This window comes from Populus trichocarpa, chromosome 16 (genome assembly GCF_000002775.5).
Source record: "Populus trichocarpa isolate Nisqually-1 chromosome 16, P.trichocarpa_v4.1, whole genome shotgun sequence".
Lineage (NCBI taxonomy): Eukaryota > Viridiplantae > Streptophyta > Magnoliopsida > Malpighiales > Salicaceae > Populus > Populus trichocarpa.
In genome coordinates, this window is record NC_037300.2 from 1,645,124 (window position 1) to 1,758,917 (window position 113,794).

Below are 113,794 nucleotides of genomic sequence, written 5' to 3' on the forward strand. Positions count from 1 at the left end.
TGGTTTAGGCTCAAGAGGGATGTTGAGCTACTTGAAGTTCCACATGAAAATCAGCAATCACTATATATAGTCGCTAGGTAAAGATTGCATAATTAATGGATCCCACATAAAAATCAGTAATAATCATTGTTGTTAATGTGGTTAGAAATCAGTAAAAACAATCATGTCTTGCTTCTTCAAACCTGTGGTTGGAACACAGTAATCAATGGATTCCGTGTAGAAAAACTGTGTTTTATTTAACTAAACAACAAAAATTTAGGTTGCTGTAAGAACAAACACCTTTTAAATCTTTGAACAGTTCCTAAACAGTCCCAGGGAGAGTCCCTGGTTTGTCCAAAAATGTAGGTGATAATAGAATTGACTGGATTACCTTTATATGAACATATTCGGATGGATTCAATGTTATATATGCATGTCACTTTGAGTTTCAAGGTAAGATTTTCTTCTTCATAAACAAAAACTCCCCTTTTTTTTACCCTAATGTTCTATGTAACTAAAATATCCTCTAATTAAATCTATAAAAAAACAAGAAGAAAAAGACTTGTTTTGCAAGTTAGATCGATGGCTAATCCAAGTCAACGTGGTTGTCTTCAGCTTCTATCTGCCTTTGATTATCCTTTCCAGCAAAGGTTATCCCTGACCTCATCACATATCGATCTCTAATGAAAGTGAGATGTGGTTTTATTCTGTCCATCATTTGCCATCACTCTAGATGCTTTCATGGATCAATTTCATCCCCATCAATTCTCTTGTTTTCTTTTTTCAAAAGTTGTGATTATGGTCTTCACGTACGGTGAAGAATTAGCACAAACGTGAGGTGGTGCGGGGTGAGAGAGAGAGAGCTAGCCACTCGTCAAGGAGTTGATGTTTCTGAAAACAACCGCGCGCAATGTAGACATTCATCTCTAGTCTTCGACGCTGTTCTTGCCAAGCATATCGTTTGATCCACGTCCAAATAAGCTTGTGTGGACTCGATGGAATTTGAATTCAAATGTGTAAGCATTAAAATGATCTGTTGTTCATGGTACAGGTCAAATCTGTGGATAAGTATATAGAGAATTAATTGAACCCTCCCTGCTTGGAATAATCTATGGAGTCCATTAAATTGGTCCAGTTTTATATATGGAACAGTTGAGTCGTTCAAAGAAATCTTCAATGAACGCGCCATGAAATCTCTGCCATCGCAAGGAGGGAAACACATATATAATTCAATGGGAAATTAATATCTTCAAATCGTATGTGATTTTTCTTTATTCGACAAGGGACCCATTAGAGGATAATAAATGATGAATTTCACTTCGAGAAATTAAGGGGAAATTAAAAACTATCAAATATAGAATCATTAAACTAAGCCAAGCATGCTTGTATATCATGATAAAACGTTGATTTTTGTAACCAAATCAACTACCAGAAGAGGGAATAAGCCCTTGTATTTGTCGGATAAGATATCGAGTTCAATTTTATGTTGTATGTGGTGCTAGAAGGAGTGAAGATGAAAGATGCCCTGTACTAGTCCTAAGATAATGACATCTTTCAAGACAGGAGAAATAAAAATAGTACGTGAAGATAAAAAAAAAATACATGCTAATTAAAAATACAAAAAATCATTTTAAAATTATTATAAGAATAGATTTATTTTATATTTTTGTTTTTATATCTTCAATTAAGCATAATTTTATCCTTTTTATATCTTAAAACAATAATTAAAAGCAATTTTACAGGTCAATTTTTCTGTGGCAAGCCTTCAAGGTAATTATTAAATCTCTTATCTCGAGAAGTACTTGATATATTCTTCTAATAAACAAATTTAGTTTAAATGTTATGTATTTTATAAATTCCTCTTATTTCCTTTTAATAAAATTGAAAATAAATTTTTTAATGAATAGCTAGGGATAGGCTAAAATTACTAGCTACTTTTTTATACTCCTCAAGTTGGCTATTAATTACATCTTAAGTGTCACAATCAGATACCAATCTTGTAATTATATTAAATAAACCTCAAGTAACCTCTTTTTATTAAAAAAAAAAGAATTAAAATAAATTCCTCAATTAAGAAAATATCAACTGTTTATCCAATTTAAACATTAATTATCATAAAATTACTTTTGCTCTGTTTTTGTGATTCGTGAAAAACTGGATTGGTAAAAGGAATTGTAAGATTGGGAAATGAATACATGGCAATTGCATTCCATCAAGAGAGTGTTTCTTTTTCAGTCAAAAAAGTATTTTTAATATTTTTATATTGTTTTTGATCTTCTTGTAAAAAATAAATTTTTAAAAAATATAAAATATATTATTTTAGTATATTAAAAAGAACACTTTACAAATCATCATGACTGGTTTTTGATACAGTGGTCAGATTAATTCCATAGTCTCAGGGGGTATGGAGCACAATTTTTCATCCTCTCTGCACTAATGACTAGTGGGCATGAAAAAGGGAAGTTCCACCTGATAGTTACCATATCTGGCAAAAAAAGACAGGATGTTTAACCAATCACAGGTGAAGACAAATACGAGGTGCTAAAGAGAAGATGCAGCCTTGTGCTTAATTCTAGGATTTTACTTTCACTTGTTGCCCCATGACTGAGTCAAGCAATGCTCCTGCACTGCATGGATCCCCTTTCACTGCCTTTTCCAACAAAAGCCAACTTCCTGCTTCTTCTTTACCAGGACAACCTTTTTTCACTTTATACTATGTACTCAGTAAATCTCCAATATTTTGATCACAATTTAAGTGAAAAACCCTGGATGACTCAAGAATTTAAACAAAATAAAATTTATTTTACTGTATTTTATTTTTAATATGGTATATCTAGATATATTGATTGTCAAATAACCAATTCAACTTAAAAACTTAAATTGTTAAGTGAGGTTTCAAGATATAATTTATATTAATCTCTAACATATCCTTTCTCAAATGAAAGTTTTTCGAACTTGAAACTTCTACACTCATACTATTTTGTGCTTGATTTGTATCAAATAAATAAGAAATAGTGAGATCCAAACTCGTGACCGCTTAGTTATTAAGACTCTGATATCATATAAATGAATCAATTTAATTTAAAATTTTAAATTATTAAATATAATTTATGTTAATATCTAACATACCTATCATTAAAACCACCCTAGATCACTTGGTATATAGAAGTCATGTAAGCATTTACTTAATATTTCAAAAGGGCTGCCAGGCCACCACTTACTAGCAACCACCGGCAGTCCAAAATAAGGAGGAGGAGGAGAATAACAAGGGAAATTATGTTTAGGAGACACATCAATTTCAATGTTACCTAATTCCACTTGCCATGCTCCGATAAGGCAGTTGATATCTACCCTTTAAGGGACACGCAATCTCCCAGGCTTTGTTTGTGCATAATTTTCAATGAATTGTTTTTGAATTAATTAGAAAAGGGGAGGAGATGTCGAGATACCTACATCATGCAATGATCAACCCTACTCTACTTCTTAGCCTCCTACATTTGTTTTCTTTGCTTTAATCATTAGTTGATTTCAAACTAACCGTCAATTCTCTTGCATTAAAAATAATTTATTTTCTAATCGATCCTCTTCATACCACCATCAGCGACGAGTGGTTGTCTGCTATCGTGGTTTCCGGTTATTTTTAGAGTGTGTTTGACAGTGTGGTTGTGGATGCTTTTCAAATAATTTTTCGTGTTAAAATACATGACAATGATGTTTTTTCATTTTTTAAAAATTATTTTTGACATCAACACATCAAAACGATTTAAAATGTACAAACTATATTAAATTTTAGCAAAAAAAAAAAAATTCAAATTTTTTAGGAACGCAGGTTGAACCGCGTTCCCAAACACTGCCTTAATGTATTTTTATTTAAAAATTTATTAAAATTATATATTTTTTATTTTTATAAATTAATTTTAATATCAACTTGTAAAAATATTAAAAAAATTAATTTAAAATAAAAAAATAAAAAATTTAAATTTTTATTAAAAATACTTTTAAAATGCAAAAACAAATAAGTTCAAAAACCGTAAAGCTTTCTTGTTATTGTTTTTCAATGTGTTTTTTACTTGAAAATATATCAAAATAATATTTTTTATTTTTAACATCAACACACTAAAACAATATAAAAAAACTAAAAAAAATCAATTAAAATAAATACTACAAAAATACTAGTTTTGTACATTATTAACATTATAATTTTTAACATTTAAAATTTATTAAATCAGAGTTTCTCACAATTTAATTGTCATCTAGGGTTTATGAAATTATAGTTTTTCTTTTTCCTTTTTGCTGTACGCTATATCATCTATACAGTAACATTTTCTTAATTAAGTTTGAATTTAAAAAACAAATATATTTAATATCTGAAATAACATGTCAAGAATTTAACTCTATTATTATACACATTTGTTACATGTTGCAGGATTTTAAAGGCACCGAACCAAAAGATATATATAAACTCTCGTGCTGATAAATAGAAAAATACTATTAAAAATGTTTTTTTTAAAATAAAATACATGGACAGCATAAAGATATAGAAGCATGATGACTCAATTTCTCAAAAGAAAATTTCAGACAAGGATTCGAATATTATTAAAGTACATAAAGAGGCAATAAAATATAAAGAAATCGATCTTAGCCGAAAATAAATGGACCCACACGCTTTCACCCTTTGTGGGCCCGTGGCCAAGCCCTATATCCACGTGAATTACAGCAATTCGTCGGCCGTGGAATCTGCATGGAATGACTGGGCCATACTTATCATTTGCATAAAATAATGTCACAATACTATGAATTGCTAGCTAGTTTTTTTTACATGGACAGTGTCTTTTTAAGTTACAATTTATTTTTTAATTTTTTTTAGCTGAAAAAAATACAAAATTTAATGTTTTAAAATAATCTTAACATGTTGATATTAAAAATAAAATAAATATAAAATAATTTAATGTACACTAAACACACATTTCTTGGTCGCAATGATTAAAATACTTTTATTGGTGGTATTGGGATTTAAATCTTGAAATAAATCCTAATTAATTTATTTGATGAGAAACTTTACATTAAGTTGACTCTATGATGAAAAGAATCAATTTCTTTGTAATTTTGATTTCTTATAATTTTATAATTGACAAATATAATAACTAAAATGTTGATAAAACCGCTTATGTCTTGATTAAAATAGTTAAATTAAAATATTAAACACGTTAAAAAATAATAGCTAGACTCGATGTGTGAATTAGATATATCAGCATCATAAATAAATAAATAAATATGATAAATATTTATAACATCGGAGTGAATATTCATCCTAGAGTCTTCACAGGATTCTTTCATTTTATTATTTTTTTAACATAACAAATTGTACGTGCGCAGTTGACGGTAACGGCGCAGTGCTTTTAATATTTATAAAAAGAAAATTACAAAAACCATGTAAAAGCAGAAAAGAAATAATAAAGAATTTAAAAACGGATCGGGAAGCGAGATTCCGCGTTAAAAAGAAGACGCCGAGCGACGCGGCTTGACCCTCAGAGCCCACAGTACCTCACTGCTTCTCACTTACTACTCTTGCTCTGTTTAGTTACTTTGGCAAACCCACGGTCCCTTTTAAAAACAAAGGATCAAATTGTAAGAATACAAATAAAAAATACGAACCAGTCCTTCAACTATTCATGTTATTTCTCTCAAGTGCTAAAACCTCAATGTTATCCATATCATTAAGTCTATGAGTTACTCTACGATAGTTCTAACTTTCCAACTCAGCTCGGTTGAGTTGAAAAGACCATCAATTATACAATAACATGGAAAAACAAATCTTATTTATAAGCCTAGAATTAATGTAGAATTCTTTCTTAAAAAAATGATACTAGTTTAATTTTTTCTTAAGAAAACTAGCATGACAATACCTTGATTACTAAAAAAATTAATCAACAAAATCTAGTTTAGATTTCTTACATTATGGCATGCTAATCTTAGCAATGATTGTCGTACCATCATTTTTATCACTAAAATCTAATCATAATCATAATCATACATGAGAAGATAAATAAAATCATGTAAATTCAATGAATTTTGTTTTTGTTTTGTATTTTTTACAAAATAATATGATACAGTCATAATTGCATCCATCATTAATTATAATCAGTATTAACTACGTGTTTGATAACGAGGTGTTTGATATTTTTAAAAATATTTTTCAATCGAAAAATACATTTTAAAATAATAATTTTTTGGATTTTTTTTTATTTTTTACACTAACACATCGAGATCATAAAAAAATACATGAAAATATCAATTTGATATCCAAAATGACAAAAGTTATCGGAATGCCAAACAAGCACTAAATTATGATATCCAAAATGATTTTGAAGCAGAGACAAGCAAACCCCTTAGAAAAAGTGAAGTTCTTACACCTAAATGAATTGTAAAATTCTTCAGATGGGATTATTAGGGATGATATTGATTAGTCTTAAAATTGATGAGCCAATATGAAAACTTCTATATAGTTGAGCAACTGCCACGTGCATCCCCCAACAGTCAAATCTACCAGCATAACCATGGTTAGCTAAGTTAAATTTTTTAAGCTCTCTCAAGACTCAAAAGAGTCTAAGATTCCGTACCAAATAGCTGACACGTGTTCCCCCTACCAACGCGGTTTCTCCTTCTCCACCGCCCTATATATCCTACCCTACATCCTTCCCTCCTCCTCCCTCCCATTCCTCTCCATCAAAAGAATTCTCTCCAACTCTGAACACCATAACCTTGCTCCCCACCGGTCACCACTTCTGGTCGCCGGTCAAACCAAACCCTTATTGACTACGTTACTGCTTTCCAATTCCTCTGCCAGCCCTGCTTTAGATGCTCACTTCTTGCTACAATAAGCATTGAAAAACACCGCAAAGTCGGCTTCTTCTGCGTTTTTTACGTTGTTTTCTTAAAGTTTCACAGCACCAAGAAGCACAGCATAAGGGAGCTAGCAATATGGCATCATCGGAGAACTTGGCAAGTCTTGAGCCATGGAATATGATGTTTAGGCCAAGTTTGTCAGATTGTTGGATTTCCGAAGCTTATGCTCGAGACACGGAAACTCTAACAAAAGCCCTCCAAAAATCCCTCTTTAACAATATAGATGATATTGATATCCCCATAAACACCAACACCAATGATAACAGCTCTAACTCTTTCTCCATCACCGAAACGTTTTCTTCAAATTCAATCAACCCGTTTACCGGCCTAATCGAGACGGCACCCCCGACTCCGACGCCCTCAAACGTTTCTGGGTCGGACCCAGAAACGGCTGGGGTCACGAAACGCCATCGAAACCCTGTGCCGGGTGCTACCGGGAAGGTCTCGAAACGTAAGTCAAGGGCTTCGAAACGGTCTCAGACCACTTTTATTACAGCTGATCCGGCTAATTTTAGACAGATGGTGCAACAGGTTACCGGTGTTAGATTCAATAACTCGCAGGTTTCAATGGTTCCTGTTTTGAAGCCTGAGCCTCAAAGACTCGGTGGCCGGTTTCAAGGGGGTAGTGGGTGCTTACCCACTCTTGATACGTCGGCGTTTCTGCTTGATCACCATCAACAGCAGGTGGTCATGGGGTCAGCTTCTGGTTCTAGTCCTGGGTCTGGCCCAGTTTCTTTTACTCAGCAGCCCATGATGGGTGATGTTGGTGTTGGTTCTAGTGGTGGCATAGATTTTGACACTTTCTCTAGTTTTCCCACTCTAGAGTCATGGAAAGTAGTGTGATAATTAATAAATTTAGCGTTTTTGTCACCTCCCAAGTGAAGGTTTATGTTATCTGTTTATATTTTTGGGTCCCTTGGTTTAGGTTAGTCTCTTTATAGCTCTGTTTATTTTGTATTTCTGTTTATGCAATGTAAAACTTTATCTTATTCCTAAGTATTAAGGCTTTATGATATTTAATCCGGGCTTAATTTAATTTTTGAGTTTAAATATAAACCTTGGTACATTGTGTCGAGCAAGTCACATGGAGTGGCACATGAATTCAGGCAACTTTTCTCTCGTGTGAGTAATTTCAGAAAAAGGGGAAGAAAGTGGAGGTGCCTTCTTTGCTCGAGATTGGCTTTAGCATAATTTGCTTGAAAATGGCATCAATCATTGAGATATTGGCTGCTTGATGGGTTGTCGTTGTACAAGTTATGAACTAAATCTTGATTGGAATTGTTGCTGCTGAGACAAGTGCCATTTTGGCACTTGCTTACCTGTTTTTCTTGTGACAGAAGCACCTTTTCTTCTATGATTTTGAGTCATCACTGTAGGGGATGCCGCATGTTTGTTTTTACTTCTTTAAAGTATTTTTTTTAAAAAATAAATTTTTATATTTTTTGTTTTTTAAGTTATCTTCATGTGCTTAAAGTTAAAATAACTTTTTCTAAAATAATTACTAATATAGTTACAAACATCTATTAAAGTGGGGCTCTTGAAAGGCTTTTTTGCACTATCTTAGTTACTATTTCACATTTTTGTCTTTTTTTTTGTGATAATTAAATGCTTTTTGTCTTTTCTGCTAAAAATTACTAGATCTTCGTAATAAAATTTATATTATTTCTTCCTTTTTCTTGATATACTGTCAAGTGATATTGTTATGAATGATGTCTGTAATTTTCAATTCAAAATATATAAAAATATTTTTTAAAAATATCTAAAGAATTAAATTTAATATTTTTTTAAATAAAAAATAATTTAAAAAGCTAATTGAAACACAAAAATAAAATTATTTTTTGTTTTAACAAATTCGAATCTGAAGTAATAACTTAAGTTTCCTAATGATCCAAACTATACAAATTTTATTGATAAATGTAAGAATCTTAACAACCTCTTACTCGGATCTAAAGTAGAGATCGAAGCAATAACGTAAATTTTTCATTGATGCAAATGATCCTAATTTTATTGATAAACCTAATAAAATTAGGTCATGTTTGATTAATGTTTTAGGATAAAAAACATAAAATAAATTTATATCATAAAATAGTTTTAAAAATGAATTTATATATATAAAAAAAAAAAGAGAGAGAGAAAGGAGATCTCCTCTCTATTCTAAATGCATGAATCTCTTCCATCCCACGACAAGTCAAGGAAGATAGCTAGCATGTTTAACGTTTTGAGATGGGCTAATCTTTTCCCATAAAGCCATGTTCAATTTCTCCAAGATTTTACAAGGAGCCATGTATTTAGGCAATCCTAGCAAATCCTGGCGGCAACGGTGTCGTCTTGCTTGCTCTAAGAATATTCAGGGTGTCCAAGACGTGAAGAACAATGTATCCCAGCTAGACATACACAGATGGAGAGCAATGCCTCTCCTCTCCTCCATTTTTAAGAAGATGGGCACAATCAAATCATGAAATGGACATCAGAAAGGGTAAAACATGGTGGAAATAATTATTTTTCTGGAGTAATGATGCTTATCATCACATTAATCATATGAATCTCAGCGCTAATAACGTGTTCATGAACAGGGATTGACATGCGTGTTGGATATAGTTGGCAAATTTTGGAGTTTAAGAGAAAATCCTCAAGAGTAATCCCATATTTTTATTATCATTAATTGAATTTCCCATCAATTTCTTGTCAGCACTGGGCCTCCACATGCCTTTTGCTCCACAGTCAAATAAGATTCCCAGTGCCTCCCTTACGTGAGGAGCTGGCAAGGAAAAAAATAATCTGGATTATTGGTTTATCAAGTCCATCTAATCAAGTATTTTTATTAAAATAATATATTTTTAATATTTATCTAAATTGGTTGGAATTTAGCAAGATATTCTATAGTGAACTTAGATTTTATTAGATTTAGTGCCCGTTTATATATTTACACGTAGCTTTTACTTTTAAAATAAATTGGATATGTAAAATGTTTGGTAATATAGAAACATAATTTAGTATTTACATGGGATCCATTTAAATTTTGTTAAAATCACTGGTTTACGGAAAGTAGCTCTCAGCTACTTTCCGCAAACGAGAGCTGCTTTCCGCAAATCTGCAGACAGCAGAGAGTGACTTCACTGTTTCGGCTGGACCGAGTCCGGTTCAAAGTTAAATGCATTGAATCGGATCCGACCTAGTTAAAAAATTTAATTTTTATTTTTATTTTTAATTGTGTTTAGTTGAAAAATTAGAAGGAGATCACTTGATGACGTAGCATTTGTAAAATTTAATCGCAATCCCAATTTTGTTCCTGATAATATTTTACCCGATGTTTTTGCGCGGTTAAGAAATCAAGAAAACTGTAGTTCTTGTCATATGAATTTCGTACGTGATGAAATTATAGATAGTTTAATAGATATAAGTATTATTTATTTCATGATGTAATAGCAGTAGTTAAATCTACAATATTTAAATTAAAAACCATCAATATATATAAACTACTTTTTGTTCAGTCTCAATTTCAAGCACAGTTTTAACTAAACATATATAAATACCAAATGAACCTCAACTAAAAATACTTTTTGTAAAACAATTTTTTTCAAACCACAACCACAAAAGCTACAACAATACCAAACACAAAATATTTTTTATTCAAAAATATTTTTTATTCAAACTAAAATTTAACTAGACTCAAATTTTTTATTGTAAATTTTTTAAATTAATTTGTTAGATTAGACGATGTTTAACAATTATAATGACTTTTCCTTCCCAGATAAATACAAGTTGAAGTTATATGTTTAAAAATAATATAAATTATATTTTGAGATTTTATATAACAACTCAAGTTAATGGGTTGAATTGATTTTTTGATATGATATTAAAGTTTTAATAACTAAGTAGTTACGGGTTCGAATTTCACTACCTCTATTTATTTGATAAAAATTAAACACAAAGTAATATAGATATGTATAAGTTTCAAGCCTTTAAAGAGATGTTTTAGAAAATAATAAAAATTATATTTTAAAATCTTATATAACAACTTAAATTATTGAATTGAATTATTTCTTCAGCAATGTATATATTGGTTGGAAAACATACATTTACGATGAATCAACCAACTTATTTTATATTTCATGATTTTCCCACTTCAAAACTTAAGGTCACCTCCCCCAGCCATTGCAAGTCATCCCCTAGATGACGCCTCTCCCTTGCTGTTTTTTTATTATTGAATTCAAATCCAAATGATAATATATATCAAGAATTTTTTTACTATTCAAACTAAGCCATGGTATTGCGTTCCAAATGAAAATTATGTAAAATTTGATTTTTTTTAAATTAATAGATTTTTTTAATGTGTTAATATAAAAAATAATATTTTAAAATTAAAATAAAATATCATTTTAATATATTTTTAAATAAAAAATATTTTACAAAATAACCACTACCACATTACTAAATACTCCATGATACAAGATGGTTGCTATGGAATTTTCAAATGCCCTTTTGCAGGAAAGATTATCACCTCTTAAATCCAATAAATAATTGAAGATATTTAATTAACAAATCTTACCGTGCATGTTCATTGACTTCTTCGCTAAGATTGCAAAAGCAAAATAATATATAAAACCAACCAACACTTTACCCTAAAAATATGTTATCTTCTAGAACCAAGGATTTATAATTATATTAATTAAGCTGATCTCATGAGATGCATAGTTCTTGATTTGGGAATATAAATTCATTATCTTTAACAAATTGACATTAAAAATACATGAGTGGAAATACTTGATTAAGTCAAAAGATTTAATAAATTAAAATTTCAAACCCCTATAATGTGTTAGGTGGCATCATAAGCTTGACTTAGGTCTTGTGACCCTTTTTTCCCAAGGAAAAATATATTTAAAAACAGTGAATTGTTCAAGTGATGCAACTTGTTGAGATGTTTATTGGGATTTAGTGCATTAAATGGATTATTTTAGGTAGGAAAACCCATATTTTTTTTTATTTTTTTTTCATGCCAAATTAATCTAACATTAGCACAATTAAGGAGTAGACATAATCAAACAACTTGAAGATACAAATCAATAATCTAACCATATAGTGCTGCGAGAAGAGTGGAAATGAATTTGTGGTGTCACTCTCAATATGATAGCGAAGTCTAGCCCATATATTTTTTGATACCACTTAATTCTAAATGCAATTAGTCATGGTTTCCTGAGTTTACAAATGCATAAAAAATTAAAGTAATTAGTCTTTTTCCTACTTTTCTTTTTCCACAAAGCACCCCCCCCCACCCAAAAAAAAAAAAAAAAAAGAGGAAGAAGAAAGAGGAGGAAAAATGAAGAAAAGAATCCCTTCCATCGTGTTGATTATGGTATATAATGTTCTTCTATTTGTATTTTGATTCTATATATATATATATATAAACCTTTGCTTGTTTTCAAAAATAGGATTCGGCTCAAGATTGTTACTTTATTTTTTTCTATCTTTTAATTAAAGATTCTTACATGCCCCCTGTTTTGTGATTTGAGATTAAGATCTTATTTTCACAATTTATTTTATTTTATTTACTGCCAACCCAAATATGAATAATTTATATATATATATATATATATAGAGAGAGAGAGCACTCGAACTCAAAATAAAAAAAAAAGGGTTAATTAAAACACACAAGTCAAACAAATTATCAACATCAAATTAACTATTAATTCCAATGAAGTTAATTACACACTAGCTAGCTAACCATCAATACTTGCTAACACAAGCTTTCCATATACAAACAACCTCTTCAAGACACTACAACAACAACAAGATTTGATTGTAGCATAAGCTCCCATTTGCTTACCATGGAGGATATGGCTTGCTCCTTTCTCTTGTTGAAGAAGCTAATTTCAGGGAAAAAAACAACACAGTGACGTTGGCAGTGGTCCAATACAGACAATTACAGTGGTTGTGGTTGTGGATATGGAGGCATGTATTCACGCCTCTGGCTAGCATGTATTGGGTCAATGTCAAACCGTTCAATTAAAGCAAAAAAATTCCATTACAGAGAAAGAATAAGATGACCCATGCCATCACGTAAGCATTTGAAAGCTGTTTTTCTTAAAAAGGTGGGTCTGAAAAAATGTCCCAGGGTTGTTTTACTTTCAAAAAAATAAAATATAAATTGGAAGTCCACGGTCATGTTTTATAAAGCTATTCGAGAGAATTAAGCAATTATAATTGTCTTTTTTTTCTTTTGTTCTTTTTTGTAAAGGAATTAGACATCTAAAGTAACGTGTATTGGCTAGGGTGGTTAAATTAATCGATTTATTTTGAGATCTTATAAAAATTGATCCAAAATTAATAATTCCTCAATAATTAATCTAATAAAAAAAATTAGTTTCCTTAGGTTTTGATTTCATAAATAAAAAAAACAAGCCAAAAGCAAATTAACCAGATAACTATTATAAATTAAAAATCTATTAAATTAAAACCTGTCAAAAACAGCATAACCAAAAGGTTTACGAATTAAATTAGAATTTTTAAAATATAAAATCAAATCAAACTGATAAATTTGATCAGTAATTTGATTTAGTTTGGTAGAAGTTTTTTTTTTATAAAATAAATTTGGTTGAATTTTTTTATCCATGCGGAGTTGCTTAAACACATGTACCGACAAGAAATATTGGTGAGAAAATGAACCCAACCCATTTTTCAATATGCTTAATTAACATGTTTATTGTACTAGAATGGAACATTACTTTCAAGGGTTTACTTTGATCTATTTCTAGAATTTGAGTTTAGATAGTTTCCTCCCACCTAATTCCCACGATCGAGCGCGTAGTATTGATGTCGATTCTAACACGACAAAAAATGTGGAAGAACAACGATTTCAAGACCAATTTTCTGAGCAAATTGGTTAGCTCAATTGGCATCCACATCTTCTAGTTTTCCTTGAACTGAAAACGAAGACTGATAGCTTCAGTCTTGTTGAATCTTGGAAAACTTCCATGCATGTACACCCCGCTGGTTTCCTTCGAGCAGCCTCAGGATTGCTAGCTCTTCCTGCATGGTATGATTGTTCCTCCAAATCCTGTGATTAAATGGAAAGATGCAAGAACAATTTTCTTAACTTTCTTGTTGATGGGGTCTTTAGCATTAATCTTATTGTAATAATTAAATTGAAACGGTCCTCTGCCTGGGTTTTTTGGGGGTGTTTCTAGGTCTTGTCCTCGCATACAATTTTTCTTCACAAGCTTCAAGTCTACGGTACTCGTGCAATTTGGTTAAATCAATCCACTCGTAACAAAATAAAAAATTCGTGAAATTTTACTCTTCCAATGTCGCATGAAGTTTGAGAATCTTGCAAAAAAAAACAAGCAAGGAGAGCATATTTTACATTAACATATCAACCCCTCATGTTCCATCGTACGAACAATCAATATAATTAATTCAGAAAAACTAGAATAAATGGTAAAACCTGGTTTAAGGAACTTCTAAATTTAAATCCCAGTCTTACATGATGTAGAACATAAAAAAGCAAATTGAGATTTTATTTATCTAAATACCAGCATGATAAAAAGTAATTTACTAATCTTAATTATAGTTATAAGATTTAATTTGTAGACTAACTTAGTTTAAGACTCGAGCTATAAATCAAGTGGGATGATCCTTGAATCAAACTATTAATCCAAGTTTTGTTTTTTTTATATAACAAGGATTGTAAATATTAAAAGAATATTCAACAAAAATCTTGAAGGGTATAGTTTAATTGGTCAGATTTTAGAATTGTTTTTTAGAAATTATTGGTTTGACTTCTACAAATTTCAAAATCATTTAAAATTTATATAATTATTAAGTTCATTACCTATAAAATTAATTAAGATGATACTGAACCTATTAAAATAAATAAAAAAAGAAAATTTACTTTGGATGCTGAGCTATCTCGAAACCAAATATAATAACACAGTAAAAGGTCAGAAATGGAGGGCTGTACTTGATTGTACAATCTTGTTCTTTTCTGCTTTGACTGACTACGACTTGCCTCTACCTCCCCACCACATCAAAGACTTTTTGACTTTCTTTGCCGTGTCGTGTAAATGAACAACCACGTGTCCTCATCAACACCTTCTAGGTTAGTCGTCCTCCCGTAAATCACCCCTGAGAATCCAACGGTTGACAGCTAATGTTGACCAGCGCCTGAGAGGAGGTTCGGAGGATAGAGCCTGTATGGCTCGACGGTGAGCTGCATTAAAGATGATGAGAATCCTATCTATATTTTTGAACTTTCATCGAAGATTATGGTGATCATAGCTCCCAAATCTTCGATGGGACTTCCCTGATGTGGATCTATTTAATATTTTATAATTTGTAACGAAAATCCTTGATTGATAACACTTGTAGATGTTTAATGCAAAAATCATTGCATTGTAGCTCAAAATCTTTACATGCTTTCTTCTAGAATCTAGGAATAATTTCTCTAAATTGAAATCCATCTCGAAAAGGATAATTTATCCTTTTTACTGTGATTCCACGACCGGTTTATGTATATATTTGGTTGGAATGCCATAATAATCTGTAGAATATATTAAATATGATTCATTTAACACATCAATTTATATTAAACACTTGCTTGAATAATTTTAAAGTTCATTTTTTACATGTTAATTAGATTATATGTCAATCAAGATTAATTGTTTTTTTAAATAATCTTAAATTAATACATATTCTTAACATCAATTTAATACATTTAGATAAATAATTTATTTACACTTAAATACAATATATAAGAGTTAAGAAAAAACAGATATTTAAACACAATACCTATCATAGTTGTTAAAATTGTGCAAACTTAGCATGTGGCCTCAAAGAACTAAAGACTTAACTTGATCCGGGTAGATAAATCAAATAAGACATTAACTTGTTTGTTGATTTTTGATGATTTTTAATGAATTAATTGATCGTTTATATTTAATTTAATTCCAGTCAATTTAATACTTGTATTACTTTAAGAAAAATATAAAAATCAAAACAAAATCATTTTAATAAATATTATTTATCTAACTCACAAGCTAAATTTCAAGTAGAGTTTGAGAGTTTATTAATGGATTAAAGTGTGTTTGGGGACGCGGTGCAAATCACGTGCCCAAAAAATTTGAATTTTTTTGCTTAAAATAATTTTTTTATGTTTTCGGATCGTTTTGATGTGCTAATGTCAAAAATAATTTTTTAAAAATAAAAAAACTTTATTTTGATGTATTTTTAAGTAAAAACACTTTAAAACACCAACACCACTACAATTTCAATTAGCTCTAAACGTGTTTGAGAGTGTGGTTGCGATTACTTTTTACTTGGAAATATATCAAAGTAATATTATTTTATTTTTTAAAAATTATTTTTAATATCAGCGCATCAAAATGATATAAAAACACTAAAAAAAAATTAATTTAAAAAAAATAAAAAAATTAATTTTTTTTAAAAAAGAGTACTTTAAATAATTTACTTTGAAATAAATGGTCACTCATTAGGTATAGAAATCAAGAGATATTAAAGAGGGAGAGAGAGGGACAGAGCACAATCATAGGAACTTGCAGCAGCAAGCAGGCAAGTGGGAGAAGTTGTTGACCGAAAAAAGTGGATCGCTTTTCGAGAGAGAATCAGGAGTTTACCAACGACTGACGTGTCAGTTGACTTTGGTCTGTCTCTGTCAATCTGCAGCAGTGTTAAATAACCATACTTTATTGTTTTCCATTTTCCCTTACATTATTGTCCTCATCACTTACCTCATGCTTCCCTTCGCATCTCGTCATCAACTTTTATTACATATTCTGCCCAACCAGCCAAGTACAGCCGAATCGCTTAGTAATTATTTTTTAAAATATTTTTAAAATAAATTTTAAATGAATTTTAATAACCATACAAATCAAAATCCATAACATGTTAAAGAAATTCATTTTCTTACGTAATTTTCTGAATCCATTTTCTTACGTAATTTTCTTGAATTGTTTTTCTTTGACTAGAAATGCTGGGTGAGGGTGATATTTTTTGAAGAAAGAAATTCATCTTGAAGCTACATTGTTATAATAATAGCAATAATAATAATAATAAATTAATCGCAAGATATATGTGTTAATGTATGAGAAAACACGTTGAATTATATTGTAAAACTATTCAAATAATTTTATTTTAGCATAACATTTTTTTCTCACGAATCAATGATTTTTTTATTCATTCTAAGAGATCATAATTTTATTTATGAGAATTAAAAAAATAAAAAATCCAATAAATCTAAGTGGTTATATATATATATATATATATAACCACCTTATTGGCGATTAATTTACATTTGTGGACTAAGGATGAGGTGCAAGGCAGGAGGACTCTTGAGTATTGAATAGAAGACAGCACATAAACTGGATTTTGCCTCAATGTTGATAAACAGGCCCACAGCCCAACGTGATGGACCATTCCGCTGACCTAGGGGAGCCTACTGCCATTTCAGGTGCTACTTGCTAACTATGCTAATAACCATAGTCGAGAATCATGAAATCTCTCAAGTGCTACTTGCTTCAAGAAAGGAGGGGGAAAATCTGAAGTTTCAATTCTCATGTAATTTATGTGGAGGGTTAATCCTACAATGGACAATGGTCATTTCATACAAATATAAGAAAAAAGAACAAAAGAAAGAAAAAGGCATGAATGATTTGGGACTTGGCTTAAATTGGCAGCAAGGAAACCTTTTGTTGTTTTCAATCTTGTACTTGATATCCATAGGGAAGATTGAGCTGGCACCTAACGAGCATTCAATCTAAGAAAAGGGTTCTAACCAACACTTTTGCGAATCACAAACACACAAGAGGTAAGGGCAAAAGGGTTCGTGAACCAGGTTCCATACACTTGAACAGTTCAATGTGACAAGACTCTTGAATTATGCAGATCCAAGTAAAAATTGTTTCAACGTGTAGAACCCCAGATGTTTTCTTCAAATTCATCTCTTTTCTGTGCATTTCACCTGAGAAACAACAAGCTTGGGGGTTTAATGAAGGCACTCTCGTTAGAATACATGTTAACAATGAGTGGATATAAAGGCTTCCTCAATCCATAGTTATAGTTTTTAGCTAGCTTGACATATCCCACCACTATTCTAGACTTGTAAAGTTGCTCACTGCCAATGAGCTAGTAGCAGAACCGGCATTGTCCTCCCTCTCTTAGAGATCCCTCGTTAGAGCCTCTTAACAAAAAAGTGTTGTACACTGCAAACTTTTTAAATGCAAATTTCCTGCTATTATTTCTATTACATGAGCTATTGCACTGAAGGCACCGTAGGAGAATGTTCAGAATCAAATGCTATGGGAATACCGATCTTATGGCTCTCGAGGCAACTCTAGTTAGCAATCCTTTGGATCTAAACAATCTTGCAATCCTAAAAGAATCATCTTCTAAAACACTTAAATCATATCAAACCCAATAAAAAAACACCGTGATTAATTAGGTATAGAAAGCACTAATTAGGTATAGAAAGCACGGGAAAACCAATCTTCATGGTAAGTTTTGTGGTTTCTCAGAAAATAACGTACCTATTTTGGGAGAACCTCTTTGTGAGCTTTGAATGAGAGAATCACATTCCAGACTAAAGCAATAACATTAGCAGCAAGAACCTGAAATTGGTTTTTAAGTGAACGGATATTGGAACACAGTAGCCAAAATCGCTAGCAAAAGTTACAATGATTGTCAACATGAATATTATAGCAAAATTTAACACTAACTTGACTCTCTATAACAGCTTCGGAGGTGAATGGTAATGGTACCAAACCTAAATATGGCCAGCACGTGCTGTGCAGATAAATGTAGGAACACTCTACCACTTCACCATCAGACAACTCAATTTGGTCACAATTTTAGCTCATTTCTGGCATTGTATCAGATGTCCGAAGCAAGTAGGGAATGCAAAGCTGTTCCCCTTTTACTACTTCAAAGTTTTTTTTTTTTTTTTCAAACCAACACTTCAAAGTTATCTAACCATGTAAGACATGTAACATGCTAACAACCACAAATGTATAGACACATGATGCTCATTCAAACCTGAAATTGCTGTGGGACAAAACGGAAGTTCAGAAATTGAAATGGTATCCACAGTTGCCAATTTGCAAGAACAGCAGAAAACCATTCCTGCAGAAAAAGAATATTAAGAAAAGTTAACGCTGAACAATCCTTCCAACTGACTGTGTTCAGTGGTTTATAGACATAGAAGCCACAGAAAGAACAGAAAGGGATGCCCCTAAGTCTTTAACACAACCTGCTGAAGCTTAGGTATGACTTGTGATGGCCTTCCCTCCAGCGTCACCAATGTTGACAAGAAAACTCCAATGAATATAGGAGAAAAAACAAACTGCAATTATTTTAGAATACATAGAACATATTTAGCTCAGCAGCACAGATGTTGTCATGAAAATTATGAAAGTCAACTATGAAAAATTTGGCGTCACCTGATCAGCTAAAAGGCGCAAGAATGCACCTGATGCTCCGGGTACTGTTACCATTTTACTCAAATATAAGTACCTAAGAAACACCAGGTCAAGTAATGAAAAATTAGCAGGATCCTATAAAAGCAGGTGTGTTTTCATTTTTTTTAAGCAAATTCTGGTTGACAAGATAAGCATATGCATTGGAGTACAGTAGACACCAAAACAATTTGGTGGCTAAGAAACATAAACCAGTGCATCATTAGTATTTAGTCAAACAGATTGGATCATCCAAACTTCAGGCAAACAAAAATACATAAACCAGTGCAGCATTAGTATTTAGTCAAACAGAATGGATCATCCAGACTTCAGGTAAACAAAAATACAGAGTCATGTTTGAAGGGTAGAACTTCAACTGCAAATATTGAGGCAAAAAAGTTTTAGGCTGTTATTTTCACGAATGGCTTCTCACATGCGTTAATTTAAACTCTACTCACTAACCTTCTCATGCTTGCAAAACCAAAATATGAAAAGTCTGAAGGATTACCAGATATGCAATGTAGGACCCACCAGTACCAGCCCCAAGAGTGTAAACAAGAAAGTTCTTTTAAGGTCTAGGGATGGAACTTGATCAATCACAAGCTGAGGCAGAAAAGGCAAAGATTTAGAAAAGTTATACATGAAATGGTCTATAACAAGAGCATGTATTAAAAATAGCTTAATTACTACAATTGAACATGGCAAGGAGTTCTTAGAAGATGCCATAGCGTAACCAGGACACACACACACACACACACATGAGAGCATATAAATGAAAAATTGGGCCATCGTTTCCTAATTCAAGGTGACACCAATGTTAGTAAAACTTGAGTTTGAACACTCTGCAGTTCAAAAAAATAAAAAGTTCGGATGTTCTTACAGGCACTTCAGACCACCCTAAAGGATAATTCAGTGACATTTATTTATTTCATATCATTAATTTTTTTTTATATGGGGGGGGGGGGGGTGTGGGCGCTGGAAATCAATTGTTTTCTCAAAGACTGTTCACACCTTGTTTGGAGGCATTCAGAAAAGAGATAGATCATTCAAAAACCATAAATGCAAAACCAAAGTTGCCAAAATTCCACAAATTGATGAAGTTGAACTACCATATAGATATCATAAAGTTTATAGATCAATACTTAGACCAACAGTTTCAGTTCATGACACATCCATAGGTCGCTAAATAAAGCATAAACCACTCATCTTAGAGATCAAATGAATGGAAATCAATACAAAGAACAAACACTCACGACATATATATGAACAGAAAAAACCCAAAATAAGTAAAACGTGGAAGAGAGATGCACATTTCGCTAACATCTGTTGCCATAGCCTGTAAAATTACCTGGCAGATCAAGTCTCCCATAAGAGTCAATATCGCAGAAGTTACAGCTTTAGTCAACACAGGGTAGTTTGCAAGAAGATTCAAATACCTGCAATAACATATAACTCGATTTGAGCTAAAAGTGATCTTGTTTTTAAATCGGTTATTGGTGAGAGATTATATCACAAATTGCAGGAGAAAAAAAAAAATTCAATGCAGACAAAGATGACAAATAGGGTACAGCATGTACATACAAAAAAGATTCCATACTCCCATAGATTTCCACTTTAGGAGGAGTTAAGAAATATCTGATTAAACATTTTTATTGCATTCCCAAGACAACAAAATAGAATTTTACATGCTATCAAACACCAATGTGAAAAAAAAGCTTGCTACGCAGCATGAACCAGAAAGAACTAAAATCACCAACAGCGTAAAAACTGAACAGATTAGCAAAACTGACAATTCATGATTACCATGAAAGGAAGGACCAGTTACTATTTCCACCAGAACCACTACTAGCACCACTACCTTCACCTCCACCACCAGCAGAGCCTCCAACCCCACCAGAACCACCAGAGCCACCATCAGAAACAGCCAAGAGACGAGATTGATCAACACCCAATTGCCTATATCCCTTTCTAGTACCATCCAAGTCCTTAAACACAGCTCCATGACTATAATTTAAAGAATTTGAAAACAGAGTAGAAGAAGAACAGGCCCTGAATCCAGTTATCTGAACAGGGTTCAAGGAAAGCTGAGTTCTTTGGCTAGAATGAGAAGTGGGTTTGCATGAAAAACCCGCAAAACAGTATAACAATGGAGTCTTACGAGTGAGAGATACTGGGTTTGGCACCATTTTTACTTTGAATGGAAAAAATGCCCTTCAGGGTTTAAAGGTAGTGTTTTTTTTTTTCTTTTTTTGAAGATCAGGTTTTGTCACGGGTAGGGTTTTTGGCTACTGGAGGCCAGGGCAGTGGAAAAGGCTTTGGCTGTAGCAGCAAGTGTGTGACACACTTGCAGCTTAACTCTTTCGTGCCTCTGCTTTTGTTTGTTTTGTTGACGTAGGGGAATTGAAAAGGTTAAAGGTGATTGCTACAAGGTTAACCTTAATGTGGCCCCTAATGTATTACCTCTAGTGTAAAATGAGTCTCAAACATTTTGATTTTATCAATTTTATCCCAATCTAATCAATATTAGATAATGCAACTCTTTCGGGGGTGTTTGAAAGTGTGGTTCCGGTTGTTTTTCAAAGTGTTTTTCATTCGAAAATGCATTAAAATAATATTTTTTTATTTTTAAAAAATTAATTTTGATATCAGCGCATCAAAATGATTTGAAAACACCAAAAAAATATTAATTTGAAACAAAAAAAAATATAAAAAAAAATTCATTTTTTTTAAAAACACTTTTAAAATACAAAAATAGTAGTTAAAAAAATTGATTGACTTAAGGTCTCTTCATATGATAAAGCCACAAAGTTCAGATTATTGAGAAGCAAATTTGACTTGCGCGCACACAAATACAAAAAAGAAAAGCAATGTGATCCTAAAAGGTAGTTCAACTGATCAAATCTTGAGTTTGTTTTTCAATAGTCACGAGTTCGAGTCCCTTCAGAGCCACTGGAGACTTACATGATCGTTAACTTCAAGGCTTGTGGGATTAGTCAAGGTGCATGCAAGATGACCCGATCACCTATATTAATTAAAAAAAAAGAAAAAAAAAGAAAAGCAGTGTAAGTACTGCTAGTTGATATATCTTACGGTCTCCATTAATTTCTCGGTGTTTCTCATGAATTCAATCTTCGTAAAGTCTAGCCAGGATTTCAACCATGTCGATCCTTTCTTCCGGTGATTCATTTGAAAATTGCAGAGCCCACTACATTATTGATGTGGCACATTGCTCCTTATTTGCTGAATAGCCATCTCTTCGATTCATCTGGTTGCTATCCACAATTTCAGTTACTGAATCAGGCAATGATTCATTGACCATAAGAATCTTATGTCGCTTATAGCGTTTTCTTTTTTTAATTCAAAACTTGAGTTAACTCTAGTAAATTCAGGTTAATCCATTCTAGGTTAGAGGGTCTTGACAGGAGCTCCGATAGCAATATTTTTGAAATAAAGTTGGGATTAACGCCTCTTCAAATGGTCATGCAACGGTTAAAGTTTAGATTATTGACAAGAAAATATAACTTACACAGCCGGAAAATGGAAGGGGCAGTGAGGTACTGGAAGGTACTAGGAGTTAATGTTTCTTATGTCAATCGTCTCTCAGGTTCTCTCAAGAACTCCACTTTGATCTTCTGAAGCCTTGCCAGGATATCGAGTGTGTTGATCCTTTCTTCAGGTGATTCATAAGTACATTGCAAAGCCAACTTCCATTATAGATGTGACACAGTGCTCCTTATTTACTGAATATCCATCTCTTCTATTCTGCATGTTGCTATCTACAATGTCAATTACAGAATCAGGCAAGGATTCTTTCACCAATCTCTTTAGGCTCATTTCTCCCTCAAACATTTCATCAGCAGGCTTTTTTCGCGTGAATATTTCCATCAACATGATCCCAAAGCTGTAGACATCAATCTTGGTGGACACAAGACCATCCAGTCCATATTCTGCACAAGATATTTAGAATGTCATAGGATGTGATTTATCAAATATTTGGAAGAACAAGCATCACCTGGTGCCATATACCCTATCGTGGCAAGGGTCTTGGTTTGTGCAATGGATTCGCTTTCACCTAAGAGTTTTGCTATGCCGAAATCACATCCGTGCGCAACCATGTCCTCATCTAGTAACACATTGATACACAGAGCCATAACTTCCAACGCCCAGCAGATTACTCTCATGAAATTCATTTGTTGAACGCAGAAGTTCAAAGTTTGAAATTCTTCTCTGGATTGCTGTCAATGGCACGGGTTGTGGAACTGAAAAGATATATATCACTCACAAAAGCCAACACGGTAATAAACTGAACGGAAAATCCACAAGTATGAATATTTTTAAAATTGATAATCGAGTTCCAATTCCCAGAACAAGAATTTAAATAGCTTGTCCTAATAGAAAATAGAAATAGCATAGAATCTGAAATTAATACTAAAATAAAAGGAAAAGATAATTAGAAAAGCTAAAATTTTGAAATAGAAACAATTGAGGCGATTTTGGAGATTTAGATCACAAAAAAAGACTTAAAGGAGGATTTTGACCTAAAAAATAGTTTCCGGTGGCCTTCACACTTTATATTGAAGTGCCTTTTTGATCAGTATGATTTGAACTAATTAAATACCTAGATCAAAAGGTTATCGGCTCATGCGTGTTTGTCCTTTCAAACTATCTTATTGGCATTTGCAGATTGCATGTCAAATCTTTAGACACAGCTCATCACTGTAGTTTTAAGAATTTAGTACAGAATCACACAGAATAACTGGCCCTGAATCAAGTCATTTAATAGAAAGTTCTTAGGTTCATATTGTTAGTTAGTGGAGACAAACAATGTCCCACCATATGCAAGTGGGAATACCTAATCTCCCACTTGGCACATGGTGGAGGACACAAAGTGGAGGCAACGGTGGGCATCAATCATGCCCCTTCAATCATCAATTGTATATGTATAGCTGTGTGTGTATGAAGAACATAGAGAGCAGCGTGAGAAACACAGTGAGAAGAGAGAACAGAGAAGAATAGAGAGAGCTTGAGAGAGTAGAGTTGAGTTGAGAGAGTTTTATCTCCTCCTCCTTTGTTTGTATTGTTTGTAAGCTTCATTAATACAAACCAGTAGCTCCGTGGAGTAGGCAAGTTGCCGAACCACGTAAATTGTGTGTGATTGAGTTCTGGAAATATCCCAACAACTGGTATCAGAGCTTGTTCTTGACAAAGAGGGTGTTTGATCCAAACTCAAAAATCAAAGTTCTCCAAACGTGTTTTTTGAACATACCATCGTGTAGAGGACAACCAGAAGAATCCACTGTTGAAAACCCGGCGAAGAACCGACGTCCTGCATGCCCGCACGCGCCCACACGCGCCGACGTCCAGACTGCCCACGCGCACCAACGCGCCGTACGCGCGCCACGCTCCATCTTCGCCCGGATTCTGCAAAACGGGTCGGGCTGACCCGCCACATCATCACATCCGTACGGTCAACGTCCGCGTCACCTGCCACGTCACCTGCCACGTCACCTATGAGTTTTGTTCCGATGTCGCAGAAGCTGATATTCTGACACGTGGCTACATCATAACCGTTGAGGGGTTTTTGATCCAGTACGACGCAGGATCTAATCAGTTGACACGTGGTTAAATCAGGACCACTATTGAGTATTGATCCAGTGTGACTCAGGCCATCATCTGCTGACACGTGGCTTCATCATAACCGTTACGGAGTTTTGATACGGTGTGACGCAGGACCTAATCTGCTGACACGTGGTTTCATCAGAACCGCTACTGAGGTTTTGATCCGGTGCGACGCAGGCGATACTCTGGTTGACACGCGGCTGCATCTGCACCGTCCGTTAATCCAAAACTTTGATTGCTAAAAGCTGAGCCATCCGAAGTCCGATTGGGGTGATCTCAGTGTCATTTCCAAGGTTTTCGGCTGTTCCGGACACATCTGTAAGGTCAGATTTGGGAAATTCGAATCGAAGAAGTAGTAAAAATGGCAGATGAAATAAAAGCAGCTGGAATTGAAAAATTTGACGGGACAGATTTTGGATACTGGAAAATGCAAATTGAGGATTATCTATATGGGAAGAAACTTCATCTTCCCTTGTTGGGGAGCAAACCAGAAAATATACAAGAAGAAGATTGGCTACTTCTTGATAGACAAGTTCTGGGCATTGTCCGGTTATCCTTATCAAGAAGAGTTGCTCACAATGTTACGAAAGAAAGATCCACTGCAAGATTGATGGAAGCCTTGTCTGGGATGTATGAGAAGCCATCAGCAAATAATAAAGTGCACCTGATGAAAAAGTTGTTCAACTTGAAGATGGTCGAAAACACTTCTGTGACACAACACCTCAATAACTTTAATACCATCACAAATCAATTATCATCTGTTGAGATTGAGTTTGATGATGAGATTCGTGCACTCATTTTGCTAGCTTCACTTCCAAGCAGTTGGGAAGGCATGAGGACAGCCGTGAGCAATTCAGCTGGAAAATCCAAACTGAAGTATGATGACATTCGAGACTTGATTTTGGCTGAAGAAGTGCGAAGGAAAGACTCGGGTGAAAGTTCAAGCTCAGGATCAGCTCTCAACATCAACACTCGAGGGAGGAGACATGATAGAGGCTTATCCAGAGGCAGATCAAAATCAAGATATAGAAGTAAAAGCAAGTTTGGACCCAGAAAGCAGGTTGAATGTTGGAATTGTGGCAAACCTGGTCATTTCATGAGGAATTGCACAAAACCGAAAAAACCTGAAGCTGACTCTGCAAACGCTACCACAAATGAGGTGCAAGATGCTTTGATTCTTGCTGTGCATAGTCCTGTTGATGATTGGGTTCTTGATTCTGGTGCTTCATTTCACTGTACACCACACCATGAAATGATGCAAAACTATATTGCTGGAGATCACGGTGTAGTCTATCTGGCCGATGGACAACCATTGGATATTGTGGGTTTAGGAGATGTACAAATCAAGACAATGAATGGATCTATATGGAACTTGCAAAATGTAAGGCATGTTCCTGATCTAAAGAAGAAGCTGATCTCGGTCGGACAACTTGATGATAGTGGTCATTCAATCCTTTTTTCTGGAGGTATGTGGAAGGTATCAAAGGGAGCAATGGTTTTGGCTCGTGGAAAGAAAACCGGCACCCTGTATATGACCACAAGATTTGCAGACATTATTGCCTCTACTGAAGCAGAAAATCAAGCACATCTATGGCACTGTAGACTCGGCCATATGAGTCAAAAGGGGATGAAGATACTTCAGTCGAAGGGAAAGCTGGCAGAATTAAAAAATGTCGATCTAGACATTTGTGAAAGCTGTGTTCTTGGAAAACAGAAAAAGCTCAGTTTCTTGAAGGTTGGCAGGACCTTAAGACCAAGAAAGCTAGAGCTGGTACACACAGATTTATGGGGACCGTCTCCAGTAGCATCTCTTGGAGGTTCTCGGTATTACGTGACTTTCATTGATGATTTCAGCAGGAAGGTATGGGTTTACTTTCTGAAAAATAAATCTGATGTGTTTGAAACATTCAAGAAGTGGAAGGCTATGGTTGAGACTGAATCAGGTCTGAAGTTGAAATGCTTGAGATCCGATAACGGAGGAGAATACATTGATGGAGGTTTCAAAGAGTATTGTGCTGTTAATGGTATCAGAATGGAAAAGACCGTTCCAGGCACACCGCAACAGAATGGCGTTGCTGAACGGATGAACAGGACCATCAATGAACGAGCTAGAAGCATGAGGTTGCATTCAGGGTTACCTCAAACATTCTGGGCCGAGGCAGTTCATACCGCAGTTTACTTGATCAACCGTGGACCATCAGTTCCTTTGGAGTTCAGACTGCCCGAGGAAGTATGGAGAGGAAAAGAGGTACAACTCTCTCATTTAAAGGTCTTTGGGTGTGTTTCCTATGTTCATATAGATTCTGATGCTCGCAACAAGTTGGATGCCAAATCCAAGAAATGTTTCTTCATCGGCTATGGAGATGAAGAATTTGGATATCGGTTCTGGGATGATCAGAATAGAAAGATTATCAGAAGCAGGAACGTGATCTTCAATAAGAAAGTTCTGTACAAAGCCAGATCAAGTGCAGAAACAGATAAGGCTGATTCAGATACAAGTCCACAAGGATCTGAATTCATAAGATTAGAAGGCCTTCCCGATGTTACTGAGCAGAACAACAATCAAGAGCCTTTACAAGAAGACTCAAGCATATCTGTACCCACTACTACACAAGAAGAAGCGGAGCAAATTGAACCAGCTGTTCGCAGGTCTTCGAGGACGATAAAGCCCCCGCAACGGTTCACACTTTTACTGAATTACATTTTGTTGACAGATGGTGGTGAACCGCTAACTTATGAAGAATCCTTACAAGATGGAAACTCAAGCAAGTGGGAGTTAGCCATGAAGGATGAGATGAGTTCGTTGCTGAAGAACAAGACTTGGGAGCTAACCACACTGCCTGAAGGAAAGAAGGCTTTACAAAACAAGTGGGTTTACAGAGTGAAGACTGAGCATGACGGAAGTAAACGGTTCAAGGCAAGACTTGTTGTCAAAGGGTTTCAACAAAAGAAAGGCATTGACTACTCTGAGATATTTTCTCCAGTTGTGAAGCTCACAACAATCAGAGTTGTTCTGGGGATAGTAGCTGCAGAAAATTTACATCTTGAACAGTTAGATGTAAAAACAGCATTCCTTCATGGTGACTTGGAGGAAGATATTTACATGCAACAGCCAGAGGGGTTTGCAATGCAAGGAAAGGAGAATCAAGTCTGCAAGCTACAGAAAAGCCTATACGGTTTGAAGCAAGCTCCAAGACAGTGGTACAAGAAGTTTGACAACTTCATGTGCAGTTCCGGGTATACAAGATGCCAAGCTGATCATTGTTGCTATGTCAAACATTTTGACAACTCCTACATCATTCTACTATTATATGTAGATGATATGTTGATTGCAGGATCCAGCATTGAGGAGATTGATAAGCTGAAACAGCAGTTGTCAAAACAGTTTGAAATGAAGGATCTGGGAGCTGCTAAACAAATACTTGGCATGAGAATCTTCAGAGATAAAGACAAAGGCGTACTAAAGCTTTCACAAACAGAGTATGTCAAGAAGGTTCTCAGCAGGTTTAGTATGGATAATACTAAACCAGTAAGTACACCACTGGGGAATCATTTCAAGCTCAGCAAAGATCAGTCACCAAAAACTGAGCAAGAATGTGGATACATGGATAAGATTCCATACGCCTCAGCTATCGGCTCTTTGATGTATGCTATGGTCTGTACCAGACCAGACATTGCCCATGCAGTGGGAGTTGTAAGCCGATATATGAGCAATCCTGGAAAGCAGCATTGGGAGGCGGTCAAATGGATCATGAGATACTTAAAAGGTTCCTCGAAAACTTGTCTCAGTTTCACAGCTGGTGGTTTGAAACTTGAAGGTTTTGTAGATGCTGATCTAGCAGGAGATGTTGATAGCAGAAAGAGCACTACAGGATATGTTTATACTCTAGGAGGTACTGCTGTTTCCTGGAGTTCTACCTTGCAAAAGATCGTTGCTCTTTCAACAACAGAAGCTGAATATGTTGCAGTCTCAGAATCTGCAAAAGAGATAGTATGGTTGCAGAGTTTCCTGAAGGAATTGGGCAAGTTGAATGGAAAAGGTACTTTGTATAGCGACAGTCAAAGTGCAATCTTCCTTGCCAAGAATCCAGCATTTCACTCCAGGACGAAGCATATTCAGATCAAATATCACTTCATCCGACAATTGCTAGACGATGAACAACTGATGCTAGAAAAGGTCTGTGGAAGCAAGAATCCAGCTGACATGTTAACCAAAGGAGTTACACTTGATAAACTGAAGTTGTGTAAAACTTCAGTTGGTCTTCAAGGATAAATGATGATTTCATTGTTTGTCTCCAAGTGGGAGATTGTTAGTTAGTGGAGACAAACAATGTCCCACCATATGCAAGTGGGAATACCTAATCTCCCACTTGGCACATGGTGGAGGACACAAAGTGGAGGCAACGGTGGGCATCAATCATGCCCCTTCAATCATCAATTGTATATGTATAGCTGTGTGTGTATGAAGAACATAGAGAGCAGCGTGAGAAACACAGTGAGAAGAGAGAACAGAGAAGAATAGAGAGAGCTTGAGAGAGTAGAGTTGAGTTGAGAGAGTTTTATCTCCTCCTCCTTTGTTTGTATTGTTTGTAAGCTTCATTAATACAAACCAGTAGCTCCGTGGAGTAGGCAAGTTGCCGAACCACGTAAATTGTGTGTGATTGAGTTCTGGAAATATCCCAACACATATGAACTCTTGTTTCTGCTTTCGGCCTTAGGGATTGCAGAAAAAAGGCCTCAAAGTTATAAATATGGCCTATTAAAGCCCATTATGGTCCCCTGAGAGCTTGATTTAGGAACACGTGCTTGTTTTCTACATGAAAATGAATTAAAGTAGAAGTTGTATGAAAGAAATTTTACCTTGTATAATTATAATAACAATTCATATGTGAACATTCTATTTTAAGACTGGATCAATGTTGGATAATCTTAGTGATGAAAAACTTGATTGAATTGAGATTCAATTAACTAAAAAAAATAAAAATTAAGGCCTCCTCCAATGATAAACTCTAATGATAAAGAGACAAAATTGATGGTATTGACCATCAAATTTAATTCACACAGGAAAATTGGACAGCAATAAACTAGAACAAGTTGATGTATGTTATGGCCTTCGCCTCTCAGAATCTCTCAAGAATTCCGCCTTGATGTTTTTAAGCCTTGCCAAGATTTCAACCATGGCCATCCTCTCTCCAGGTGATTCGTTGACACATTGCAGTGCCAACTCCATTATAGATGTCACACAGTGCTCCTTCTTTACGGAGTAGCCATCTCCTCTATTCAGCATGTTGCTATCCACAATGTCTATTACTGAATCAGGCAACGATTCTTTGACCAATCTCTTCAAGCTCATTTCTCCCTCGAACATTTCATCGGTAGGCCTTTTTCGCGTCAGCATCTCCATTAACATGATTCCAAAGCTATAGACATCAATCTTCGTGGACACGAGTCCGTCCAATCCATATTCTGCAGTTGACAAGAATGTTACAGCGAGGATGTGATTTCCCGAATATTTAAGCTAAAGCAATGAACATATTCTGTTTTAGGGAGAGTACACATTACCTGGTGCCATATACCCTATTGTGGCAAGGGTCCTGGTTTGTGCGAAAGACTCATTTTCACCTAAGAGTTTTGCAATACCAAAATCACATACATGCGCGACCATGTCTTCATCTAGTAACACATTGCTCGGTTTCAAATCACAATGCACCACAGGAGATGGATAACCGTGATGGAGATACTCTAATGCTGATGCAACATCGATCATTATGTTCACTCTTTGAATGATGTCCAAGCAATAGTTGTGGGAGTATAACCATTTCTCCAAGCTTCCTTTAGGCATGTACTCCAGGACTAAGGCTTTGAAGTCAAGATTAGAGCAACTGCAGATAATCTTTACAAGGTTGCGGTGTCTAATGTTGCGCATGATTTCGCACTCTGTGTCAAAACTTCTGAATGCTCTTTGCAATTGCAGATTAAAAATCTTGACAGCTACATTTAGCCCATCTCGAAGCCTCCCTTGATAGACAGAGCCAAAACTCCCTATGCCAAGTAGATTACTCTCATGAAATTCATTCGTTGCATGCAGAAGTTCTAGGTAAGAAATTCTTCTCTGGATAGCTGTCACTGGCAAGGCTTCTGGGATTGGATCTTTTCTGTATCTTCGTCGACATCCCATGACAAGAAAAATGAAAGCCACCACAAGCAGTATAGATGCAACAGTTGGTAAACTGAACCTTAGAAGTCTGGATTTAGTCTTTGAATCTTTACGAGATTCAATGCTGCAAGGTGGGACTTGCAGCCGAGATGGACCGCATAGACCCTTGTTCATAATAAAAGAACGAGCAGTAAAATTTGCGAACGGTCCTCCTCTTGGAATTTCTCCTTGTAGTCCATTAAAAGACACACTGAAAAACTCCAAATATCTAAGTGCCTCTAGTGATTTGGGAATCTCACCAGACAAGTTATTTTGTGATAGATCTAAGAGTTCCAGGCTTACCAAACCACCGAATGCTTCTGGAATGGACCCTTGAAAGCTGTTTTTGGATAATGAAAATCTTATCAAGTTCTGGAGTGAACCTATTGTACTCGGAATATTACCTGACAACTGGTTGCTTGACAAACGAATTCCTATTGCAGCTTCCATTTCTCCAACTTGCGAAGGAAGAGATCCATATAGAAAATTTGAATGCAGATTCAAAATCAAGAGATCCTTTAGGCTCCACAGAGCCATAGGTATGGTAGAACTTAATATATTGAAGTGAAGATAAAGGTTTCTTAGAGACGTGAGATTCCCTATGCAGGAAGGTATCTCTCCAGACAATACGTTATTGTTTAATGTTATGTCAACCAACCTCCTTGCAAGACATATATCAGATGGAATGGAACCATTAAGATTGTTTTTATGAAGATATAGTACTTGAATCTTCCTTAGCCCTCCCACTGTTGTAGGAATAGGTCCCATCAGACTATTCTCTTCCAAACTTAAGACAATTAGGTTGCTCAAGTTGCCAATCTCACCTGGAATATTGCCTTTGAGCTTGCTGGCGTATACATAAAATTTTGTTAGAAAGCTGGATAAATTCCCTACGGAATTGGGCAACATGCCATCTAAAGGGTTGTCCCCAATATGCAATTCTTTCAACTGCCTAGAATTTGTCAAAGAGGTGATGAAGTTGAGTGTCTGACTGGAAGGGTGATTAGTAAAGGAATTGGATTGCAAACTGAGGACTTGCAGCGCTCTCAAATTTCCAAATTCTTGTAGAACATTTCCAGTCATCTTGTTATATGACAAATCAAGTATCTCCAACCTGGACATATTCCCAAGAAAGCGTGGCATTGACCCTGATAACATATTATCACCAACATATAAGCCAATCGGTATGAATTGATGAAATAAACTGAAAACTGAAAGAGAGTGTGTGTGTGTGTGTGTGAGAAAGAGAGAGAGATGGGTAACGATCCGACCTGTTATACCATTTAGATTTAATTGCAGTTCCTCCAAGTTAGGAAGATCAATGCTGTTTTCTTGAGGTATTGATCCTGCCAAAAAAAAAAAAAAAAGTGAGGCGCATAATCTTTCGATGATGATAATGTGTAGGACATTAATATTCTAGTTTATATTAAGTTGGATACACTTGAGAAATTATATTTAAGAAATTGGTTTCTTGATAACATATATATTTGATAAAGTTGGTTTCTTGTATATTTAAGAAATTATAAACATTTTAAAGAAGACTACATAAGAGAAAAATATAAAGCAATAAAATATAAATTAGGATTCTACTTCTATGTATGACCCTTTTTGGTCAAAATTTCTGTCTTTCTTGGTGTTTATTTTCTTCTTATCAGGTTCGGTTTAATAGGAACAATAATCAAACCAATCTAATTTGACACTTAGAATTAGAACAAGGCAAAAGATAATGGCTTTTTGTTTTATCTGAACAAGTAAACTGGGACTTCTTTGATCCAGCATTCTTATGTAATACAAGCTCAAGAATCCTGTTTCCGAATGAATATAGTTTGGTAGATGTTGCAAATAAGGAAAATTAAAAAACTAAACAGAGAGAAACCAAGAACGTATAAATTCTGTGCGATACTGTAGGCTTTCCACAGGAAAATAATGTTACAAAATCTGACCATTTCGATTAGGGATTTAATGACAGGGTTTCTTTATGCACTTATACGACTAGTGCTCTGCTTTCTCTAGAAGCATCTCAAACTATAAACGACTGTGTTCAAGGTGCGAAGAAAGAAGAAAGAAAGCATTGTTTGAATAACATCGTTAATGGGTATATTTGAAGTTAAATTAAAAGTAAGATACATTTATTTTTAGAGTTAAAATTTTATTTAAATTTAATCTTTAATATATATTTTTTAACATACAATATTAACATGAATTAAAAAACAAATAAATAAATGAGAAATTGTGATGAAGCTCGAAATCATTTAAAAAACTATATTCTACATTGAAAATAAACAAAACTTTCAAGTGTTTATAAAGTGAGTGGTTAAAAAGTTAAAACTAAATCTAAATAGCATTCAAGTTTTTAGAGAGAAGATGTTTCAGGCAAAGTGAGCTTTGATCTTTAAAAAATATAGATTTAATTATTGATTTAAAATGATTAATTAAAAGTTGATAATATAAAAATTAATTCTAATTATTATCATAATAAATTTATCAACTTTTTAACTTTCAAAATCCACTATAAAAAGAGAGAGTGAATGAAGAGTTCCTAGAATGTTTTTTAATTTTTATACACTTTTCATCATTTCATATTTTAGTTTTTTTTTCTTTTTATGCTTTGTTTTTTCTTCAAAATCTAGAGCTAACGTCTATTTTGTTAAGAGATATTTGAGTTATATAATTTTTTGTTCAAATACCTTATTTAGAAGTACATCTAAACCAATATAGTATTGTTGAAATCTTGAAAGATATATTGCAAATATCTTAGTTACACAAGTGATAAGTAATAAAATTTTAAGGATAAAAAAATTATCATTGACAACAATAAAAGTTTTATTACTTTAAAATATTTCAACAAGTACATATCCTTTTTTTATTTCAATTTAAACATATATAGTTATTACTATTATTAGTATACTGCTAAAACTTTGATTTTATATCAATTATAATTTTGAATAAATACTTAATATACTACTAGTATTTTTTTATTATTATATCCATATTGAAAATATGTCCAACACAAGTTTTTTTTTTTTTGCATGTTTATATATTAAAAAAATTATATACACTCTAGACTTTCATTGAATTTTTTTTTAATGTTTTGTATATTTTAATGTTATTATAAACTTTAACATCATTACTCACAAATCTTATATATTTATAACTGTGAAAAACAAGCATTACCTGACAGGTTATTGCAACAAATTTGCATGGTTCTTAAAGAAGTCATGTTGAAGATCGATCGAGGCAAATCACCTGCACAATAGCTTAGGATATTAGTAAAAAAGATGATAATCAATGAATAGGTTAGTAAAATATGTTACAAAAATGCATCAAAGACAGTATGTGTCTCTGTGCACATATAGGAACGAGAGACTGCAAACCTGACAACATATTGACACCAAGATTTAGAACCTCAAGCATAGGGAGGAATCCAAGTTCTTCTGGAATAACTCCAGTGAAGTTATTATAAGGCAACCATAATAATTGTAGCTCTCTACATTTGAATAAATCAGATGGGATTTGGCCACTGAGTTGATTAGAGGAAAGCAAAAGCATTTCTAGTCTAGGAAGATGGTCGCACATGTTCTTCGGAAGACTTCCAAATAGGCCGTTAAACATGAGATCAAGGACTTTCAAGGAAGAGATGTTGAAGATTGTGGATGGGATTGTACCTGAAACATATCCATGCATGGTAAAAAAAACCCTTCACATGTTAAGAAATTAAAGTTCATAAAAGGTGATCATTTGGTACCTGTGAGATTATTTCCATCGAATCTTAATTCTTCAAGTCTGTGCAAATTCCCAAAACTTTCGGGTACTATCACTAATGATAACTTATTGGAACCTATATCCATTACTTGCAATCGGCGTAAATTACCTATCTCGCTGGGTAGATCTCCATGGAAACTATTGTTGTAAAGAATCAGATATTGAAGAAAGGACAGGTTTCCAAGTTGTGGAGGAATGGTCCCTAGGAGGCCCATGCTAGAGAGATCCAGCGCTGTGACTCTTTGCCTGCGAAGACTGCAAGAGACTCCCATCCAGTTACAGAAGGAGGTTTTGGAGGACCAGCTGTGAGTTAGCATGTTTTGAGGATCAAAAGTAATGTGATCCTTGAAGGCAAGAAGAGCAGATTGATCAGTGAAGTTACTTGTGGGTATGCTAATGCATTTCTTCGGCAGAGACATTAGCAGCATCGAAACAAGAATAGTGATCCAAACTCTCCCCATGACTTATTTTGTGAGAACATAATAATAAAAATGAAGACTAAGAAAAAGCTTTATAAGCTGATTTTGAATGGCGAGCAAGATCACAAATCCTGTTTTCCTTGAATTAATGATCATGACTTCCATATGGACAGATGCTTCCATAAACGTGGAGAGTCAGAATGCCGTGAAAGACCTTCTCAAAAAAGTCAAAATTAAATAACATGAAGGAACCACCAAGATTGTAATTCCCGTCTAAATATAGTTGGACCATACTATTTGCGAAGTCCTTAACTATATAATTATGTCCTAAATGATAGTTGATTAGATAATTTCACATGAGTATGTTAAATATCTCAGGATAATGTTTCAATATTATATAATTGGACGATCTTTTTTAATTTAAAATCCATGAGAATGTTAAATCCATTATAATAACTCTAAATAAAACAAATTATGAAGCTCAATTTCTAATAAATTCATTTTTTAATAATAAAATTGAGAAAAAATTAATCTAAAAAGGACACACTAAAATGACTTTTCTGAACAAAATTTTGAGAATATCATTAGCAATCTTATAAGGCTTTCCTAATATCTGATTGTTCTAAAATTTAAACCTGAGATATATCAATATGTCAGGAAGCCCCTTATAAAATCTCTGTCCAATCTAATAGTCAGATTAAAAGATATGATTAATACTGTAAAATTAGATATTATTTTTTTAAAAAAAAAAACACCATTTAACTGGAATAGAATAAAACCGGAACATTCCCACCGGAATTTTAACAGAGAATGAGCTGAATTCTAAACAGAATAAAATCTTTTTTTGGTTTATTTTATTTTTTAAACTGAAATAAAATATGCCGGCTATTCCAAACGGAATGAACAAAACGGACATCCTTCTTACAAAAAAGATAAGATTTGACCTATGTGAACCAAAATAAAAGTTTCTTAAAGATCCCTTGACCTTGTTTTGAGGCTTCCACGAGGTCAAAATTCAAGTCGTGTTCAACAGCTCAACTTAGACGCCCACCAACCTATGTGGGAGGAGACCTATCAATTCTCTTATGACACCTAACAAAGACCAGGCTCGTCAGGTGGAAAACAGGAGAAAGGAAAATGGAGGTGAGAAATTAGAAACCTCAAAGCATTTTTCTTTATTAGGCAGAGAAGAGAAAGTAGAGGGGAGAGATATATTAAGAATTGCTCCTTGATCTTTTTAAACCTTGCTAGGATTTCAATCATGTTGATCCTTCCTTCGGGTGACTCATTAGAACATTGCAGAGCCAATTCCATTATAGATGTCACACAATGCTCCTTGTTTGAGTAGTCATCTCCTCTATTCAGCATATTGCCACTGAACCAGGCAAAGATTCTTTGACCAATCTCTTCAAGCTCATTTCTCCCTCGAACATTTCATCGGTGGGCTTCTTTCGCGTGATTATTTCCATCAACATGATCCCAAAACTGTAGACATCAATCTTTGTGGCAAGTCCGTCCAGTCCATATTCTGAGCGTGATAATTAAAATATTAAAGGATGTGATTTACCAAATATTTAAGAAAAACCAAGGAATACATAATCTACATTAGGAAGAATAAACATCACCTGGCGCCATGTACCCTATTGAGGAAAGGGTCTTGGTTTGTACAATGGACTCACTTCCACCTAAGAGTTTTGCAATGCCGAAATCACATACGTACGCAACCATGTCTTCATGTAGCAACACATTGCTCGGGTTCAAATCACAATGCACCACCGGAGTTGAATGACCTGATGAAGATACTCTAATGCAGATGCAACATCAATCATTATGCTCACTCTTTGAATGATTTCTAAGCAATAGTTGTAAGAGTATAGCCATTTTTCCAAGCTTCCTTTAGGTATGTACTCCAGGACTAGGGCTTTGAAGTCAATATTAGAGCAACTGCAGATATAATCTTCACAAGGTTGCGGTGTCTAATGTTGCGCATGATCTCGCACTCTGCATCAAGACTTTTGAATCCTCCTTGCAACTGCAGATTAAAAGTTTTCACAGCAACATTTAGCCCATCAGGAAGCATCCCTTGATATACAGAGCCAAAACTTCCAACACCTAGCAGATTACTCTCTTGAAATTCATTTGTTGCACGCCGCAGTTCTAGGTAAGAAACTCTTCTCTGGATTGCTGTAGTCAATGGCAAGGCTTCTGCAATTGGACTTTTTCTATGCCTTCGTCGACATTCTAAAACAAGACCAATGACAGCCAACACAAGCAGTAGAGAACCAACGGCTGGTAAACCGAACCTAAGAATTCTGGATTTAGTCTTTGAAGACCTATGAGATTTACTGTGGCACGGTGGTACTTGCAGCTGGGAAGGGCCACAAAGAGCCTTATTTCTCATAAAAGACTGAGCAGTGAAGTTTGCAAGGTCCTCCACTTGGAATTTCTCCTTGTAATCCATTGAAAGACACATTCAAGTACTTCAAATATCTAAGTTTCTCTAATGACTTGGGGATCATACCAGACAAGTTATTTTGAGACAAATCTAAGAATTCCAGGCTTACCACATCACCGAATCCTTCTGGAATGGACCCTTGAAAACTGTTCCTAGAAAGCGAGATATTTATCTAGTTTTGGAGTGAACCTACTGTTCTTGGAATATCACCAGACAATTGATTCCTTGACAAATAAATAGCAGTTGCGGCCTTCATTCCTCCAACTTGCAATGGAAGTGATCCCTTCAGAGAATTTGAACTCAGATTCAAAACCACTAGATCCTCCAACCTCCATAATGTCAAGGGGATGGTAGAACTCAATCCGTTGGAATTAAGATAAATGCGTCTTAAAGAAGTAAGTTTCCCTTTGCAGTTTGGTATCTCTCCAGACAAATTATTTCTATACAAAGCTAATTTAGCCAAGTTCCTTGCAAGACATATATCATAAGGAATTGAACCTGGATAAATTAGCAAGAGAGCGTGGCATTGGCCCTGATAACATATTGCGACCACTAGATAAGTCGATAAGCATCGATAAGTTTCCAATGTCTCCTGGTAAGTTTCCAGTAAAATTGTTGTCTGTCATTGATATTTCCTGAAGCTTTTCGCATTTGCATAGACTTGGTGGAATCTGAAAACTGAGATTATTTTCCTGGATCACGAGGACTTCAAGTAAAAGAATCTTTAGATTCTCAATAAATTAATTTCTCAAACTCAAAACACATTTAAACTGATTTGAAATATAAAATCAAATTGAAATGAAATTTTCTTTATCAATCACTATTTTTTTTTCCGATGAGAAAGAGAGTAAAAGATCCCTTAATGGAATTTAACATTAATAATAAGTTTATTTATTATCGAAATGTGGACAACTAATGCTTTTTTTTTCTTTTTTTTTAACAACTCTTTTTTTCTTATCTTTTAAACTCTTGGACTTAAATATCAACAAAATAAAATTTTAAATCAAAATATATAATTCAAATTAAAGATACCAAAATAGAATTTGAAAAAAAAAAATCAAGGCATATTTTTCTAGAAAAGCACTGAATAAACATTGCTTGGAGTTAAATTGCTGCATTTTCCCTCACTTTTAATTTGGTATCTTTAATTTTGTTTTTGCAAATAATAAAATCATATTTTTTTTAAATCAAGCATTAATTTAACTTCGAACCTTTGTCACACAGCATGATAATCAAATAAAAAACAAATAAAAAAACATCAAATCTAATATTTAGAAAATAGATTGTGAAAAAACAAAATTAAAGAAAATTAATAATTGAAGCAGGAAAAAAAGGGATAAAAATATTATTGTAATCCATTTTTACTCGCATTACCTAGTTCATATACAGTGAAAGCACTCTACCATAGTTTTTTCTTTAACTTTAATTTAATTAACCCACCAACGACAATAAAACCTGCAATTATAAAACATTATCAACCCAAGAACAAACGGACTCTCCAAGGCTTTTTTTAAAAAAAAAACAAAATCCTGAGTAAATCCGACAAGTTAATCGTCATACACGTGTCACCCTTAGTTCATTAATTACTCATTGATTAGGAACCAGACAACTAGCTTTCCTTCTCGTCTCTCTGCCTGCTTTTCGTCAACGTTAATTTTCTGTTCCTCTGAAGCCAAGGCTCTCTTCTCTCCATCATCCATTACCCATCAAACATACAATTTAAGGTAAACATTCTCTGTTCCCTTGAAGCCCAGGTCTTATGTCTCGGTTTTATGATCCAGCAATTCGGGGTAGTTTGATTATGCCAATCACGGACTGTTTCAGAATTCAATCTTGAACTAGAATTTTACGACAGTTTTTTGTGTTATGAATACCCTTTTTTGAGAATAAGCTTTTCTTTGACTTTGGTAGGATTGCAGGGCAAATAAAGCAGCAAAGTTTATTTATTTTATTATTATTATTATAGGGGCAATGTCAACGCCATCGGCGTCATGGATGCAAGAATTCAATGAAGCATCAAAACTGGGTGATGAAATTAATGGTATGATTTCTGGGAAGAATTCTTTGCCTTCATCAGGACCAGAAACACAAAGGCATCTTTCCGCAAGTAGGAGAAAGATCACTATTTTAAGAACTAAACTTGATATTTTGCAGTCCCTTTTGTCAGAACTTCCTAGCAAGCAACCAATGTAAGTGTTTTTCTTTCTTGTGAATTGCTGTTTAGTAAATTCCTTGTTTGGGGCCTTAAATTGAGTTATGCTGCAATGTCTGGTAGCAATAGACTTCCTAATGGCTCTTTATTATGGTTATTGAATCCTGTTTTATGTTTGTGCTTATCCTTTCTGGTGAATTTTATGGTGTGGCCAGTTTCGCAATGTTAATGTTAATTTTAAGGAGCTGGAACAGAGGTGAATGAATGAAATGCTTGTGTTAGTTTAGACGACATTGTACAGCGACCCTTTGTTTCTTTTTCTTTCTTTTGCTTCATATTTTGATTGTGTGGTTGAGGCTTTCCTCTAGAGTTTCCTAGAAACCCCTTTCCATACTACTGTATGGTTTGGTAATCTGTACCTGAAGAGTACAAAGTATCAACAAATGGATCTTCGATGGGAATTTACCAATATCAAATGAAAGACATAAATATAGGGGAGGCGGGAAATTCTTTGTTTCTTTCTTCTTTTTGCATTGTAGAAGTTCGGCTGCTATATATGAGGTTGTGGTGTTCCTCCGGAGTTGCATGAAAAACCCTTTTCATAGGAGGATTAGATATTGAAGTAAGTGCTCAGTATTGCATGGTATTTTAATATGAGAAATTCTTTGATATTTTGACCTTTGTAGTTTCTATAGATATTTTACTGAAATCAAATGAACGAGAAATTCATTGGTAGTTAGAAGGGATTGATATAGATAAATATGATATGCCAAACAATGCATTAGCGGTAGTTTTTCACCCCTAACCTTGTTGAAAACCTTTGATTCTGATACCGTCACGAACAGAACAGGGAAAGAGATGAATCGACGTCAAGACATGCTGAAAAATCTGAGTACTAAAGTTAACCAGATGGCTAGTATTCTCAATATGTCCAGTGCTGCTAACAGAGAGAACTTGCTTGGGCCTGATAAGAAGACAGATGATATCATGAATAGAGCAACTGGCTTGAACAACCATGGTCTTGTTGGCTTTCAACGGCAAATTATGAAAGGCATGTTATTGTAACTTAGATGTTCTTGCTTTCTCTGATTTTAGAAAGATGTAGTTCAAGTTTTGTAGCTTAATTGACATAAAAATATTCAGAACAAGATCAAGGCCTTGAGAAATTGGAGGAGACAGTGATAAGTACGAAACACATTGCTTTGGCTGTCAACGAGGAACTTTCCCTGCACACTAGGCTTCTGGTCAGAGTTTTTGATTTATCCCCCATTTTTCCATTTTATAATCTCCTTGCATTTTGACAATCCTTTGACATGCTGGAGTTGTTGTAGACCTTTAACTCAATAGTCCCTTCCCTCTTTAATTCAGGATGACTTGGATGAGCACGTGGATGTAACAAATTCTCGTCTACAGGTTTGATTCCTGGTTTTTAATTTTAATTGTTCTCAGTGATTGTAAACAATGTGGAACACATATGGGATTAGGGCGTTTACTTGTGTGAAAGAGTTAATCTTTTGACATTTTTGTGGGGAAATTTCTGCATTTTAACCTTTTAAGTTGCCTGGATTATTTTAACCTTCAATTGATGCTGATGCTGTTTATGCAACAGATGGTTCAAAGGAAATTGGCTTTTCTGAACAAAAGCACCAAGGGCGGCCGCTCTTGCTGGATCTTGTTGGTCATTGCCGTTGTCATTCTAATTGTTGTGATATGGCAACTGTTTCAACATTTGTAACTCTTGAGGATATCACGCTCGAGATTGTGATGTCTTTTTCTGCCATTGGCGCTTTGTGGAATTGCCAGCCTGCTCTTTCTCAGCTGAGGGACCATGTTTGTTGGACATAAATGTTAGGAGATTTGCACTGGAAGTCACTTATTTTGTCCGGTCTTGCGTTGAAAGTCATTTGAAAATGTATTAAAATAATTTTTTAAATATTTTTTTATTTTTAATATTAACATATTGAAAAACATTAAATCAAAAATATAGAAGCTATTGGAATCATGAACACTATTTTTGCATTTTGTAGCAGTTGTTATGAATCAAAAGAAGAATATCTTGATTACAAGGACAATGCACTGCAAATCAAAAGCTGCAATCAGTGCTCCATCATAGTTAAGGGAAGATGTGTTCTCTCCTCTGCCAAGTAATTCCAATTCATTGATTTTGAGAAGGGATTCATGACCTCCTAGCACCGTTTGGCTCCGCGTGAGAAGTTAGCCTTTGGTTTTCAAAAGTTGAGGGTGGGGCCAACCAAATAGGTCCCACACTAAATCGACAAATGCCGAGAAACTCCCCGTTTTTGGAGTTTTTCAACGTTTGCGCAAGCCTTTTACCGACATACCTTGTAATGTACTATATTAATTCATTCATAAAAAACAAAATTTGTTTTTTAACATTTTTTTTAATAAAAAAAGTTTATGTATATAACTAATTAAATAAATTAAATACTATATGTGTTAATTAAAAAATTATTAATAATAAATAAAATTAAAAAATTAAGATGTAAATATAGATCAAGATATTTGATCTCCAACTTAGGTCTTTGACACAGTTGTGTTCGAAGATTTTATTCACAAAAAAATATTTTTTATTTAATTAAATGATGATAAAATTAGACACACATGAAATTGATTAAATAAAATAAAAGACAAAAAAAATATTATGCAAAGTTACATATTAAAAATATTATTTAAAAATAAATATTTTCTATTTTTTAAAATAAATTTTATATAAAAAACATAAAAAATATAGATGAACTAAAACAATCTTTTAAAGAAATTAAATACATACAAAATAACTAAAAAATAATCATTATTTAAAAGAGACTAAATAAACAAAATAAAATAGAAAATGTGTATTAATTTAGATATAAATTTAAAAGTTATTTTGAAAAAATACAAATAAAAAGGTATTAATTAAAAAAAACATTTATTTTAAAAAAGAAAAAGATCAGACATTGTTGGGCTTGACAAACTAAACCAACACCCTTGCCCCATCAAGTAAGGGCTCGCGTTGCAATTGTAATCTTGCGTTCTAAGCAGTGTTTTAAAACCTGGACCGGCCCGGCGGGTCAACCCGGGACCCGGCCAACCCGGGCCTGGAACCGGTCCGGGTTGAGGCAAAAACCCGCTCGGGAATTGGCCCGGGAAAACCCGGTCGACCCGGCGGGTCGACCCGGAACCCGGTCCACACGGCCAAACCCGGGTGAGACCCGGTCATTTTTTTTTTTTCACTGTCATTAAACGGGTTTTACTTAATCTGCTACCCACAAAACCCGAAACCCCTTTTTTTTTCCCTGGTCTTGCAGGAAGATTCCAGGAAAGGCAAAGCAACTGTCAAGACAGCACCTTTTTTCTCCTCTCTTTATTGCTGCTCTCCACAAACAAATGGTCATTTGGGGTGGTTTAGGGTTTTGCTGAGAATATAATGGTGGTGCAGAGAGAGAGAGAGAAGAACATAAGATAAACAAGAAATTAAGAAAACAAGAGTGGGGAGAGGCAATAATTAGGAGATCGACGAGTGTGCAGGCTGTGAGAGAGAACTAACATGACCTTGTTGGTTGTTTAGCAAGAGTCCCACTGTCTCTCTCTCTCTGTTTTCAGTCCCTAATTGTCATAACTGTTTTTTTAGTACAAAACCCACAAACCAACCTCACCTGTTCCTCGGATCGATGGGTTTCATGGGTTTGGATAGGGTGTTAGGAAACACAACTCTCCTAGGCATCTTTGTTTCTCTTTTCGCATAAAACTTTAAAATTTTAACACCTTTTTCATGGGTTTTTTTTTGGGTTGACCCGGGTTAACCCATCTGACCGTGACCCGATCACTTGACCGGGTCGATGACCGGGTTGGGTTTCAAAACTATGGTTCTAAGGCCTTTAATTTTTATTTATTTATTTTAGACATGTCGTTCGCCTCAATTGTTTTTGGAAAAAAAATCAAACGACGTGTTGTCTATTAAGGTAGATGACACATCATCTAATATTGCATAATTTCTAGCTACTATGATAACCAGAAAATCAGTGCAGAAGTTTTTTAAACCTAAAAACCTATTTTTAACCCAATTTTTTACCCAAAATACCTAGAAAACATCCTATGCAACTTAATAAATTTATATACGGCCTAAAAAACCCAAAATATCATCTAAAAACCTGAAATAAACATGAAATAAAAAAAATCTTATTAAGCCTGAATATGTTTTTCTAAGCAATTTCAAGGTAAAAAACATCTAATATGAATTCTCCTCATCAAATGAAATAATTTAACACCAATATCAATTGTTTTTATGGCCGGAATAAGTGACAACAAAAATTTTCTATCTCTAGCATCATATTTCAACAACTTTCTTTAACCTCTCTCAAATTAGGGACCAAAAAATAAAGCAAATGAAGTTTAGAATCAAAATTGATTTTGCCCTAGAAGCTAAATAGACCTAATATTTATAATTTGAAAAGTACAAAGACTACAATAAACATTTCATCCAAACTTTATTGAAGCCATTCATTCCTTTCGTATTTTTCACTTTGATCCCTTATCTTTCAATCATACTCTTCTCCAACAAAGTAGCCTATAATTTGGTCCAATAAAAGTTAAATTATATAAGAAAAAAAACATTGTGAACAGTTCAAATAATGCCATATGATGAGATCCACCATGCATCTTGCACAATTTTATATATATATAGAATTATAATTTTTAGTTTTATTTTAGAAAATAAGTTTTTATTCATTTTTTTATACTTATTATTTTTTTATTATATATTTAAAAAATTATTATATAAAAACTAAGAAAATAATATTTTACTTTAATAAAAATTAAATATTTTTTTATTTTTTTATTACGTTAAAAATTAATTTAAAATTTTACATGTTTTTATTAACACATATAAGTTTTATTATATTTTATTATATATTAATATTAATTTTTTAATTCATCATTATATTTTTACTTAATATTTAAAAACATGTTGATAAGACCGACGTATTTTTATTTTTTTTTGCGATAGAATTCTGATTTCTTACAACATTGCCCCTCTTCTTAGTTTAGAAACTTCGGATCAATTTGTACAGCTAAACACAGGCAAGTCTTCATTTTCTCTACACAAACAGAGCTTAAGCTGTAGAAATATTTCTCAATTCTAAAAAATCATCACTCCCTGGTCGTTTTTACTAAGGTAAGTCATAAACGAACAACAAATTGAATATCTTTTATGGGTTTTGTTTGGATTTTTTTTAAGTGCTTTATTCATTTAGAAATTTAGCTACCAATTGAATTCAATTCTGATAGCAAGAAGACTTAGAAATTTTATTTAATAAGAGATGGGAATTCTGAAAGTTTAGATATTTCGTGAAAATTGGATCCATTTCGATTAAATTGGAAATTGAGATTTTATTGTAGGGGAAATGGCATCGCCATCAGAATTATGGATGCAAGAATTCAATGAAGCATCAAAACTTGGTGATGAAATTAGTAATATGATTTCTGGGAAGAATTCTTTGCCTCAATCTGGACCAGAAACACAGCGACATCTCTCTGCGATACGGAGAAAGGCCACTATTTTGACAACCAAACTTGATAGTCTGCAGTCCCTTTTGTCAGCACTTCCAGGCAAACAGCCAATGTAAGTGTTTCCATCATTATGTATAGAGGGTTCCTTAGTATGGTTATGGAATCTTGTTTTATATTTGTGGGTGTCTTGTCTCTTTTTTTTTTTTTTTGTGAATGTTTAGGTGTTGGTTGTTTTTCACATTTAGTGTTAATCTTAAGGTGCCAGGACAGTGTTAAATGAGTGAAGCAGTTGTGTTAGTTTAGATGATAATGTAACAGCAATCCTTTATTATTTTTTTTCATTTCTTCTAAAGTTTTGGTGAAGGCTTCATGGGTTGTTTTTCAAATTTAATCTTAATGTTAACCTTTTAAGGAGCTAGGACAGTGCTAAATGAGTGGAGTGCTCGTGTTTGTTTAGATGATAATGTAATATAAAGTGTGTGTTTCTTTTTCTTTTTTCATTTTGTTTTATGGAAATTTTTGCTTGTTCAATGCTCATCCACGTTTGTTAAGAAAACCCTTTTCATAGGAGGATCGAATATAGTAGCAGATACTTGGTATTCTACAAGTGAGGAGTGGAAATCCTTTGATTTGTTGATCTTTCAACGTATACTTTACCAAAATGAGATGAACGAGTCATTTATAGTTAAGCGCAAGGGTGGAGGGTGGAGAACCTTTGTCTGTGTGATATGCTAGCCATAATTTGTTGCTGCTGTTTTCCTGAATGTGAAAGAAATCTTTGACTACTGTTTTCAAAACCAGATCAGGGAAAGAGATAAATCGGCGTCAAGAGATGCTGAAAAATCTGAGTACAAAAGTTAACCAGATGTCTACTGCTCTCAATATGGCCAGTGCTGCTAACAGAGAGAACTTGCTTGGGTCTGATAGCAAGACAGATGATATTATATATAGAGCATCTGGCTTGGACAACCAGGGCCTTGTTGGTTTTCAACGGCAAACCATGAGAGGCATGCTCTAACAACTATATATATATTTTTTTTTGGCTTCTGTGGTTTTCTGATTATGTAATGCTGATTCATAACTTGTTTTGCGTAAAAAAACAGAACAAGATGAAGGCCTTGAGAAATTGGACGAGACAGTGACAAGTACAAAACACATTGCATTGGCTGTCAACGAGGAACTTACCCTACACACTAGGCTTCTGGTCGGTGTTTTTTATTTATTCCCCATTTTTTCTATTTATAATCTCGCATTTTCACCATCCTATAACATGCTGAAGTTGATTGCAACCTATAACACAATATTCCCTTTTCTTTATTCAGGATGACTTAGACGAGCATGTGGATGTAACGAATTCCCGTATGCAGGTTTGTTTTCCGATCTTTAGATTGGCAGTTCACAATTAATTGTTATAAATTTGTATTTCATTAGCAATAAAACTAACTATTGATTAAGGGCTTTTACTGTGTGAAGGAGATGATTTTTCAGTGTCTTTTGATAATCTTACGCATAAATTTATGGTTGCCTGAAAGGGAACTTTCACATTCACCTGATGCTTATGTTGGTTATATTTGGAACAGAGGGTTCAAAGGAATTTGGCTTTTCTGAACAAACGCACCAAAAGTGGCTGTGCTTGCTGGATCTTTCTGGTCATTGCTATTGTCATTCTAATTGTTGTCGTGTTGGTATTGATTAAATATTTGTAATGTTAGGAATAGTAAGCTCAACATTCTGATTTTGTTTTGGCCTTGTGTGCAATTTTGCTTGGATACACTTGCATGGCAGAAACAGACGATTTGTGCTGGTCTTGTGGTTATGTTTTGAGTGTGTAATTAACTCATGTATAGAGCGTTTTGGTGATTGTCAACGATGATGGTAAATGCACCGTGATGGATGTGTGTTTTCTAGGAAAATTTAATGGATTTGGGATCACTTTGGGAATTGGTTTAAGGGTTTCTCAGGTTATATTGGTTTGGCAATTAACAAGATAGCCGAATCGTGGGGCATTTAGCAGGGCATCTTGCTGGCTAAAAAATTGGACTGTTTTTGTTTGATGGCAGATTAGATTCCATGGAAGCAATCAGGTGCATTTGCAAACTTCTAGCTCTTGCCACCCTCATTTGTTCTAGCTTTTCTGTAAAAAGGATGGTCAATATAAGCTCATAGCTGTTCTTTGAGAAGGTTACCAGTGTGCAGACTATACAAACACCCATTTGGGTTTAGGTTTTGATTCTGCAATGCAGGATTGGAATCGCTACCTGTCCTCCCGGGCTCACATGGTTATTGCTAGCTGATAAGATTGGGAATCGTCTTCTCTGAAGTTGGTCTTTCTATTTTACTATATTGTACCCAAGAAAAAAAAGCATAAGAGGTTATTCCATCAATTAGAATCAAGTTCTTGTACACCACTACTAAACAAAGCTAATCTCCACCTTCCCTATGTTCCAATTGTCTCCTGACAATAATTAAACACTACACACTACCTGGCACGACAATGACAGAGATTGGAGAAGAAGCGTATGTATTATTGTGCTGCAATTCTCTCTTCACCATCATTATTGACCCCAGCACCTGGACTTTATATCTTCAATTCTTCAGATTGACCAACCATTGTCATATTGCTGCGTATCTGATAAAGAGTAATGCTACACCAAACTACTTCCGTCCCTCACGAAAAATAGAAGAAAGTATTAAATTGATGCCAAGAAGGTTTACAAAAATGACCTATGTTACAGAAAAGGTGGGGATAAAAGGAAACAAAAAAAAAGCTTACGACGCAATTGCAATTTTAAAAGGGTGATTTTAAAATATTTTTGAATTGAAAATGTACAAAAATAATATTTTTTTTATTTTTTAAAAAATATTTTTAATATCAATATATTAAAATAATTTGAAAATATATAAAAAAATATTAATTTAAAAATTATATATATTTTTTTAACTTTTAAAACACGAAACAAAAATTCCTCGTCTCATTTCTAGTCTCAAGCAACCCCATCCGGTGCCAGTCTTGTCCATGGTACAATAAGACTTCACGCATCAATAAGCAAAATCACTCTCAGCACCACTTCTGTGTTTAGACTTTGGAGACAGCCATGCTTATTCAAGTTCAGCCAAGGCCATCAATCCCCTGACCCCTTGAATGCTTGTCCATAATTCCAGCCTGATCATCTTTAAAGCAACCAATCACATTTCATCCTCGCAGTTAGTTCCCGGGACCCTTAGCATGTCTGAGAAGAAACCTATGCATCCTATATAACACTAGTTATTTGTCTTCAGTCATCATTTTCGATCAGAGTACCTGCATTTTCAAACTGCTGCATATCTCATAAGACTGATGCAACTTAAGGTGAACATTCTGTCCCTTCGACCTTCTGGAATGCTACTGAATGCTACACGATACTACTCCTTTCCCCTGACAAAGGAGGAAGAAAGTGTTAAACTGATAATACGCGGTGTTACAAAAAGGATGTGTTGATGTACTGTGTGAAATTAATCCATTTATAAAAGGAGAACTGCTTGTCGCGGCAACCTTGTTGGTGTTCAAACAGTCCACGGAATTACATCTTGGATAATGAATGTAAAGTCACCATATGCTTATTTTGTATCATCCCCTAGCTCGTTCGTCATTTTCACCGCTTCAATTTTCCTAGCATCCATCAAACTCCTCTGATGCATCAATGATTTCACCTGGATCATCATGGTCATTCACATTGTCAAAACTCTCTAAAATTGGGACAACCCACTCTCCAACTGTTGTATTTCCAGCAAATGCTTTCCTAATGAGACTGTCACTCCCGTTCTTAATTTCTTCCTCAGCTTGCAACTCTCTTGTGTTTCTACAACCCAGCAATACAAGATCCAACATCTTCCTCCTAACAACATAAATCGGATTTGGCTCAATCAAACAACCTTTACTATATGCTTCCCTAAGAATAACAGTATGAGTGCTTCCCTTAGTTGATATATAGAAAATCCCAGGATTTTTCAATAACAACTCGCGCACATTCACTTCCATACCAAAATCCTTTTTAAAATGAGCCAATCTCTCAACCTCAACCATCTTCTCCACTGTCAAACTCAACAACTCATGAATCATCGCTACCGCCCGTTTCTCATATCTATTCTTCCCACCACAAGCGCCCACCTGAACAACCTCATTTCCCTCATAAGGCTTCAAATAAGGAAGCATTTGCCAATTCTTCAACTTCTCTCTAAACCCCCTTTCAATCTTAAACCCCGTAGGGAAATTGATAGGAAATGCAAACTTCGTCTCAAACTCACTCAACCACTTCTCTCTATACTCTTTCTCTCTCCATTTCTCAACTTCAGCCACCCCGAAGTTCTCATCTTTATCAACCAATTCAACAATCTCCAAATCAACCAGCCTAAAATCTTCCTTATACTTCCCTAAAACTGACTCCCTAAAATCCTCAGGCAACCCCAATTCTCTCCTAATCAACCTCAAAGCATGAACATGAAGTCTCCCGTTTTTAGACATCATTAACAACCTTTTAACTCTCTTCGCACACTCCAATTCACAATCTTTCACAAGACCCTCTTCTTCACTCACCAAACCCTTGAATTTCCCACTAATCCTACAACACAAATTCCTCCTAACCGGGTGTGTAAATACATCAAACACATGGGGGTGCTTATGCACAAACTCACCCATACCTACATTCAGCCCCACTATATTTGTCCATCTGGACATCAACTGCAGGGATACAAAAGGACCCCTCTTTCGATTTGACATGAGTTCGTAGATTTTGAGGATGGTTTTGAGTTTCTTGAGGTAGGTTGTTAGTCTGTTGAGTTTGGAATCTATGGTTCTTGATTCTAACCGAGTTTGTGCTGTGTTTGCTGGCTTTTTCCATCTTCTTTGGATGAATAAATTGAAAGGACCAAAAGGGATTTTCGGAAGGTTTGTTTCTTGAGGATTTATGTGGATTCTGAACTGTAAAAGGCAGTGGTGCTTGCTGACTTTCGAAAGGATCATTTTTTCTTTTCCTCTTCTGTTTGAGAAGGTAGAGAGGGAGAGGGTTTTGGAGCTTGAGCTTTCAAGAGTTTGTCTTTCTTTGAGGGTTATCTAAGAGTTTTTTTCACCTCATTTTAAAAATGTTTGGAATAGTAATGGTTATTTTTTAAATAATTTTTTATATTAAAATATATATTAATAATATTTTTTATTTTTTTAAAATTATTTTTAACATCAATACATTAAAATAATTCAAAACATATAAATTATATTAATTTTTTTTTAAAAAAAATTAAATTTTTTAAAAACACGATTTGCATCGCGTTTCTAAACAATTTTTTAATTTATGGGTTTATCCAGCTTCGAACTTTTTAAAGGATATTTGTTATTTCATTTGAAACTGTTTTCAAATATTTTTTAAAAATATATTTTTTATTAAATATATTAAATATATATTTTTTAATGTTTTTTATTTTAAAAAAATAAAAAATATATTTTAATATATCAATCAAAAAACTATTTAAAATTCACTTCACAATACTAAAACTAGGTATTGATGAATGAAGAGAGAATCAAGCAAATTTTTTTTTCATTTCTTTTACTTTTTGACCTGACCAAATCTTGAAAACACTCATCATTTCATCATATTAATCTAGTTTAATTTAAGTTGTCAATTTCATTTGTTTCATTTAAATTGATCGTATATAAAAAATAAAATAAATCAAAATAATTTTTTTTTCAAAATCGTGGTCCATTCCAAAATTCCACCCAAATTCTGGCTTGAACATTCAGTTCTGTTCCGGCTAAATAATATATATATTTTTTAAAAAATATTATCTAATTTTATGATATTAATTATATCTCTCAATCTAACCGTTAGATTAGATTGATATTTTACGAGGAGTCTCAAGTTAAAATTTTAGGACAATCAAGATTTAAAAAAATCTTACGAGAATGTCAATGACATTTTAATAATTTTGTTTTGAAAGGTTATTTTTTTGTGTTATTTTTTCTAGATTGAATTTTTTCTAATTTCATCATTTAACAATATATTTATTGATAATTGAGTTTCATAATTTGTTTTGATTTACTTTATTTGAGTTTATTATGGTCTTATGACCCGGGTCACAAATTTAAAAAGTTAACTTAGGTTAATCTAAGTCGATCCAATGTATTGTCATTTCAATATTTTTTTTTTAAAAATATGTCATCTTAATTTTTTTTTATTTAAACTATATTTTTACCAATCGTGTAGGTTTTCTTTGGATTCATTGAGTCGATCAGATCATATTGATTCAACTTCTATTTTTTACTTGTGTTTGAAATTTAAATTGTATAATTTCAAGTTAGTTTATATTTGGATTTGAGTTAAAATTATTTTTATTGAATTAATATTTTAAATTATATATATATATTATAAGCTCGAAACAACACGCTGGAATGCTTTAAAATCAAAACATACTTTTTCAATTAAAAAAATAGAAAGACAACCATCAAAATAGAATTGACAACCTTAGTCTAGTTATTTATTATTAAAATAATATTTGTTTTTTTTAATTATTTCTTAACATTAACCTACCCAGGTTTGGATTATTAACTAATGATTGATACTTGATAAATTTTACACGACCTCAATCAGTTTCTATAATACTAGACGTGGTTATTATTAGGTTAGGATTATTTAAAAAGAAAGGTTGTTTTTTTGTCTAAAAACAAATACGAGAATGAAAAAAATATGGAGAAAAAAATGCCAGACTAGTAAGATTAGACTCTATCCATTTTCAAGCACAATAAAATATATATATTTTTAAAAAAATGTTTGAGTGATTCGTGAGTACCATGCCACTTCTCATGATAGTAACAACTATTTGGTAATGTAATATATAATATTTATATAAAGTTTTTTTAATTAAACATATATTAAGATAATATTTTTTAAAATTTTTTGACATTAATATTTTTAAAATAGTATATGAAAATTATATAAAAAAATTTAAAACATTAATTTAATTATTTTTCAAAAAAAAATAATTTAAAAAATATTGAGAAGTGAATTGAATCACAAAAACAAATACACTGAAATGACTATAGAATTAAAGTGGATGCAAGTTGCAACAACATAGAATTTTTGAATAAAGAGGGACTAAGTTACAACCATGTTATGAAAACAGGGACTAAAGAATAATATAATAGCATGCTCTTGTGCTTTTGTATGAGCAGGTTATTAAATTGATTAAAAAAAAAGAAAAGAAATTCATTGCCCTCTGTACACAAAATAACATTAAATTTTGTTTTTTTTTTAAAAAAACAACAACAAAAAGGGATCCAAAATCTCACAGAACTTTTGTACTGTGAAAGACTGAACAAAAACCCTAAACCCCAAATTTCAATAACTTGATTCCCCAACTCACTGAGTCAACCGCCCTTGCTTCCTCCCAAAAACCATGCCTTCCTTTCCACTGCAAGGCTCAGTCACCATCTGCGAAATCAATCGAACCCTAAGTACTCTCTCTCACCCTCTTAAAGCATACATTTTTGGTTTGTTTTTTTCAAAGGTTGAATCTTTATAAATTTATTTGCTCTACATTGCAGTTGTAGCTGAAGCCTTGTCTGATGATCGAGCCAAGGATGCTTATGGAAAAATTCTAGTAAACTGCTTTCCTTGTTGAGTTTATAAAAATGGGTTTCTTTTATTTTATGCTTTTTTTCTTATTGAAAGTCTTGATCTTTTTTAGAATTGAATCAATGGAAAGATTCAGATTTTTTATTTTCTTGCAATAAATTGATTTTATTTTATGTTAATAAAAAATGGTTTTGGTTTTATTTTGTGTTTTGATATTGAAAGTTTTGATTTTTTGGATTTAATGATGCTTAGGGAATGGTGTTCAGTCCAATTCCGTTTCAACCAGAGCAGTTGGGATCGACTGGCGAAAATCAGGAATCTGAACACCAGGAAAGAAACAATGGAGAGAGTGTTGAGAGGAAAGGTTTGATGAAATCATTGCAATACCTTGTTAACGAGTCGATCAAGCGCATGTTTTATCCTAATTGTGTAAGCTAATAATAACACCTTAATCTTTTACTTTTGTTTTGATTGTGTAATTAGTAGTGGAACATAGTGCAAATGGGAAATTAGGCGATTATATGTAACAGTTTTTAGAAGTTTTTGAATGAGAAGTAGTGAGTGAGAGGGTTGATATGTTGTAGTTCTCCATTCTCAAGTAGTAAGTGGTATAGGTACACTTGTTACCGGAGATTGATCTTCAAGGAGTGAGCTGGCACCAGCATAGACATATTATTGCATTTATTTCGGGTCCGAACCAGGTTATAGTTCGTGATTATGAAGATTCAGGTAAGCAGTTTTATGGTACAAGATTTTAATGATTTAAAGGAGCAGTCATGCTAAGGGGAAAGGCTTTTTTACAGAGTTTGAGAGATATTGTGTTGATTTTTTTTCAACAGAAGGGAAGGATGCCTGTGTTTTAAGCAATGGGGCTCAACAAGATATTAGGGCTCTTGAGTGGAGACCAAATGGTGGAAAGTCACTTTCTGTAGCGTGCAAGCAAGTATCAAAATTGAAATTTCTGTCATTGTATTGTGATAGTCAATTTTATGCATTTCTTTTACAAGGCATTAAGTCTGTGTATTTTCTCGGTTGTTGGACTGGATTCCAGGGGTGGAATCTGCATATGGGCTGCTTCTTATCCAGGTAATCCAGCCACTGTGAGGCCTGGTGCTGCTTCCTCCTTGGGAACTCTTACTAGAGGCTCTGGAGGTCGATGGACTCTAGTGGATTTTCTTCGTAGTCACAGTGATGAGCAAACAAGTGCAATATCATGGAGTCCTGATGGAAGATATCCTGATCAATTTAAATTTGAAGTTTGAAAGTGTTTTTTTTTTTTTTTTAAAAAAAATAATCAGAAAAATTTGCATTTCAGACCAAAATCATAGCAGATCTTGTAGCCTTGAAGCTTTTTACACCGGCACATGATTTTATCATATGTTTTACATGGTAGCTATTTTTCTGAACTAATTTGCAAGCTTTACTTCTCTGAGACTAGTCTTAAGATCCTTAATATTTTCTACAATTTGTCAGTTCTGAAATTTAGTATCTATTTGGTATGTCTTTTCATCATTTCAGATTAGTTTCTGTTTTTAAAAGAGATAAAATTTCCTTGACTTAGCTTCACATATTTGGCATCTGCATCATGTGAGAGCTCTTCGTTCACCATATGGGATGTCTCACAAGGTATGTGGACAATGTTGACCTCTGAAATTGTCATGGTTAACACCGATTAGTTTTTAAGGAGGCTATATGAAATCTCTAGCTGAAAGACAATAGTATGATATTTTTCCTGACGTTTGGCTTCATACATATACCCCCGACATGGATATATTATCATGTGTGTGCAACTAACCTGATTACATTATGCATTCAGTGGTGTTTTATGGACGTTCTTGTGCCCTCATACGTGTCCCCCATGCTTATAGTTTAAAGTTGCTTTTAAATAATTACAAACTCATGACATATGATGAGGTGAAAATCCAATGGTTAGCCATTTGGGGGCCTTAGGTCCCACGTGCTTGGGTATTTAAAGACTAAGTTGAGTTTATTTGGCCAAATTTTCATGACAAAAATCAATGACATTAAAAGATCGAGCAATTTTGACTACTATTGAAAGGAGTGGTCAACTCTTTTGGATGCTTATACTCCTTGAGCCCTTTGTATCACAACAATTACAACTAAGCCTCAATCTCAGACTAGTTGGGATAGCCTTATGTATTATTGTGCTTGATATTGCTTCACCAAGATTTTTGGTCTCTAAAACCTCCCTCAATCTGTCTTGTTTTGTTGCAATTTATAGGTCTGGGGACACCCATACGACGTGGATTAGGAGGCATATCGTTACTAAAATGGTCACCTACTGGAGATTACTTTTTTGCTGCAAAATTGTATGGCCATAACTCAAGTTAATATATATATATATATATATATATATATATATATATATATATATATATATATATATTGCATTTGGATAGAACTCTGATCCACTTCATGAGCTGTTGCTTATCATTTTCTTTCATCTAGTGATGGAACATTTTATCTCTGGGAGACAAACACATGGACATCTGAACCTTGGTCTTCGACTAGTGGCTTTGTCACGGTATGTATACGATGACGCTTGCATCATTCATAAATGACTTCTAACCTCTTGGTTATGAATTGCAAAATATTGAGATCATTCAAGTTTTGAATTTCAGTGGCTGTAATCCCTTATCAAGTTAACTTGCCCGATTTCTTTAAGTTTCAAGTTTTACTCATCCTAGTATAAGTTTATATAAAAGTCTATCAAAGCGGTCAACGTTCTATCTTATCCCTTTTTTTTCTATCTGTTTTTCGAAGTTCTGATGCAATTTTTATTAAAATGATTCTCTAACTCAAAGTGAATGAAATGCCCAATCCGTATTTGGCTGAAGAGGTATAATTGGAGAATTGGTTTGGATAATTACAGAAACTCAATTATTTCATATCTTGGATGCTATTCATCATGCAATGCAATGGAAGTATTTTTATTGGCTTCAGATATCAATCATGTCTTCTTTTGTCAGGGAGCAACATGGGATCCTGATGGGCATATAATATTGATTGCTTTCTCTGGATCTTTAACATTGGGTTCCATTCATTTTTCATCAAAGCCTCCATCTTTAGGTATGCAGGCTGGAGCTTTTAAATATTTTTCTTTAATCATATCAATGAGAATCATAAAAGGCTTGCAACATAGAAAACTATAAGATTATGTATTATATGAAATTGTACTCCAGGTTAGATGGACTTTAGAATCTTGTTCGGTTAGTATTAAGTTTTATTTGTAAGTATATTAGTTTACTATTTTCTAGGTTCTCTGTAATTGTACGAGTCAAGGCATATTCTGTTAGTTTTCTGTATGGCTGAATATCTTTTGCTGGATCCCAAGTTAGGTCTGATTTTGTTTTTGGTTTACACGGTTTCAATCCATTTAGCAGTCCAAAATGTGTAGTTTTCTATTTCATGGGCTAATTATTGGAGTTTAGGATTACTACGATTACTTAATTATGCATGTAATCTTTGAAATGAGTGTCTTGTTCAAGTTTATAAAAATTTGGAAGCTTTTAACTCCTTTTTTTTTGGGTTATGTTATTTAGCTTTTCGGTCATAGGCCAAATTGTTAACTTTGATGATAGTATCCATCTCTTACTAGGCAGAGTCTTCCAACAGGTGTCTTTTGGGAGAAGGAAGGATCACAGGATTTTGTGGAAATTTACTAGTTTTGCATTCATGTGGTTTGTGTTGATGGAGCAGAATCTTTTAGTTTTACAAGGAATTTTAGAGGTTTACAACTTTTTTGGAACCAGGTTACTTTTTTGGGCTCATTTGTGGTGTAATGTCTCTGGGGCTTTTCAGGTTGCTTTTTTAAGCTAATATTCAATCTGAATTCTGATTGACCTGGTTTTCTCTTGCTTATGCACTCTATATAGATGCAGGAACTGTCCTCTACAAATTCAGTTTATTTCTTATCTGATGAATTTATTAAATGAATAAGGTTTATATGGTTATTTCACCTTTAACATATCATTATTGTTCTGCTGCAGATGCACATCTGTTACCAGTTGATTTACCAGAGATAACAACCATGACGGGCAGGTATAGAGAAAATTTCTCTTAAATTTGTACAGAATGTTAAAGCTGAATTGTGTATGAACTTTAGCTTCTTTCATATGGTTTGAATTATTATGAATGAACTGATTCTTGAGAATGAAAGGAGTAATATATGAATGTATGGTGAATTGTGTATTTAGTTATTGTTATTCTCTTACCTCCAGATAGATATACCTGTGTTTTGATTGCCTTTCTGAAATGCTCTTATTTTCATGTACTGTTCAATGCTGATGAACATTATTCTACCCAATCCCTTCTCAATAATATGGTGAAATTTGAAAGCTATTATTATAAAGTCTTATTTTTATGATTAAAAAGATTTTAGCTTTCTGATTAAGGTCAGAAACAGAAAGTGACGAAGTTTACATGACATGGGCACTCATTTTTTAAATCTTTTGTTTCAGGCCTTGGCTTGATATTCTTACTATTGTGGGTTGTAAGGTAATTGTTTGATAGCATAAAGACACTATGCCAACTAATTTTATTTTTTCATGTTTTATCATGTAGTGAGGGAATTGAGAAGATAGCTTGGGATGCTTCTGGTGAAAGACTGGCTGTATCTTATAAAGGAGGGGATGATAATTACAAAGGTCTTGTTGCCATATATGATGTTAGAAGGACTCCCCTGATTTCTGCATCACTAGTGTGAGTTGTTTATCATTACCATCCTCATTTCACTATAATCTGTCTGCAGTATTTTTTCTCTCCCAATTAATAGTTCTTTCTTTTAGAAATAAATAAAATTAGATTTTAATTCGAATGACTAAATAGCATCTTTACTCTCTATATATTTATGAGTTGCCTTGATATGAATCCAGTGGATTTATTAGAGGGCCTGGAGACAATCCAAAGCCAATTGCATTTTCGTTTCATGACAAGTTCAAACAGGGACCATTGCTTTCTGTGGTAAGTCCTCTTAAATTTCTTGACCTTTGTACACAATTCACTACAAATCTGTGCAATTTCAATGCTTCAATAGATAACAATTAGCTTTAACAAACAATTCATGCAATTGCTCTAATGTGCAGTGTTGGAGCAGTGGATTTTGCTGTACCTATCCTCTAATATTTCACTCCCATAGTCTTCCATAACTAAGGTATATCTTTAATTTCCAAACACATAGTATCTCAAACCCTTTCCCAAACTCGCTGATTTTCTGTCATGACTAAAGAAACAGCCTCCTGCAATTGGATAAATGCTAGTTGAATAAATTGCTGTTGTTATGATTAAGATGCTAGCAGGTCCTAGGACCAATTTGTTATCAGTTGTTATTTGAGTAAAATCTATAGAAAAGGAGAAATATATGTTTAGATTATTGGTTCCAATTAATAAGTACCACACCAACTTTATTGTAGCATGCAACTTATGCCCTCTCAAAAGTCATGGGGACATTCTTGGCTTGATAATGGAGTTTCATTTTTATTTTTATTTTTTGTTGCTGATGTTGTCCATTGATCAAGCTTTGATAGATTTTATTTTGATGACGTTTTTGTTTCATGAAGCATGTGAAAGAGTGCTGTTTTTTGTTTGATGAGAAGTCGCATAGCGAAGATGATTGTTGGTTCGAACCTCCAGGAGAGATGCAGCAAACTAATCCATGGCACTCACTGATGCAGAGAGCATATAAATGTATATTGTTGATGTGGAAGACTCATGAGCAGGCGCGTTTACAGCTGCATCTCAAGATGCTAGACATATATCATGTCATGGCAAGATTTAAATGCTTGTGTAACACCTTATGAAAAATTGAAGTACACGAACATAGGGTTTGCACTTAAATTCATGCCCTGTCTCTTCTGTTGTCAAAATGTATTCATATTCTAATTCCAATTTTTCTGTTTACTGCCAAATGAGGAGAATTGTTATAGAAGCTTTCTCAGTTTGAATGTTTTCATATTTGCAAAACAGAATGGTTCATCAGCCATTAGGTCTTTTGATGAACACCACGACTTCGACTTTTTGCTTTTTTTTCGGAAGCCTAAACATTTACCTTTGTTGTTGTTTTTCACATTACTTGTACTCAACCTCCCAAAACAGGATGAAGGAGATCATGTAACTCTCTCTGCTGATGGATTCTTTTTCTGCATTTGCTGGCTTGAATCTTAGAGGTTATGTTCTAGCTCAAATTGCTATTTTTGTGGCCAGTTTGGTATTTGTGCTTGCAAAGCAAATTCTTATTTTACCTATTTTTTGGTTTAAATCAATGTTTGGTGTTTTTTTGTTTTGTTTTAAAAGCTAAATATATGATATTTAAAAGGAAATTGATTTGTTTTTTGATCAACAGGGTGCTGAGCAATTTATTGTGAAGTCTGCTATCTTTCTTTTCTTTTTCTTTCTTTTATTTATCGGAAAATGTAATTTCATTTTTTTTTTGGTTAGTCAAGGAATCTAACTCTATTCAGGATTAAGTGTGTAATTGCAATCAAAGTCCTGAGAAAATTGGGTTTTAATTTAAATACTGATGGAAAAATTGGCTTTAAAGAAGATTAACGCTATCATATCTCTAACTTGTTAAGAAAATATAAAAAACTCGGAATAGGATGGTTGGTTGATGCTGGAATATAGTGCAGAATATCTTTCTGGAAACCAAGTCATCTGTCTGCTCAAGAAGAGTGGTCATCGTCTTAAAAACACGATACCACAAAAGAGGGAGAGGATGGAATCAAAAGTTGTTCGATGCTTTAAGTCTGAACCGATGATGCCGTAAACAGAAGATGGGATTTGGAGTTTTCTCTGTTGAAGGTACTTTGGACAATGGTGATGCGGTAGAAATTACTGAAATAGAGGACGGTGAGGAGGTTTGCAATGCTGGGGCTGGAGATGTTTGCGCCAATGCAGCAGCAGCAACAAACTTTACTGATCTGGATGCCAATTCGCGTCCTGTTGCTGTGGTAGGGGATGGTAAAGTCAGGGTTACAGGTGCTTTTAACAATGCGGAATGCAGTACCGGTTACAGGCACTGAATTGGCTGAACGCTTGGCTTCTGATCCATTGTCTGCTGATATTGGAGGTGACAGTTATCCCACTAACTATTAGCCAGAGACTTTTCTTAAGATGTTGTTGCAAGGAATTCCAGAGAAGTCTCTTGAAGAAAATGAGGTTGAGATGATTCCTAATCCATTCTACTTCAAGAAAATGAACTAGTGATGATGGACACGTTTTTCTTTTCAGATTAGGAACATGATTAGTTGTGATTAGTTGTTATAGAGTTTAGAGTTTATTTCTAAGGATAATTAACATGTTAGTGTCAAAGTAAATCTAAATTTCAACATATGCTTTATAATCAAGCAAATGACCGATCTTACTAATCAAGCATAATCGTTAGAAAAACCATAATTTTTAATTTGCCTATTAGATTGAGCTCAATTTTTTACAAGGAGATTTCTAGGACCTGGTTTTCTAAGGAACCCTAGAAGACGGTTCATCCGCTACATGGATTTTCTAAAGTTAGGCTTGGAATGTCATGTTTTGCCAATTTTCTTTGAGTTCCTGGATTTCTTATATTATTTTAGATTTTATTTTACTGTCCTTTATATTTTAGGATTATGATATTATTACCTATCAGTTAATCTAGCCCGTAAAAGACTTTGTAAACCTTTTACAAAGACAAATATCATTAGATTTTATTTCAGAATAATAAACTGAGAATTTAGGGTTAAAGCTTGCATCTAATCTAATATCTTTTCTGTGATTGCTTTACCGGCTTTGTGCTTCCACCTGTGTCAAATTATTTGCCATATACGATCTGCTTCAGAGGAATCTATGGATTGTCAGCCAGTGAAATGCAGTGTAATCTTTTGACTTAAATGCATTGAAGTCAGTTGGGTTTGCTTGTTAATTGCACCGAGTCCTTACTGCTTTGAAATGGCTCTCATTCTTTCAATTCATCTTCAGTTTTTGCATGGTCAACATCATTGTAAGTTTCATCATCAGCCAAGTCCATTGTTGCTTATCAACTCTCTCAGATCAATCTCCAAGATTAGGTCACACATGCATCAATGAAATAATACTTCATAGAAAAAAAAAGATTAAACAGGGGATTTCATGAAGAAAATTCAAAATGCTCTATCATTTTTTAGCAGAACCATTTTAAGGGTTTCAGGAATGTAATGTTTTCTTGCATAGTGTTCTAACGTTGGGTTAATTATACAGTTACAATGGAATCTGTCCTGATTAAAGCATATACAGAGTTACCTTGGCACAGCTGGTCCGAACTCCGAAGTCTTCTTCTCAACTAATTTCTTTTCTTTTTTTTTAAATCTTCGAACCTTTGATTGCATATTGTCGATCATTCAAATGGTTTACATAAGAAGCAATAAGAGGAAAAACAAACTCAGGAATGTCCTGCATCCAAATTACCGTGAATGGACTACCTGAAAATAAAAAAGGAGTTAAGCCCCAACTTCTGCAGATATATCTTCATCTATCTGCAGGCAGAGTTCATCCAGCGATGTACTTTGTAATTCGAGAGCGATCTGTTTCCAAAGCATATCCCATGTCTATGGTATATATAAATGGATTGCCAAATGTCTTTCATCAACCATAAGTAACTACTAGCTAGTGAGTAGACGAAGAAGAGACCTCCTCACCTTCTCTTCCCAAGCCTGCCCTTTTTTCACTACCTGCTACCTGCACATACTTAGATTCTCAGACACCACAAAAGCCTCTCTCTCTCACTCGCTCTCTCTAGCCTAAAGAAAGTCACAAGAAACAAGAAAGAGCTGATCTATCTTTCTTTCATTTTCTCTAATGGAAGAAGAAGAAGAATTTCAAGAAGACCCATTGGCTTTACATAAATCTTGATTAGTAACTAGTGACTAGACTAAAGAGAAACCGGCTTCTCTACTTTCTCTCCACAAACACGCCCGTTTTGCACTCCAATATTTCCCAAGTTTCTATCCATTCAAGACTAAAGAAAGAACCAACTTTCATTTTCTCTAATGGAAGAATCAGAATTTAAAGAAGACCTGGGAAGCCTTTGCAATCTTGATGCTTGGGAAGATTCTTCTTCCTCTTCACCACAAACCCTCCTTAAAGGAACCTCCATTGTTGGTTTTGTTATGGCCAATATTGTAGTGAGTCTTAGATATTGTTTACTATTCTTCACTGACCGTGAATCAGTTCGACTTGAACTTGAACCAAGAAAGCCTGATGATCAAAATGGTGCTATAAAGGTTTTGAATGCTGATTATCTTGATGTGGGTTACATTGATAGGTCAGTTGCAACTGTTTTATATCCTTTGATTGAAAATAAAATGATTAATGTTGAAGGTGTGGTGCCTAGAGCTAGTAGCGACGGGTTTCCTTGTGAAATTCGTATCTCTGCAAGGTTAGACGACTTTGAAACTGTTAAAACTGCGATTTCGCAAGGTGGTCTGGTTTTATTTTCTCAACCTGGTTCAAGTCTTGCATCATCTCAGGCTATGGTGGCCAAACAAGGTAGAGTTGATGGGAAAGTGTACAGGCGTAGGAGAATCGGAGTCAACTCGGAACCTGTCATTTTGTACACTCAAGAACCGAAGATTATTGAACGTGGATTTTTCCCTACAGCACATACTTTAAGGAATAAACCAGAAAGAATCACTGATAGACCTGCCGTGCAAGTTGAGCCTGAGAAACTGACTTTCATCCACCTTTGCGCAGCAGGGCATGATGCGCATGCGGTCCGGGAAGTTATGGACACTGACTTGACCGAAGGCTTGGCTTCTCGTCCGTTATCTGCTGATTTTGAAGAACTTGAAGGTAACGACTATCCCACCGATTATTGGTCAGAGACATTTCCTAAGATACTGTTGCAAGGAATTCCAGAGCAATCCCTTCAAGAAAATGAGATTGAGATGATTCCTAATCGATTCTACTCTGACTGTTTACTCTAAATATGGAAATTAGCATATCAGTTAGGATTTATTTGCCTTGATCGTTATCTCGTCAGAAAGTTGCACAATGCAAGTTGTGATGCTGTTTTACTGCATAATTGATAAAAGAAAATAAAAGAAAAAAAACCCGACAACGTTTCCAATTTTGCCTAGAAGCAAATCTGAGGCAGTACAAAATCTTCCCGGACAAAATATGATAAATTTCCGATCAATAATATCTATTTTTTTTATAAAAAAAAACTTAAGATAAATATAGATATAATCATGTTTATCTAGTTAATTTATTTTATTCCACAACAGATTTCACTCGTACTAATAAATTTGTATTTATTTTATTCCACAACAGATTTCACTCGTACTAATAAATTTGTCTATATATATAACGCAACCCTGGCAACAGATTTTATTAACTCACCTTTGTTTCTTTCCCTGCTCACTAGCTACTTTCTTTCTAGATCATTCAAGCTCAAAACCCTCGATTTCCTTGTCTTGAACAATGCAAAACACTACTCTTTCTCTCTTACATCCCGGATACAAGTTCCGCCCCACTGACCAAGATTTGATCGGCTTCTATCTAGCCATGGAGGTTTATCATTCCAGGAAGCCACTGTTACCCAGGACTACAATATTTTTAATGAAGAAGAGCCCTGGGAAGTTGGAGGCAACAAGTTAGATGATAATGGCCTCTATTTTTTCACATCAATATGTTAAAAAAAGTCAATGATGCTAAAAATCTGAATAGAAAGGTTGATGCTACTGGTGGCAAGTGGCATGGTTCTGATATGAAAATAGCCTCGGGCCAAAAATCCTTGAACAATCCAGCATTCAGCAACATGCATCTTTCTCTTTCTAACAAATTCATGTTCATCCCTACTCCTTATGTTGAGGTGCATGGCTAACCATCTTGTGTCTAACATCACTTCTTTAAAGAACTCATCAAACTTCTATGAATAAAATTCCAGATCATTGTTTGTCTTGAGCCACTTCACCACTTTCTCCTTTTGTTTCTCATTTATAATTTTCCATTGCTTAAAATTCTTAAAACACTTCATGTTAGTGCTTAAGAAAGTTAACTCTTTGGAGTAATCATCAGTGAAAGTAAAGGGTTCACTCTTAAGATTGCTTTGAGAGGAGATTTAGTCTCCTTTTATGTGCAAGTTATCTCCAGAATTCTCTTACAGTTAAATAAAAACACAAAGATAAAATCATCAATAACAACGAGGTAGCAGAAACCTTCGTTGATTTGGATATGCCGGTTCGGCTCCCACTGCTGCAGAAGGGGATGATAAGGTCACGGTTGAAGGTGCTTCTAACAATGCAGTACTACTGGGTGCAGAATCGGTTGTGGGCACTGACTTGATTGAACTTGGCTTCCGATATCTGCTGATACAGAAGGTGACAATTATACCCAGAGACTTCTTATAAGATGTTGTCACAAGGAATTCCAAAGAAGTCTCTTCCAAAAAAATTAAAGCTGAGATGATTCCTAATCGCTTCTACTTTGATTATTTACATGGAAGGTATGTAAACCAAGTCCGATTATTTTTCTTTGGAATAGTTTGGTATATTTGGAATGCTCGCAATAATTTGATTTTCAATGAGGTGGAAACCAACTGGAATGATATATATTACTCCTCAATTGAGTTGCAACATGGGCGAAATGTTGTGATGAGACTCCCGTGAGAGCTTCTGCTATACTGGGATAGACTTACTAAGATCATCAAATGGTATTCTTACATGGATAAACAAGTCAAAAGTGCATAGTGAATCATCATAATTCCTCCTCCTCAAGGAGAAAAGTGAAAGATTTAATCTAACAAGATGTTCACTAGGCTGGAGTGGAGGAGTTTTCAAGATTCATGATTAGAGCTGAATGATTCAGTGGATAGGGAGAAGGAAAATTAGTTATCGGATTTGGTTTGGATTAGACCAGGACAGAGCTTTAAGGCATGAAAACGTGGAATCTTAACAAGAGGAAATGCGAGGAGTACTTCTTCAACAACATGAAACGGAGAATAGGATCATTCAAATGATTTATATCAGAAGAAAGAATAGGACTGTCCACTCAGATTCTCTCAATGGCACATGTATTAGCCATTCTAAATTAACAGGGGGCTACCTGGTTTGTAGAGAGTATTTTTTCAGCTATCTGGGCAAGTTGAATTATTAGTTGAACCGGCCAAACCTTTAACCTGGAGAAATCCATAGGACCTCCCCGAGTTATGTGAGTAACTAGTGAGTAGAGATACCTTTACCTTGTGGAACAAACAATATAACGGCATTACCGGCATATACTATCTAACCTCATACATGCTTAGATTCTCAAACACCAAAAATCCCTCTCTCTCTCCGTTCATAGACAAAGGAAAGAAACAAGAAGCAAGAAAAGAACTGATCAATCGTTTTTTCATTTTCTATAATGGAAGGAGGAGGATTTCAAGAAGACCTAGTGAGCCTTTACAATCTTGATGATTGGGACGATTCTTCTTCTTTCGATGATTGCGATTATTCTCCACCACAACAAGTTCTCCTCAATGAAACCTCCAATGTTGGTTTTGCTATGGCCAGTATTATAGTGAGTCGCAGATATGGTATAGTATTCTTCAATGAGCGTGAATCAGTTCGACTTGTGCTTCATCCAAGAAAGCCTGATGATCAGAATCCTGCTATAAAGGTTCTGAATGCTGATAATCTTGAAGTGGGTTACCTTGATAGGTCAGTTTCCACTGTTTTATCTCCTTTTATTGATGATAAAATGATTAATGCTGAAGGTGTGATTCTTGGATCTAGAACTATTAGTAATAAGTTGGTTGCTTGTCAAGTTTGTATCTCTGCAAAGTTAGATGATTTTGGAACTGTTAAAACTGCGATTTCTCAAGCTGGGTTGGATTTAGTTTCTCAACCTGGTTCAAGTTTTGTATCATCTCAGGAGGCTATGGTGGTTAAAGGAAAGATTAGTAAAGGTGGAGACAGGAGTTGCAATGAGAAATTTAGGTCGGTTGAGGGGAATCCAAAGAAGAGAGGACGAAAGCGGTTCAGCAACTATGAACCCCTCGTTTTGCACACTCAAGGACCGGCGATTATTGAAAACCGGAATGGAGTTGGCCTTGCTGAAAGTACTTTTGAGATTGAACCAGCAAACATCAATCTTAAACATGCCTTGAAAGTGGAGCCTGCGCAATTAAAGTTCATCCCCATTGTCAGAGTAGGGAATGATAAGATCAGTGTTAAATGTGCTTCTGCTAATGGAGTACTTGCAGCGAGTGCAGTCCAGCCTGTCTACGGCAGCGACTTGAACGAATGCTTGGATTCGGATTCATTGTTCGCTAAGTCTGATGAAGTTGAAGGTGACATCTATCCCACCAACTATTGGTTCGAGACGTTTCCTAAGATGTTGTTGCAAGGAGTTCCGGAGAACTCGTTCAAGAAAATGAGGTTCAGATGATCCCTAATCACTTCTACTCAGATTGTTTGCTCTGAAGATGGAAAATAGCACATTGCAATCTGTAATGGTGATATACATGAATACTTCAACAATCTCTCTTTCACTGTGTATGATCGGTTAATAAAGGCATGTTATGCTATGTGCAGGTGCTCTCTGTTAGACCATTTTTTTTTAGATTAACGTGGGTGTTCGGGCTAGCTTGCGCGTACCTCGACTAATCTCACGAGACCTGAAGTTAACGACCATGTAAGCCTCCAGTGACCCCGCGGTTTGTGAGACTCGAACTAGTGACCTCTAGAAAGCAAATCCAGGACTTGACCAATTGAGTTACACCCCTTAGGGTTCTATTAGACCATTTTTAGAGGTTATAGGACAATATTTCTTGCATAATCTGCTAATTTTGGCTTAATTATACAGTTCATGAGGAATTTGTTTAAACCCCATCTTTTTATTTGTGAAATAACCTTTGATTATTAGTTGAATTCTCAACTAACTTCAACTAAAAATAAAAATAAATCCAATCCCAACTCTTGTGCCAAAGGACATTTTAGTTTCTAGGTTCTGCTTTTATGTGAAGCTTGCTACGATGAGCCCTTCAGAAAAAATTAGTTGACAGAAGTTCTTAATATTTCAAGTCCATACAAAAAAAGAAAAAGAAAAAAAGAAATCTATTTCTGTTTTATCTCAAGATATAGGCATGTTTATGTCAACCCTTTCTTTTATTCCAAAATGGATTTGGATTTCCTAATTGATTACTTGCCATTATATTTTCCTATATAAATGCAGCTGATCTCTCCTTATCAAGCAAAAAACCCGTAGCATCATATTAAAAAACAATCTTCTTTCTAAGCTAACTTGCCACACTTCTTTCTCATTGATCAAGATCATAACCCTATTCTTGTGTTGCACAATGCAAAATGAATGCAAAGTTTTTGAAGTTGCTGAAGATGAGAATATATTCAAAGATCATTCAAAGCATTACCACTTTTACAGTGATCAACTCTGAATCTATAAGGTCACCAGCTCAAGAACCCCAGCAGATCATCCATAATCAGGACATGTGGCTTGAGGCTGCAACGGTTTCAATGGACGGAGGTCGATCTACTGAAGATACTTTCGATAATATTCAGAAAATAGAGATTGGGACATTGGCAATCAATCGACGTGGGGTCTTAACTGTCATAATCTCAAGAAACGCAGTAGATTACTGAAGATCAGGAGATATGGCTTGAGGCGGCTGCCGTTGCAATGGAAGATGATGGAGGATTCTCTACTGAAGATTCTTTTGAGAAAGAAATATAATTCGACAACATTGAACCTGTGATGCAAGTGGAGCCAAACCAAGCTTACTTCATTCAAGAACCAATGATTACTCAAAATCAGGAGACGGAGCTTGAGGCAGCCATTGTTCAAATAGAGAATGGAGTTCAAGCTACTGAAGATATTTTATATGATGAGACAGTAATTGTCAACATTGAACCTGCCTTGCAAGTGGAGCCTGATCATCAGCAATTAAACTTCATTCAAGAATCAATGATTTGCGAAAATCAACAGATGGTGCTTGCAAGATTCAGTGATGATCACGTGATAGGAATTATTTCAGGTGAGGATGATGAGTTGGCGAATTATCAATCAGAATATGTCTTCTATGGATATGATATGAGCCAGGTTTTTCAGATTCTCAGTGAGGATCCGATCATCAGCTTTGAATCACTGACGACTCACACAATACTATCGAAAATCAGGAGATGGGGCTTGGAGTTTAAATTTAAATTTGCCAATCGCCCGCTGTTGTACAGGTGATTAGCAATCAATGATCCATGATTACAAATTATAATTACAAGCCTTCACGAAAATAAATTAATACATTAATTTATTATCATACAAACGAATGAATAAACTACATGAAGCAGTGAAGACCGAGTAAAAGCATACATTATCTTGTTTAGGTCTCGACAGCATCCATTTGTGATCGACAATTTTCAGTTTGCCTAATAAATTCTCTCAGCTGTCGATACTGGGCGCAGGAAGACAACAATGACCGTAATGTTGTCTTTGCTGCCTCGTTCTGCAGCTTCTGTTGCCAATCTCTTGGAGCACATACCAGGTTCTTTGACGGTGTCTTTGATTATGCTTATGACATCTGCACTACTCATGACATCCCAAAGCCCATCGCTGCCCATCACCTAGAAATTGAAAACATTGCTTTCATTTACATCCAATGGAACATCAGAAAATGTGTTCATTTGTAATCATTTTAGCACTGCTAACATTTACCAACAGATCATTGCGTATGCCATTCTTTTTTAATCGCCATTCTTTTTTAATCAAATTCTTTTTTAATCGCCATTCTTTTTTAATCAAACTCATTCCGAACAATACAACGACAAAAGCATATAAAAGGCGTCAATAAACAATGGGAAGCGGTTATAACAAGGCAGCATATCCATTTTCCAGCACTGACTTTTGCTTTTAGAACCACATTGTTCCCCTCTAGAAAGAAAGCTGAAGCAATAAGGAACTCAGTGCACATGAAACTGCTTGCCATAACAAGAACTAGTCAAAGCAGTGGTCCTTACCAGGAATTCATCTTCCGCTGACAGTACAGTTTCGGTTATCTCAGGTTCTGCAGTTACAGCAGGCTTCAGATCATCATCACCGATGGATCGAGTGACCTGTTAAAAGAAATTAATTAATTGAACTCTTTAACAGGAGAGATGGTGGTGGAGGAAGAATGGCTATAAACATTTCCCAGTCACAGTTTGTAAAACTTCCCCAGTTAACAAAGATAAAACATAGTAGGAGAGCAAAGGATTCACAAAACCGTGATTAATTTTTTCTCGGATTTAAAACCTAAAATAGATCCGAAGCCTAAATATATTTTGAGAAGATCCAATTATAAATGTCAGTCTGAAGGCCAATATTTGAAATCAGAAGCAATTACTGGGCATGGGTCCAATCGAAGTGTTCACCTGATATGCATCAGATATATAAATGGGTAACCTACTATAATATTTTTTATAGCATCTCCAGGGATACATTGACACATGCAATCAAGATCTGTTTCAGATGCATTTGGGTTTAAAATGTTTCTTCCAGTAAAATATTGGATTTAAATCATACATATATGCTGATATATAATGGGAATATTTTTCCAATTAAATGACTTCTCTAAATTCTAGTTTGTAAGTGGATCCAAGGTTCATCACTCAGCCTTCAATTAAACATTCAGCTATCTGGAAATGAATCATATAAATAAAGGACTTGTTGAGAAACAAACACTACTTGCCTGGAGTGCAGCATGTCCAACCCTCCAAGTATCAATTTGCCATTTTACTTGTCCCCCAGCACTAAGCACACGCTCCCTCTCCTCAATATAGCTTGCGACATGATCCTGATTTTTCAAAGTCTAACCAGTTTCAGAAAAATAAAAACTCACAACAAGCCACGGAACTGAAAAACATTTTGTGTAAATGAATGCAGCTGACCTTACTTAGAGGAAAGGCCTTGCCAGCCCGACATAAAATTGTCTTGCAATCACCAGCATTTGCAACAAAAAGCTTGTTTGTAACTATTAAAGCAACAATGGCAGTGCAGCCAGGATGCCAGTCTTTCTGAACAACTCTCCTAGATTTACGATGAGTATCCAGTTCATTTCTGAATGCAGCATCTGTACTAACAAATGCTTCAACTAATGCATTTCTGGGGCTGCATTCATGTAAAGGGTTTAATTACTTTAAGAACGGGCCTATTGTAGTTTAAAATGTTTTTGAAAGGAGAAACCATCCAAAATTTGCTACCTGCTGGCAGAACCAGTACTTTGCAGAAATCCAGGTAATGCTCGAGCTGAAAACTCAGCAGCTGCTGCACCTGAAGATAAACCGGTAAACATGTATTACTAATTCAAACAAGAAAAAATAAATTGAAAAAATAAAAATAAAACAAAATGAATTTTTGAATGTTCTCCTAAACAACGAAAGTGATTTTTTTTTCTTAAAAAAAAAAACCTGAACTTAAGAGATAAAACAGATACCCCCCTGAAATTAAGAGAGTATTTCATTGTACTTTCAAAAAAAGAAAACAAAAATTGAAGTGCTACGAATTAATGTAGCGGGCTTAGACTGAGGAAGAATGATTTTAACCTACTAATATCTTAGAAATGTGGTGATTAATTGTCTACTATGCTCTAAAGGTAATTTGAATTTATTCTTCCTCAAATTCACGGCCATGGTATGATTTCTATTGAAAGCGAGCATACCTCTATGACCATCAAAGATACCAAAAGCATGGATATCCTTTTCGTTGCACATATGGGGCATAAGGAAGTGGGTATCTTCCATAGTCTCCCTTTTACCGCATGTGGCAAAGGATCCCCAGGAAAGTATTGGACGATAAGCCAAACCAACATTTGAACAATCAAGCCAAATTCTTAAACTGGAATCTACTGCAGGAGGAGCCTTTGATAGAATTTCTCCCTGAGTGGACCAGTTAATAATCTCCTGGTACGTTGTAAGATTCTTGGCACTATCTGCTGGCTGATCTCCATGTGAAATAGAATATTTGTCAAGGGAAAAATCTTTTCCAATTGATTTCTTTCTACTCTCCAAGATTGGATCAAGTTCCAATAGTATATCAGTAAAAGAAGGTCTATTTTGAGGATTGTCATCCCAACATCTCTGTATTAATGAAAGTATGCTTGCTGAAGCACCCGAACCCAGACCAGCAAGAGCAGGTCGTAATTTACCAGACACCACAGATGCTGTAAGTTGCTGTTCAGTATAGTTCATCTCCAGTACAGTGTGGGCCTGCCAGCATTTATGGAACCAAAACCAAAAAATCTAATTATTCATGTTAAGTGGAAAGCAGAACATGCCAGACATAGTTTTGAGTGTCCAAGAGAATGTAATAAACAGAACTTTGCGTTCCCAAGTTCTACAAGCTGGCTCAGCCTAATCACATAAATAAAACAGTTATGATCAGCTCCACGTGTGTTTTAGATATGACTGTATGTGCATACTTTATCAAACAATGTAAATAAATCAACGGAACAAAAGAGTGACATTTAGTATGTGCATGTTTTAATAAACAGTTTAAGAACTTTTTTCCAGCTAACACATACATTTAGATGTTAGGAAGTTATTCTGGTTATCAATTGTTCCTATTACATAGCAAAAAACATGGTTTGCATCAGAACACAAGAGAAACTCAATACAGACAGCTATAGTTCAGGAAATACAAAAAAAAATTGAAAATGAAAGATGATATAAATAACAAACCAAACAAAAGAAAGACTGACCTGAGCTTCTGCACGGAGATCAGTATATGGGACGACACCAGTAAGAAGCTCACTGCAAAAGAATAGAAATGAGTTTTCTTTTCCATAGGGGAGAAAACCATATGAATATTTTTAATATGCGACTTAAAGAGAATAAAAACATGCCTGGGTATATGAGAAAAAACAAGGAATATAAACCTTACTTGATGAACAGGTAAGGACTTTAGTCTAAGCATGTAAAGCAGCATAACTAAGCAAGCTCCACCTAAACTGATATATCTAGCTCTTAACACTCTCAACTAGCAAAGCCTATCTCATTATAAGACTTTTTTTTTTCTCATTCTACTGTTTGGGCCAAATTTTCTTCATGAATCATTCCATAACTATTCAGGGGTAAAATTAATTGCAAAACATATTGTATCACTTCTTGTCGCAACGACAGGTACATAGCTGATTAAGAAACTACATCGACAAGTTACCATGTGTCAATATAGAGACCACAAGAGGATTTGTCTTTCCATTGCTCGGCCAAGGTTAAAAATTATTTAATTGAATCATATTCAATGGCCTGAGTATTTAAGAAACTGTGTAGGCTTCCAAAAACTTCTCATTTGAACTAACCAATTACAATTTAACTGCTCAAGTAAAAACATGCAAATAAATTCTTCTCCTGGTTAAATATAACAGAAGCTTTGCAAGTTAGAAACATTCTGAAAGTCTTACTTGATGGATATTCCGAAACTATAGACATCTGATTTTTCAGTATGTATCTCCTTCCTCAATATTTCTGGAGCCATATAAATGAGTGTGCCAACCATGTTCTTTTTATGGAAACCACCAGTTGGCTTTCCGGATGATCTCCAGTTCTCAAGAGAAACTCCCTTAAGATTTTTCTGGTATTCTGCCAAACCAAAATCTGCTAAGTGTGGACAAAGGTTTTCATCAAGCTGCATCATATTGAAAAAAATCTCAAAATTGTGTTTCAACAATTTCCAATACCAAAAAGCAAACCATGGATTGACTAGAAGCTTATGGAAGATAATTACAAGAATATTTGCTGGTTTCACATCCCTATGTACAATCTCGTGGTTATGCAGATATTGCAAAGCCTTTGCTGGAAGAAGAAAACAGTGAAAATGAAAAACAACGTAACATTACACTACAATGTCCTTACAAAAAAATCTTCTAATTTACCAAATCAATAAAAATATACAATTTAGTGAGAAAATTCAGTTGCATCCAACACTACCACAGAACATGACTTCAAAAATTTTAATCTTGAAGAAAAAAATAAAACAGATAAACTTTTCAAGTGAAAACAAGCCATACCCAGCTGGACTGTGATCATGAGCACCTGATCCATATTTGGACTCCATTCTTCCACATGTAATTTCTCAGAAAGATTACCAGATTCATAGAATTCAAAAAAGAACATATAATTTGGAGGCTTTGCATGAGCTGCAACCAGCTTGGCAATTCCAGGATGATCTAGCTTGCTTCATTATTCCACAAAAACCAATAGGAAGATAAAATAAAAATAAAAAAATAGAATAAACATAACCCAATATGTTAATGCAACAAAATCCCTTCTTTTGTTTCCAACTACAAATTGCAATGGGATTTGAGTTTCAATAGAACCCATTAAAATCTAAAATTATTGCAAACCACATATCCCCATTAACAAAAACAAGTTAAAGGGATAGATACCATAGGAGTTGAAGCTCCTTATGGAACTTATCAATGTCCTCAGAAGTAGACAAGATTGGTTTTTTAACAGCAACTTTTCTCCCATCCAAAACAGCTCCATAAACCACACTCTCAGCCCCTACACACACAAAAAGAAAACATCAATCACCGAAAGAAAGAAAACCCACATTCAAAAACTTAAAAAGACTCGAACTGTCAGAGAATTTGAAGAGTTTTTTACATACCTTTGGCAATTGGAGAGAGGAGGGTGTAGGAAGAAGGAGGGAGGTGAAGTGGGATTGAATTGCTAGTACAGCATCCTCTTATGCAGGAATTTGGCTCCACAATTTCTAGCCCCATTACGTTATATTTATTTTCTTGCTCCCTTTCTCTTCTCGCTATACAGCTTTTGAAGAGAGGAACAACCGATAAAAGTAGGGATCTGTGGATTTTTTTTAGACACAAGTGAAGTGAGTACTCCACCACACCAGTTAGCGGTTAATGTTTTTTTTCCCCCTCAATCTGTTCTTCGGAGGAAATTTCCTTTCCTGGCCGTTTTCCGTTTGTATGTCCTCAAGTAAAAAAAAAAAAAATCATTGACATAAATATAACATGAGGCATATGTCTCTTCTCCTTATCACCTAAATTATTTCTCAAGTGACACTCAAAAATTTAGTTTCCTTAATTTAGCTCATCAAATTTTTGCAATTCAAACATAATGAATTAAGGGATATTTCTTCTTTGGCTACTGTAGTGGAAATCATAAATCAGGCATTTGAAGTAAAAATTCCATAAACCATTTAATTCTAACTTGAATGCACAAAAGTTGATATATAAACAACACCTATCAAAAAAAATTCTTCAAATCTTTTTTTGTCTCCAAATTTTTACCACATTTATTAAACTTGATCTAGAATCAACTTAAGAGACTTGTTCCAAGATGGTTTGAGGTGTAAAAATATCAATTTGAGGTTGATTTAGTCGGAGGATGTTTGAAAATATAGTAGATATTATTTTTAAAGTGTTTTTTTCTTGAAAATATATCAAAATAATATTTTTTTTATTTTTTAAAATTTATTTTTGACACCTAAACATCAAAATAATTCAAAGATACAAAAAAATATTAATTTGAAGCAAAAAAAATTTAAATTTTAACAAAAAACAGGTTCAATCTCAGTTTGAAACGAATACTAAGACCACCCACGACGCGATCGACTTTGTTAAAACTCAATTTAATTTTCTTAAAAAGTTATAAAATAATGTCATTGTTAATTTTTTAAAAATAAAATGACATCGTTAGATGGATGGGATTGGATTTAATCACTATGATTTTCATATGATATCCTTCTTTGAGCAGAGTTAAAATTTGAATCCTTTGCTTAGACTCTAAGCCCATATTTGGGTGGTTGCATTCATCTTGGATTATTTCCGAGGTCTTCGCTTTTGGGCTTAGCCCTTTGTGATTTTAAGTTCAACCCAACCCTTAAGATCGAAGGAGGTGACCAACTACCTTTCAAAATCAACCACCACAAGTTAACTAAATATCTGCGAAAATTTATTCCTTAACAGGGAAGAAACAGACACAGAGAACCGAATAGATCTCTTTCTGTTTGAAAAACACGACGAAGACGATGAAGAATAAATCCTCTTTAATAATCTTGAGTGTCTTGGTTTTGCTCTGTGGGTGTTATACTGAACTGGGTCTTTGCGGACAGGACAACTTCTTGAAGATGAAGCTTGGTGGTGTTCATGACTGTAAAGGTTCTCAAAATAGTGCAGAGATTGATAGCCTCGCTCGTTTTGCTGTCCAGGAACATAACAAGAAAGAGGTTTTTTTTCTTGATCTTTTATCTTTTCTTTGTTGCAATTCTTTGAATTCTTAATTTTCTTGTTTTCTTTTTCTTCTTTTTTGTTGTCAAATATGATGATGATTTGAGAGGGGTCATAGAGAGATTTGAGTGCTTATAGTTTTGAATGTTTTTTTAGATTATATATGGTTTCTGATTTTCATTTACTAGAGTTTTGCTTTTTCCCCTTTTTTTGGGTGATTTATTTGTTGATTTAGTCTTTATCTTATGGCTTGATATATTTTTCTAGTATTTCTAACATATAAACCATTTTTGTTCATTTTTTTTTGTTTCTATGAAATATTTGTCAAGAAAACAGGATGATTGATAGTTGATTCATTACTTTAGAAATTAAGATGAAAAAAAAATCTAATTAGTTGAAAAAAATTGTTTAATTTTTATAATAATGGGGATAATATATTACAAATATATTTGCATATATGGCTATTCTCAATTGCCCCCTTTTTAGTATTCAAGTTTCTATGGATCCTTGTGCTCAAGCTTTTTTCTTGAGTACTTTCCAAAGTGTGCTAACTGAGTTCAACTTGATCTTTAAATGAATTCAGAAAATTATAGCTAGTACAAGTATTTAATGTTTGTCAATTTGATTACTTTTTTGGCAAGGTCTTAGGTTTCTTAGTATTTACTTTGGATATTGTCGACAGAATGCTATTCTTGAGTTTGTGAGGGTGTTGAAGGCGAAAGAGCAGGTGGTTGCTGGTAAGCTATACCACCTTACTGTAGAGGCAACTGATGCTGGTAATAATAAGATGTATGAAGTTAAAGTCTGGGTGAAGCCGTGGATGAACTTCAAGCAGTTGCAGGAATTCAAGCATGTTGAAGGGGGTACTTCCTCTGACCTCGGTGTTAAACCAGGTAATGGATCTTTTTTATATATATAGATATAAGCAATTGATTGTGTTTTTATTTTTTCCTGTTGATGGTTGTAATGAGAATGGAATTGGCGTGTGAGGTTTTCTTCTCATGTTTTCATTTTTCGGTATAACGCTATCATTTCTTATTAAATTAGCCAATTTTGCTGTCAACGGGATTGGAGATGTACAATCTTAGTTAAATGTAGATTTTGTTTAAAAGGGTGTTATTGAGTAGTAGTTTAGTCGCAAAACAGTGATTAATCAGGCACGTTATGCAAATCAGATGATCATGGATCAGGATGGCAACTGGTGCCAACAAATGATCTTGAGGTCCAAGATGCAGCAAATCATGCTGTTAAGTCCATTCAGAAGAGATCCAACTCATTGTCCCCATATGAACTTGTAGAGATCCTTCTGGCGAAAGCCAAGGTTGGCATTTTTCAATGCTGGAGCTCGAAATCTTGCTTCTGTTGTGTCCCATACTTGGATTGATCTTTCCGACCTGTGAGCATTATGGTATATGTGAATGTGGAAGTTTTCCGACTGATTTTTCCATGGTTTGATGTTGCAGGTCATTGAAGATTATGCCAAATTCAATCTGCTTCTGAAATTGAGGAGGGGAATAAAAGAAGAAAATTTCAAGGTTGAAGTAATTAAGAACATGGAAGGAAAGTTTCATGTGAATTTGATGCCATAATATGCTAAAACCATGTGTGCCTTGGTGTGCTGCTACCTGCATTATGATATAGAACAATAAACACACTACTCTGGCAACTATGCTTTATGTTTGAATCTGTATATATTGATGCTTTATGGCATAGATGTGGCTTTTATGAGTTACCTCAAATCATATCTGTCTATATTGAAATGCTTGAGTTGACAACCTCAAATACAAAATATTGACTGCTTAATGAATGCAGCTAATGTTTTTTCCTATCATTTATTCCAAACCATAGGCATACAACACATGTAGCTCTTGTTCTTTATTTCAGACTTGGTGATGGACCATCTCCAATTCAAAAACTAATATAATCCAAGTACAACCACGGCAGCAAAGTGCAAATCACATATCTGAAGCCATCCGTTTGTACAAGTGTGAAGGCAGGCGAGGAGTGGCCACTGCTTGTAATGGGGTCATCATATAAGTGACAAGTCCAGGTCTTTCTGACATGTCAATTTCCTCTGGCTTGACACCATCAGGGGTGGTCCAATGAAAATGGTGAAGCAGATGACCGATTATAGACGTGACCAGATTGATACCAAGCTGTGCACCAGGACACACCCTTCTTCCAGCTCCGAATGGAAGTAGCCTGAAATCATGACCTCTCATGTCGACATCCTCCTCAAAGAACCTCTCCGGCCGGAACTCTAAAGGGTTCTTCCACAAAGCCGGATCACGAGCCACAGCCCATACGTTTACGTGAACAACTGATCCCCTAGGGATGTCATAGCCGCCGATTTTAACAGTAGTATTGGCACGATGAGGTAGCATCAGTGGTGTTGGTGGGTGCAACCTCAGCGATTCCTTGACTACAGCTTGCAGGTAAGGGAGATTTGGGAAATCTGCCTCAGTCATGACACGTTCGAACCCAACCACTCGGTCTAGCTCATCTTGAGCCTTCTGTTGAACCCTTGGGTTCTTGAGTAGCTCAGCCATTGCCCACTCCACTGAGATTGCTGTCGTATCCATGCCAGCACTGATCATGTCCTGCACAAAATATTAGATACAAGTATAATTAAACCCTAATCAGTCATAGCCAGTCAACCAAAGATTCATTTGACAGCATAGAGAAACTTCTATCCACCAAATTGTTTAAGATTTTAAGCGAAATGTGCATACATACCCATAGGAGACTAATAAATGTGACCTCGCTGAGGTCATATTTTTCTTGCAGTGTTAGCAATGCATCAACAAAATGATTCTTGGCACCACCACTTTTCTTGCGTGCATTGTTATGTTCCTCCATGATAGATCTAACCAGCCTGTCTCGACGAGCATTAAGCTTGGCAAAAGCCTCTTCCTCTAGTCGAACCATCCATTGAAGCCATGGAATGTGCTCGGCCATGGAATGTGATGCACCAAGCCTAAATCCATCGGAAACAATTGCCTTGAATTCTTGGCCTTGCTCATCAATTATCCCCTCTGAATTCATGAACCGCTTTCCAAATGCTAGTCTTGTAATGTTATTCCAAGCCACATCTCCCAAATATTTCTTCACCAACAAGATTTTTCCATGGTTTTCTGCGCGCAAGAGATAATTCATGATCTCAAGACCAGTCCTTTTAGACAATTTCGAATTAGGCACAACGACCATTAATCTGACAGGTTTTAGTGTGATAACTAGCTTTCTGACCCGCATTTTGTTGTCAATCGAATATTTTTATCTCAACACAAAAAAAAAAAAAATATGTAGGTTTTTCCAACATGATTTTTGACATATAAAAAAATCTTAATTGTAAATTAAAAAGTTAATGCATGCATTTAATTAAATAAATTAAGAATCATCTATGCTATAAAAAAAACCAAAATGATTTGTTTATGATAATTAAAGACTAAAATGAAAAACCCAAAAATTAATATAAATCAAAATATTTGATTTCACAGTAAAAATAATATATCTAGTTGATTATTGATGAAGACTAATTATGGGATGGGATAGTATTTCTCACAACAAACATGATTTGCCAGATGAATCTTAAGATACAAGATTAAGAGGACGTCTACCTCAAATATATTTCTACCATCGTATGGGTGCTCCTAATAGAAAGAAAGAAAGAAAGAACGTAAGAGAAATTAATACTACTATATGGCATACCTGGATTGGTGCAATCCTTGAAAATGGATTCTGCCATGAAAGAAACCTCATCTTCTCTAATAGGTCTGAGTTCCTCAAGTCTCTTTGCTGAGAAGAGCTCAAGAGTAGACACTTTCCTAAGCTTCACGTAGTGAGGACCATAGTCAGCCCATATGAGGTCCTCGCCACCTCTACTAAACCTGGCGAGAAATCTAGTCCTATGCCTATCAGCCAGCTGCTGGTCATTCTCTTTGAGAACTTGCCTGGCCAGTTCCGCATTACACACAACTACATTCAAAGTTGAACCAAACCAAACTGAAACAATTGGTCCGTAAGCCTGAGCCCACTCTGCAAAACATCTGAACATAATAGGCTTGACATCATAGAGGTTCCCAACAATCGGCCACGGTCGTGGACCAGGCGGTAGCTTGAACCTCAGCCTCTGGTACAGAATGTATGCAAGAACGAGAACAAAGATCGAAACTAATACTAACAGAGGCAGAGCCATATAGGAAAAAGAGAGATGAAGATAGGGCAAAGGTTAGTTTTTGAAGGTTCTAGCCAAAGAAATGCCAGGAGAGATGTCTATATATATATATATATATATATATATTTGAATAATGGTGTAGAATTGATGGATTTGAAAGTTTTTGTTAGAAACGTGCTTTATGTGAATATTACGAGTGAGTAATGGGCGTCATGCAAATGCAATGGCAATGGCAATTTTTCATCCAAATTGTCCGGATGATCACCTCCTTTAATTTTAATTTATTATCATCATAAATCGAATACTTTTTTTTTCATTTTACAAAAACAATAATTTAAAAGAAAATAAAAGCATGCGTGGAGGTATTATTGAGTATACATGAAATTATTAAACTAGCACAGCCCATGATCGATTCAAGGTATGACTGATGGGTTAATTAAACAGTTTAACTTGATTTGATATTTTTAATATTGTTTTAAAATAAATTAAAATAATATTATTTTAAAATAAAATCAGGTTTTAATAAGATGAAACAAGCTCATTAACATTCCATATATTTTAGAGAGATTAAATCTATTGACATGGAGATGAGCATTACTAAACTACTACCTTACCCTATTAAATTCGAAGATAATATTCTTCCTTGACAAGTAAAAAAAAAAAAATTCCTTATTCAGACCTTTAAGATATTTTTATATCATTTTTTTTTGTTTTTTTTAATTTTTATTTAAAAAAAATTTAAAGAAAAAAGAAAACTTGTTTTGTATTTTTTATTTTATAACGTAAATGAGTTTAAATTTGTAGTTGGACATATTTATCAGTAATTTACTAGATCTTTATGAACAATTTTATTATACGCTTTTTTAATAATTCTTATAACATGATCTTGAAGTAGGTTTCCTGTGTAGAAAGTATCACATGTATTTAACATAATCTCCGTTGTTGAATCTCAACAACTAATTAACAAAAAACTATATGAGAAAAAAAAAATTATTGTACTTCTCATATAATATTATTTATTAAAATAATAATATTATTTTTTATTTTTCTTTCGATTTTAATCACATTTTTTAACATTAGGTTTATTGAGGATTTAATTTCATGAATTTTTTAAATTTACTTCTTATGATGTTATTATAAACACATGACCCGAACTACAGGTTTGATAGATTAACTCAAGTTTTTTTTATCTAATTGACTTTTTTTTTTCTCAATGTCATCCTTTAACATTGGGTTGATTAGGAATTAAACTACGTAATTTGTTTCGATTTGATTTTTATGAGGTTATCTTCATCTTATAACTCGGGTCACGGGTTTAGCGGGTTAACCTTGGTTGACTGGAGTTGTTTTTTATGTTACTTTTTAATTATTTTTTTATTTCATATTTCAACACTGGGTTAATTGAAAATTGAGCTTTATAATTTGTTTCAATTTTCTTTTTATTTGTTTATCATGGTCTCATGACTCAAATCACGGGTTTGACATGTTAAATCGAGTTATTTTTTTAACTATTTTTTTTTCAGTTTCATCATTCGACATTAGATTTATTAGAAATTGAGTTTCATAATTTATTTTAATTTGTTTTTTATGGGATTATCATGATTTCATGATTTGGTATGTGGATTGACGAGTTGACCCAAATTAATCTAATATATTGATGTCTCAATGTTTATTTAAAAAAATCACATTTTAACTATTTATTTTGAATCAAAATATATTTTGTTGGTCATCTAAATTGTTTTTGAACTCTCTAAGATGATTGAGTCACGTCAGATTGATTCTTACACTATTTAAATTTTTTTTTTACTAGAAAGAACATTTGCAATACCTAGACATCTTAGAGAGTCTAGTACTGATCTAAACTCGAGAGAACATATATTTAACATAATCTCTAGAGCTAAACTAGAAAGAAAGAATGGTAAATATACAAGGAAGAAAAAAAAAATTGAGGGACCATATTTTTTAAAACAAGGACCCAAACCGTGTCCTGGCATCTCAGGCCCAGACCACGCGTCTGACACCCCTGGGCTCATGCCACGTGCTTGGGCCCAGTGCCAAACAACAACAATAATATCTGACGGTCCTTTCATTCTATGAATTTAATAGTACTCTTGGATGTAAGCGGTTTGATTTGAAGGTTGAAGTAATGAAGAACATAGAGGGAGCGTTTTATGTGAATTTGATGCCAGCGGATGCTAAATCTTTTGTGTCTTGCAGTGACAGTATCGTATAGAGCAATAAACACAGCACCCTGGCAACTATGCTTTATGTCAGAATCTGTATCTATCAATGCTTTTATGAGACTGGTGTGGCTTTTATGAGTCACCTCCTCAATCATATGATATAGAAATGCTTGAGTTGCAAATACAAAATATTGACTGCTTATTGAATGCAGCTAATGTTTTTTCCCATCATTTATTCCAAACCATAGGCATCCGTTTCAGACTTGGTGATGGACCATCTCCCGTTCAAAAACTAATATAATCCAGGTACAACCATGGCAGCAACGTGCAAATCACATATCTGAAGCCACCCGCTTGTACAAGTGTGGAGGCAGGCGAGGAGTGGCCACTGCTTGTAGTGGGGTCATCATATAAGTGACAATTCCAGGTCTTTCTGACATGTCAATTTCCTCCGGCTTGACACCATCAGGGGTGGTCCAATGAAAATGGTGGAGCAGATGACCGATCATAGACGTGACCAGATTGATGGCAAGCTGTGCACCAGGGCACACCCTTCTTCCAGCGCCGAATGGAAGTAGCCTGAAATCATGACCCTTCATGTCGACATCCTCCTCAAAGAACCTCTCCGGCCGGAACTCTAAAGGGTTCTTCCACAAAGCTGGATCACGAGCCACAGCCCATACGTTTACGTGAACAACTGATCCCTTAGGGATGTCATAGCCGCCGATTTTAACAGTAGTACTGGCACGATGAGGTAGCATCAGTGGTGTTGGTGGGTGCAACCTCAGCGATTCCTTGACTACAGCTTGCAGGTAAGGGAGATTTGGGAAATCTGCCTCAGTCATGACACGTTCGAACCCAACCACTCGGTCTAGCTCATCTTGAGCCTTCTGTTGAACCCTTGGGTTCTTGATTAGCTCAGCCATTGCCCACTCCACTGTGATTGCTGTTGTATCCATGCCAGCAGTAATCATGTCCTGCACAAATTATTAGGTGCGAGTTTAATTAGGCCATAATCAGTCATAGCTCGTCGACCGATGATTCATTTAACAGCAAAAACGAAATCACCAAATTGTTTTAAGATTTTGAGGCGAAACGTGCATTCATTCATACCCATAGGAGACCAGTAATTGTAACCTCACTAAGGTCATATTTTTCTTGCAATGTAAGCAGTGCATCAACGAAATGTTTCTTGGCACCTCCACTTTTCTTGCGTGCATTGGTGTGTTCCTCCATGATAACTCTAGTTAGCCCATCTCGACGAGCGTTATGCTTTTCAACAGCCTCTTCCTCTAGTGGAAACATCCATTGAAGCCATGGAATGTGCTCTGCCATGGTCAGTGATCCACCCAGCCTAACTCCATTGGAAACAATTGCCTTGAATTCTTGGCCTTGCTCATCAATTATGCCCTCTGAATTCATGAATCGTTTCCCAAATGCTAGCCTTGTAATGTTATTGAAAGCCACATCTCCCAAATATTTCTTCACCAACAAGCTTTTTCCATGGTTTTCTGCAAGACATGAATCTTGTTTTCAAGAGCATTTTCCTTTTACCATTCTTTAGCCAATTCTGAATCAGACACAACTGAACTAAACCTAATTTAAATAATTGAGCTACAAGTCTTGTCAAAATCAACCTAACAGGCTTCGAGTGGCATGATGGTTTCCAATAATTTAACGTGGCCATGGGCCTAGAGTAATCATGAAACCTTGTACCTGATCCGCTGGTAAATTATTTTTAATCAAGGAGGATGGCAATCGATACAGCTTTTCGAGGCAGATCATAACGGTCATAAATGGTGGCATGTGATGTAACATTACTGTTTTTTTCAAAAAATAATCTGCTTTGAGAAAGTCCTCAGAAGAACTTCACTAGAAAATTTCGGATTTTTTATTAGAGAATTTAAATTAAAAAATGCAGATCGTCAAGAAAATGTGATGGGATATGCGATTTATAAGAACACTTGTCAGGCTCAACATGTAAACTCATCCAAAACAAAATTACCCAAGTTATAGTCAGGGGTGGAACTAAGGGCAGGCAACCAGCCCTGCAAAACATTTTAGATTTTTTTTTAATTTAGTATTTAAATATAACAAATAATATTTTTTATTTTAAATAGATAAACTTTCTAATAATAAATTATTATTTCATTACTTATTTTTTATTTTAAAACTATCTCTTCGTGGAAGTGGAAAAAAAAAACAAATAACCTTTTCAATTTAATTAATTTTCTTTACCGTTTCTTTTCTTTTTTTCTATGAAACCTTAATTAAAAAGTATAATAATACAAAGCAACGCGGAAAGGTGAAAGTTTCCATACTTTTTTTTTAATAAAATAACAACATATCATTTACCTGTTTATTTTTTAAAAAAATGGTTGATAATGCATTGTTCATTTATCATCTTTTTTAATTAATAAAGTTGGCTTCGGTGACCGGAAAATCAGGATTCAATTTTGTCATCCAAAAACATTGAGAAAAAAGTCTCATAAACATATATAACTCCATTTCTAACAACAAAACACATTCTAAAAACACATATTTAAATTAAATAAAAAAATTCATAAGCTCTAATTCATTGTCTCCAACATCATTGAATGTGAAAATCATATCCATTAAATTTACGTGTCAAATATAATTTTATAGGTATCAAAATCATAATTATTAATGACAAGAATCCAGTTACTTAAAAGTTTTTTTTTATCAAGATTTGCCGATAATTTTCTCTCTCATTCCTTTTGACTTAGAAATTGAAATATAAAACAAATAAAGTTTGAGACTGGAATTAAGATTCTAAAAATAAAATAAAAAGAATTAAATTAAAAAAAAAAACCATAAATAATTATAGAAAAAAAAAGAGAATAGAAAAAACCTATGACAGTAAAGAAAAAAACTCACAAGGGTTAAATTGAAAGGATGGATGTGACAGTTCCCTCGACAAACCAATAATATATATTAAATGACTAATTTAGAACATCTGGGACCCACATTGTCCACCAAAATTGGGAACAGAAGATTTGGCTTATAGTGATAAGATTCTTGATATTATTATTTTTTGAAGTAATTTTTATTTTAAAATATATTAAAATAATTTTTTTATTTTTTAAAATCTATTTTTTTATATCAAATATTAATTTAAAAATACCAACACAAAATTAATTTTAAAAACAAATAATACAAATCTTAGTAAAAACACCGACAGCTGCTTAGCCAAACGAGCTCAGTCACTTTCCAAAGAATAATATAACTTTGACTGACCTACTTTTCAATAAAATTATAAAACAAAAACTACAATAATATAACTTTGACTGATCTACTTTTCTCAATTTAAGATTAATTAGCTAAAAATCTAATAAAACAAAAACTACACAAAAGCTAAAATGCTAAAACAAGAAAAAGTGTAAGAGAAATTAATACTGCTATATGACATACCTGGATTGGTGCAATCCTTGAAAATGGATTCTGCCATGAAAGTAACCTCATCTTCTCTTATAGGTCTGAGTTCCTCAAGTCTCTTTGCTGAGAAGAGCTCAAGAGTAGACACTCTCCTAACCTTCACATAATGAGGACCATAGTCAGCCCAGATGAGGTCCTTGCCGTCTCTACTAAACCTTGCAGCCAATCTAGACCTATGTCGATCGGCCAGCTGCTGGTCATTCTCTTTGAGAACTTGCTTGGCCAGTTCCGCATTACACACAACAACATTCAAAGTTGAACCAAACCAAACTGAAACAACTGGTCCGTAAGCCTGAGCCCACTCTGCAAAACATCTGAACCTAATAGGCTTGATGGCATAGAGGTTCCCAACAATCGGCCACGGCCGTGGACCGGGTGGTAGCTTGAACCTCAGCCTCTGGTACAGAATGTATGCAAGAAGGAGAACAAAGATCGAAACTAATACTAAAAGAGGCAGAGCCATATTGGAGAAAAGAATAATAAAAGAAGAAGAAGAAAAGGTCCAAAGATTGGTTTCTGAAGGATCACGTGAAATAATGGGAGGAGAGATGTCTTCATATAGATTGAAATGGGGTAGGTAAGCACGTGGCAGATCATTCACCAAATACTTTCAAATATATTAGGATATTTTCAAATTTTATTCTTTATTTTATTATAAGATAATTAAGATATAAATCTGGAGGCGTGTTTCCCACCTTGTCAATATATTTTCAAGAAGAAGAAAAAAACTATGACTTGACATCACAAAAAAAAAAAATTGATTGTCAATCCTTAATAATTCAAATATATCGAAAATAAATAAATGAGAGAAAAAGATAATTGTTTTAAAGGGTATTGATATTGGTTAAAATCCGAGTAAAATAATTAATTAACTTTTAAAAAAGTAATTTTTTAAAAAAAAATATGATCATTTTAATTGTTTTTTTAATTAACCTAGATCAATATGCCGGATTTATCACCAGAGCCTTGTGATAAATTTATATTGGGTTAGATTTAATAACTATGCATGACCCATTTAAGGCTTGCAGAGCAGTGGATGTGAAAGTAGCTGCAGAGAAATTTAATGGCCCATTTAAGATTGCAAGATGAGAGATGTTTCTGGTTCATTTCTCTCTGGTATCTGATGAAAAAAAAAAAAAGAGCATTTTTAATCGTAGTTAGCTTGATTTAAATATGTATTTGCTAAAAATTATAATTAAAATTTATATATAAAAAAAAATTGGATAAAATGTAATTTACTTTTGTTTGTTTTTGTTTTAAAAAAACGTTTTTGAAAAAAATTAAATTTTTTTATTTTTTATTTTGCTTCAAATTAATATTTTTTTTGGTATTTTTATATCATTTTGATATACTAATATCAAAAATAAATTTTAAAAAATAAAAAAATTATTTTGATGCATTTCCGAGTAAAATACACTTTAAAAAACAACCACCACTATACTCTCAAACACCTCAAACAAATATTTACATAACTCCATTAAAAAAACATGTAAAAAGCTGTACAAAACTTACATTTCAAACTTAATTTTTTAAGTAAGTTTTATAGCATAAAACACAATTTTTTTATTTCCAAATATATTACTGTATTTGTTTCACCGCTAAAATAAAAGCTAGCGGAACAAACACGATCTTCACTATCTGTCAAGTCGAACCTAGTTTAATAACTATGGGTTGGGTTTATCCTCAGAGACAAAGTGAGAAGTTTAAGTCTGAGTCATGTCTTGGCCACCTTAAATTTGTTTTAAGAAAAGAACATGTAACGACTTAATTTTACACATACCGATTATTAGGATCAATGGCTAGAGCTTTCTTTATATCTGCTTCTGCTTCAGCTTTCTCTAATTCAGATGTTTTCAAGTATGCTTGTGATCTTCTGAATAGACCTTTGGCATTCACCTGTCATTTTATAACATAATGTGGATGATATTATGGAGGAAAAAAAATATAGCTGAAAGGAAGTGTTTAGCTTATTGAAGCTTCAAGGTACTCTCCTAATTTAAGCTTACAAGCTGCATCGTTCAGATAACATGATAACCTCGAGCTTTTTGCTAGCCACATTTCTTCGTCAGTGAAAGAGTGGTTGAGCTCTATAGATTTTGCAGCCTGAAATTTGCAGTTAGCAAATTCTGCAGATCAACTACTGTGAAAAATGATAATAAATTAATTCATGAATGATGATTGATTTTCTTCAATTTCATTGCATTCAAACTTGCCTTCTCATATTTCTTAGAGGCTTGCCAGAATTTTCCTGCCTTGAATAGCACATTTCCGTCGAGCTTCTTCCTTTCACTTGCTTCTAATTTTCCAGAACGGTTATTTCTGTTCAAAACTCAGAGTTGTGAAAATTGAATGCACTGTGTGTGTCAGGAAATTGAAATTTCAATACATTTATCTGGTCTGACTGATAATTCACAGATACAAACAGGAGCAATTTGAAAAATAACCTTCGATAAAATCGATCAGCTCAACTTCATAATGAAGCAAGGAATTTGCAGGAAGCATCGTCACCGCCACGGAGGTATTCGGTATCCACGGTCACTGCGGCATGTTCTCCTTTCTTCATAGTCATAATGGCTCTGTCTAAACCGCTGTTCACTTGTTCTATAATGGTAAGGACCACAGATATACTTATTTGAAAAATATGCTAGCTCTGCCTTCTCACCCTTTCTCATTGTTTTCACTGCTTTGCTCAATGCAGGACATAGATAACCTAAACCCAGATCAATATAGAAGAATTATTCTCACCAGAGATGAAACCCTCAAATTTCTACGACATTACTTGAGAAAATGTTATTAACATAACACACTTACCATCTCCTATATGAAACTCCACACCTTCCTCAGATTTGGAGACAAGGATTCAATTCTCAAGCTTTGCCTCATACTTTTCTACAGTGATGGAAAGGCATTACTATCTTGTAGATAATCCACTCATTACATCTCAAAAAAAGAGCCATGGACAATGATTACAAGAGAGCAGAAGCTTACCTAAAACTTAATCTCCAATATCTCTTGGTGTAGCCCAATATCCTTCACCCTCCTTTATTATCTTCTTCAATATTCCTCCATCACCTGTTAAATCCCAGATGCTACTCCATGACAGGATCTCAACATAAAAAAAAAAAGAGTTGCATTGGGAGGAATCAGTAGTGGAGAACCAGCCTCCCCATAGGCCAAGTTTGGCGGTATCGTAAAACTTGCTCTCTCACCATTCTTCATAGTGGCAACTCCCTCATCCTATCCTCTTATAACCTCACCTAAAACCCAAATATCAAACAAAGACTTCTTGTACAAATAGCTAACAATACAGATATATCACCATTACTATGGAGAGCTCATTTCTTGCCTTGGCCTAATTTGAACTTGAAAGGAACCCCTTTATCACGACTTGAATCAAGATATGCCCCGCCCCACCTTCAATATGTCCACTGAAATGAACTGAAACAAGAAGTTTTCAACACCAGAAAATCTCATGTAAGCCTTCTTGTTGAAACTCTAAAACCATAGTTCTTTAAGTGATCTAAAGCTACATCATCAAGTGACAAACATTGAAACAAACTGACCCTTTACTTGGAAACCAAAAAAATAGACAATAATTTCTCTCTTTTTAGTACCTTCCACTTCATCTCCAGGAAATGGAGTAGTCTGCCATGAAATTCCCTTCTTGACAAACCTTTTCTCCTTAGGCCTTGGCTTCCGGCATCTTTCTCAGGCAGTCCCAAATTTTCGTTTTCGATTTCATTTTGCAAAGATGGATTCAACGACAAGTGTTCCATTTCAACATAGAGTTATGGATAGATAGAGAGAGTATGTTCTTGTGTGTAGGAGTTGAAGATAAGCCGTTGCTGGTTTCCCTCCTTTTATTGCCTACGGTTGATATTTTACTGTTAGGACAAGGAAGTGTTTGATTGAGCCACGGAGATGGCATTTGACACCAAATCCACTTGGTCTGGGCTAGATGGACCCATTCAAATGGTTTGTTCAAGTTTTTAGCCTGTTTAAATCAATCTGAACTGAGTCTAAAATTTAAGGCCTGTTGAAAATTTTGATAATTGGCCCATATTGGGTCTATTATATTGACTTTTATTAGTTTTTAACTAGATTTTGTTTTTGATTGACCACGTCAATTTTTTTCTAACCTAAAAAATATATTCAAACGGTATTAATTTGGATGAATTCATGTTAGCTTGACTAATCAATGATTAAAAGTAACCCCAAAGAAAGGAAAAGGAAAATAAGGTTAAAGGTCTAATAGCTTAAATTCAAAGGATGAAATAAAACAAATTAAAAAAAAATTGAAGTTAAATCAATCTAATTTTTTAAACCAACAACTCTAGCTATGAGACCGAGATGACCATACAAAATACCAAAACAAATTTTGAACAAATTTCTTAACCATTAAAATTTTTTAAAGAAAATAAATAGTAATTAAAATAATAAGGATCAAACCTGATATAAAAACTAATGAAATAAAATAATGAGGACTTAATCGAAACAAAAAATAAAAAAAATAAAAAAAAAATAGAAATTAAAAGAATGAGAACCAATATTACATTAAAAAAACAAATGAAATAAAATGTCATGGGGAAAAATTAAAAGAAAAAAAAAATTAAGAAAAGGATTAAAAAAAAAGCAATTAAGAAAAATGAGGACTAAACCTAGAAAAAAAATGAAATAAAATAAAATATTGAGAGAAAAAATTACAAAAAAACAACCAAAAAAAAGAATAAAAAAACAAAAATTAAGAGAATGAATAACATATTTAATATATAAACAAAACAAAATTAAATGGAAATGGATGAAATTAAAAAAAAAATCTAAAAAAAAATCTAAAACAAAGAAAGACCAATAAAAAAAAAAAGGACCATAATTGAATTTTTTTTTCTCTGTTGTTTTTTTAATCAAAATAATACCATTTTTTTCAGTTGAATAAAAATTTAAGTGATTAGCCAGGGAAAAATCATGTCAACACATGTTGATTTGTTTTACAATTATTTTTTTATCAAAATAATGTCATTTTTACTTCCTGCACAATAAAAAAAATCAAATTGACCCCGATAACCCTAATCATTTGACCTAACCTGTGACTCGAGACATGATGAGAGTCGACTCCCAGGTCAGATTTTAAAAGTATGATAAAAAAATAAATACTAAATATGATATGAAAATTTAATGAAATTAAAAAATGAAGGATGAAATTACCAAAACAAAAATCAATTAAGAAGAGAACTCAAAATAAAAGAAGTTGCAATCACAAGAATGAGGATCAAATTAAAAAAAAAAGAAATTATAATAAAAAAATTAAAGATGAAATCAAAAAATAAAATCCAATAAAAAAAGATTAAAAGTAAAATAAATAGGAATCCATAGAATAAGGATCAAATTTGATAAAAAAAAAAAACATAAAAAATCAAATGCCAAAGAATGAAATTGAAAAACAACTAAATCAAATTCAATACAATTAAAAGATTGAGGTCCATTTTGTAATTTTACAAGGTCAACACACCTTTTGAGGTGGAAGGAGAAGAAAAGAGGGGAATGAAAAAAATTATTGTCAGAGCTTTGATGTGCCCTCATGGCTGGCACGCACTAGTCTATAATGTAAAGGGTGACGCACCAATTTAGATGTTGTCCTTGAAGGTGACAAACAGCTGGGAGACCACTTGCAAAACACGTGCCAATCATGTTTTTTTATTTATTTATCTATAAAAAGACCATAATATATTTGACCCCACATGATAATTGCAATAAAACTGAGGTCAACAAACCAAAAATACTCCTTTATCTTAGAAAAAAAAAAAAGTTGACCCCAAGAGCTATGAGGTAATTAAACTATACAAAAAAATGTGAAGTTTCAAAAAACCCCCTCCAACATTAGCTTTGTTTTTCTTTTTTTAAGGATATATGAAGAATTATATTATATAATAAACATATTAAAATATAAAATTACTCCTGAGTGTTTGTTTAACTATTTGATTTTTTAAGGGAGATATCATTCATTTTACTATGAATTATATTATGCACAATCCATATTGAAATACTATGTCTTTTAATTTTATTTATAATATTGCTAATTTTCCTCCTTTTTTTTTTCTCTATAAAATTAAGGCCTTATGAAAATTTTACTCGTTTTCCTGGTAGATTCGTTGATATTTATTTGTTGTTCATGAAAGAGAAATAGAATGGGATCATGGCCTTAGAGTCTCTCGCTAGAGAGATTCCACGGAATTGCCTAACTTTTTTTTTTTTTGTATAATGCACTTTAAAGATCTATGAAATTTGCCCATAAACTCGATGAACTTAACAAATTAATTAAAATTTGAAACTTTACTTAGATTGAATTTTTTAAAATAACTTGAAAGTTGATATAGTGTGTAAAACACTCAGGTTAATCTATGATATGGTCAAAACTCGTAATTTTTTTTAAAATTAAAACAATATTATTTTGATTTTTTAAAAAAATTAATTTAAATTAACCCGAATTAATATATCTAATCCATAAACCAAGTCTTGTATAAAGTGATATTTATATCGAGTCTACCTCATTGCATGTTTAATAACTATAATTATCGTCATATGAATTTTTTAACCCATTTTTATATGATTTTTTTTAATAAAAAGAATATTTTCTGTTTATTTAGTATTTTTATTGATATTAAAACTTTCTTATGAATAATTTTAAAAATGTATTTTTCTTATTGATCTGATGCATTTAAGAAAATATTTTTCTTGCATGTCAATACAATATTTGAACTAAATAAGGGGAAATAGAGAACAGATCTCATTAATAATTAAAACTACCTTAGATATTTTTCAATTCACATGACGCATTGCATTGATCCAAAGCTTTATTTAAGCATAAGAATTTTATTCTATTAAAAAACAAAGAGAAAAATCACTAAAATCATCAAAATCTAGCAGCAGGACCGGCATCACTGTTGGTGATAGGGGCAATTGATCTTCAGCATTTTAACATATTGATGACCTCCCAAATTGAAGGGCGATCATATGGGTTTGGATTAGCACAAGAAAGCCCAACAACAATCAATTGTTCCATCTCCTTCTCATCATAACTTAGGCCTAAACGTGGATCAGCAACAGCAGAAACATTTTCTCCTCCTTCAATTTTCTCCAAGACCCAATCCACCAGCTTGAGCTCAAATTTCGTACCGTTTTCTTGAAATTGTTCCACAGCTGGCTTTCCACAAGCCATTTGCAAAACCACCACGCCAAAGCTGTAAATATCCGATTCCTTCGAAGCCTTCCCACTTTTCTTACACTCAGGTGCCAGGTACCCTGGCGCCCCAGTCAAAACAGTAGGATAACCTGATTCTTGCTCATGTTCCACAGGTCTTGCCAGGCCAAAATCACAGAGTTTGGGACTGAAATTTGAATCCAGCAAGATATTGTCTAATTTGATATCACAATGTAGAACAGATTGCTCACGTTCTTCGTGTAAGTAAAGCAATGCTGAAGCCAAGCCCCAAGCGATGGTCTTTCTGTGACCCCATGTCAAGAAGACTGTTTCCTTGAAAAGATGATATTCCAAGGTCTTGTTTGCAACAAATTCGTAAACAATGAGAAGTTCTTTCATGTTGCAGCTCCAGCCAACGAGATTGACCAAATTTTCATGCTTCAGTTTAGTTAAGACCTTCACTTCTGGCAGGTATGACTCCATGCCATATTTAGAACCAAATAGTATCCTCTTCACCGCCACAGAGCAGCTCAACTCCCTTAAGAATCCCTTAAAAACTGAACCAGTTGCTCCTTCCCCAAGTTTGTCTTTCTCTGAGAAATGATTAGTGGCACAAGCCAATGTTTGGTACGAAAACTTTCGAGGGTTAGTGCAATTTCCATCCATGTAGAAATTATAGAGAGGGGCTTGATCTCGAAAGGAATATGGCTAGAAGAGAGAGTTTGTCGTGAAATAGATGAATGACAATGAGTGTTTACAATTTGCCTCTCGTTGATTAGCTTTATAAGGAGAGGCTAACGCGTAAAATTAATTTAAACTTTTTAGCCACGCCTTTGCCCCACTTCACAATGAGTTGATGCAATATGTTTTTTTTTTTTTTTTTTTTGTAGTTTTGGAGCTGCATTGAGAATCTTTGACTACAGGAGGAAGAAACCATTACAGTGACAATAAAAGATTATTACTTTCTATGTGACCATGTGATTGTTGAATTGAACTTGATTTTTTTAAATAATTCTATAAGCTTAGTTCTATAAGAGATTTAGCTTGCTATAACTAGTCGAGTTCCAGATCGATGCCCACCCTCAAAGATGCTATTTGAGTCACTTTTTTTTATTCTTGGTTATTTTCAAAATTTTATGTTATTTTTGGATTTTCAGTTATCCTTCCTTTTAATTTATTTTCGAATTCTAATTTTTCTTACATCACAATGGTTTGTTTTGTGATCTATTTAAAAGGGATGTAAACTCCTAAAGAGAAGGAACTTGTCGAATTTTGTTTCAGAAATAAAACTACGCTCTAGAGTTCTTTCTTTATGTTCTAATCCGGTCAAAATCTATATTTTTAATGCTTCTTGTTATTTTTATTGTGCTTCCCTTGCACCAATTTCTTGAATTCCATATATGCACTACTCTATATGGATGGAGTAATTAAAATTGTTAAACAATATATTTGATGTATAAAATTAATTATTTTTCAGAACACATGGAAGGATGTTTCGAGAGAAAAAGAAGAAGAAGAGAAGGTTATAATTTCAGAATCACATTATAATTTCAATTTCTTGATGACTTTTGTGACAAAGGACATTAATCATGATATCGTACCATGGGAATCTTTCCGAATATACTGTAATTAATCCTCTTCCCACTCGAGAAAAACTCTCATCTTGGTTCTGCTTGTAAATCAAGGAAAACAAATTTCAAAAGTCATTTACTTTTTGCTCAAGGCATGGTTCTCAAACGCACGCAGGCCAATGAGAACGGGCCATATGATCGGCAAGAGTTCGATCGGATGGTTGTTGGGATGATGCTTTCATGACATATGACTCGTCGGGGAAGTCGTTGTTGACTCCTTTACCGAGTAATTCACTAAAGACCAGTCAAGAGAGCTTTTTACAAAGTTTTCTTCCATTTTAAAATTCTTGAAAGCTACTTGTAGATTGTGATTTACTATTATTACTTGGTTTTAATGGGATTTTTTTTTATAAAAATTATTGATAATATATCACAATATTTTTAAAATAAATAGCAATAAAAAATTAGAGATCAAACATGATAGATGCACAATTTCAATTAAAAAAATAATAAGAGAAAAAAAAAACAATTAAAATAATGAATAACAAAATTGATATAAAAATCAAATTCTAAGGGAAAAAATTGAAAAATAAAAAATTCAAAACAAAATATATAGCAATAAAAAGATTAATGATTAACTTTAATATAATCAACTAAAAATAAGATATTTTTAAATTTTTTACAACTTCTAAAAATATTTTCCTCAATAAAAAAAATACTTTCTTAAAAATCAAGCTAATTTATTTTTTGTTTGAAAAGTGATTTCTAGAAAATCAGTTTTTATAAAAACAAATAGGATCTAAATGTGCTTACACGTATATAATTTTAATATAAATTGATAAAAATATAGATTTACACCAATATAATATAAAGAAAATATGGTGTTATAGGAATTTGAACTTGGGAAATCAAAACTATTGAGAACATTAATTTTTTTTTTGAAGTGGTATTTTCTATTGAATTAAAAGAGTTGTTTTTGTCAATTCTGAAGTATATTCATCTTTTCCTGGATCAAATAACATCACCTCCAACCCTATTTATCGAGGGTGTAAATACTAATATATGAGAAAAGAATGCTAAATATTATCCTGGTCGGTGCATAAAATAATAATAGTAATTTCAAAAGTGTATGACATGACGGCTTCACCACCTCAAGAACATCACTTACTATTCTTTTCAATCAGAGTTGCAATTATAATTACATGTCAAGTGATTTGAGTAAATTTTGATTGATGGTCGTTGTGATTGTGATTTTTAAAAAAAATTATTTAAATTATTTTTTTAATTTTTAAAATTTATTTTTGATATAATATATTAAAATAATTTAAAAATATTAAAAATACAATCTTAAATAAAAAAAATCCTTTTGTAAGCGTTATTATGTGTAAACTTCGGTCCCCTCTCGTGTTTTATTTATTTAATTTATGGTTGGTTTTTTTTTTTTTCACTTGCCTTACTCGGTTTTTTTCTTAACATTTCTTGTTAAAGAAGGAAGATAAAATAAAACTCGGAATGAACAACCGCGTAACAGAGAAAAAGACTAAGTCAATAAATTAATTTTATTAAAACACTCAATAAGTTGTATTATAAAATAAAGTTTTAGGTAGAATATTAATTAAAATAATTGAATTTACTTAATATTCATATGGTGACTTCTCGAGATAGTCAAAACACATGGCAAGATCTAATTAAAATTTAAGATACCATATTTTTCAATTTAATTAAAAACAAAATTGACAAGGGAGAGCCTCTCAAGACTTGGTGGGTGAAGAAAATAAAGTTGTATTGATAGAAAGGGTTTTGTTTATTTTAAATGAAAGATTTGAGTTGTTTTAGTATTTTTATTTATTTTTTACTCATTTCAATTAATCATAAAGTATTATTTCAATTAATCATAAAAGAAAAATATATAAAATTAATAAGCCTACTAGCTCGATCATCAAATCAAATGAAAAATCAATTTATGGTCAAGAACAAAGGTGGAGACCATGGACTTTGAAATAAATTCAGCCACTCCGTGTGGGGCTCTCAAGGGTGCGATCAGCGCCATTACTTTACATCAAGGTGTAGATATTTAACATTGTTTGGGCAAAGATGATGAAATTTATACAGCCAATTGACCTAGTTCATACTCAACCACCAACTTCTCCTCACCATACATTCCCTTGACTTGTATCCATGGCCTTTGATTGAAATGACATAGAATTAATCTGAAGCTTGAACAATTAAAATAGTGAAGAGAAAACCATTAGATTCATATCTTAATACACATTAGATACCGTTGATAAACACTCTTTACTTCTTTTTTTAAAGTGTATTCAATCTAAGGTGGTTGGATTTAATATTTAATATTTATTAGACTTTGTACATTATTTTTATATTAACAAGAGCTAATAATACTTGTAAAAACACCGTAGATATAGACTCATGAAAATTGCTCATTGGAGCAATAAAATGATGATTTTTCTCTTCTCATCATAAAAAAATCATTGCTCTAACTATTAGAGGTATTTAGATCTTTTTTCATGATCCATTAGTTATTACTAAATTGATTAGTTATTATTAAATTGATTAGGCACAAATAAGTCTTTTCTCATTTTAAATGAACGGTAAAATGACCAGTGTTAAAAAATACATTTTCACCAAGTAGTTTGAAACCTTAAAAAATGTGTTTCCCCGCATCCTTTTACTAATTGTATGTGTAATGTATATACTAATTGTATGTGTAATGTATATAGGCGGCGGCGATCCAGTTTGTCGCAAGTGGATCTTTTTTTATTTTTTTTATTTTTATTTTCTCTTTTTCCTCTGAAAATTATAGCTTGACTCTCTTTGTTGTTAGTATTTCAACTTTATTTTTCATTATTCTGATTTTTAATTTTTGTTCTTGGATATTTATAAAAATTTTATTTGTTTTTAATTTCATCCTCCAATCCCAATTTGCCAAATATTATCTTGTTTTAGTTTGGTTCTTATTCTTTTGATTTTTTTTGGAGCCTTTTGTTAAATAATTTTTTCTTTTCAATTTCACCCTTTAATAATTTTTTTATTTTTCATTTCAATTTTGATCTTTATTCTTTTGATTGTTTTTTTGGTTTTTTTTAATTATTTTTTCCTTTCAATCATAAATAAAATTTATTTTATATTTTTATTTATATTTATATTTTTTAAATTGTTAATTTTTTTTTTATCTTCTCATGTAATTGATATTTTTTTTTCCAAGTTATTCATAGCAGTAACTTCGAAGCATCTTTAATCTTCTTTCTTTAACTTCCTTCACAATTCTAATGATAGTTAATACTCGGATTCTGATTTTTCTTTTCGGCAATCCCGAATTTTAGTTTTGGGCTTCTTTTTCCAAAGAAGATTTCAAGGACAAGTCTTTGGAATTCGGATTCTGATTTTTTTTCCTCGAGTTCTATTGATAAACCAGGACAATCGATACCATTTCGATCATGGCATGGGCTACATATCAAGATATTTTGGGTGGGTTGCTGAAGATTCCAGCCTGTGTGATTTGATTGATAAACCTGGTCCTGACTTTTATTTTTTAAAATTTTTGTGTGATTTTTACTTTGTCCTAGATATTGATTTTTTTTTTCATGATCAATTATAATTATAAATATCAAAATAATGATAGAAAATCCACAGTTGCTTACATTTTCCAAAGGAATTAGGAAAAAGAAGATTTTTGCCAAGCATAAAAGCCAAGCCCTTTGGTTTGAATTGAATTGGAAAAGTTCTTTTCGAGTTTCCTTTCCTTTCTAGAGAAAAGTCTGGTTCCATCCCACCACAACCAGTTTTTCTTGTGACGAGGATTTCAATTGATGTTATCTTTGAGTCAGTTCTTGTCTGACAATTTGCTGGAAAACATGGACTTTGTATGCACGGATTTACTTTTTTTAATTGTATTATTTAAATCTTTTGTTTGCAGAAAAGTTATTTTTTTTAAAAAAATAAATTTCTAGAAAGTGAATTCCAAAAAAATATTTTCCGATATTTGGTAGTATTATGGAAAATGAACCGGAAAACAATTTCCAGTGTTTGGTTATGTTATGAAAAATGAACTGAAAAATAATTTATTAATGAATTAATGAATTAATTTAGAAGTTTGGGGACTTAATTGAACTTGAAATTATTTAATTAATGGAATCAGGGACCTAATTGATAAATGTCAGAAGTTCAGGGACCAAAGTGAAAAATAGTCATTCCCAAGGACACAAATGACGCCGTTTTGAAGAGCTGTTCATTATCCCTTCCATTTCACGCGGAGAAAGCCTATTCAACAGGGAAAACGACAGCAATTCGATCCGATCATGGACCACTTCTTTTGCCCACGATCCCGCTCGTGGATTGATTAACAGTCCTGTAAATGCAGGACTGTAACAGGGACTGGTTAGAGGGGCAACCTCTCTGGCTCTATAAAAGGCAGAGCAGAACAGAGGCAAAGGGGGGAAGAACAGAGAAAAAACACAGCGACGGGAACTGGAGAAAAATCATAAGAAAACCAGAGATAGAAGCCAAGGGAGAACACAGAGAAAACCAGGGGACGACTGGAGAAGCAAACGAGACAGAAACAGAGAGCAGCATTGGCCAGCCAACGCACGAGTGTTAGCCTCGTCTCCGGTTGCACCACCTTCCCCCTTTCCCCTCCGAACAGACAAAGAAAAACAGAGAGCACGAACGAGCAGGGAGAGAACGAGCAGAGAGAGATCGTGATTTGTGAAAATAGGTGTATTGAAAAAAAAGAAAGTGTTTTCCTTTCTTTTTCAGGAGGAAAACATTTTCCTTTGATAAAACGGTGTTTTTTTGTTGACTGGAATTAAGTTTCCATTGACTACTTTTCTGTAATGTTGCCAAACATGAAAAAGTAAGGAAAATGAATTCCATGAATTCATTTTCCTTGAAACAAACAAGGCCTAAGGTGGTTTGATTCAATATTTAATATTTATTAGATTACATGATTGTAGGAGCTTTTTAACAAAAATAAAAGAGATGATGGTTTTTTCAATAATAAAAAGGTTTAAAGATATTGGGTTCGGTATATATAATTTAAAATTATTGTATAAAAAATTTAAAAACAATAAAATATTGATAAAATTTTAAATCTCCTACACTAATGTTATAAAATTAAAATAACTTTGTTGTTAGTATTTTAATTTTATTTTTTATTATTTTGATTTTTAATTTTTGTTCTTGGATATTTATAGAAATTTTATTTGTTTTCAATTTCATCCTCCAATCCCAATTTACCAAATAATTTTTTTTATTTGATCCTCATTCTTTTGATTTTTTGGAAGCCTTTTGTTAAATAAAATTTTCTTTTTAATTTCACCCTTCAATAATTTTTTTATTTTTCATTTCAATTTTGATCTGATTTTTTTTGGTTCGTTTTTTAATTATTTTTTCTTTTCAATCATAAATAAAATTTATTTTATATTTCAGTTTTGATTTTGATTTTTTAAATTGTTATATTTTTTTATCTTCTTATGTAATTGATATTCTTTTTTCCAAGTTAATCCTAGCAGTAACTTCTAAACATCTTTAATCTTCTTTCTTTAACTTCCTTCACCATTCTATAATTACAGTTAATACTCGGATTCTGATTTTTCTTTGAGGCAATCCCGAATTTTAGTTTTGGGCTTCATTTTCCAAAGAAGACTTCAAGGACAAGTCTTTGGAAATTGGATTCTGATTTTTGTCCTCGAGCTCCATTGAACAATCGTTACCATTTCGATCTTGGCATGGGCTAAATATCAAGATACTTTCCAGCCTTTTTAGACCGAGCCGAATTGAATCTCTTAAAGCCTGCTAAAAGCTTCTGATCTCATTTAGGCTTCCTTTTCGTCAACTGGCTCAACCGAGTCCGGCTTTTATTTTTTATTTTTGTATGATTTTTACTTTGTCCTAGACCGTTTTCCTTCTAAATATATCGACGTAGATATTGATTTTTTTTTCATGATCAATTATAATTATAAATATCAAAATATTGATAGAAAATCCACAATTGCTTACATTTTCCAAAGGAATTAGGTAAAAGAAATTTTTTGCCAAGCATAAAAGCCGAGCCCTTTGGTTTGAATTGAATTGGAAAAGTTCTTTCGAGTTTCCTTTCCTTTCTATAGAAAATAATTGAATTGGCCTATACATGAATTTTCTTTTAAAATTTGCCTCATGAAAAAAGTTATAAATAATATTTGGTTTAGAAATAATTTTAAATTAAATTAAAACTTTGTTATAAAATTGATTACAAAAATAATTTAATTAAAAACAAAAAAATTTAATTTATAAATTCTATTTATATTATCTGTCATTCTTCAAAATATTGATTAAATAAAAAACTTGAATCAATTTTATGACAAATGTTTTATCATGGATCCCTAAGTAGATCTTCTTCTTCTTGTTTTTTTTTTCCTTTTTGATGGATGCCTAATTATTTTGTGATTGACAAGATGAGTTGGAGCATAAATATATTAATATTGGATGCTCAAGTACTCCTCTCTCAATCTTGAATATTTAGTGGCGAGTCTGCAAAATAAATTAATCTCGGGATCAAGATCTCAGTTACACTTCGGTGATGGCAGAAACCATTATATGGGAATTATTGCACTGAAGAAAAATATACAATAAAACTTAGTGGGGATTGATATTTTAATATAAGATTGATTTTGGGCCTTGTTGAGTGTCCCCTTGCTAGAGGACAAAGGGACTTCGAAGAGTGCTTAGAAACCAAACAAAAGGGCAGATGTAGGCAACAAAAAATATGTGGAGAATCGATGTTGCATAATCATTTTCAGTGCTAGTGATTTCCATGCAACACAACAATTTTCAAGTGGTATATATCACAGCTGTAGTCATTATCCAATTTGGAAAATAATTGCTTCTGTTACCAATCAAAATAAATAAATAATTAAAAAATAATCATAAATTACTGTCGAATTAAGCAGCCTTGCTTGACAATGATTACTTCGTTAGTTACTGACACACGTCCTAACCAAATAATTTTAATTTTTTTTTATTAATATGGATGTTTGGTCTAATGTGCATCTCGATTAATCTTACGAGCCCTGAAGTTAATGATCATATAAGTTTCCAGTAGCCTGAGGTTTGTGAGACTTAAATTGGTGACTTCTAAAAAAATAATCATAAAATTTAACTAGTTGAGTTACATCACAAAGCAGTTTGCTGAAAGTAATGTGATTTTACTTTAATGACGATAAATCATGACAAAATGAAATCAATGTCTAGACAAAATCTTGAATTTAGTTATATGAATGAAACCGTATATAACACGGATTTCTTATAAAAAAATAGCCCAAAAGGAGAAGAATTTTACTTTCTCTTGTCATTAGTCTACCTTCCGGGCTATTTGTAAGTGAAATCATGACTAAGAATTTTTACAGGAAAAGAAAAAACTAGCACAATAATACATCCACTTGGACGCATTGAGACCGATGTTCTTATAATATTTCAATCTTGCAACACTACTACTAATCTCTTTCTTTCCTTGGTGGATTTTGGCATGTTATCGGAATTTACTTGTGAAAGGCTATGAACCATATTGCTAAGGAGTGTCTAGATTAAGCTCAAAAACTTTCTGTCCTTTATCATCCATTGATACCTAATCTTCCACTCAGCTTAATTTCTAACGGAGAAAGTCTAGATTAAGCTCAAGATTTTCTGTCCTTGATCATCCATTGATACCTAATCTTCCACTCAGCTTAATTTCTAATGGAGAAACCAACGACAATTAGTGGCTTTTTAACCCTTTTGGAGATTTTAAAAAATAGGAAAAACTTGACCTTGGTATCTCAATTTATCTTAATTTTCTTTATAATTTCTAATTAAAACTCCCTTTGAATATGAAGTACCGTTTTTGTCTCATTGGTTAAAAAAAAACATGAAAATCTCAATGTGAGATTCCAATTAAATAATGCAAAATTAATGCAACTTTTCAATATTATTCCACAGGTTTATAGCAAATCCTAGAGTACATGAGCTCGCCTAGTATATGAGAATCAACCTGGTATGCATTACATCAATCTTAGGACGGCAACAACTCGAGATTGTTAGAGGTGATGGATGATTTTTATTCGAATATATATATATATATATATATGATCAAAGTGGAATATGAAGAGGTGGTGATATTATCCTAACAAGTGAGAGCACAACAACTTTAGCACTAAATGGTACTCAAAATAGAAACTAGTAACTAGGAATCAGAACATTTGCACGTAGTACAGGCATGTCTGGTTCGAAAATGCAAACATATTTTGATGCTATGTTCACTGGATTCCAAACTATCAAGTCATTGTCTGCATCACTTTGTGTCTGATCATTTTGTGCAAAATTTCGACATTATATTCTCTCCCGAGTTATCCATTGGAAGAGAAATGAATTTCGAGTAAAAATATATATCCCGGATTAAATTAACAAGAATTAATGACAATCATAATGAAGGTGTGCAAGAATGATAACCCAATTTGAGTCCCCAAACAAAAAATAATTCCAAATTGGGTCCCCGGCCCATTTATTGGACATGACCCTATTAAATTAACCCTTTGTCTTAACATTTTTCCTCCCATAAATGTTGATGGAGGTTAATTGGGAGATGTTATATAGGAGGGTTCAATTGGGAATTTGTTTTGTTTGGAGGCCCACTTGAGAATCACTTGATAGATGAGGGGCAATTATGTTCTTTGCCCTTTTTTAAATCTTAAGACATTTAATTAATTTTTGAAGAGCTAAGCAGCACAAAATATTCGTTTCTACCATTTCCATCTGGGCTATTTTTCATTAGATATATACAAAAAGTGTGAGGAAACAATTTATTCTATTACTTTTCTTAATTATCCTGGAAACTTTAATTTGGCAACTGATGCTCAACGATAGTTGTATTATCTGTTACTTGGATGAAAAGGAATCTATATAAGATTTCCTCTCTTTCTTGGTGATATGATCACTATCATTTTTGTTCAATGATAATCGCTTAAATATTATAGTATTTTTTTCCCTGGAATTTTTATCTGCCTTTTCATTAATCTATTTCAATATTTTTTGCTTGGATGATTATTTTCACATCATATATACCAGTTGAAGGAGATTTTTTTGAACTACAGCTGCAATGGAGATTGATTGCAGCTAAAATTTGTAAATGAGGCCAATAGACAATCGTAAAGCAGAGCTGGAAATTGTTCCCTAGGAAACAAAAACTAGCTCCCTATGGCCAAGGATATAATCTGCAGACATGTCTGGCTTTTATGGAGGTGCTTGAACCATTTTTGTCATGTCAGGCTAGTAAACTTGGCAGTCCCTCTTTTGTTGAAACATTTTTTTTTTCTTAATTTTAATCATACCATATACAAATATATGATTTCACCAAATCAATGCAGGCAGAGAAATTAACAATGCCACGTACATATAAGCAACAGGATTACTGTAATCAACTATATATGATCCTCAACACACAGATTGAAGTTTCAAAGGAATAAGATAGATGTGTGCTTCCATCACTATATACTTGATTTGTCAATGCCAGTGGGAGCAAGAGTGATCAAAGAAACGAATATCATGCAATGGTGAAAGTGAATAGTTAGGAACGAATACTTCAACATTGAATGGCATGTCAGATTCCCACCCTATTCATAAGAAGTGACATGATGGAAACTGCAAGAAAAAAGTCAGCCACATGCACATTAGTGAGTGGAATCTGCCTCGGACGTCATCGTCAATTCTATTACATGTGGAACAAAATTTCCAGGAATTTTAAATCGATTTGGAGTTTAGGCAGGACACACGATAATTATAAAATCCAAAAAGGAAGATTCTGCATTCTCTCATTAGCTTTTCATCAACAGAATATCAGCTCACAGTTACATATGGAAGATTGTGAGTCCCATAATTTTATCTCCCACAAAACAAAAAAGTAAAAAACAAAGGCAAAAAAGGGGTAAAAATAGTAAGGTTGGAATTACAAAAAATAAAAAAGAAGCTTATTTTCCTTTCCCTTCCAAGCTTCCATGGCCAACCCTCTATTATTTCTGTCTTTATCATTTCTCTCCTAAGCTAATTATGCTCTTGGTGCTTCCCTGGCTGTCATGGGAGCCTGTGAAGTTGGAACAGTAATAGCCACGGACGGCACAGTAACATTGTTAGCTTGATTCCTTTGCTTCTCGGTGCAATTGTTAGCTTCAATGTCCTGGATCATTCCTGTTGTGTCACCATTCTCTCCATTTTCTTTAATTGGTTCCGGGATAATTTCAGCTTCTTTTTCTTTTTGTTCCTTGTGCTTGCCCCATAGAACAGCATAGAGTCCAGCTACAATTAATATAGCACCAAGAACACTGTAAATCCAAAAAGAAATTATTAATCAGTGTGGTAAATCCAAACGTAAAAAAGGCAGACTATTTTTTTTTTTTTTTTTGTGGAGGACGTAAGAAATTACCCTCCAACATAAATATTCTCAGCCAAAATGAAAGAGCCCATGATTGCAACTATGATCATCATCAAAGGGCTGAAAGCAGTAACGAAGACAGGCCCTGTTTTTTGCATGACAAGTCCTTGAACATAGTATGAAATGCTTGATGACACAATTCCCTGTACATGAAAATTACACTTATTAGTCCCTTTACTATTGCTAATACATATTTGAACCTTTGAGTTTGTAGAGAGAGACTCACAGCATAGGCAGCAGCAAGAAGATTCATGTCCCAGCCAATGGTCCAAGCAGAAGGCTTGTGTTCCATCACAAAGGTGACAGCTATGGACTGTAGAGTGCCCAAAAAGCACACGATTGTTGTAAGTGAAAGGTGAGCTGAGTACCGCGTAAGTGTCACTGTCTGTAAAATAAGTAGTAGCAAAAAGTCAAGTGCTCGAACTCCTTGTTTTCAAATCCACAACTAAAGTTATACTAGTCATTCTATTATTTACCTGAAGAATGAAGAATGAAGCCCAAGCAAATGTAGCAATGATAAGAAGAATGGAACCCTTAATCCAATCCTTGTTAGAAGTTTCAGGAACAGAAGATGAATGGGTGTGGACATGCTCAGACCAGATCAAATTGATGACATTACCTTTGTACAATGTCATCAACATGGCTCCAGCCACAGTTACTATAGTTCCAATCACCTTTGCTTGGCATCTAACTTTCTTTATGTCCACTATCTCCATCCTGTATATTTTTGGTACAAGCCCACCAAACAAGTACATCAGTTAGTCACTCATGATAAAGCAACGCAGAGAAGAGATACAGAGTTATCAGAGTGTTGATTATAGTACCTGCAAAGAACTGCCATGACAAATGTCATTGCAGGCAGCATGTTACTCATGGCACATGAAAAGGTAGGAGAAGTGAATTTCAACCCAGCATAGTAAAAGTTTTGATCAATCACAGGCCTGTTAGACCAAGAAAAGACAAAAGAAAGAAGTTAAGATTTACTTGTCATCCTTGCTTCAATATCTTCCAAAAGTTTAGAACCATGTCATGCCAAGGAGAAAATACTAACCCAAGAAGACCCAGCACAAACATTTGCATGAAAATGGGAAATGTAATCTTTGGTCTTACTTTCCTGAACCCAATAAAGAAAACCAGAAAAGATTAATAAAGCTCACTACCAATAAAGATTAATAAAAGCTAGCACTCTCTTGAATCATGCTACCATATTTGTGTACCTCTCAAGAATAATGGCAAAAGGAGCAATAACAGCAGTAGCAAAGGCATGCCTATACACCACTAGAACATAATGACTCATCCCTCGATTAAGAGAAACCTTGGTGATGATGTTCATGCCAGCATAGCCAAATTGCAATGATATCATGGCTATGTAAGGCTTGCTCCTTTGAAAAAAGCTTCCAGAATAACCATTCCCCTCCATTTTTTAGTTGGATCCTAACTTAAGGTTTGGTAATTAATGAGAAGAAGAGAAGGAGAGGAGGAAAAAGAGATCAGGAGCACCAGAGTTCAAGTTCTAGTTGCTTGTATGTGTTTCCTAAGTAAAAATGGCTAGCAAGGCCACTATATATAGGCACTTGGGGTGTGAAGGCTTCTATCCAAAATAGTGAGAGTGTGATGATGTAATATAATAGAGAGTCTCAAGCCTGTGAGAATCTCACACTCTCACACGTGAGTTGCATTTGCCCTATGGTGGATCTCGTCGAATATTCTGATTAGCTACCATCCTGTTGATGTGGGCTCCACGTGGCAGCAAATGGGAAGGCTTGATGATAAGTGGGATCCCCATTGGTTTTCCTTGGTGGTAAACGAGTTTAGAGCTAAACAAAACAGAGTTTAGTTTGGTGCATGCTGATGCCAATGGAGGGGGAAAAGTAATACGATGGTGGTTGGGTGGTGGCCCCTCCACGCTTGTTGGGTTCGACATGCTCGGCCGATCTACGCGGCATTGCGAAACATTCATCTTCATCAATCCATTGGAACAGTAGTTAATTGGTAATGCCTATTGTGTATGCTTAGCTAGCTGTTCATTTCCAGCAACTCTTATTCAAAGCGGATAAAATACCCAATAATTTATCTTTTTTCTCTTGAGCATATTTTTAGCAAAGACCTTATTGTAGAGTCATTAATTAATATGAAGAGATGCTCAATGTGCCTAACTACACTATTTAATTAACTCCACTCATAATTAAGACGATTCTTAGTCTAGAACTGATCTGCCACTAACAAGCTACCTATGGTCTGGAGCTTGTGGGACATTAGTGCTTAATTATCTCTATTTTTATACTATCTTTTATGGGTTTTATATATGCGCAATGAAAATGTGGAAAATCATTGAATTTTATTTTTGATGATTCAATCATTCATGCAATTAACTATACTTTCACAGGTTTTTTTATTGGAACTTCAAGGGATTTCTGTTAAGTATCCATTGTCATTCGCAAGGTCCAGTGCTTGCTGCTGATGGTGGACACAACTCACTTTGTAAAGTTGGGTGTTTGCGTTTCTCATTGGGTAGAATAAAGAAAAAAGTTGGCAATGCATTGTTCTCTTATATTATACGTACGTAGAGTTCATATTTTATGGATCACTTAACAAAAAGAGAATGTACGAAGATAATATGGATTTTGAGACTTGCTCACCGTCCGTTTCAGTCTTTTCATGAAAGAATCAAGAATTTTGCGTAAAGTAAACTGAGAAATTATAGTACAGTAATGATTTAATCACTTATCATGAAACACTTCCCTTCGTTTGTTGTTCAAATTTCCAGTTATGGAAATGTACTGTCATCTAGATTTTCTTAGTTTTTCAAGTTGAATTCAAGGAAATATATATACATATCCTTTTTCATTAATAAGAATCAAATTATTAAGATTTTTTTTCATTAATTAATTTCCTAATTTTGATATAAATTATCTGTTCTTAACCAGGTCAAATTAATACATGAATATAATTCAATATATAAAAATTAATTTGACAATATCATTGGCAGTGAGGAAAAATTCGGAGATCAACAATTTACAGGGAAAGCAATTATAATTGCTTAATTATTTAATTATGTACGTATGAAAAATTATATATATATATCAACCATTGAGGTGTTATCATAGAATCTAGCATATATTATCTGATATTCCTTTATATGATCTAATTGAAGATTCCTTCTCCATGATATACATGTAGTGTACTGAGAAAAGATGCTTGAGCCTCGATCTAAACGGAAAGGCTAAACACATATATACTCCTACATGCATGATATTAACTAGGTTTTCTTTTGTTTGGGTTTTTAATTGTGATGTGAATTCTGGAACATGTGCTAGGGAATTTCAACCTAACATATTCCAAATAATAATAATAATAATTTAATTTGATATTTTTTTTATATCCTGTAACCAGAGTAGCAACTTCTAATAGCCAAGCGACGAGGAATAACCCATCAATTCGCATACTTGCATGTAAGTTGAAAATATAAAAGATAGAATTTGAACCACGAACATTCTTGTATTTTAAATCGACTCTTTACTGCTTGATTATAAGTTTAAATTTAATTTTGATATATTTTCTTAATATTTTTATGAATAAGTTTGTTTATGTTAAAGAACTATCTTAACTCAATAGTTTAAGTTGTTAGGTGAGGCTCCAAAATATGATTTATATTATTTTTTAATATATCCTCTCAAGTGAAAGCCCTTTAAACTTGAAACTTTTCCATACCCACATTATCTTGTGCTTAATTTTTATAAAATAAATAGGGAGGGTGAGATTCGAACTCGTGACCACTTAGTTATCAAGGTTCTGATACCAGGTTAAAAAACTATCTTAATTCAATAGTTTAAACTGTTAGGTGAGATTTCAAGATATGATTTATATTATTCTCTAATAGATTAGAACAATTAAAGATTCAAAGATGAGAAATTTGAATATAACATTTCTTTAATTCTCTAAAACCTACTTTAATGGTTTTATGAATATGGAATGATGATGCATATAATTAACTCTTCCATCGCAATTGTATCTGGTCATCAATTCGCCGCACGTAAAGAGTGTATGTCATGATTTTTGCTGATGTAACTGCAACATTGATTTTTTTGTGCGTTTTCTTTTATTTATTTTATACACTGCAGATTTTTTATTGATTTAATTCTTAAAGATATTTCAGGATTCGAATCATATAGGAGATTTACTATGTTATACGATCCACAAATAATTAGGAAGAAATGATTTTTTTATTATTTATTTACTATATACTTAGGAATAAATAATACCCCTTAATGTTCCTCTTTCGAAAAATATGAATTGAGAACAATTGGTGGCGTCAATAATAAGTGTCACTAAAAGTCTGCACATCGAATTATAATAATTTTCTTGAACTATATACGTCAATTTTAGATTTTGTTGGGTTAATTTCAATTTATCCCCGCCGGTGCAGGAGGAATTCAGGGTTTTTTTAGGTTTTATTGTTTCAATATTGAATCATCTAGTAAGTTTTTTTTTTCCAGTCCTTAAACTCTTAATAATTGATCAAATAGAACCTTCTATTAATAATTTAATGAGATAAAATCTTCTACAATCAAGTAAAAGGTCTAAATGATACCACACGCATTATTTATAGTTAAAAACATAAATACAAAAGTTATAAAATAAATTAAAAAATAATGGAATATATCAAATTAAAAATTATATGCAAAGACATAATTTAAACTAATGGAGCTCATTAAATATATTATTTTATATTTTATTATAAGTCAACCACTAGATCATGTTCGAGTGTCAGCATTAATTTATATTATCAAGTATAAATGTATTTGCTTTATTAATTGATGATTATATCTTTATAACAGCATAAAAGTTTAAAAGTTGTTGTTCTCGGGACACTAAACTTTCTGATTTTAATATTTTAATTTATTGTGGTCTTCTTATATTTAATGATTTTTTCTCAATATAAACCATATTTTAAATTAAGGATAAGTTTTAAGTATGCATATTATATGTTTAAATATATGTGTGGTATCATTTAGATATTTTAATTAAAGTAGAGATTTGATCTCATAAAATTATTTTTAAAAAATTTTATTTGATCAAGTTTTAAAAATATAGGAATTGAAATAAAATATTTCTCATTTTAGTTTAGTTAACTAAGAAAGGTAAACTCGGGTTAATTAGATTCACGGAGTAAATTGATATAATCATTTTTTTTTAATGATGTTTAAGAAATTTGAAGCAATATAATTGCAGTAAATATATAGCGACGTCTTATGGAAAAACACCATGGCATGGGCAATGATAGTCGTTCCATTTCATACACACACACACACCCGTGTGTGTGTTATTACTTATATTTATATCTTATTATTTATTATTCGTTACTTAAAAGTAACCAGAAAAACTCAATTATTTGAATTTGTGTATATATATATATATATATATTCTCATTGAGTTGGATTAAATTGTGACAGATTGTACCATTCACTTTTAGTCCCTTGGTGGTTTCATGGGGTCCAATCAGGGCCAAGGGAACAGAGACGGCCACCATTTTTAGCAGTATCGTTTCAGTTTTGAATACCACAAAATCAAGGGCTCCTCGGCAACTATTTGCGCTACAGGTGAAATGTTAAAAATACCCTCATTACCGTCATGCAAGTCTCAGCATCCCATGGAATAACCTTGAAGAGCATACGTAATGAGTTAAATTTTAGATTTATTTTTTAGAAATTATCCATTTAAATTTTATAAATTTTAGAATTATTAAATATTTATATATTTTTTAACTTTAAAACATGTAAAATTAATTAAAATACATATAAGCTGGTTCGAATACTTACATTAAAAAAAAAAAAGATGAGACAATAATGAATGAGGTAAATTAAGTGGAGCACCAAATCATCTAAATGGGCATCTAATCACCTCCCAGTCATCGCAAAGACGTTTTGTCACTTCTTGCTACGTTGGACCGACAAAAACTGGTGCAAGAAAACTGCAGTGATATTCAACTGAGAATGGTCCGATGATCATCATATATAATTGAGGATCGATCGAGGGGCTCTTGAAAAATTGCCCGGGCAATTACAGGAAAATAACTTTGCTCGGGAGACATGATTAGTTGGGCTTCTATTCAATGTGTCAGAGAGTGTCCTACATTAACATGGTGATCAAAGGAAACCATACACTCAAGATTGTGAACTCGATCTAAAGGTAATTAAAGCGTTTTGTGTTATTGGTCTTTCATTCACGTTTACTTCACTGAAAAAGTTTTTCATTTTCAATCCTTGTTATATAAACAGAGAGAGAGAGAGAGAGAGAGAGAGAGAGAGAGAGAGAGGCACGCCTGTGTATAGGCGATTATGACAGAGTCGATTACTGAGTCCTTAAAAGGTTTTAGATCCGAACATGCATCTTCTTTGTATTGAAAAGGAAACTTTGGATAAAGTATGGATGTTAATACTGACCTCTAATACAAGAAAGTCTTAGAACAGAGTGCACATTAACATGTTGAGATAGGTGCACGTAGAAAAAATATGCATTAATACGTGTAACTTAGTAGTCTGGATTTTCGAGATAAAAGCGATGTCCATTCATTTGTATAGATCTGATCTCTAATAAAATATCTTATTGCTTAATCGTTTGAGTGTTTGTGTATATGTCTTATATTAAATAAATAAAAATAATATATAAAGTCTAGAATGGAATACTTTAGTTAAGTAATCAACTAAACTGTGACCGGACTGGCCGATTAAATAATAGTATACTCGGTGCATGTAACTATTAATACCTTAAAAAAACGATATTATTGTCAAAGAATTATCTCAACCCAAAAGTGTAAGTAGTGCTTGATTTTTATAAAATAAATGGGGATGGTGAAATTCTAATTTGTGACTGTTTGGTCATCAAGATTTTGATACCATGTCAAAAAACCATCTCAACCCAATAATTTAAGCTGTTAGGTAAGGTCTTAAGATATGATTTATATTATTCTCTAACCATCGTTGTAGTTGAACCCCAATCGATTGGTTCTTAAGTTTTCGAATTTGTGGACAAGTTTTGTGGACGTTTTTGTTGGTAGCTAGGTGGACTGTCGAGAGGATCCACCATGAAAGAAAAGATCTTCAACTTGGTGATGGTGGTGGTGAGCTAGGGGGTCAAGTTGTAGTCTGTGAAGGGCCCTTTCTCAGGTGAAGTTGGGTTAGGTTGGAAAATATGCCATGGAATGTGAGTGACTGCTAGCAAACACAAAACAACAGCTACAGCTCTCTTTTCCACTTTCATGCTCGGAATAAGAAAGAAAAGAGACAAACTTTGACAACAATATCAGCAAGTAATCTATATATTTCTTTCTACACAGGAAATAAATTAAAATTTGAGCTGAAAGAATCAGGGCACAAACACAAACACAAACACAAACACAAACACAAAACATACACAAGGTAAAGTCGTCTATCATTTATCAAAAAAAACAAAGCTGCAATTTCAGCAGTATATGATTGCATTATTTGCTTGAACGCTTACACTTTTTCTTTTTCAGTGATGTCTTGCAATCTACCCTATCAACTAGTGCATTTCATTGGTTTGGATTCAATCTTTCACTCATGATATTGAAGGAGCCGTTCTTTTGTGTAAGAGGGGGAACCGTTCTTTTCCTCTCACTTTCTTTTGAATGAACCTTGAAGCGAAATATGCTTACATGTATTAATCTATGAAGAGGTCCTCCAAAACCCTTAAATGCTAAACTTCACAACTAGCAACGTAAATATCATCTCATATGTTACAAATAATTTCATGAAAAAATCTAGAAAGGAGTAATTAATATGTTTCTGCAAGTAAAAACACCAGGACAAGTCAAGGTGTGTGTGTGTGTGTGTGTATAAAATTAAAAACATGGCTATTTAGACCCTAGTCAAGGTAATCTTTTGTATCTTGCATTCTTTTATGATCTGCTTTTAGGAAAATCGAAGCCGGTAAAAACTAGGCATTAGTCTCTTTGAGAAATGCTATAGCTTAATTAATGCATTATAGTTGTTTGCCTGGTGAAATTAATTCATGGAATATATTCTTTCATAAATTAAGGTGCTTCTGTAATTGAAACTTATTCAAGTTATCAACCCTATTGCCATGCTAATTTCTCATGTTCATATTTGCCAAAAATTTAAATCATTAGAGTTAAGGGCGGAGCCAGGAATTTTTCATGTCCTGGGCTATAAAATAAATATATAAATTTTTTTAGGATAAATTATTAATTATGTACATAAATTTTTAAAGTTAACAGTAAAATTTTAATTCAAATACACTATAAAAAATATTAAAAAATAAATTTAAAAGTATATAAAATTAAAGTAAAAATAAAAATAAACTCACTATTAAAGTTACATCGTTTTATATTTTGTGAAATATAATTTATCTATAATCAAATCTGAATCGATATTGTAATTAACAACCCCTTAACCGGGATAAATTAACAATCTCATGTCAACTGAAAAACAAAGTAATTAAATTTTTTTCCTCTCTCAATTCCTCCTTCCTTCACTTGATTATTCCTTAGATTCGTATTTTATAAATTGAATTTTGTATGTTTATAAGGTTATTCTCTCACTTTTCTTATTTTTTTCTTGGATTTTTTTTTATGTTTTTCCCCTACTTTTCTCTCTTTCTCTCTCGCCTTTTCTTTTCTTTCTTTTTCTATTCTGCTTTTGCCCAGTCGGCAACATATAAAAGGAAGGAAGAATTGATTTGTTTTATTTTTTAATGACAAATAACCATTTTACCCTTAATGAGTTGTTTTGTTTTTATTTGACGTTTTTTTTTTGTTAGAACTACCAAACTCTGTTTATCGTAAAATTTTAATCAGATTTTATTCAATATATTTTAAGAATCCTCGTAAAATTTCAGCTAAATCTAATGGTCGGATTGAAAATTACACCCAATAACGTAAAACTGGTCAAATTGTGATTTTTTTTATCAAATTTTTGAATTTTTCCAAAAATTCTGAAATTTTAACCCAAGTTAAAATATCATATTAGAAGGCTCCACATAAAATTTTAGAATTTTTTGATATCTCAATTGAGAATTATAAATTTTCTTTATATAAAACTAATAAAAAAATATTGATAAAATCTTAACCTGAGCTAGAACCCACCCTAGCCCATGCATGCCTCCGCCCTTGATTAGAGTTTGTGTTTATCTGACAATATTCTATTCAATCATCTCTATTTCATGTCATTTTCAATATTTTTTCTAAAGATACTTATCTATTACAATGTCTATCGATCGTTCTTTTCTAAAACACCAACAATATAAAGCTGCATAGTTTCTTCTTCTTTTTTATGTCACATTCCTTTCATATCCTAATTTATGACACATGAACCAAACAAAAGCCATAGATCGATGTTTTTTTCCCCTCTTGGGACGTGTTCTTTAACTTGGAATGATAATCTTCCATTAACTTACGTACGAAACTATCCTATTTGAGTGGAAAAAGACCTTCTATAATTGAACCGAGTGAAGTCATCTAATTCCAAGAACTT

General features: G+C 33.6%; 15 protein-coding genes, 1 long non-coding RNA gene and 2 pseudogenes across 21 annotated transcripts; 6 read left to right on the plus strand and 12 right to left on the minus strand.

Moving 5' to 3' along the window:
* Positions 1-6,674: 6,674 nt before the first annotated feature.
* Positions 6,675-7,905, plus strand: LOC7464058 (calmodulin-binding protein 25). The gene has a single exon (XM_002322563.4). It carries the CDS (start codon positions 6,961-6,963, stop codon positions 7,726-7,728), a length of 768 nt encoding a protein of 255 aa, XP_002322599.1. The 5' UTR covers positions 6,675-6,960; the 3' UTR covers positions 7,729-7,905.
* Positions 7,906-17,436: 9,531 nt separating this feature from the next.
* Positions 17,437-21,727, minus strand: LOC7458901 (protein sym-1). Of its 2 annotated transcripts, none has more exons than XM_024587344.2 (8): positions 21,150-21,726; positions 20,695-20,782; positions 19,855-19,949; positions 19,332-19,404; positions 19,142-19,234; positions 18,928-19,014; positions 18,423-18,503; positions 17,437-17,857 (listed from the first exon to the last, which is right to left on the minus strand). In XM_024587344.2, exons 1-7 carry the CDS (start codon positions 21,530-21,532, stop codon positions 18,423-18,425), a joined length of 900 nt encoding a protein of 299 aa, XP_024443112.2. In that variant the 5' UTR covers positions 21,533-21,726; the 3' UTR covers positions 17,437-17,857. The 2 variants fall into 2 exon arrangements, with proteins under 2 accessions (XP_024443112.2, XP_024443113.2); XM_024587345.2 differs by lacking the exon at positions 17,437-17,857 and adding an exon at positions 17,881-18,268 and having other exon boundaries at positions 21,150-21,727.
* Positions 21,728-22,775: 1,048 nt separating this feature from the next.
* Positions 22,776-23,989, minus strand: LOC7464059 (probable LRR receptor-like serine/threonine-protein kinase At3g47570). Its single transcript, XM_024587118.2, has 2 exons — positions 23,359-23,989; positions 22,776-23,293 (listed from the first exon to the last, which is right to left on the minus strand). The coding sequence occupies exons 1-2, from the start codon at positions 23,534-23,536 to the stop codon at positions 23,028-23,030; spliced, it is 444 nt and encodes a 147-aa protein (XP_024442886.2). The 5' UTR covers positions 23,537-23,989; the 3' UTR covers positions 22,776-23,027.
* Positions 23,990-29,940: 5,951 nt separating this feature from the next.
* LOC7464060 (receptor kinase-like protein Xa21) lies at positions 29,941-32,522 on the minus strand. The gene is made up of 3 exons (XM_024587655.2): positions 32,433-32,522; positions 30,528-32,309; positions 29,941-30,431 (listed from the first exon to the last, which is right to left on the minus strand). Exons 2-3 carry the CDS (start codon positions 32,302-32,304, stop codon positions 30,070-30,072), a joined length of 2,139 nt encoding a protein of 712 aa, XP_024443423.1. The 5' UTR covers positions 32,305-32,309; positions 32,433-32,522; the 3' UTR covers positions 29,941-30,069.
* Positions 32,523-34,403: 1,881 nt separating this feature from the next.
* LOC112324539 (probable LRR receptor-like serine/threonine-protein kinase At3g47570) lies at positions 34,404-35,384 on the minus strand. Its single transcript, XM_052448130.1, has 3 exons — positions 34,907-35,384; positions 34,493-34,826; positions 34,404-34,407 (listed from the first exon to the last, which is right to left on the minus strand). The coding sequence occupies exons 1-3, from the start codon at positions 35,382-35,384 to the stop codon at positions 34,404-34,406; spliced, it is 816 nt and encodes a 271-aa protein (XP_052304090.1).
* Positions 35,385-36,703: 1,319 nt separating this feature from the next.
* Positions 36,704-39,497, minus strand: LOC18106090 (receptor kinase-like protein Xa21; annotated as a pseudogene).
* On the plus strand, positions 39,362-42,015 carry LOC18106091 (syntaxin-52). Of its 2 annotated transcripts, none has more exons than XM_024587456.2 (6): positions 39,362-39,521; positions 39,709-39,986; positions 40,795-41,000; positions 41,093-41,193; positions 41,318-41,362; positions 41,559-42,015. In XM_024587456.2, exons 2-6 carry the CDS (start codon positions 39,769-39,771, stop codon positions 41,682-41,684), a joined length of 696 nt encoding a protein of 231 aa, XP_024443224.1. In that variant the 5' UTR covers positions 39,362-39,521; positions 39,709-39,768; the 3' UTR covers positions 41,685-42,015. The 2 variants fall into 2 exon arrangements, with proteins under 2 accessions (XP_024443224.1, XP_006373681.2); XM_006373619.3 differs by having other exon boundaries at positions 39,365-39,521; positions 39,764-39,986.
* Positions 42,016-44,948: 2,933 nt separating this feature from the next.
* Positions 44,949-47,992, plus strand: LOC18106092 (syntaxin-52). 3 transcript variants are annotated; one of them, XM_052448122.1, is made up of 6 exons: positions 44,949-45,122; positions 45,347-45,569; positions 46,259-46,464; positions 46,561-46,661; positions 46,780-46,824; positions 47,518-47,992. In XM_052448122.1, exons 2-6 carry the CDS (start codon positions 45,352-45,354, stop codon positions 47,584-47,586), a joined length of 639 nt encoding a protein of 212 aa, XP_052304082.1. In that variant the 5' UTR covers positions 44,949-45,122; positions 45,347-45,351; the 3' UTR covers positions 47,587-47,992. The 3 variants fall into 3 exon arrangements, with proteins under 3 accessions (XP_052304082.1, XP_024443882.2, XP_006373683.3); XM_024588114.2 differs by lacking the exon at positions 47,518-47,992 and adding an exon at positions 47,038-47,324 and having other exon boundaries at positions 44,951-45,122; positions 45,335-45,569; XM_006373621.3 differs by lacking the exon at positions 47,518-47,992 and adding an exon at positions 47,038-47,324 and having other exon boundaries at positions 44,953-45,122.
* On the minus strand, positions 47,813-50,529 carry LOC7458902 (protein ROOT PRIMORDIUM DEFECTIVE 1). The gene is made up of 2 exons (XM_002323180.4): positions 48,990-50,529; positions 47,813-48,872 (listed from the first exon to the last, which is right to left on the minus strand). The coding sequence occupies exon 1, from the start codon at positions 50,454-50,456 to the stop codon at positions 49,107-49,109; it is 1,350 nt and encodes a 449-aa protein (XP_002323216.2). The 5' UTR covers positions 50,457-50,529; the 3' UTR covers positions 47,813-48,872; positions 48,990-49,106.
* Positions 50,530-52,713: 2,184 nt separating this feature from the next.
* LOC7464063 (aladin) lies at positions 52,714-59,025 on the plus strand. Its single transcript, XM_006373622.3, has 15 exons — positions 52,714-52,937; positions 53,028-53,083; positions 53,311-53,487; positions 53,673-53,787; positions 53,898-53,997; positions 54,110-54,289; positions 54,626-54,684; positions 55,301-55,388; positions 55,528-55,603; positions 56,049-56,148; positions 57,069-57,120; positions 57,643-57,780; positions 57,954-58,041; positions 58,164-58,231; positions 58,638-59,025. The coding sequence occupies exons 1-14, from the start codon at positions 52,880-52,882 to the stop codon at positions 58,224-58,226; spliced, it is 1,350 nt and encodes a 449-aa protein (XP_006373684.2). The 5' UTR covers positions 52,714-52,879; the 3' UTR covers positions 58,227-58,231; positions 58,638-59,025.
* Positions 59,026-68,188: 9,163 nt separating this feature from the next.
* Positions 68,189-74,004, minus strand: LOC7458906 (protein kinase and PP2C-like domain-containing protein). 2 transcript variants are annotated; one of them, XM_024587187.2, is made up of 12 exons: positions 73,663-74,003; positions 73,439-73,556; positions 73,061-73,227; positions 72,778-72,845; positions 72,455-72,678; positions 71,753-71,804; positions 70,715-71,261; positions 70,257-70,326; positions 69,945-70,164; positions 69,746-69,850; positions 69,036-69,131; positions 68,189-68,642 (listed from the first exon to the last, which is right to left on the minus strand). In XM_024587187.2, the coding sequence occupies exons 1-12, from the start codon at positions 73,775-73,777 to the stop codon at positions 68,448-68,450; spliced, it is 1,977 nt and encodes a 658-aa protein (XP_024442955.2). In that variant the 5' UTR covers positions 73,778-74,003; the 3' UTR covers positions 68,189-68,447. The 2 variants fall into 2 exon arrangements, 1 of the variants encoding a protein (XP_024442955.2); XR_002978316.2 differs by lacking the exon at positions 68,189-68,642 and having other exon boundaries at positions 69,950-70,164; positions 73,663-74,004.
* Positions 74,005-74,922: 918 nt separating this feature from the next.
* LOC18106093 (cysteine proteinase inhibitor 12) lies at positions 74,923-76,986 on the plus strand. Its single transcript, XM_006373623.3, has 4 exons — positions 74,923-75,246; positions 75,930-76,140; positions 76,423-76,568; positions 76,711-76,986. Exons 1-4 carry the CDS (start codon positions 75,049-75,051, stop codon positions 76,834-76,836), a joined length of 681 nt encoding a protein of 226 aa, XP_006373685.2. The 5' UTR covers positions 74,923-75,048; the 3' UTR covers positions 76,837-76,986.
* Positions 76,977-79,517, minus strand: LOC18106094 (cytochrome P450 98A2-like). The gene is made up of 3 exons (XM_052448170.1): positions 78,956-79,517; positions 77,984-78,381; positions 76,977-77,847 (listed from the first exon to the last, which is right to left on the minus strand). The coding sequence occupies exons 1-3, from the start codon at positions 79,440-79,442 to the stop codon at positions 77,203-77,205; spliced, it is 1,530 nt and encodes a 509-aa protein (XP_052304130.1). The 5' UTR covers positions 79,443-79,517; the 3' UTR covers positions 76,977-77,202.
* LOC127904455 (uncharacterized) lies at positions 78,807-85,525 on the plus strand. Its single transcript, XR_008057655.1, has 2 exons — positions 78,807-79,018; positions 85,100-85,525. It is a non-coding gene; the product is annotated as an uncharacterized LOC127904455 (long non-coding RNA).
* On the minus strand, positions 81,731-85,523 carry LOC7458907 (cytochrome P450 98A2). The gene is made up of 3 exons (XM_006373625.3): positions 85,037-85,523; positions 82,718-83,115; positions 81,731-82,581 (listed from the first exon to the last, which is right to left on the minus strand). The coding sequence occupies exons 1-3, from the start codon at positions 85,521-85,523 to the stop codon at positions 81,937-81,939; spliced, it is 1,530 nt and encodes a 509-aa protein (XP_006373687.2). The 3' UTR covers positions 81,731-81,936.
* A 1,979-nt stretch (positions 85,526-87,504) lies between the features above and the next one.
* On the minus strand, positions 87,505-88,971 carry LOC18106095 (70 kDa peptidyl-prolyl isomerase-like; annotated as a pseudogene).
* A 3,050-nt stretch (positions 88,972-92,021) lies between these two features.
* Positions 92,022-92,921, minus strand: LOC7464066 (L-type lectin-domain containing receptor kinase IX.2). Its single transcript, XM_002323183.3, has one exon. It carries the CDS (start codon positions 92,919-92,921, stop codon positions 92,022-92,024), a length of 900 nt encoding a protein of 299 aa, XP_002323219.1.
* Positions 92,922-103,631: 10,710 nt separating this feature from the next.
* Positions 103,632-105,830, minus strand: LOC7464067 (WAT1-related protein At5g07050). The gene is made up of 7 exons (XM_002323184.4): positions 105,500-105,830; positions 105,334-105,396; positions 105,107-105,223; positions 104,759-104,999; positions 104,509-104,667; positions 104,274-104,425; positions 103,632-104,172 (listed from the first exon to the last, which is right to left on the minus strand). Exons 1-7 carry the CDS (start codon positions 105,700-105,702, stop codon positions 103,899-103,901), a joined length of 1,209 nt encoding a protein of 402 aa, XP_002323220.2. The 5' UTR covers positions 105,703-105,830; the 3' UTR covers positions 103,632-103,898.
* Between the last annotated feature and the right edge of the window lie 7,964 nt (positions 105,831-113,794).

Excerpts from the sequence above, each read along its gene's own strand:
- LOC18106093 (XM_006373623.3), top strand. The coding sequence starts at position 75,049 with ATGAAGAATAAATCCTCTTTAATAATCTTGAGTGTCTTGGTTTTGCTC. Across the intron at positions 75,247-75,929 it reads AGGAACATAACAAGAAAGAG|AATGCTATTCTTGAGTTTGT; the intron begins GTTTTTTTTCTT and ends TATTGTCGACAG. Across the intron at positions 76,569-76,710 it reads TCCTTCTGGCGAAAGCCAAG|GTCATTGAAGATTATGCCAA; the intron begins GTTGGCATTTTT and ends TTGATGTTGCAG.
- LOC18106091 (XM_024587456.2), top strand. The coding sequence starts at position 39,769 with ATGTCAACGCCATCGGCGTCATGGATGCAAGAATTCAATGAAGCATCA. Across the intron at positions 39,987-40,794 it reads CTTCCTAGCAAGCAACCAAT|AACAGGGAAAGAGATGAATC; the intron begins GTAAGTGTTTTT and ends CGTCACGAACAG. Across the intron at positions 41,001-41,092 it reads TCAACGGCAAATTATGAAAG|AACAAGATCAAGGCCTTGAG; the intron begins GCATGTTATTGT and ends AAAAATATTCAG.
- LOC7464058 (XM_002322563.4), top strand. The coding sequence starts at position 6,961 with ATGGCATCATCGGAGAACTTGGCAAGTCTTGAGCCATGGAATATGATG.
- LOC7458902 (XM_002323180.4), bottom strand. The coding sequence starts at position 50,456 with ATGATCCTTTCGAAAGTCAGCAAGCACCACTGCCTTTTACAGTTCAGA.
- LOC112324539 (XM_052448130.1), bottom strand. The coding sequence starts at position 35,384 with ATGGGGAGAGTTTGGATCACTATTCTTGTTTCGATGCTGCTAATGTCT. Across the intron at positions 34,827-34,906 it reads CGATGGAAATAATCTCACAG|GTACAATCCCATCCACAATC; the intron begins GTACCAAATGAT and ends GATATGTTTCAG.
- LOC18106094 (XM_052448170.1), bottom strand. The coding sequence starts at position 79,442 with ATGGCTCTGCCTCTGTTAGTATTAGTTTCGATCTTTGTTCTCGTTCTT. Across the intron at positions 78,382-78,955 it reads CAAGGATTGCACCAATCCAG|AAAACCATGGAAAAATCTTG; the intron begins GTATGCCATATA and ends TCTTGCGCGCAG. Across the intron at positions 77,848-77,983 it reads CATTTATTAGTCTCCTATGG|GACATGATCAGTGCTGGCAT; the intron begins GTATGTATGCAC and ends TATTTTGTGCAG.
- LOC18106092 (XM_024588114.2), top strand. The coding sequence starts at position 45,352 with ATGGCATCGCCATCAGAATTATGGATGCAAGAATTCAATGAAGCATCA. Across the intron at positions 45,570-46,258 it reads CTTCCAGGCAAACAGCCAAT|ATCAGGGAAAGAGATAAATC; the intron begins GTAAGTGTTTCC and ends TTTCAAAACCAG. Across the intron at positions 46,825-47,037 it reads TAACGAATTCCCGTATGCAG|AGGGTTCAAAGGAATTTGGC; the intron begins GTTTGTTTTCCG and ends TATTTGGAACAG.
- LOC7464066 (XM_002323183.3), bottom strand. The coding sequence starts at position 92,921 with ATGGATGGAAATTGCACTAACCCTCGAAAGTTTTCGTACCAAACATTG.
- LOC7464059 (XM_024587118.2), bottom strand. The coding sequence starts at position 23,536 with ATGAATTTCATGAGAGTAATCTGCTGGGCGTTGGAAGTTATGGCTCTG. Across the intron at positions 23,294-23,358 it reads GATAGGGTATATGGCACCAG|AATATGGACTGGATGGTCTT; the intron begins GTGATGCTTGTT and ends TATCTTGTGCAG.
- LOC7458901 (XM_024587344.2), bottom strand. The coding sequence starts at position 21,532 with ATGGTGCCAAACCCAGTATCTCTCACTCGTAAGACTCCATTGTTATAC. Across the intron at positions 19,950-20,694 it reads TGGGAGACTTGATCTGCCAG|CTTGTGATTGATCAAGTTCC; the intron begins GTAATTTTACAG and ends TTTCTGCCTCAG. Across the intron at positions 19,405-19,854 it reads GGTCCTACATTGCATATCTG|GTACTTATATTTGAGTAAAA; the intron begins GTAATCCTTCAG and ends GGTGTTTCTTAG.
- LOC7464063 (XM_006373622.3), top strand. The coding sequence starts at position 52,880 with ATGCCTTCCTTTCCACTGCAAGGCTCAGTCACCATCTGCGAAATCAAT. Across the intron at positions 52,938-53,027 it reads CGAAATCAATCGAACCCTAA|TTGTAGCTGAAGCCTTGTCT; the intron begins GTACTCTCTCTC and ends TCTACATTGCAG. Across the intron at positions 54,290-54,625 it reads TCATGGAGTCCTGATGGAAG|ATATTTGGCATCTGCATCAT; the intron begins ATATCCTGATCA and ends ACTTAGCTTCAC.
- LOC7458907 (XM_006373625.3), bottom strand. The coding sequence starts at position 85,523 with ATGGCTCTGCCTCTTTTAGTATTAGTTTCGATCTTTGTTCTCCTTCTT. Across the intron at positions 83,116-85,036 it reads CAAGGATTGCACCAATCCAG|AAAACCATGGAAAAAGCTTG; the intron begins GTATGTCATATA and ends CATGTCTTGCAG. Across the intron at positions 82,582-82,717 it reads CAATTACTGGTCTCCTATGG|GACATGATTACTGCTGGCAT; the intron begins GTATGAATGAAT and ends TAATTTGTGCAG.
- LOC7464067 (XM_002323184.4), bottom strand. The coding sequence starts at position 105,702 with ATGGAGGGGAATGGTTATTCTGGAAGCTTTTTTCAAAGGAGCAAGCCT. Across the intron at positions 105,224-105,333 it reads TTTGTGCTGGGTCTTCTTGG|GCCTGTGATTGATCAAAACT; the intron begins GTTAGTATTTTC and ends TTGGTCTAACAG. Across the intron at positions 105,000-105,106 it reads GTCATGGCAGTTCTTTGCAG|GATGGAGATAGTGGACATAA; the intron begins GTACTATAATCA and ends AAAAATATACAG.
- LOC7458906 (XM_024587187.2), bottom strand. The coding sequence starts at position 73,777 with ATGGGGCTAGAAATTGTGGAGCCAAATTCCTGCATAAGAGGATGCTGT. Across the intron at positions 73,557-73,662 it reads CCTCTCTCCAATTGCCAAAG|GGGCTGAGAGTGTGGTTTAT; the intron begins GTATGTAAAAAA and ends TTGTGTGTGTAG. Across the intron at positions 69,132-69,745 it reads TTGGACATGCTGCACTCCAG|GTCACTCGATCCATCGGTGA; the intron begins GCAAGTAGTGTT and ends TTCTTTTAACAG.
- LOC7464060 (XM_024587655.2), bottom strand. The coding sequence starts at position 32,304 with ATGCCACGCTTTCTTGGGAATATGTCCAGGTTGGAGATACTTGATTTG. Across the intron at positions 30,432-30,527 it reads AATAGGGTATATGGCACCAG|AATATGGATTGGACGGACTC; the intron begins GTAATGTGTACT and ends TGTCAACTGCAG.